Here is a 144,179-nt window from a genome sequence, read left to right on the forward strand (position 1 = left end):
GAGACAGAAAGGGACCTAAAATCCTCTTTCCCAAGAACACGGGTGTGCACAGCCAATCACTGGTCACGTTTTTTGATTAGTAAAGGTGAATTGCTGGGGTCCCAGCTCTGAGCTACTGTTTTGACTTGCCCTGAACAAAGGCAGTGGCACCAGTGTATCCACCCTTCTCTCATCAGAGGCTGAGGCAGTGGAGGTTTAAAGACACAGTGCTTCCTTCAAGGTTGTGGCGAAGTTAGCTAAAGAGCTGCATTTGCTGGGCACAGGAAAGCACACCTTTGGGAAGCTATCAAAGAGACTTTTGACCCTTCTCCAGGGCACTTTGGAGCTGGTCTACACCTCCTTCATGGGTCCCTGGCCCTGTTTTGGCTGGGAAGTACTGACTTGGGAAAATCCTCTCCAGGGTGACCCTCCTTCCAGAATTTTCCCTCCAGGTAAAGGCAGCTGGAGACAATGAAAGTAGTATTTTAAAAAATATGTCAAAACAAAAACTAACAGAACAGATCAAGATTTCTGGAGAAAAAAAGGAGGAAAGGAGGCAAAACAACGGCACAAAAATTACAATCTCAACATTTGTACCATGTATCAAGGACAAGAAGCAGATGAAGAGCTGAAAAAAATTCTGATCAGTTAAACACAGACTATTCTACAGGTCTTGAAGAAGTTTGAACCAACTGTAAAAGAAGAGCCTTAACACAAAGTCAATCAATAGTAACATCCTAAGCAAGAGCGATACTGATCTTCAGAGCACACTCATAAAGATAATCAGATGCCTAGACAGCAGGAAAAGATTACAAGCCATACTAAGAAACAGGGAGATATGGGCCAACTAAGGGAACAAATTAAAACCTCAGAGGAGAGGCAGCTTTCCCTTCCCACCCAGACCCAACTGGTGGGGAATTTCCCACACCCACCGTAGGTTCTAAATGGTGCAGAGCTGAAAAAGAAAGTCCACTATTTACACATGGATGCTGAAATCTAACTCAAGCCCAAAATACAACACCCTTGAAGGTGAAATTCTCTGCCAAGAATCTGGAAAACTGAAATCCAATAAATGTTTCGGAGAACCTTTAGCCAGGAGGAACTTCAACTGTCTGGACTGGTGGTCAACTATCAACTTCATCTTCAACAAAAATACTTTAAAGAAAAAACAAAAAGCTTTTCACACCAAACCGGTACTGATGGGAGAATTTCCAGTTGTTCCAACTGGCCCTCCAGACTCCTCCCCTCTCAATTTAAATAAGTTAGTCAGAAAGTTCTCTGCTCCATCAGGCAGGGTCTACACCCCCAAACAAGCCAGAAGAAGCAACAGAAGACTGATTTTTGACCCTCAACACCCCTTAAAATTAAGGGGTGTTTTCAGTTTTCCAAGATTCATATTAACATAACCAAATTCAAATGAACTGTATTAATTTAAAAAAATTAATGTATCAACTTCAGAGGAGATACAGAATTTGGAACTTATCAAAGATGTTCAAAAAATCTCCTAAAATAATTCAAAGTAATGAATAAAATTATGACTAAAGAAATAAAGGATATTAAGAAGACAATCTTCAAGCATAAAGAAGAATTTGAAAGTATAAAAATAAAGAAACATAACTCTCATCACTAGACAGAATACCTAAACAGAGGACCAATAAGGAAACAGAGAATGTAAATACTATGATAAATGAACTACAGATATCTACAAAACACTGCACCACCAAACAGCAGACTATACAATCTTCTCAAGTGTGCATGGATCATTGTCAAGGATAGATCACTTGTTGGATCACAAAACAGGCCTCAATAAATTTTAAAAGGTTGAAATTATTAAACCACTTTCTCTGACTATAAAGCAATGAAGCTGGAAATCAATAATTCACAAATATATGGAGGCTCATAATTTGCAAACAACAGGTGAGTCAAAGAAGGAATTGCAAGAATTCCTTGATCAGAATAAAATGACAATACTACATATAAAAACTTAAGGAATGCAGTAAAGGCAGTGCTGAGAGGGAAATTTATAGCTCTAAATGCTTGTATTAGAAAAGAAGAAAGAGCTAAAATCAAACACCTAACTGCCCACCTGGAGGAACTAAAAAGAGTAAAGCAAAATAATCACAAGGCAAACAGCAGGAAAGAAGTAACAAAGATTAAAGCAGAAATAAATGAAATTTAAAATTAAAAAAACAATAGAGAGAATTAACAAAATGAAAAGATAATTCTGTGAGAATATCAATAAAATCAATAAGCCCTTAGGTAGCCTGACAGAAAAAGAGAGAGATGGAAATAAATAAAATGAGAAATGAGAGGAGAGACATTATTAATGCCACAAATGATCATTTATTTCCATCCAAATTGGAAATGAAGAGGATACTATGAACAAGAGTATGCCAAGAAATTAGGCAACATAGATGAAATGGACAAATTTCTAGAAACATATGAAAAACTAACACTGGCTGTCATGGTCAGGTTCATGCATCTGGTCAGGCAAGTGCTGCCCTATGTGTTGCTATGAGGACATTTCATGGATTTAAATCATGACCATGTTGGCTGCATCCACAGCTGATTGCAAATGCAATCAGAGTGCTTTCTGCAATGAGTGATGCATAATCTAATCACCATAGGCTTTTAAGGAGGATTCAGAAGAGACAGTCTCTCTCTCTGCTTCAGCCAGCCAGCCTCTCTGGAGAGTTCGTTGAAGACCTTCATTGGAGCTGCCAGCTCATGGCCTACCCTACAGATCTTGTACTCTTACATCCCCATAGTTTTGTGAGACACTTTTATAAATTTTATATTTATAAATATTTCCCACTGATTCTCTTTCTCTAGAGAACCCTAGCTAATACACTGACTCTGGAAGGCTTTAAAGACCTCAACAGACCAATTACAAGTAAAGAGATTGATCAGTCATGAAAAACCTCCCAACAAAGAAAGCCCAGGACCAGATGGCTTCACAAGTGAATTCTACCCATCATTCCAAGAAGAATTAACACCAATCATCCTCAAATCTTCCAAAAAAATTTAAGAGGAGTGTTCTAGTTTGCTAACTGCTGGAATGCAATATACCAGAAGTGAAACAGCTTTTAAAAAGGGGAATTTAATAAATTGCTAGTTTACAGTTCTAAGGCTGAGAAAATATCCCAATTAAAACAAGACTATAGGGCGGGCCGCGGTGGCTCAGCGGGCAAAGTGCTTGCCTGCTATGCCGGAGGACCTCGGTTCGATTCCCGGCCCCAGCCCATGTAACGAAAACGGAGAAACAAAATACAATAAAAACAAGAAAATGTTTAAAAGATGTTTCCCTTTCTTCCTCTCTTCCTTCCTTCTATCCTTCCTTCCTTCTCTCTGTCTTTCCTTTAAAAAAAAAAAAAAAAAAAAAAAAAAAAAAAAAAAAAAAAAAACAAGACTATAGAAATGTCAATCAAAGTCATCCAGGGAAAGATACCTTGGTTCAAGAAGGCTGAGGAAGTTCATGGCTTCTCTCTCAAGTGAGAAGGCACATGGTGAACATAGTCAGGGCTTCTCTCTCAGCTGGAAGGGTACATGGCGAACAGAGTGTCATCTGCTAGCTTTCTCTCCTGGCTTCCTGTTTCATGAAGCTCCCTGGGAGGCATTTTCCTTCTTCATCTCCAAAGCCTGCTGGCTAGTGGACTCTCTGCTTCATGGTGCTGCAGCATTCTCTGATTTCTCTGAATCTCTTGCATTCTCCAAAATGTTTCCTCTTTTATAGGACCTGAGAAACTAATCAAGACCCACCCAATACAAATGGATTAGGAGAGATGCCTCCACCTAATCCATCTTAACAACCACTCTTGATTAAATCACATCTCCAGAGAGATGATCTAGTTACAGTTTCAAACATACAATGCTGAATAGGGATTAGAAGAAATGGCTGCCTTTACAAAATGGGATTAGGATTAAAACATGGCTTTTCTAGAGTACATACATCATTTCAAACCAGCACAAGGAGGGAACACTATCTAATGCATACAATAAAGCTAATATCACCCTAATACCAAAGCAAGATAAAGATACCACAAGAAAAGAAAATTAAAAACCAGTTTCTTTTATGAATATAGACACATCACAATTAAATAAGTTTTATTCCAGGTATGCAATGACTTCAACACAAGAAAATAAACGAAGGGGGAAAACACGTGATCATCTTGATTGATGCATAAAAGGCGTTTGAAAAAATCCAGCAAAAATTTTTAATAAGAGCAATTTGAAAAAGATAGGAATAGAAGGATATGTCCTCAACATGTTTAAAGGCATATTTGAAAACTAGTTAACATCATACTCAATGGTAAAAGATTGAAAGCATTCCCCCCAGGATGTGGAACATTACAAGGATGCCCACTGTTACCAATGTCTTTTAAAATTGTGGTGGAAGTTCTAGCTATAGCAATTAGGCAAGACAAAGAATTAAAGGCATCCAAGTTGGAAAGGAAAAAACAAAACTTTCACTATTTGCAGATGACATGATCCTATATATAGAAAGTCCCAAAAAATCTGTAATATAGCTACTAGAGCTAACAAACGAGTTCAACAAAGTAGTGGGATACAAAATCAAAATGCAAAAATCAGCAACGTTTCTATGCACTAGTACTGAGTAATCTGAGGATGAAATGAAGAAAAAATTCCACTTATACCAGCAACTAAAAAAATCAAATATTCTTAAGTAAATTTAAGCAAAGCCATAAAGATAATTTCTACAGAAAACTGCAAGCATTGCTAAATCAAAACAGACCTAAATAAACGGAAGGATATTCCATGTTCATGGGTTGGAAGACTAAATATTAAGATGTCAATTCTACCCAAATTGATTTAAAGATTCAATGTAATCTCAATCAAAACTCCAACAGCCTACTTTGCAGAAATACAAAAACTAATTATCAAATTCATTTGGATGAGTAAAGGGCCCTGAATAGTCAAAAACATCTTGAAAAGGAAGAACAAAGTTGGAGGATCCCAATTCTTGAGTTTAAAGCAATTAAAAAGTTACAGTGGTCAAAACAGCATGATACTGGCACAAGGATAGACACACTGACCAATGCAATCAAACTGAGAATTCAGAAATAGACCCCCACATCTCTGATCCATTGACTTTTGACATGGCTTCCAAGTCCAGTCAACAGTAAAAGAATATTCTTTTCAACAAATCATTCTGGAAGAACTAGATATCCATATGCAAAAGAATGGAAGAGGACCTCTATCTCACACAAAAATTACACAATTTAACTCAAAATGGATCAAAGACCTAAATTTATACAAAATTTAACTCAAGATGGATGAAAGAGCTAAATATTTACAGAAATTAACTAAAAAAAACCTAAATATAAGAATCAGGACTATAAAAATTCTAGAAGAAAATATACAAAAGCATCTTCAAGATCTTGGGGTAGGCAATGGTTTCTTAGACTTTATACCCAAAGCATAAGCAATGAAAGAAATAATAAATAAGTGGGACCTCCTCAAACTTAAACATTTTTGTAGAGCAAAGGACCTTTTCATGAAAGTCAAAAAGACAACCTAGATAACAGGGGAAAATATTTAGAAACTACCTATCAAATAAAGGTTTAATATCCAGAATATATAAAGAAATCCTATAGCTCACAATAAAAAAGATAAACAACCCAATTTAAAAAAAGGGCAAAGTCTTGAATAGACATTTCTACAAAGAGAAAATACAAATGACTAAAAAGCACATGAAAACATGCTCAATATCACTAGCTATTAGGCTATTGCAAGTCAAAACCACAATGAGATATTATTTCACACCTACCAGAATGGCCACTATTAAAGAAACAGAAAACCACAAGTGTTTGGAGAAGACATAGAGAAATAGGAACACTTGTTTATCGTTGGTAGGAATGTAAAATGGTGCAGAATGTAAAATGTGTAAGAGTTTTATGGTTCCTCAAGAAGCTAAGTATAGAATTACCAGATGATCTGCAGTCCCACTACTAGGTATATACCCAGGAGAAGTCAAAGCAAGGACTGCACAGACATTTGCAAATCAACGTTCATACTGGCATTTTTCACAATTGCCAAAAGATGGACGCAACCCAAGTGTCCATCAGCCAATGAATGAATAAACAAAATGTGGTATATATATATACAGTGTGATATTATTCTGCTGTTAAAAGGAATGCTATTTTGATGCATGCAACAACATGGATGAACCTGAGGACATCATGCTGAGCAAAAAAAAAAGCCAGGCACAAAAGCATAAATACTGCATGATCCCAGTGTTATGAACTAAATATAATTAGCAAACTCACAGTGTTAGAATCTAGAATACAGGTTTACCAGAAGATAGGCTAGGTTAGAGAATGGGGAGTTGATGTGCAACTTGTACATAATTTCTATTTTGCCTGATGGTAAAAGTTTGGAAATGGATGGTGGTGATGCTAGCCCATTATGGTGAGTGTAATCAACAGCACTGAAATATATAGGTGAATGTGGTTAAAAGGGGAAATTTTGATTTGTATATATAAATAGAATAAAATTTAAAAGTAAAACGTAGGACTATACAACATTGAGAACCCTATTGTAGATGATGAACTATAGTTAATATTATAATTTTAAGAATATTCTTTCATTAATGATAACAAATATATGATATGCTAATACAAAGTAGTAATAGGGTAGTATATAGGAAAAAGTATACCTAATACAAATAATGGGTGATAGAACTAGTTTAATAATCTTTCATCAATTGTAACATAGGAAAAAACTATTTAAAAAATAATACGAATTAGAGAATAAACTTGGAATATGTCATTGGTAACAGAGACCATCAGGAGTTAGAAACAGGGTAAGATAATGGGTAATTGGAGCTGAAGGGATACAGACTGTGCAACAGGACTAGATACAAAAACTCAAAAATGGACAGCACAATACTACCTAATTGTAATGTAATTATGTTAAAACACTGAATGAAGCTGCATCTGAGCTATGGTTTTTTGTTTGTTTGTTTGTTTGTTTGTTTTTATATATATTTTTTGTATTTTGTATTTTTATTTTTTCTCTATATTATCATTTTATTTCTTTTTCTGTTGTCTTACTATTTCTTTTTCTAAATTGATGCAAATGTACTAAGAAATGATGATCATACATCTATGTGATGATATTAAGAATTACTAATTGTATATGTAGAATGGAATGATTTCTAAATGTTGTGTTAGTTAATTTTTTTTTAATTAATAAAAAAAAAAGAATGATTGTTAAACTGGATTAGGGGATGACATGTCTCTACCCATTTGAGTGGGTCTTGATTAGTTTCTGAAGTCCTATAAAAGAGGAAACATTTTGGAGAATGAGAGATTCAGAGAGAGCAGAACGATGTAGCCATGAGCTGCAGAGAGTCCATGAGCCAGCAACCTTTGGAGATGAAGAAGGAAAATGCCTCCCGGGGAGCTTCATGAAACAGGAAGCCAGGCAAGTAAGCTAGCAGATGACGCTGTGTTCGCCATGTGCTCTTCCAGCTGAGAGAGAAGCCCTGACTGTGTTCACTATGTGCCTTCTCACTTGAGAGAGACCCTAAACTTCATCGGCCTTCTTGAACCAAGGTATCTTTCCCTGGATGCCTTAGATTGGACATTTCTATAAACTCGTTTTAATTGGGAAATTTTCTCAGCCTTAGAACTGTAAACCAGCAACTCATTAAATTCCCCCTTTTAAAAGCCAAAAAAAATAAAAATAAAAATAAAATAATACGATTATAAAGAAGTACTACTATCAATTTAACAAATGCTCCACACCAATGCAAAGTGTTGATAGTGGTGGAGTGTACAGGAATCTGGTATTTTATGCATGACTGGTTTGTAAACTCACAACTTCTCTAATAAAAAATAAAGATTTTTTGGAAGGTGGCTTTGAAAAAAATGAATTAAATATCAAGATCTACTGATGGATGTAATAATTTCATACCTTTGAAATAGTGATGTGTAAATAATATTTTGACATTATAACTGTCATATGGTATGGAAATATATGATTTCTGCTGATGACAAAGGAGCAGGTACTGTTAATGTGACAGTGGTTTGTTGCCTACAAATAATTGAAGGAACTGCTATGTTATTGGTACAGGTGAGTGAAAATAAAGATGTAATTTTTTTCCCTATCTGTTTAGTTTGCTAAAGCTGCCATAGTGCAATATTCCAGAAAATGGTTGGCTTTTATAAAGGGGACTTATTAAGTCACAAATTTATAGTTCTAAAGCCATAAAAATGTTGAAATTAAAGCATCCAGAGAAAAATACCTTGACTCAAGCAAAGTCGATGACATCTGGAACACCTCTGTCAGCTGTGAAGGCACGTGGCTGGCATCTGCTGGTCCTTTGGCTTTTGGTTTCAAACAGCTTGCCTGGGGGCAGTTTCTTTCTGCATCTCCAAATGTTTCTGTATCAGCTCTGAGTTTTTCCAAAAAATGGTTCCCTCTCAAAGGATGATAGTAAGCAGATAAGACCCACTTGAATGGGTGGAGACACATCCCTATGGAAAACACTTAATTAAAAGGTTCTACCCCCAACTGGGTGGGTCGTGCCTCCATGGAAACAACCTAATCAAAAAGTCCCACCTTTAACAATAGGTCTGCCCCCACAAGACTGGATCAGGAAAAAAGAATATGGCTTTTCTGGGTACACAGCAGTTTCAAACCATACACCACCCAAGTTTAAGGACCCCCAGGTCATAAGAGTTCCCATCTCTTCTCAATCCCTAGGAGTTACAAACCTTATCTAAGACTAGTAGCACAAGATTTATCTGCTAAAATGGGAAGGGGGAGAGAGAAAAATGTATGCATATAGGTCAACAACATTTTTCTACTCTATATTCTTTGGGGTTTATTTACTCCAGTTTACAGACAATCCTAACAAACCTGGCAACCTCTTTTCTTAATTCACAGAAAAATAGAAGCAAGAGAGCAAAAAAAAAGTTCAGGAACCACGAATATTTTCCACATTCATAATACCTAAAGAGTTTTCAAAAGGTGGGCAAAAATTCAAAACTAAAAGAAAATTGGAATGATTTAGTTGATATTAGAAGCAAATAACTGTATGTACTTTAATTTCCCTGCTTGCTTCTTTATGATTATAATAACTGACATTCATCACCATAACCCTGTATTCTGAAGAAAAAGGTAAAGAATGTAACTTAGTAACCTATACCTAGGGAAGAAAGGGCGGGTATAATATATTTAGCATAGTTTCCAAGCAAGATTGTTAAAATAAATCATTGGCATTTAAAGGGGATGAATCTGCAGGTTCTGGAGAGTTGAGGTTGTGTTTTCTATGACATCACGCCCAGGAACCCATGCCTACTAACCCTGGGTTCTTCTTGGGTGACACTTTTAAGTTGCCAATTCTCCACTGGGGGTAAAGGGCAGTGGTGACGATTCAAGCGTCAGTAAGGGAGGGTCCACCTCAGTTCAGAGGGCAACATCCATAGCAGGCAATAGACCATGGAGAACAGGGTCCAGGTAGCTCCCATTCATCCATTTGTGGTCAGTGGGTAACAAACCACAAATTTCCAAATCTTTTCCCATCAAAGTCAACCGTCCTCAACTTTGTCTTTGGATCTGGGTCTGCCAGAAGGAAAGCCAAATAGACATCAAGTACTGACTCTGCAAGAGATGTTTGAGCCTAGCTGGTTCAATACCTCCTATGCAGATGAGGAAACTGAGAAGTTTCAAGAAGAAGTTAACAGTACATTAGCTTTTTGTCTCCCTTAAATATTTGGTAGAATTCAACAGTAAGGCCGTCTGGGCCTAGAGTTGCTTTCTGTGTAAGTTATTAAGTATGGATTTAATTTCCTTAATAGATAGAGAACAATTCAGTTTTTCCATTTCCTCTTGTATCTATGTTGGTACGTTTAACATTTCTTGGAATTTGCCCATTCAAACAAAATGTAGTAATTAGTGCAATGAAGTTGTTTGCAATATCGTTTTAAAAAGCACTATGTTTTTATTGAGCGCTTATCCTGCAACAAGCACTCACTCAAAGAAGAGGAAGAGGAGGAGGAAAAGAAACAGGAGGGGAAGGAGGTGAGAGTGAGAGGGGAGAAAGTAGAGAGGGAAGAGGTGAAGGGTGAGTGGTGGCTAACTATTGAGAGCAACGTATTCTTTCCTTTACAAGAATTGTTTCATTTAATTTCCAAACCCTACTTGAAACAGGCTTCAGAGAGATTAAGTAACTCACCCAAGGCCACATTATTTATAACTGGCAAAGCAAGATTCAAAGGCAAGTCCTTAATCCTAAATTATTGTTGAAACAAACAGAATGGGACTATTTAGAGGGGGGAACAAAAGGACAGGGAAGAAAAGACCAATATTTGGGTTCTAAGTGAAAGAATTGGTGGTGTTAAGAAGTAAAGAGAGTAGAATGATTGTTTTGGCTTTGCACATTTTAAAGTAATATCCATTATATTCTAAGTAAAGAACATTGAGACATTTAGATTACACTAAATCAATTTTGCATTAGAAAGGACTGAATGCTAAAGGTCAGTAACAACCCGCAAAAGACAGCTAACATTTTTGTCCTTCCTTTTCTGATTTCTGGGAAAGTTACATGGAAGATGGATGATAACAAAACACTTTCCTATTCTTTTGTTTTTCATCAAGGTGATTTTTAAATTTGGTAAATTTAGAAAGGACCATCTTTGTCTAAACTTTATAAAATAAAGTTGAGAAATTGGAAATGTTTTAAACTATTATTTGCTTAAATTCCTGTATTCCCTTAAATCCGAAGGAAACTTTCAGGACCCAGCAGCACGTTTCAGCCATTCCTTGTTCACTCTCAGGGAGATTCAGAGTCTGGCTGACGATATTGCCATCCCAGTGCTTTCTTCTCATTGATACACACCTGATTAAAGGCTACAGGATCAAAGAGCAAACCACTTACAGCAAAGTGCTGCACACCCAAAAGCTCGTTTGTGAATAGAATCACTTAAAACTATTTTAAAGGGTCATCACAAAGAGGATGCTTATTTTTAGAAATGAATTTTCTTTCGATACAAAGAAAAATGTTGACCATTTCCCTTATGTTTATAACAACATTCCAATTTAATCTTCAGTTTAAAAATTCTTTAATTGTTGCACAACCGTGCTTTGTTGGTTGCACAACACCCACATCTCTGTTTGGTACTAAAATCTAAACTTTTCTACAAGTGTGTGTGTATGTATGTATGTGTGTGAGTGGATATGTATGTAAGAGCACACTTTTTTTTTCTTTTTTTGTTTTGGTAATGATATATATTAAAGCTATGATTAACAATTTAAATTCTAGTCTTGGGGAAACTGTAAACCTGAATGATAGCAATGATGTGCTGTATAAAAATATTGTATTTGTTTTTTTTACCATTTTTTTTCCTGACAACAGCAATGAGCTGAAAGGATTATGTATTGTACAGGTATAATTCTGCTTCTGTTGTAAAAGTTTATTCTTGAATTTCACGTTTCTATTTTCCACCACTAAATGTCATCAACATGTAAGTACATAAGGTCTTCAAGCAAAAGTAACCATTACGTGTTGGAATTTTTCTTAGGGTGATGATTAGAATCTCATACAGAAAAAGGCCTTCCAATCTAAATTTCCTTTGTTGGTTTATCATGACTATCACTGAAAAATCTGGGAGAACACATGCCAAAACACACAACCACATGTTTTTTGTCCAGTCATACATAAGAACTCAGTATAATTATTCTTGAATTAAAATCAAAAGCGCGCCCACAAAAAGAGATCAGTTCTTTTAAATACTGCCACCTCATCTGCTATTCAGTTGATAATACTAATTCTTTTACTTCACCTTTGCTTATAGTAAAATTAAAAGTTAAAAAACAAAACAATCCCACCAATTTAAATAAATTATGTTTAAGAAACACTGCATACTACTTTATACCTTTATAAGCCTTTGGCATTTCTATTTTGAGCAAATACATTGTTCTAGTATAGTGTAACTTTAAAAATTTTTCCCTTGTCTTTTTATATTGTTTTTGAAAATTTTTAAGAGTGAATTTTTAAAGCAAACAAGCAAATAAAAAACAAAAGAAGTTTGTTTGCTCCTAGAAGACAAAACTAAAAAAACATTGGGTGAATTTAAAAATACACACTCATTAGTTTTGCTTCTCTACAATTTAGTCATTATAGTGGAATATAAGTTTCAAGCACACAAAACCTCCAGTCTCCTGGTGCATCTTGTGTTACCATCTCTTGTTCCATTGGCATTCCTATGTTGGAGCAGAGTGTTCTTAGGATAATATAGCTGAAAAAAAAAAAAGCTACAGTTCTTCCTTGTTGTCTATTCAAATACAGAGATGCCAAAGGAGCTTTCGTTTTTTACCCTTAGATGCTCTAAAGGGAAGCAAAACAGTTCATTGTTTCTGACTCTGACAAATGATGCTTCACATAAACTCTGATTCTATTCTTATATCCTAGTAAGAGAATCTATTATCTTATAAAAGAAATATTTTTGTTAGCATGGGACTATACATCATTTATAATCAAATTTTCCTCAAAGTTTCCTAAGTCATTAGTGGTCAAACAAACAAACAAAATTGCCAAATGATCAACAGAATAAACCTGAATAATAATGTCCAACTTACCTTTAAGGCTCATTTGAAATAATGTTCATGAAGATGCTATAGGTGAATGTTAAGTAAAAGTGAAAATAGAAAGCAAATCAGAGGCATTATTATTATTGAACATTGGTAAAATCTCATTTGAGAATCCCCTTGGGGGAATGGTGAGAAAGGGGAAAAATTCAACTTCCCCAAGTGGAGAATTCTTGATATTCTCACAAACAGTGGGGACAACCAAAGCAATAGGCTGAGCCCCCAATTTTGAGGTTTGTTTATATGATACTTAACCTCACAAAGGATAGGCTAAGCATACTTAAGATTAGGCCTAAGAGTCACCCCTAAGAGAACCTCTTTTGTTGCTCAGATGTGGCCTCCCTCTCTCAGCCAACACAACAAACAAACTCACTGCCCTCCCCCTCTCTAGGTGGGACACGACTCCCAGGGGTGTGGACCCTCCTGGCAACATGGGACAGAAATCCTAGAATGAGCTGGGACTCAGCACCAAGGGATTGAGAAAACCTTCTTGATCAAAAAGGGGAAGAGAGATATGAGACAAAATTAAGTGTCAATGGCTGAGAGATTCCAGAGTCAAGAGGTTATCCTGGAGGTTATTCTTACACATTAAATAGATTTCATCTTTTTAGTTAAGGTGTAACAGAAAGGCTGGAGGGAATTGCCTGAAAATGTAGAGCTGTGTTCCAGTAGCCATGTTTCTTGAAGATGACTGTATAATGATATAGCTTTCACAATGTGACTATGTGATTGTGAAAACCTTGCGTCTGATGCTTCTTTTATCTACCTTATATGAATAAAACATATGGATTAAAAATAAATAAATAGTAGGGGGAAAAATGTTAAAATAAATTTAGTAGATTGAAATACTAGTGATCAATGAAAGGAAGGGGTAAGGGGTATGGTATGTATGAATTTGTTTTATTTTTTTCTGAATTGATGCAAATGTTCTAAGAAATGATCGTGATGATGAATATACAGCTACGTGATGACATTGTGAATTCTGATTATATATGTAGAATGGAATGATCATATGGTAAGAATGTGTTTTTATTTTGGTACATTTAATAAATAAAATAAATTAAAAAAAAAAAAACAAACCTCTTTTGAGTCCTACAAAACCTCAAAGAACTAGGCCACAAATCCCAGAGCAAGGGGGTTATTAGACAACTAGGAGTTGCTTCATCCTGCCATCAGTTAAAACATGAAGCAAACTGGTTAGAGAGCTCTGAATGATTTCGGAATCAATGAGAATATTCACATTCCACCATTTTCTAGGACTAGTTATGTAAACTCACCAGTAGAAATTCAATTTTTTAAGTAAAAATAACAAAAGTACCATTGCTCATTTGTCACAGCTTAATTTTTGTCCCTATCTCATACTGTTTTCATGGACAACAGCACAAGTGAAGCTGACCTTTGAATATAAAAAAAATTAAGACTTCTGATCCACCATTCATACTTTTTATTGTTTGCTGTTTTAAAAAGTTGTGATGATTTTAAGCTGATCTATCCAGCACTTTTTTTCAGGTCTCCTAAGTGGCATGAACTTAGGAAACTGCTGGCAATTGTTAAAGGTTTAAGGCTAGGATGGAGGAACACTAACTGGCTTATGCTCAGATGGACCAATATTTTACTTTGGCTTGATTAGTCAACTGAACAAAGACACACTGATCACGTAATTCTTCTCTATGCAGACCATTTATCTTTAAAGTGAACTGAATATCTGCCACTTCCTCAGCAGAGGAAACCAGAATCACAGCTAAGTTCTCTCTGCTAAACTGCTGTTTTAATATTTCCCATCACCTGTCTACCTGAATGAGTGAGCAGTTAGTAAGAAAATATCTAAGTACCTACTGATTTCTACTGTTTGGGGAGTACAAAGATGAATGAATCATGGTTACTGTGTTTAAAAGGCAAGAAAAAAATAATAAATAAATGCAATCTTTGTATTTCATTCCATTAGAAAAGCTGCCAGATTTCAAGCCCTGTAAATAAGTGTCTTTCTGTGATCCAATTTTTTCTTCTAGACCATTCTGCACATAAACCATTCCTCTGGTCCTAAAAACAAATGCATTCTAGCCTTGATCAATGGGAATGTTAGATGTATACCTTTAAGCAATTACACCTGCATAAATACACATAAATATATTTATTTACCTGAAATTGTGCCTATGTGCCCAAGCTGTTTCTCAAATTAAAATGTCAACTTCTGACAACATTCTCCTCACCCCTCAGTTGTCCTCAGAACACTTAAAACAAAATTAATCAATCTGGCATTGTTCTTCCAATCTCACCAGACTAAATGGAGATCAGAACAAAAGTCACAGTTTTAGATCCAAAATAGGAGATGCCTTAGATTAATGTTATTTCTTGCAGATTCTAAAAGTCAAAGTTTATTAAATACAATAAACACATGAGATGAAAAATTAACAAAACATAAATGTTTGTGCTACCTTTCCAAGAAGTTAACACTTTTCCAGGGAATGGCTTAATCTCTAAGAGAATTAAAAATGCAAGGGAATAAATTATGCATGGAATACACACAAAATGGTTTAACAGTGGTCATATTTTCTAGGAGTCTAAAGAAAGCCTCACTGGAAGCTTTGAACATTTCACTGTAGCAGATTGTTTGGCCCTGACCTAGACTACTGTTCCTACTGCTGGTCTTTACTACTCAATATGTTACTACTGGACTTTACTTTTGAGACAGAACGGGCTTAGGCTTTCAGCTGCTCCCATGTTTGGCACTAATCAAAACAGTTTAATTCCCAAATGATTTGTTTGAGATACTTGAGGATATCTGAGAATACCTGGACCACTTTCCTTCACATACACTGGCTGGAAAGCAAAACAGTGGTCATATGTGGGGATCAACAGCATAGGCTGGCAAGCATCAGGAATTCAAATATTGTGGATTTGGAAGTGAATAGTTTTGTATGTTGTCCAGTTGTTTCCCTGACCACTGGGAAATTGAGAGGAAAGAAAACATTTGAGATTGTGTATGTGCCTCTCTCCATTTTTACTTACACCATTAACAAGACAGAGCCAAGACTAAGAGAAAGATAAGTTTAGAAATTTTTCATAAAATTGTAGCACCCTAATGATTTTAACAAGTTGTCAACTGACCTTAACCATGTAACAAAAACATATAAAACAAATTATACTTAAGTCTAGTGTGTCCACATATACTAGGACTAGTTACTTGATCTACAAACCTTGAGCATTTTGTACTATATACGATCTGCATTTTTTCTTGTCCTATACTTGCCATTTTCATGATACTGGTAATAGATGAATTAAAAAATTAGCTTTGGCTTAATCTTCCTGCTAGTTTCAGCACCTTTGGATTATAGCTTAGAGATATCAGTGCCCCAAGTCAGGAGCCAGCAGCTTTGGCATATAAATCAAATCCAGCCCTCTGCCTGTTTTTGTAAACAAAGTTTTTGTGACACAGTCATAACTTCATTTACATAGTATCTAAGGCAACTTTTGAGAAACATGAAAGAGCGGAGAAGTTGAAACAGAGAGCAATACGCCTGCTGAGGCTATTATTTACTATCTGGTCCTTTACAGAATAAGTTTTCAAACTCTAGCCTTAAGTTTAGTATGGGAGAAGCTCTCTATGCTGTTTAAATGGCAGAGGCAATTTGAGAATAATGAAAATGCAACATTCTCTAAGCTTAACTAAATGTCAAAGGTGACCTGATCAGATGTCAGATAAAAAGAACACACATATATATTTTATCTTTCTATCATTCCTTGAGAACACAAAAAGATAAATTTCTATTATATGATTGGGTTGAATTTCAACAAGCAAATGAAAATCAAACTACTACTGTGTAAATGGAAGCCCAAGGGCTTTATCTACTTCTTATGTATAAACTGTGTGTATGTCTGTACCCACATACACATATACACCGTGTTTTGGATACCCAAGATATATATCATAATATTCAGGGAGACATTTATAAAATTCAACTTCAATTTGTACTCTTACTCTCTATAGTTGCTCAGTGAGTAGCTTAAGGAAACACTTTAATTAAGTAATAACAGCTTTGTTTGCAGCAGCCCAAATGGAAATAACCAAAATATTCTTCAGTGGGTGATTGATTAAAATATGTGATACATCAATATATGGAATACTACTAAGCAATAAAAAGGAGCAAGCTACTGATATGAGACAACTTGGGTGGCTCTCAAGGATATTATGCTGAATGAAAACAGCTAACCTCAAAGGGTCATGTTCTTTATAATCCCATTTATATACCATTCCCAAAATGACAAAATTAGAAAGATAAAGAACAAATTATTGTTGTCAGGGTTAGGGTTTATGGAGATGATGAGGATTTAAGTAAGAGGGAGGTATTTGCAGTGATTGCAGCGGTTACACAAATTTATACATGATAAAATGACATGAGGAGATACATACATATATATATATGTATGGACAAATGCCAATTTCTTGGTTTTGATATTGTATTATAGTAACATTAGATGTAACTATTGGGGGAAATTTGAGTATAACGTATATGGATTTCTCTGCAATATTTTAATTTTAAAATTAAAAGCAAAACAAAAAAAAATCACACTTGCATACACAAGGAAAGTCACAGTAAGATAAAATGAAAGTCAATTTTATTCAAATTTTTCCAAAATTTATAATCAATATGTCGTTTCTAAAATGTATGTCATACTTATGTAATAGTTTTATTATTTCATCTTTCTTTTACAGCTTTTTCTTTCCCTTTTTTTTTTTTTTTGGTTACATTTCTTCAGTAGAAGCCAGAGTCCTGAGTTGCCCAGTTAGGAGCCTAAAGTATACAAAGAGAAATCAACAGGGTGAAAAGAAAATACTTTCTGTAAAAGCTAACATGGAAAAAAGTGATATTAGTATTTACTTTAGCACTATTCATACCAAATGATTAAGATTCTGATAATTTCTACAATTATTAAATGTCAGCTCCCCCACTTAGAACAAAACAATAACATCAAAATATCATCTGCCATATATAGTTTATGAATATTTATAAAGTAGAGCAATGACAATATTACCAAAACTGAAACAATCATCTTAATATAAACTGACCCTGAAACATGGAGAAAAATATTTCATAAAAGTTATTTTCTGAAAATGTTCAAAAATTGATTGTGTTGATGAATGCAGAACTATATGATGATACTGTGAACTACTGATTGTACACTTTGGATGACTACATGGTATGTGAATGTATCTCAATACAATTGAATTAAAAAAAAATTATTTTCCAGGTTTAGTTATTCTAAACTTGGTTAGAAGGGGCAGGAAATTTCTGAATTTGTCTTCTCTTTTAAAACTAAACAACTGTTAAATAAAATAAATTCAATTTATTTTAAAAATTAAAAAAAACAGCAAAAAAACTAAATGACTTCTCCAAGGACACAAGCCCATTCCTAAAACTTCGATCAAATGGAGTCCTTAGATGTCCCACAAGTGCTTCCTAATGACTCCTATCCTATCAATTACATGTAATTATAATGGCTAAAGAGCATCAAAGGTGGCTTGGGATTCCCTAATTTCAATGCCATCCAAGCTCCTTCAATATCTAACATATAGGATTTCTACCAGAAAGAGAGATATATTTTTTTACATAGTTACTCATTTAGCATTAAAGATAAAATCAAATTTATGTAAGATCAAAACTAAAAGATGCAGTAAGATCAACATTTTTACAGAAATATTTAGACTTAGAAAAAACACACATTTCAAGCACTTGAAAGAGGGTTACACATGCAAATTATCATCCACCAGTATCAAAATGAGGTGTTAAAGAAAACTTTGAAGAAATGAGTTGAAGTCATACAGAAGAGTAAAAGTGAAAGAAAAATAGTAATAATAAACTAGAAACACAATCTTTTTCAGTTTTCTTGACTGATACATACAATATATCCAAGAAAAAATTCTTTTCAGTTTAGTCATTTCTTAAACAAATTTCACACCCTTAACAAATGGAAATACAAAATCAGATACAATAGATAATAGGAACTACTATGCTCCAAAATTAAATTTATGTACTAATTATGTAACATCATTACTAAATTCCAGACAAAATATAAAATTTTTGGTTCTTACCTCTGATCTACTATTTTGATTAAGTTTCTTCTCAATATTCATGGCCAACATCTGGCTTCTAAAGGAAAGGCTTTTGGTCTTTTCAATCACTTGTTGATAGGGTGAGACTGCATTGTTACCCATAACCACATGACCCTGAAATGAAACAAAGGAAAAGTGACCTTGTAACATCAACAACGTTCACAAGTAAGTAATGAACATGATATAATTACAAAGTTATGACTGCTGAACATCTTTTATACACTGTGTAGAAATTCCAATATTCACACAGAAAGCAAAAACAATGGTGCTTCAAAGAACTATAATTTTTTAAAAACCCAAATTCTTAATAGAACAGAACAAAATAGTCTAATTAAAAATTGCCACAAAAAGGGTAAAATAGCAACCAATATCTAGTATGTAGCATAAGTAATATAATACTCACTAATTTAGAATCAATTTTGGCATCCAGTCTTGCATTTCTAATCAAATTCACAATCCACCTTTCAGCTTCTTCTGGAGTCATGTTCAGTTTATCTGCCAACATGCTAATCAGAAAAGTAAAAACAACGTTAACTGGGTCTAAAAATTTAGTTTTATGTGCCTAATGTGTTTGACCTCTATTATGCATAGAAATTTTTAGGCATTTCTGGGCCACATTCTCTAAAATACTATGGCTCTTTCTATCTGTATTGCTCATGTTTCTGCCTACTGCCTTGGCAATGCACACAATATCCCATTTCCCCCAACAGTCTGTAAGATCCTTGAGGGAAGGGCACCATATTCTGTATTTACAGAAATCCCACAGCTTCTACAAAAGTAGCTTATGTTGAGAGATGTTCAACAATTAATGATCTTAAAGGAAAAAGCTTTCTATGATGCATAATTATACAAATTAAATTTACTTCAAGGATCACTCAGAGCCTCTGTGTGCACTTGTGCTGCAAAACTCTGGAGGTACTCCCTGGAGTTGTTCCCTACATAATCTATATGGTCACTGAATTTAAGAAAGGGGGACAGAGAAAGAGTGAGAGGACAGAGACAAATATTTTGACACCAACCAATCTACATGTTACAGCTTCCCAACTGTGATGGTTTGAAGCTGTATGTACCCCCAAAGATCATGTTCTTAAAGCTATTCCATTCCTGTGAGTGTAGGCCCATTGTGGATGGGGCCTTCTGATTAGGTTATTTCAGTTGAGGGCGTCCTGGTTAATCCTCTTACTAAAGTCCTTTATAAAACCATGAAATAGAGAGAAAGCACAGAAGATGAGAGAGAAGGACACGAAAAGAAGTTCAGAAAGAAAGCCACAGAAGGAGCAGCCAGAAGCTGAAAACAATGAAAGCTTGGGAGAGAAGGACCAGCAGATGACGCCATGTGCTTTGCCATACGACAAAGGAGTCCAGGATTGTCAGATTGCCTACTGATGCTTGATGTGGACATTTTCAAAGCCTCAGACCTATAAGCTTGTAAACTAATAGATCTCCATTGTTAAAAGCCAGCTTATTTCTGGTATACTGGATTCTGGCAACTTAAACCAACTAAAACATCAATTTATGATTAGATCACAGAGGACATGGCAGGGCCGAGTTTATCAGGACTAAAGCAAACACCAGTCTTGATAGTTGGAAAGTCAATCAAACATCTGATGGAAAAATATTTATGTATGAATGAATTATACTTAAAAGTACATAGTATACATGCATACATATATATGGGAATTTATACATAAACATTAACTAACTTTTTCAGCTTTCATTAAGACTATTATATACTCTCAGGCTTTTCCATGTAATTACTGGTTGATTATAAGAACTAAAATATCAACAACAAAATCATTCCTTGGAATAGTAAAAACTAAAATTCCTGATCTGACAATACTTTCAACTTAAAAAAAGGTAAGGATTTTGGATTATGTAATGAAGTGATTCTAGAGCTTCCAACCCAAATGTAACCATCTTGTTAATAAAAATAATTTTATGGAAATAATATAATCTCTATTTTATACATCACTGACAAACAGCAGGATTTCATTCCAAATGTAAAAATTAAGCTATGCAATTAAAATTGCACAAACTAAATCTATGAGGATATCATAACTTTTCAATTTTCTTTAAATGATGCTTGGAGTTAAAAACATCAGGATGATGAGTATGGAACATAGCCAATACAATCACAAAACTCCCTGGATTTTATGATCCATTTTGTTGTAAGCACACATACATAGCAAACAGAAAGAACAATTAATTTATGACTATTACTTTAGTTTCATGGACAGATTTCACTTTATTCTTTTTATCACTGTTCTCTAAATCCTATTTTTTTTAAGCCACTAAAAGTAGAGAAGTATGTCATTTTACTTAAACACACAGGCATTTTTTTGGATGAGGCAAAATTCCTGCAAATATTTCCTGCTTGACTTATTTTAGAGACATGTAAACTACATTCTCTTCAGCATTATCAAAGCTGATCCCTTTTCCTGAAGCTTCTAATCTACAGGTAAAGAACAGATGTCCCAAAACATACTCAGTATTATTTTATCACTTCCTATAGAAGTTACTCTTTTGTACGTCTCCTGCATCTCAAAAGTATAACTTTTAAAGGCCATTTTACTCTGATTAGCACAGGCTGATGTCTTCAAAAAGGCAAACCAGATAAGCCTCACCTGCCTCCTGCAAAGCTCCAATAAATGTACTGTGAAAGCACAGATCTGTTTTGAAGTCCTGGGCAATTTCTCACATCAGATGCTGGAAGGGAGGTTTGCAAATCAGAAGTTCAATGGACTTTTGACAACTTCTGTTTCAAAGAAGCCACAGTACCATGCTTATAATGATGTTTCTTCACCTCTCCAGTAGAGGGCGCACTTGCCAGTGGCTTTTGTAGCCAGTTGCTTCCTGGGTGCTTTACCACTGGATGATTTGTTGGGAGTCTGCTTTGTATGAGCTATGTTAACATTGCTCTCCTTTGGCTGGAGCTTGGTGGGCTAGAGGTAGCTCTGGAGTTAAAGAGCCATAAGCAGCACCACAGTCATCCAGTGTGCACATAACATTGAACACCTGAAGTCAGGGTATGAGGTGCCAAGGGGGAACTGTGAGGGAGAGTTACATCCATATCCTAAGTCTTGTATTCTAACATGGCTGGGGCAATCTGGCAACATGCATCAAAAGACCCATAAATGACTGCTCTGACCCTATAATCCCTTCTCTGGAGAGTTACTGTTTGCATCGTGCTTGTTGATACATTACTTAGTAAATCAAGTCAGAGAAAAACTTGAAATAAAGTCCAAGAAGTATTAGTAAATTATTTATGGCATCTCAGGTTATCTAAACTACCAATCACTTCAAGAGTGAATTAAAGAATGTGTCAAGTCTAGTTTCTTCATGAGTATTAGAAAAACACACAAAGTAAAATTCCATTAATTAATCACATTAATTAGACTAGTTAGATCAGTGGAGAGAAATCTTCAAAGTCTACATTTCTCTTCCATTCGATTTTATACAAATAGTAAACATTCAAAAATAAAAAGGAGATCATATTAAAGCTTGAAAAACAAAAAATTGGCTTAAGCTATTCTAGATCATGCCTGTCTCATGGTAAAGAACACAATGCTTCAACAAACTAAAATAAAAGCCAAACTGCTACCAAGTGCAGAATTCGTAAGAAAAATATCTGATTCAATCCATATTTGAAAAATAATTTCAGAATGCTTAGATTATATTAAAACCTCAACGTACATAGGCAACTTAGGGTAGATACATCTTAAGGTTGAATGGTTCTCTTGTTCAAATGACAGAAAAGCATAATATCGAATATGTTAAAATATACAAAGAATCCTTAAGTGCTATTTCTCAAGATGTGACAAAATATAAGTATTTCAGCCTCACTTTAATTTCTCTGATTTAACATCAGCATAAAACTTGATTATTTTCATGCTTCTGGGTAGTAATTAATATCAATGGTCCTACTTCTGAACATAAGATAGAATAAATCTAAATTAGGGTTTCACCAACTCTAGGCTGGTTTTCTACCAGGTTTTCCATACCTAATCTTTTAGATGATTTCCTTCCTTGACCTTCCCAAATCCCACAGGCCCAAGACATATATCTTGACAAATAAAGATCTGGGGTCAGAATTTCACATTTCTTATTAATTACTTCTTTGAGTAACCTGGACTTTCAAATTATTTGTAAGTATAATTTATTTAAATGCTACTGACTTCAGTATTACAATATGGGAACCCCTAGTCTGGATTTCACTGCAGACTATGGTCAACTAGTCAACATATTCAAAGAAAAATACTCCATTATTTTATAAGAGTATGATTAAAGACTATGAGTTAAATGTAAAATGTGTCTAAATGCAAAATTAAAAGGAAGTAGAAAAAACAGGAGAAAATTGAGAAATGCTAAATACACAGTCTGTATTACAACTGAAAATACTCATCCCAATATTTCAGTAGTCAAAAATAAGATATTACCTTACATTTAATATAAAATGCAGTAATAATAGCCCCTGATACTATTTTATCTCTTTCTGGAAATGCATCTTCTAATTTCTCTTTAAGATCAGTATAACTGAATATAAAGTGTGTATAATACATAGAAGTAACAAGAACTTTAAAAAATGTTAAGATTTAAAATCTTACTTAATAAAATAGGTAAAGTAGAGTAGCTTTAACTTAAAAGAAATGCAAAATCGGTTATGAAAAGCCAAAACTAACCCTTTATAGGAAAACTATATTAATATATGTTCCAACATGCATCATACACATTCAAAATATCACATTCATATTTGCTTTTATCTACAATTGAAAACTGATCCAAGAATTATTATAGAACAGCTTTTAAATTTCAGACACACACCATATCTAATAAACTATTCAACTATACTAAATTAAATCCCCCACAGTAATCTTTTATGACAGATGCTGCATACTTTATGGTAAACAGATCTCTAACTTACCCAACAAATCTACAGAGTTGTATATAAACTGATAAAAACCTTCCTCATATGCGTTTTTATAAAGCTATGACTATCACATGTGCTTACAATCATGAAGTCAAGAAATGGATTAACAGAGGATGTTCCAAATCACAAATGGAAAAAGTTATTTAATAAACAAGCATGGGTTTTATAATACTATTCCACTGAAGTATTTGAATGTGTCCATTGGGAGAAGAAGGCCAGAGAAACATCCACACCACTCCCACCAAAATGAGAGAATATCAAATAACTTTAGATTAATTAAACGCAGGGACAGGTCAAGCATAAACCAGAGAGGAGTAATTTGTTATTAATTAGTACACCAGTGGAAAAAGCTTAGTTTTGGACTTAAAGATATTCCATTCAGAGTTATGAGGGTTCAATGAACCTTCAATCTAAAATTACTTCCCTGATTTTCAAATACACAAATTATGTCCATGTCATTCTCTCTAGTCACTATGCATTTCTCATCAAAACACCTACCACCATTTGTAACTTTACATTTATTTTTTGTTTCTTTCTCTGTATATTAAGCTTCATCAGGGTGTGCTATGAGTCTAGCCAGAAAACATGCTCATTAACATTTGTAATTTTTTCCCCTCTGAATTGCTGTATCACAAATTGTCCACATTGAAAAATAATTTAAATGTACTGCGAGATGCAATGCAATGAATGTCAAAGCCCTGTTTGCCCAGGCGCTATCATTTAGTAATACTTAAACAGCTTAATATCTCTAAATCTTAATTTTCTCGGCTAAAAAAAACAAAGGATTATCAAAGAGAGAAAAAGTTCTTAAGTTGGACATCAACAGAATGAAAAACTTTTGCTCTGTGAAAGACATTTTTAAAGGGATAAAAATACAAGCCACAAACTGACAGAAAATATTTGCAAAGCATATACTGACAAAGGACTTGGATCTAAAATATTCAAAGAACAATTCAAACTCAAAAATAAAACAAATAATCCAATTTAAAATTGGAGAAAAGTATCGTACCATTACACAGATGGCCAAAAAGCATATAAAAATATGTTCAATGCCATGTCATTTAAGAATTGCAAACTAAAAAAAAACACAATTATTTGCATTTCCCTGATGGCTAATGCTCTTGAGCATGTTTTCATGGACTTACTTTGGAGAAATGTGTATTTGGGGCCTCTTACACGTCCATATTAAATTCGATGATCGGCTTTTCCATTTCTGCAAAGGGTATTAGAATTTTGATTGAGATAATGCTAAAACTATAAATCATTTTGGTGGAATTGACATCTTATTGTCTTCCAATCCATGAACATGAAATGTCTTTCCATTTATCTAGGTCTTCTTTGATTTCGTTCAGCGGTGCATTATAGTTTTGCATGTACAAGTCCTTTACATCCTCAGTTAAATCATTCCTAGATATCTGACTCTTTTAGATGCTATTATAAGTAGAATTTTTTTTCTTGATTCCCTCTTTAGAATATTCACTACTAGTGTATAAAAACACTACTGATTTTTGCATGTTGCTCTTAAACTCCACTACTTTGCTCTAGATTTTCTATACATAGGATCATGACTTACGCAATTAGAAGTTTTCCTTGTTCCTTCCAATCTGGATATCTTTTGTTTCTTTTTCTTGCTTAACTGCTCTTGCTAGAACTTCCAGTACAATGGTGAGTAAGAGTGATGACAGTGGGCATCTATATCTTGATCATAGGGGTAAACCTTTCAGTCTTTGACGATTAAGTATGATGTTAGCTATGGATTTTTTATGTATGCCCTTTACCATGTTGAGGAAGTTTCTTTAAATTCCTAGTTTTCTGAGTTTTTCAAGAAGGGGTGATGAATTTTGCCAAATGCCTTTTTTGTGTCAACTAAGATAATCATGTAGTATTTCTGCCTTCATTTCATTAATGTGGTATTATTATTATATTAATTGATTTTCTTATATCAAGCCACCCTTGAATAAGTGGGATTAATCCATCAGAAAAATGTAAATCAAAATCACAGTGATCAGGTAGTTCAGTGGTTAGAATGCCCACCTTTCATATGGGAGACCCAGGTTTGATTCCCAGACAATGCACCAAAAAAAAAAAAACAAACACAATGATATACCATTTCACACCCCTACAATGGCTATTACTAAAAAAAAAAACAAACAATAGAAAATAAGTTTTGGAGAGAATATGGAGACAATGGGAATACTCTTTGATTGTATGGTATGTAAAACGTGTAGCAGCTGGAGAAAAATTTGTAGGTTCCTTAGAAAGTTAAGTAAAGAATTACTTGGAAATCTCACTTCTAGGTATATACCCCAAAGAATTGAGAGAGATTCTCAAATACTGCATTCCAATGTTTATAGCAGCATTTTTCACAACTGCCCAAACCAGAAGCAACTGAAGTGTCCATATAAGATAAACGGCTAAACAAAAAGTGGTATACACATGCAATGGATTACTCAGCCTAAAAATGAAGTTCTGAAACATGCAACAACATGGATGAACATTGAAGACATCATATTGAATAAGCCAAACACAAAATGAAAAATATTGTATGAACTCACTAGTATAAATTAATCAGAACATGTAAATTCATAGAGTAAAACTAGACTACTTTATAGGATGATAGGATAGGGGTAGGGAATGTGGAATTAATGCTTAGGGGTAGTTTCTGTTTAGCAATGGATAATGGTGACGGTAGCAAAACGTAGTGAATATAATTAACACCACTGAAACATATATTTGAATGTGGTTAAAGGGGGATATCTTAGTTTGTATACGAACAGCCAACCTTAATGTAGACTATGGACTATGGGTAATAGTCTAATTACAAATATACTGTTTCATCAATTGTAACAAAGGTATCACACTAATGCAGTATTAATAATAGGGAAAATTATGAGTATACATGCATGGGGAGGCGGGATATGGGAACTCTGTATTTTCTGCATCATTTTTCTGTAAACTGTAGCTTCTCTAATTAAAAACAAAATGGAAAACCAAAGAAAACCCCAACAACAAGATACTACTACACAACTATACACAAATGTTTATAGGTGTTTTATTCACAACTGCCAAAACCTGGAAGCACCCACGTCTTTCATAGGTGAATAGGTAAACAAACTGTGGTGGTACATCCATACAATGGAAAAATATTAAGTGATAAAAAGAAATGAACTATTAAAGTCACAAAAAACATTCAGGTATGCTAAATGTATAATGCTAAATGAGAGAAGCAGTCTGAAAAGGCTAAACACTGTATGATTCAAGTTATATGACATCTGGAAAAGGCAAAATGTAGAGACAATAAAAAAATTCAATGGCTATCAGGAGTTCCGAGGGAGTAAGGGAGGGATGAAAAGGTGGAGCACGGTATTTTTAGGACAGTGAAACTATTCTTTATGCTACCATCATGATGGATACATGATATTATGCATTTGTCAAAACCCAAAGAACTGTACAAAACAAAAAGTGAACCCTAATATAAACTATTAACTTTAGATAAAAATGTATCAATATTGGTTCCTCAACCGTAACAAATGCACCATACTAAGGTAAGATGTTAATGACAGAGAAACGTGGTGGTGGTGGTGGTGGGGATGGGGGTTGGACTGGGGGTGTGATATGTGAATTCCATACTCTGTGCAATTTAAAACAGCTCTATAAGGTTTATTTAAAAAAAAAAAAGGCTTGTAATGAGTCACTGTTTTGTAAAACTGTTTCCAGAAGTCTTAGCATTCAGCAGACATCCTTTGCAATCAGAAAGAAAGCTGAATGGGACAAGATAAGCAGGGGGCAAGGGGAAAGTGCCATGTCTGTTTATACATGTACCTAAACATATACACTCACAAAGATAATACTGCATTTGAAAACAAATCCTGTTGTTTACATGCATATACATACACATACACCACTTGAATACAATAGCTACATGAGGATATATAAATTCCAACTAATTAGAATTAAATTAAATTTCAAATTTAGTTCCTGACCTCATTACACTTGCTACATTTTTCAGTACTCAACAGCCACCTGTAGTTATTGGCTACCATACTGTACAACGCAGATATAAAACATTTGCATCATTGCATAGTTCTACTGCAAAGTCCTACTCTAAAATATTCAATAACCGTGAATTGTTGGATTAGATTCCTTCCAATTCTAAGGTTCTTTCCTAATACTCAAATAAAATTATTAGTCTGCCTATTCTAAACCATCTAAGTTAGTAAAATTTACCAGAGACAGTCAAAGGGTGAATTTAGCATTTGAAATAACATAGGTGAAAGGAAATGCTATCATTGGGAGAAAGGCTATGATTTTGGACTTTGGAAAGCCACTAAAACTTTAGTATAAAAATGTTTTAGACACTTTGCCCAGCAGAAAACTATAGGGATCAAAGAAAGAAGGTGAAAATTAACAAACTACAGCTTAAAGAGACAAGTTTAAAAAGACGTTTAATGTCATGTAACAGTTTATTCAAGTATCTTGTTGGGATGCACATCTCTTTTGCGTAGTAGTAGAAATAGTTTTATCTATCTTAATGCTAAGGATAGTTAATGGAATCTCAAGAAGCAAAATAATGACTCCACCTTCCCAGAGTTATAAAAGGGAAAGAGCTAGAACTATAATAAACTTTCTTACTCATGAGACCTCAGAAGTAAACACAAAAGTAAAAAAAGCATTATCACGCTGACCAAAAGGGAGAAGAGAGACATGAGACAAAATAAAGTCTCAGTGGTTGAGATCATTCAAACAGAGTCGGGAGGTTATCTGGAGGTTATTCTTATGCATTATATAGATATCCCCTTTTAGTTTATGGTGTTGGAGTGGCTAGAGGGAAGCAATGAAACTGTTGAAGTGTGTTCCAGTAGCCTTGATTCTTGAAGAAGACTGTACAACTATATAGCTTTTACAGTGTGACTATACGATTGTGAAAACCTTGTGTCTGATGCTACTTTTATCCAAGGTATGGACAGATGAGTTTTTAAAAAAAAAAGGATAAAAAAATAAATAAATAATAGGGGGAGAGGATATAAAGGCTAAAAATTAGGTAGACTGAAATACTGTGGGTCAGTGAGAGGCAGGGTTAGGGGTATGGGATGTATGAGTCCTTTTTTTTTAATTTCTTTTCTTGGAATGATGAAAATGTTCTAAATATGATCACTGTGAAGAACACACAACTACGTGATGACATTGTGAGCCACTGTTGTATTATATGGTTGGACTCTATATGTGTGGATACTTTTCCATAAAAATATTTTTTAAAACAAGTATTATCATGGACAAAATTGAAAGTTCACTAATGCAAAAAGAAATGTACTCATTTAACAAATATATATTAAGCATTTATACTGTACAGAGTTAGTACAGTAATATATTAGAAGCTAAAGAAAGAAAAAGGAAATTCTGCTTTCAAATGGCTCAAAAGAGGGGTAGTTAAATAAGTTTCAGACAAGAAAACATACAAGTGACCAGATTCTAATAAGAAATAGGGCAAATCCACAAGAGAAACTAAATTACTAACCTCCCTCTTTCACATCCCTAATTATCTATTGCCCACATATCATATGCCTATCACTCTATTTTAAAATCAATAACATATTAGGAATCTGCACGTATTCTTTCAGAAAATCAGATTTTTAAAACTGTATGTCTGCTAGCTAAGCACTAATAAAACTGAAGTCAAGGATTCAATTCCCATAAGAAAAGCCCATGATCACAATACACTTCCGTGGACAACCACTTCAATGACAACCCACTAAAATCAGGCAAGCAAACAATGCCTTAGCAAAAACAAATGGCATTAAAGGAAAAGAATTTGGCCTACAAACCATTCTTCAGAGGCAAACATTAAAGTATTAAGTTTATAAACATTTACTATTTGATTTCAACGTGGCCAAAGGGCACTTGTTACTCTTTAAACTCGAATACATAAAATAAGTTTCTAATAGGTTATGCAAGTTTCACATTTTTTCCCCAATAATTTTCTCACACAACAGAGAAAATTTTAAGTACAATTCACCATAATTTTTCCACGTTCAACATTTTAGGATGTCATATATGGGAATTCTAATATGTAACTAAATAAAAAAACTTAATTAACTGAAATGATTACCAAATGTGGTGATCCTTCAATAGAATTTCTGATTTACTAAGAGCTAACTGTATTCCAACTCTTGCTGAAAACCTTTCTACAACTGGCTCACTCTTTTCCCTACGTAATGCATAATAGTATTTACCCTTAAAAAGAGGAACTAGCAATCAATTACTGCTTCAAGATTTTCATTTTGTAAAATGCCCATGCTATGTTACACACATGGAAGCTAAAGAAGATAGTTCTGAGTTGGCAAAATCCCAAAATTCAAACAAGTTAGGATTTTCAAGAAATCATTACTAGATTGTTTCTTTTGCTTCTAAAAGTAAACAACAGAATTTTAAAAAATTAACTGGAATTCTATTAAATATAACTTTACAGTAAATGGAAACTTCTGGGACTTTAAAAAATAGAAGATATAAATCAAGTCAGGGTGTTCTTACTTAATGCTGATACACTGGTGGATGCGACAAAAAGTCTCAAATATAAAGAGGCGAGCATTTTCAATGAAATCCTCCAGACAAGCCACCAAGAAGAAGTCATTCACAAGAACCTGTGCATATAAAATGAGGGAATAAATTAATGACACTGACAAGTAATTTTCAAAAACTGGACACAAATATTTTCTGTCTGCTTTACTTCTTGTTATTAACATCATTAGTTATATATCATAGCACTTTCTCAACACTATGGTGAAACCTCTAATAATCTGAATAAGCAGTAAAAGAATACTGTAGGAAAAAAGACCTAAGAATTGGAAGGCTTCCTTATTTCACTGATGACATTAAGTAACAGAGCAACCTTCTGACAAAGTAGCTTTGTCTTGTCCATTATCCTACATAAATGCTCTATAGATAAAACTTATCTTTTTCAACTATTTAAAACAAATAGTTATTAATGGACTAGAGATATTAGTATTTCAATGACAGTAAGTAGACTTGGAAATATACAAAGGAAAAAAAATGCAAAGGGTAGCTCCTATTCCACAGATGGTGTTATAAATAAAAGAGGATTTTTTAACTTCAAGAATAGCAACCAAGTGCCCTCTGCCTCTTCTGGATTCACATCCAGGTCTAGATAGTATAAATATACATCAATATTTACTTTATTAATATCTGCCTATAACTATATAAACACAAATTATCAATCTGGGGTTCTAATTTTATATTTTGTCTAATGTTTGAATACCACCTCTGAACTTGCATTTGTGTGATGCATGTTTTTACCTCAGAGAAATAAAATCTCAGTCCTTCAACAAACTTTTTGATTTTGTGCCAGAATTTAGGTTCAAAAGATGAAGCTGACAATCAGTAACCTGTGAATTTGGTAAACACAGCTAAATTTAGCAGGTAAGTTCCTGGTTTAACTTCTTAAAACTTGAAAACTAATGTCTCCACCCCAGATCCTTAAGAGTAACAAAGATATTACTGATATAATTACTTCATTACTTTAAGTCACTATAAGGTTAACTATTTAGAATACACAAAAAGGTAAGAATTATTAATTTATAAAAAAAAGTTCATACTTACTGATTCACATTCTCTTAGCTTTTTCTGAGCCCCATCAAAGTCAAAGTTAACATATAAGCATTCAACAAACTCTGTAATTGGATCTTTATATGTGTAAGACTCCTGTAAAAGTAAGCCAAAGTTCATGTTGGATCTTATGCAATATTTTTTAGTGGATAGCCCCTAAAATATCCCAATCTTTCTGTTTTCTCCGCTTACCATCAATTTCTAGAAAAGTATCCAGTTGCATCATCTCATCTGTGTCTATCCTGATTCCATACCACACCTTAAACTTAAAATGTCTTATGGACTAAGTTCTCCAACATCTCATCCTAGAATCATCCCAAAAGGTTTTTAAGTTCCCCAACTATTACAAGTCTCTCTTAATCAATGAAGAATAATGATGAACTTCTCTAGCATCAAGGATATTATTCATAGCCTACTGAATGAGAATTATCTCTTTGTATTTAATTCAAGGTTGCATCAAATAAATATTTAGGTTCTTTTTTAATCCATACTTATTGCTAAGAAGCTCACTGAAAATCAACTAGTGGGACTGGACTACAGCTTTCACACAAGTTGGAGACTATCAACATTGTATTTTATATAAAGGTCACTTCTCTGAAGAAATACAGGTAACACCCACCATCTACCAGTTCCAGGATCCAGATCTCCTTCACTTTTTGCAACAAAAGAAACACAGATAATGTATGTATACATTATCTTGCTTTTAAAAAAGAGACTCAATCTATAATTTAGACATTTTAAAAAAAGAACAATAAAGATTTTAGCATATACCTGCTGAATAACTTTAACTAGATCTTTCAGCACTTGTCTGCGTTTCCGAACATCTTTGTTTGTTATGACAGCTGTAGTCAAATAGCGGAGAATATGAGGACACATTGTCTGGATGGCATTGAGATACCTAAGGTAAAAACAGAAAAGTTTATTATTATTTAAAACATACCAGGATTTTCTACAACTATAATCACATCTTATTTAACAAAAGCCCTTGAACAGCCACTTATACTGTACTGTTTCAGTAACCTAAGATTTCAAACACTAAAAGTATAAAATTTAAGGGCATTTCTAAGGAACTAAGGAAAGAGAATCCAATTTCAAGAATCTCAAACTGGTGAGAATGCCAACTGGTATTCCCCATTAGGAATGAGAAAGAAAACTCATTTAAGAGGTTCAGATCCTATTATCATTGTTAAGTAAAAGAATTTTGGAAGGCCTTATACTTACTGTCGAGTTGTTCCAAAAGACTGCTAAGCTATTATGACTTTCATTCATTCACATATTAGAATAAATATAAGAAAAATGTCTGTGTACAAGGTACTCATCATAATCAGCAAAAATCAAGCAGGGTCGCAATGATCTGAATATCAAAATGCACAAACATGCATCATAGGTGTCCCAGAAGAGAAGTGAAAACAGGCAGAATGAATATCTGAAGAAATAATGGCTCCAAATTTCCCAAATCTTATGAAATACATAAATATTCACATCTAAGAGGTGCAACATATTTCAAAAATCTGAATAGACGTACTCTAAGACTAAAATTAATCAGAATACCAAATGCTAAAGATAAAGAGAATTCTGAAAGCAGCAGGAAAAAAGTGATTTGCCATATACAAGGAACACTCCACTAGACTAAGTTTTAACTTCTCATCAGAAACCACGGAGGTGAGAAGGTAAGGGATGCTATATAAAAGATAATAACAGAGGGCGGGCCACGGTGGCCTGTCATGCCGGAGACCCAGGTTCATTTCCTGGTGCCTGCCCAAGTTAAAAAAAAAAAAAAAACAAAAACTGACCGAGAAAAATCGCCAACCAAGAATAATTCATCTGGAAAAACTGTCCTACAAAAATGAGAGAGTTTAAAATAGTCACAGATAAACAGAAACCAAGAGAGTTTACTGACAAGAGACCTGCCCTATAAGAAATATTAAAGGAAATTTTGCAGACTGAAAGGAAAAGACAGGAGAAAGAGCCTTGGAAGACAGTGTATAAACAAAGATTATTAGTAAGGGTAACAGAAAGGGTAGAAAGAGCAAAAACTAAAAATGACATAAAAAAGCCAAAAAAGAAAATGGTTGAAGTAAGTACTACCTTTACAGTACTAACATTAAATGGTAATGGATTAAACTTCCCAACCAAAAGATACAATGACAGAATGGGTAAAAAAATATGAGCCAGCTATATGTTGTTTATAAGAGGCTTCCCTTAGATCCAAGGATACTAACAGGCTGAGAGTGAAAGGTTGGAAAAAGATATTCCAAGCAAACAGTAACCAGAAGAGAGTTGGGGTAGCTATACTAATATCAGACAAAACAGAATGAATGCAAAACTGTTATTAAGAGATAAAGCTCATTATATGTTAATAAAATGGGCAAGCCACCAAGAAAAATTAACAATCATAAATATTCATACACCTAACCATGGTATCCCAAAACACATGCGGCAAACACTGGCAAAACTGAAGGGACAGACAGATATCTCCACAATAATAGCAGGAGACTTTAAACCTCTCTTTCATGTACAGAAAGAATATCTAGACAGAGAATCAATAAGGAAACAGAACATGAATAATATGATAAATGAACTAGACTTAACAGACATATACAGAACAATGCACCCCCCTCACAAAAATTTCTTCTTAAGTGCTCATGGATCATTCTCCACGACACGTCACATGTTGGCTCACAAGCCAGGCCTAAATAACTTTCAATAGACTGAAAGTACACAAAGAACTTCATCAGTAATAGAATGAAACTGGAAACAGTAACAGGTAGAAAACTGGAAAATTCACCTGTACTTGGTGGTTAAACAACACACTCAAACAATCAGTGGATCAAAGAAGAAATTGCAAGAGAAATAAGTAGATATCACAAGATGAATGAAAACAAAAACACAATATCAAGACTTATGGGATGCAACAAAGGAGGTACTGAGAGGGAAATTTATAGCCTGAAATGCTTACATTAAAAGAGAAAAAGAAGCTGAAATCAAAGACCTAACTGTACTGGAGGAATTCGGAAAAATACAGCAAACTAATCCCAAATCAAATAGAACGAAAGAAATGACAAAGATTAAAGCAGAAATAAATTTAAAAAAAGCAAGAGAATTAACCAAAGCCAAATTTGGTTCTTGGAGAAGAACGACAAATCCTTAGCTAAACTGACAAGAAAAAAAAGAAGAGAAGATGCAAATAAGTAAAATAAATGAGACTGAGGACATTCCTATTCACCCAACAGAAATAAAAAAGATCATAAGAGGATACTATGAATATTCATACACCAACAAATTAGACAACTTAGATGGAATGGACAAATTTCTACGTACGAGCAACCTACCATGACTCTAGAAGAAATAAAAGACTTCTCAACAGACCAATCACAAGTAAAAAGATGGAATTAGTCTTTTAAAAACCTCTGAAAAAGAAAAGGCCAGGACAGACGGCTTCACAAGTGAATTCTACCAATCATTCCAATAAGAATTAATATCAATCCTGCTCAAACTCTTCCAAAAATTTGAATGGGAGGGAACACTAACTCATTCTATGAAGCCAACCTCACCTTATTACCAAAGCCAGATAAAGATACCAAAGAAAAGAAAATTGCAGATGAGTCTTTCCAACGAATAAAGATGCAAAAATCCTCAACAAAATACCTGCAAATAGAATCCAACAGCACTACACACTCTGACCAAGGTTGCATCCCAGGTATATAAGTGCAGTTCAACATAAGAAAATCAATTAATGCAATACACCACATTAATAAACTGAAGGGGAAAAACCATATCATATCTTGACTGATGCAAAAACAGCATTTGACAAAACTTGGCATCCATTCTTGCTGAAAACCCATTAAAAGACAGGACAGAAGGAAATTTCCTCAACATGATAAAAAGCATATGTAAAAAACTCACAGCTGCCAACATCATACTCACTGTTGAAAAACTCAAAAGTTTTCTAAGCTCAGAAACAAGCCAAGGAAGCTCACTGTCACCACTGTTATTTAACATTGTGCTAGAAGTTCTTGTTAACAGCAATTAGACTAGAAATAAAATATATCTAAGTTGGAAAGGAAGAAATAAAACTTTCACTATTTGCAGATGACATGATCCTATATTTATGAAATCCTGAAAAATCTATAATGAAAGTACTATAGCTAACAAATGAGTTCAGAAGAGAGGTGGATACAAGAGCGATGTGCAAAAATCAGTAGTGTTCCTACTGATGCAAGGAGAAATCAAGAAAAAAAATCCATTTATAATACAACTAAAACAATTACATATTCTTGAATAAATTTAACCAAAGATGTAAAGGACCCACAGTCAGAAAACTACAAAACTTTGCTAAAAGAAATCAAAGCCGACTTAAATAAATTGGAAGGGCATACCGTGTTCATGGACTGAAAGACTAAATATTGTTAAGATGTCGATTCTACCAAAATTTATTTACAGATTCAATGCAATCCTAATCAAAATTCCAATGGCCTACTTTACAGAAATAAAATAGCTACTTATTAAACATAATTGGAAGGCTAAGGGGCTCCCAATAGCCAAATACATCTTGAAAAACATAAATGAAGTTGGAGGACTCCCACTTCCTGACTTTAAAGCATATTACAGAGCTACAGAAAGTTCAGAAATAGATCTTCACATCTATAGGAAATTAATTTTTTTAAAAATCCCACTGACACACTATTCTAGGTAGAAGAGTTTCCAAACCTGTATCTACACGAAACACTTATTATTCCTTTATGAGGGTTAAAGACCAAAGTAAGTTAACCATGTTCTTTAAACTTTTGAAAGAAACATCCCAAAAAAGAAAAGACCTATATAATGCTCAAATTAGACTCTTAAAAATCTATTTTATTTAAACTCATTTATGAAAACAAGGTTGTATTATCATGTTTACATACATACCAATAATGGAAACACAGTTCAATGACAAATGACATGTAAACTTTGTAAAGAGCACACAAATATTAAAACACTGATTGGTTATAGTTAGCAGAGTGGGGGAGGGGGAACTCATAATAATTCGCATTTTAGGTAAAGAGCAGCAACCTCTGAAGGAATCAAATAATTAGTAATATTTGTACTAATTATTAGTAAATATTAGTAATATTTGCAAAATGATATATACATAGAAAGCTAGCAATTGTACTGGTTTTAGTACTTCTGCTATTTTATCTTCTCTTATATTCAATGCAAAGAAATAAAACTTAATATGAAGAAAAATAGGTCCTCATTATTATTCACAATAAAAAGGGTCTACATCACTCTGAAGGCCTGGGAGTATTACACAACTAGGTAATGGTTCAAGTAGACTAATGTACCACTTTGATTCTGATTCACTGAAGGGAATCTTATTCGTATGTGGTGACTGAACTAACCCCATGGGACCTGAGATAGACTAAACCTTATTTGTAGGGTTCCCACATCTCACTATATAAGAAAAGACCCTTACACAAGGACATACATCAATCTATCCAGAAATTCTATCTATATGCTCTTTCTTAGCATAAGGCAGAAAAGGAGCCCTTTCTTGAACACGGATGCAAGTATTATTGTGGTCTAAAGATTTCTGGATTGAGAATGTGTCTGGTATAATGAAGATAAGGAACATATTGAATCCACTGTCATATTAAGAAACTTCCACAACTTGTCTCAGTTCTTCAAAAAATGGAGTAGCAAGTTGTTTTTCTAGACCAACAATTAGTCCTGCTGGCACTGCTGCTGGCTATAAAACTCACCACCAAATGATTAAATTGAACCATCTGGTAGGTGTTATAGTAACAGATAACACTTTTACTTTTTGTAAATCCAAGTTGGCTTCCTTGCTCCATTGCAAGGGCAGAAGTAGCTAAGAAACCAAGTTTTAACATACATTCTGGTCAATTCCCAGACCATGTGCACCACCCCCCACCTCCCCCAAAATTCAACAAATGGTGCTGCAATAACGGGACAATCACACGGAAAAAGAATGAAATGTGATCCCCATCATACAGCATACAAAAACAAACAAACAAACAAAACCAAAAAAACAAACATGCTCTGGGGCATTGGCTACTTTAATAACAGGTTCCCCCTCTCTATCTGGCACAATAGCCTGGAGTCCTTCAACACTTGGTAATTTTTTATACAGTAACCATTTTATGTCATCTGCCACGATCTGCCATGATGAATCCTTTTCTCCCACAAGATCAATCACCATGCCTGGACTTCTGTTCTGGGAGTTGCCCAGGTTCTCCCTGCTGTCACTTCAAGAATAAACTTCAAAGACAAGTTCCTAACTATAACCCATACCAAACTCTGAAGTCTGTTCTACAGCTAATTGCTATGGTGTCCTTTGAAGTTTATTCCTTTTTTTTAATGTTACTTTTCACAATTAAAAAAAAAAAGATGAATTCCTCTACAAACAGCAGTCACATGATTTGTGACCTTGTCAGCTCTCCAGGAACCACTTCTTCAACTAATTTTTGACACCAGTTGCCAGGTCCACTCACCTGCGACAGAAGAGTCTCTTCATCAAATGGGGTTGGGAGAACTGGATATCCATATCCAAAAGAATGAAAAAGAGTATGAGACCCCTATCTCATACCCTATAAAAAAATAACCTCAAAATGGACCAAAGACCTAAATATAAGAACCAAGACCATAAAACTCAGAAAAGTCTTATGGGAAGAATTTATAGAACATTCTGGTTAATTAATTAGTATCATGAGAAGGGAATCTAGACTGATGTTTCTAGCTTGGATTTTGCCATTAAGAACAAAGGACAGGAGAAGGGGTTATGAACTTAGTTTTTATTAAGATGTTTCAAGTTCCCTAAAGGATATACAATTGAATATATCAAGACTTCAGCAAGGGAAAGTTGGATTTGGAGACTGTAGAGTCTTATGTAAATGAATGGGAACTGAAGTCAAGAGAATGGCTCAGCCTAACCAAGACCTCTGGGCTACTATGTCCTTTTGTGATACTTCCCTGGCTTATCACCTCCTCTCTGTCAATCCAAATTTAAAGAGCAATTAAGTTTCCATCTTCACAGGACTCTTCTCACTTCTTTAAGTGTTACTGCAAACTATTGTACCTATAGTGTACTCAGCACGAAACAGGTGTACTTAGTTAAATATGCTCTTGTCTATTTTTTATTACTTTTTGTTATTAGTTTATATTTTAACTTAAGAACAGAGGGCATACCTCTATTCTTTAAGAGCATTAATATTAATTTTGTTCTGAAGTGTAATTTCCTGATAGTTTTTAATTGTTCACTCTAGCACAATTCTGCTCCAACTGTACAACGACATGGAAATCAGAAAATTTAGTAGTCAAAATTGTACAAATACTAAAAAGTTCTTTCATGAAGTAGAGTAGATATACAACACTATTATAGGCGTTTATAATAGAGGGGTATATGGGAAAAATTGTTTCTACTGCAAAGTATGGACTACATTTAACTAATATTCTAACACTTTCATCAACAGTAATAAATGTACTATGCCAATACTATGGGTCAATAATATGGGGGGATAAGTAGTATGGGTTATTTTCTGGAGTAATGAAAATGTTCTAAATTTGATCATAGAGCTGTGTGCACAACTATGTGACGATACTGTGAACCAGTGATTGTATACTATAGATGATTTCTAAGCTGTGTAAACGTATCTCAATAAAATTGCACTTAAAAGATAAAATATACCTCCAAATTAAAAAAAAAAAGTAAGTAACTATTAGTTCAGGTTGTGAAGAGAATATAAAAAATGAAAACCCTGCCAAGTATGCTTATAATCTGGCTGGGGGAATAAGGAAATTGCATGTTTTTTATTTACTTTACTGGTACTAAATAATTAAATACCAAATAAAGAAACAGACAGAATGTACAGGAAAGATTTCATAAAGGAAATAAACCTGAGCGAGACCTTGAAAAATAGGTAGGCTTTGGATAGGTAGAAAAAAAGGGGGGCATTTCAAGGAAAAGCTGAAATAAAAAGCAGGACAAGAAGTGGAATTTCAGGGGATTTTTAGATCAAGAGCTTAGAGGTTACCCTGAGCTACAGCAGGTAAAATAGCAGCTTTATAGAGTTTTCTTATCAGAAACTAATTAGGGAAAAAAAATGGAGAGACAAGGTCAATTATAATAAACTCAGATACCATCTACTTGAACTGTCAATGGTAAAATGTGAAATTCCTTAGGAAATTTACTCTATTTTAACTTAGAAAACAAATTAAACACTCATTTGCTAACTGAATTTTAAATCTTTCTTTTTATAACTGGAGTGTAACTAGGGCATTGCATTACAAATGCATTCTTTTCCCTAATAACACCTACATTTAGTGGCAAAGCCTCATCTCTAATAGCTTAAGAACCCTGTTCTGTCTTACACCTGATACCTTACATATTATGTTGCATTTAAAAGTTCAACATTTTTCAAACTGGTAAATCATCTCCATTTTAGATTCATAATAAATTATGGCAGAAATGGTAATATATATGATATAAGAGACTTTAACACATATTGGTACCTAAATTTTCACTTCAAGGACAAATACATATTATTTCCAAAGTTCTTCTACATTAAAAAATTAAAATAGGGTGGTGGCATGGTGGCTCAGTGACAGAATTCTCACTTGCCGTGCCAGAGACCTGGGTTTGATTCCTGGTGCCTGCCCACGTTAAAAACAAAAACAAAAACAGAAGAAACCTGAACTTGACAATCTATAAAGCACCAATTTAACATGCAATCAACCATATTAAATTGTATTACTGTGCTAATAGAAATTAAAACAGAGAGAATATGCTGTTCTCCACTAATCTCTTCCATGTATCAGAGAAAAATGAAAACCACATATTTAGTACAAACATAGCAACATAATTTCAAGTTTAAATTCAACAGTAAGTAGCTATCTTACTTAAAGAGTATGCAACCCAGGAAGACGATTAAAACAACAATCTGCCAAGTCAAATGGTGACACAGATTCTCATGAGAACCAAGCAAAAATCACAATAACCAATGAAAAAATTACTAATGAGGAAGAAAAGATGATGAGAGCTTGATTCTTTGGCAAGTGAAAGTGGTAAGCACAGTATTTTGGTCAACTAAAAGCAATCATTATTACTGAGCAGAGCTCTTCTCTTCCACATTTTGCTAATAGGCTGCTACTGTTAAAAAATGTTTCCAGGCCAAGATGGCAGCTTAGTAATGTGTGTGTTTTAGTTTGTCCTCCAGAACAATTACTAAATAACCAGAAACAGTACAGAACAGCTCCCGGAGCGGACACACAGCGTACCCCAGTCTGGACCAGCTGGACCGGCTGCGAGTCTCCGGAACAGTGAGTTCCCCAAGCTGCGGCGGCCGGCGCCCCTCCCCCACTGACGGCTTCCCGGAGGGAAAGGAAAGAGACTCTAACAGTAGCAGGGACTGAGTCCAACCAAACAACAATTGTGGCATTAATAAACAAATTTTGACTACTAAAAATAGGCCCCCAGCTCAGGCCAAACTGGTCAAGGCAGAGGTCGCCTATTGGGCTAACCGAAAAAGCGGAAAGGAGACGAAACGGAGGCTTTTGGGGCTGTTTCTACAGAGGCCTGGCTGCCTCTGGATTCAGCGGCGGGATTGAACAGGCTGCAACTGCCCCAGGCATATGCAGAAACAAGCTGCTTTCAGGGCTGTCTCCTGCGTGAGCCTACCCCAGGGGAGGGGTGAAACACAACTCAGATGGAACCGCTCTCTCAAGGAATTCAGACCCCAATGCTTGGCAATTTGAAGCCATTAAAACCAGCCCACAACCTTTCCTCTGTCTCCACCACGCCCCCATCAGGGAGAGCCTTCCAAAGTTAAAGGAGCCACAACATCTTTTGCTGGTGGGACCCGCAGAGAGACAAGCGCCACATACTGGGCAGGAGAAGAAAAACAGAGCCCAGAGACTTCACAGGAAAGTCTTTCAACCTGCTGGGTCTCACCCTCAGGAAAAACTGACGCAGGTGACTGCTTCCCCCCGAAAGGAAGCCAGTTTAGTCCGGGAAAACCTGGCTGGAGTATGCAATACCTATGTAGACCCACCTAAGGGTGGGGAGGGAAAAGGCACCTTACAAGCAGGAAAAGAAACAAGAAAACAAGAACTGAAAAATTACCCTCTGTTAAACAAAACTTAAGCTAGAGGCCCAGAAAAAGCTGAACTGAAGGTCAAAGAACAGACAGACAACAAACTCAACTAGCAAGAAAACCCTAAGTAAGATAAGTGAAAGCAATCTCCAGAATAAACTAATTAAGGTAATTAAATGTCCAGACGCCAACAAAAAATAACAAATCACACCAGGAAAATTGAAGATATGGCCCAGTCAAAGGAACAAACCAATAGTTCAAATGAGATACAGGAGCTGAAAAAACTAATTCTGAATATATGAACAGAAATGGAAAACCTCATCAAAAACCAAATCAATGAATTGAGGGAGGACAAGAAGAAGGCAAGGAATGAACAAATAGAAGAAATGGAAAGTCTGAAAAAACAAATCACAGAACTTATGGGAATGAAGGACAAAGTAAAAGACATGAAAAAAACAATTGAAACCAACAATGGTAGATTTCAAGAGACAGAGGTTAGAATCAGTGAACTGGAGGATGGAACATCTGAAATCCAAAAAGAAACAGAAACTATAAGGAAAAGAATGGGAAAATATGAGCAGGGGCTCAGGGAACTGAATGACAATATAAAGCGCACAAATATACGTGTTGTGGGTGTCCCAGAAGGAGAAGAGAAGGGAAAAGGAGGAGAAAAACTAACAGAAGAAATTATCACTGAAAATGTCCCATCTCTTATGAAAGACCTAAAGTTACAGATCCAAGAAGTGCAGCGCACTCCAAAGAGAATAGATCCAAAGAGACATTCTCCAAGACACTTACTAGTTAGAATGTCAGAGGTCAAAGAGAAAGAGAGGATCTTGAAAGCAGCAAGAGAAAAGCAATCCATCACATACAAGGGAAAAACAATAAGACTATGTGTAGATTTCTCAGCAGAAACCATGGAGGCAAGAAGACAGTGGGATGACATATTTAAATTACTAAAAGAGAAAAACTGCCAAACAAGAATTCTATATCCAGTAAAACTGTCCTTCAAAAATGAGGGAGAAATTAAAACATTTTCAGACAAAAAGCCACTGAGAGAATTTGTGACCAAGAGACCAGCTCTGCAAGAAAAACTAAAGAGAGCACTAGAGACAGATACGAAAAGACAGAAGAGAGAGGTGTGGAGAAGAGTGTAGAAAGAAGGAAAATTAGATATGATATATAAAATACAAAAGGCAAAATGGTAGAGGAAAGTACTACCCAAACAGTAATAACACTAAATGTTAATGAACTGAACTCCACAATCAAAAGACACAGACTGGCAGAATGGATTAAAAAACAGGATCCTTCTATATGCTGTCTATAGGAAACACATCTTAAACCCAAAGATAAACATAAGTTGGAAGTGAAAGGTTGGGAAAAGATATTTCATGCAAATAACAACCAGAAAAGAGCAGGAGTAGCTATACTAATATCCAACAAATTAGACTTCAAATGTAAAACAGTTAAAAGAGACAAAGAAGGATACAATGTACTAATAAAAGGAACAATTCAACAAGAAGACATAACAATCATAAATATTTATGCACCGAACCAGAATACCCCAAAATACGTGAGGCATACACTGCAAATACTGAAAAGGGAAATAGACGCATCTACCATAATAGTTGGAGATTTCAATTCCCCACTCTCATCAATGGACAGAACATCTAGACAGAGGATCAATAAAGAAACAGAGAATTTGAATATTACAATAAATGAGCTAGACTTAACAGACATTTGTAGGACACTGCACCCCACAACAGCAGGATACACCTTTTTCTCAAGTGCTCATGGATCATTCTCAAAGACAGACCATATGCTGGGTCACAAAGCAAGTCTCAACAAATTTAAAAAGATTGAAATCATACACAACACTTTCTCGGATCATAAAGGAATGAAGTTGGAAATCAATAATAGGCTGAGTGCCAGAAAATTCACAAATACGTGGAGGCTCAATAACACACTCTTAAACAACCAGTGGGTCAAGGAAGAAATTGCAAGAGAAATCAGTAAATATCTCGAGGCGAATGAAAATGAAAACACAACATATCAAAACTTATGGGACACAGCAAAGGCAGTGCTAAGAGGGAAATTTATTGCCCTAAATGACTATATCAAAAAAGAAGAAAGGGCAAAAATACGGGAATTAACTATCCACTTGGAAGAACTGGAGAAAGAACAGCAAACTAACCTCAAAGCAAGCAAAAGGAAAGAAATAACAAAGATTAGAGCAGAAATAAATGAAATTGAGAACATGAAAACAATAGAGAAAATCAATAAGACCAGAAGTTGGTTCTATGAGAAAATCAATAAGATTGATGGGCCCTTAGCTATACTGACAAAAAGAAGAAGAGAGAGGACGCAAATAAATAAGATCAGAAATGGAAGAGGAGACATAATCACTGACCTCACAGAAATAAAGGAGGTAATAACAGGATACTATGAACAACTTTACGCTAATAAATACAACAATGTAGACGAAATGGACAAGTTCCTAGAAAGGCATGAACAACCAACTTTGACTCAAGAAGAAATAGATGACCTCAACAAACCAATCACAAGTAAAGAAATTGAATCAGTCATTAAAAAGCTTCCCAAAAAGAAAAGTCCAGGACTAGACGGCTTCACATGTGAATTCTACCAAACATTACAGCAAGAATTAGTACCAACTCTGCTCAAACTCTTCAAAAAAATTGAAGTGGAGGGAAAGCTACCTAATTCATTCTATGAAGCCAACATCACCCTCATACCAAAACCAGGCAAAAATATTACAAAAAAAGAAAACTACAGACCAATCTCTCTAATGAATATAGATGCAAAAATCCTCAACAAAATTCTAGCAAATAGAATCCTGCAACACATTTAAAGAATTATACGTCATGACCAAGCAGGATTCATCCCAGGTATGCAAGGATGGTTCAACATAAGAAAATCAATTAATGTAATACACCATATCAACAAATCAAAGCAGAAAAATCACATGATCATCTCTACTGATGCAGAGAAGGCATATGACAAGATTCAACATTCTTTCCTGCTGAAAACACCTCAAAGGATAGGAATACAAGGGAACTTCCTTAAAATGATAAAGGGAATATATGAAAAACCCACAGCTAATATCATCCTTAATGCGGAAAAATTGAAAACTTTCCCCCTAAGATCAGGAACAAGACAAGGATGTCCACTATCACCACTGTTATTCAACATCGTGTTGGAAGTTCTAGCAAGAGCAATTAGGCAAGAAAAAGAAATACAAGGTATCAAAATTGGAATGGAAGAAGTAAAACTATCACTGTTTGCAGATGATATGATACTATATATCCAAAACCCTGAAAAATCCACAGCAAAACTACTAGAGCTAATAAACGAGTACAGCAAAGTGGCAGGTTACAAGATCAACATTCAAAAATCTGTAGTGTTTCTATACACTAGCAATGAACAAGCTGAGGGGGAAATCAAGAAACGAATTACATTTACAATTGCAACTAAAAGAATAAAGTACTTAGGAATAAATTTAACTAAAGAGACAAAAGACCTATACAAAGAAAACTATAAGAAACTGTTAAAAGAAATCACAGAAGACCTAAATAGATGGAAGGGCATACCATGTTCATGGATTGGAAGACTAAATATAGTTAAGATGTCAATTCTACCTAAATTGATTTACAGATTCAACGCAATACCAATCAAAATACCAACAACTTACTTTTCAGAAATAGAAAAACCAATAAGCAAATTTATCTGCAAGGGCAGGGTGCCCTGAATTGCTAAAAGTATCTTGGGGAAAAAAAACGAATCTAGAGGTCTCACGGTGCCTGACTTTAAGGCATATTATGAAGCCACAGTGGTCAAAACAGCATGGTACTGGCATGAAGATAGATATATTAATCAATGGAATCGAACAGAGTGCTCAGATATAGACCCTCTCATCTATGGACATTTGATCTTTGATAAGGCAGTCAAGCCAACTCATTTGGGACAGAACAGTCTCTTCAATAAATGGTGCCTAGAGAACTGGATACCTATAATTCAAAAGAATGAAAGAGGACCCTATCTCACACCCTATACAAAAGCTAACTCAAAATGGATCAAAGATCTAAACATCAGGTCTAAGACCATAAAACAGATAGAGGAAAATGTTGGGACATATCTTATGGATCTTACAATTGGAGGCGGTTTTATGGACCTTACACCTAAAGCAAGAGCACTGAAGAAAGAAAGAAATGGGAACTCCTCAAAATTAAACACTTTTGTGCATCAAAGAACTTCATCAAGAAAGTAAAAAGACAGCCTACACAATGGGAGACAATATTTGGAAACGACATATCAGATAAAGGGCTAGTATCCAGAATTTATAAAGAGATTGTTCAACTCAACAACAAAAAGACAGCCAATCCAGTTACAAAATGGGAAAAAGACTTGAACAGACACTTCTCAGAAGAGGAAATACAAATGGCCAAAAGGCACATGAAGAGATGCTCAATGTCCCTGGCCATTAGAGAAATGCAAATCAAAACCACAATGAGATATCATCTCACATCCGCCAGAATGGCCATTATCAACAAAACAGAAAATGACAAGTGCTGGAGAGGATGTGGAGAAAGAGGCACACTTATTCACTGTTGGTGGGAATGTCGAATGGTGCAACCACTGTGGAAGGCAGTTTGGCGGTTTCTCAAAAAGCTGAATATAGAATTGCCATATGACCCAGCAATACCATTGCTAGGTATCTACTCAGAGGACTTAAGGGCAAAGACACAAACGGACATTTGCACACCAATGTTTATAGCAGCATTATTTACAACTGCAAGGAGATGGAAACAGCCAAAGTGTCCATCAACAGACAAGTGGCTAAACAAACTGTGGTATATACATACGATGGAATATTATGCAGCTCTAAGACAGAATAAACTTATGAAGTATGTAACAACATGGATGGACCTAGAGAACATTATGCTGATTGAGACTAGCCAAATACTAAAGGACAAATACTGTATGGTCTCACTGATATGAACCAACATTAGTGAATAAACTTGGAATATGTCATTGGTAACAGAGACCATCAGGAGACAGAAATAGGGTAAGATAGTGGGTAATTGGAGCTGAAGGGATACAGACTGTGCAACAGGTCTGGATACAAAAACTCAGAAATGGACAGCACAATACTACCTAACTGTAATGTAATTATGTTAAAACACTGAATGAAGCTGCATGTGAGAATGATAGAGGGAGGAGGGCTGGGGACATAAATGAAATCAGAAAGAAAGATAGATGTTAAAGATCGAGATGGTATAATCTAGGAATGCCTAGAGTGTATAATAATAGTGAAATGTACAATGTACAAATTTTAAAAATGTTTTGGCATGAGGAAGAACAAAGGAATGTCATTACTGCAGGTGCTGAAAACAGATGATAATTAATACTTTAAAATGTCACCTTACGTGTGAGACTAAAGCAAAAAATGTTTATTTGTTACAAAATTTAGATTTTGACTAGAGCATTTCCTAATATAACTCATGTAGATAGTTTGACTGAATGTCATAAGTACTTGGAATTTCAGGTAGCACATGAGATTTTGTTGGTTTGTCCAGAGTGATCCCCCAATGAATCCCAGAATGATTTGGTCAGTGACTGGAAAAGTATTTGCAAGTTCCCTTTGGGGAATGGTGAGAGTGGGGAGAAATTCAACTTCCCCAAGTTGAATTCTTGATATTCTCACAAGCAGTGTGGACAACCAAAGCTATAGACTGAGCCCCCCGTCTTGGGGTTTGTTCACATGAAACTTAACCCCACAAAGGATAGGTCAAGTCTACTTAAAATTTAGGCCTAAGAGTAACCCCCAAGAGAGTCTCTTTTGTTGCTCAGATGTGGCCTCTCTCTCCAGCCAATATGATGAGCAGTCTCACCACCCTCCCCCTCTCTGCGTGGGACATGACTCCCAGGGGTGTGGACCTTCCTGGCAACGTGGGACAGAGATCCTGGAATGAGCTGACACTCAGCATCAAAGGACTAAGAAAAACCCTAGAAGGAGCTGAGAATTAACATCAAGGGATTGAGAGAACCTTCTAGACCAAAAGGGGGAAGAGTAAAATGAGACAAAGTGTCAATGGCTGAGAGATTCCAAACAGAGTCGAGAGGTTATCCTGGAGGTTATTCTTACGTATTAAGTAGATATCACCTTGTTGTTCAAGACGTAGTGGAGAGGTTTGGAGGGAATTGCCTGAAAATGTAGTGTTGTGTTCCAGTAGCCATGTTTCTTGATGATGACTGAACAATGATATAGCTTTCACAATGAGACTCTGTGAATGTGAAAACCTTGTGTCTGATGCTCCTTTTAGCTACTATATCAACAGAAGAGTAGAACATATGGAATAAAAATAAATAATAGGGGGAACAAATGTTAAAATAAATTCAGTTTGAAATAGTGGTAAATGAAAACGAGGGGTAAGGGGCATGGTATGTATAGTTTTTTTTTTTTCTCTATTATCATTTTATTTCTTTTTCTGTTGTCTTTTTATTTCTTTTTCTAAATCGATGCAAATGTACTAAGAAATGATGAATATGTAACTATGTGATGATATTAAGAATTACTGATTGGATATGTAGAATAGAATGATATTTAAATGTTTTGCTTGTTAATTTTTTTTTAATTAATAAAAAGATAAAAAAGAAAAAGGTTCCATACAATTTCCCAGACCATGCACCTCCCCAAAAACAAAACAAACAGACAAAGATAGTTTCACAGGCAAGAAAGTTCTTATTGGGGAGATAATAATGTTCTAAAAATGACTTATAGTGCCAGTTGTACACACAGTAAAAAAGTTACTAAATATCATTACATTATCAACAAAGAAATCTATTGATACCTTAGGACAAATTAAGATAAACCAAACTATACTAAGAATCACTATATTTTTCCACCACCACACACTTGTAGTGGGAAAAAAAATGTTAGTTTCATTTAGGAATGTTCTTGATTGGGCAGTACAAACTATTAATTTAAAAAAATCTCAACCTTTGAGTACTTATGTTTCAAATATTCTGTATGACTAAATGGAAAGTATAAAGCTTTTCTGATGTATATTTCAATGTCATGGTTTTCTCATGGAAAACACTCACACAACTGAACTGCAAGCTGAATTAGCTTTTCACAGAACTCTTTTTTTTTACTTCAGGGAATCACAGACAAACCATGACTATTCAGATGGATATATGGCAGACATTTTCTTAAAAATGAAGTGAACCTATCACTTCAAGAGAAACTGACAGTTATTATTAATGATAAAAATACAACTTTCAAGAAAAAAAAATTCTTTTTGGAAAATTTGTACCTGTCACTAGGGACTTGACACCTTTACAAAACTTAATGCTCTTCTTTTTTTTCCTGGTTTTTGACCATTTGTTTTCATGGGGATGATTATCTTTTTGCTATTGGGATGAAAGTATTCTTCTCAGTTTTTGATCTTAGACCCTTAAAAGATAGATGATTGGCAAATATCTTCTGCCACTGGTATATTGTCTTTATACATCCTTGATGGTGTCCTTTGATGCAAAAGAAGTTTTAAAATTTCAGCGAAATCCAGTTTATTTTATTTTTAAAATTTTGGGTTTATGTCATATCTAATAATCTATTTTCAAATTCAAAGTCATATTTAACTCCTACCTTTTTTGTCTACATGTTTTATAATGTTAGCTCTTACACTGATGTCTTCAGTTCATTTTGAGTGAAGTTTTGTATACAATATGAGGTAGGGGTCCAATTAGATTATTTTGCCTTAGAATATCCATTTGTGTGAGCACCATTTACTGAAGAGATTATTTTTCCCTCTTGAACGGACATGTTTGCCTTGTAAAAATCAATTGAACACACATGTATGGGTTTAGCTCTAGACTCTCTTCTGTATTCTATGTCTATTCTTATGCCAGTGCCATCTGGTCTTGACTAATGTCTCTTTGTAAATGTTTTGAAATAGGGAAAATTTGAGTTCTCCAACATTAATCTTCTGGATGCTTTTCTAATGCCTGACATTAATGATCATGATTTTTTGTTACTGTTAATATAATGTACCAACACATTTGGGATTCTGCATAATTCACTGAACCAGTATTTTTCAAACAACAAATGCATGAAGCTATAAACTATGAATGGGTAAAAAGGATCCATTCAAAGTGCAAGACGAACCAATATAGTTTAACATATTAGAACACAAAAAAATTCATCAATATGGCTTCATATTTCACATTACAAATAACCATTAAAATTTAAAATACTATTAGTTGTTGAGTTTTGGTACACCATCAAAGAATATCTACAATTATATAAAGAGACTATTAAAATACACTCCTTTTCCCAACTACATGTATGTGTGAGGCTAGATTTTCTTCATGAACTTCAACCAAAATACTACATCACAACAGACTGAGTGAAAATCAGGTATGAAAATCCATTTGTCAACTAAGCCAGTATTGAAAAGGACCACACTGTCAGAAAGCACAAGGAGAAGCAGGTCTATGGCACTGGAAGCTCATTTTGTTTCATCTGGTGGCCCATCAAACAGCCTGCCTCGTGGGTCTGAGGGAGCTGTGAGGAGGAGTTGATACTCCCCGGCCCCTCTAGAGGTTCCTTCTTGCTAACAAGGCCATGTCCTCTACAGCAAGCATCCATAAATAGTTTCTTGCCCCCGTCCTTTAAGTGTAGTGGGAGCATGCAGCAACTGAGCCCTGGTCGTTAAAGTGCAGATTCTGATTTAGTTCCCCTACTATGATATTCTGCTGCTGGGTGGTGCCTATGCTGCTGGCCTAGGGAACATGCTTTAAATAACAAGGGCCAAGAGTACACTTTTGTCAAGTAACTTTAAGTTATTTCAATTAACAAGCTAACCTACCATGAGGAGAGAAATAGGCGAAGATAATTCAAATGCTAGAGGAGTACATTTTAAGCTTTAAACAATTCCATATAATTTCATATAGTTGAGCACAAACCATACATGAAATAACTTACTGTGGTTGGTAAAGGAAGAGATCAATAATATTATCGCGGCCTTTGGGATGGTTGAAGAAAACAAACAGAGACCAGTGAATGAGCCACGTTCGCTGCTGAAGAGACTGGAGCGGAGAACTCACAGACTAAAGGGTTAAAAATGTATACAGGAGAACTATAAATATATGAGAAAGAGGCAATGAAAAAAATATTGTTGGTCTGAGGATTATAATTAAAAAAAACTAGCACTTTTTAATTCTTAATGGATGAAGGCTGAATTCCCTATACTTTCTATTCTCTACATGAGACGTTCAAAACTATTGCCCTTTCTCAGAGAAAGAGTCAATAATGTTCACTAAACCATTTTTAGACAGGCTATAAATTACACTTATTTCAGAAAATACTTTAAAAATAAGAGCTAAACCAAACATTCCAATGTAAATGGTTTCATTAGACATTAATCGTAGATGAAAACTATCATCTTCCACAGAGGACTCTCAATATCTGGCAGTATAGTCTCAGTTTTCATTGACATTACAAAACATGACAAAGCAACTGTAACAGAAATCAAAACTGAGTTCCTTTCTCTAAAGGCAAAAGAAGTGTAATGGTTTCCTTTAAGAAGATTCAGAAAAACTACCAACCTACTGATCCATTCAGTAACAATTTTTATGTTAGGTCAAAAAAAGCTAATCTCAACATTTTAGTTTAGTTTATATTTTAAGTGGTGTTTTCCTAATCAGAAAGTATTAAGGATATATAAAATTAGAAAGACTTAAGTCAAGAATCACTCTGAGAAAGTACAACTCACATTATTATCTATGGTCTCTTTTAAACGTGTAAGGTCTTCCATGGCTGCATCCCAGTTCTGCATTAAGATTTCAGAGGCCAGTTTTCCCCAGAGTGAACTCAAAGCATTTCTATCCGTTGCTGGAACCTGTTTAAGCAATAATAATTAATTATATACTAAATAGTATGGATGAAACAAAAAAGATAATACACGTTTTTATTCTCTACATAACACCATTTAAACCAACTAGATGACCTGTAGCTCTCTGCCTACTTCAGCTATGTAAGTTCTTTTTGGATCATGCTTTGATTAGGTTGATTCAAACATCTTCCATTTAACTTAATTTACTGAAAATGCTCAAGTCTTTGATATTCAGTCTAGAAAACGACAGATAACTCAAAAACCAGCCAACAGCAGCACTATTTATTTGGCCTTCAGATATTTTATATAAAACTAGAAATACTTCAGGCATCTAAAACTTCGGGAACTGTATTAGATTCTGAGGAAATTCACTGCTAAACACACTGGAGCTTATGGGAAATCAAGACTTGTGGGCTTCCCTTAAAATGTAAAAGGAATTACTTCCAGAACAAAAAGAGGAATCTAAGTATTTCCTTTCCACAATACTGGAAGAGGCTATGGAGACAGAAAAGAGAAAAAAAGCAGGCCCACTGGTTAATAATAACAATTAACAGTTATCAAGCGATGATGGATCAAGCAATAAAAGTTTGTTTTCTCATATAATTCTAATAAAGACCCTATAACGTATGTAGTATTTTTTATCTTCATTTTATAGATGGGGAACCATAACGCCTGGAGAGTGCAACTCCCCCAAATTACCCTTCCAATAAATAACTGCTAGATCCAGATTTAAACACAGGCAACTTGATTTCAGAGTCATGAGAGCCATAAATTTCATAGTGTACTCAACCTACAAAAAGAACTGAGGGCCATCCCTATTCTCTCCACTGGTAGAAGATCACAAATCCAAACCACCTATAAGGATCAAGCTAATAAGAAAATATGTAAAGCAGTCAGAAAAAGTCAACAAAAGTACCTAGAATGATACTGAATTGATCATAAGTGCTAAAGCAGAAGAAGCCAAGTAACAGTGTCAGATAGAGAAGAACAGACTTCTGCACCCCAAGTTGAAATTAATTTTCACTGAAGCACTTAATGGTAGAATCCCTGAAATATATTAAAATTAAAAGTTAAATAAAAATTAGATGGGCAGGATTGGAAATCTAACCACCAAATATTCTGGTTCTACATCTTAATATAAGCAGCCAAACCATCTGTGGTTTAGCTTCCTCATCTATTAAAGGGGGAGAGTAATACAACCAACCTTAGATGTTACAAGGATTGAATGATATCATACATAAGCAGATTATAATATCACCAGATAATAATGTGAATTATGAAAATGATGACAGACTATTATAGGTCCTCTAAACTTATGGAACTATAACCAAATCTAATTCAGATTCTGCCTATATATAGATTCTTCTTTTGATGGCAGAAAAAAATCAAATGAACCGAATAACATTTAGCAAACTCTAAGCAAAGGTAAATTACCACAGATTTTGAAACAAATCAACCACTGATTCTTACTATTACAAGTAAGTATGTCTAAAAAACAACTTGTACATGAATACTCATGGACAGTTTTATTTATAATAGACAAAACTGGAAGTATTCTAAATGCCCTTCAAATTGTAGTATACACACACATACGCTACTCCGCTATAAAAACAAACTAACTTCTAATAAATTATATAATGATGTGAATTTCAAAAACTTTGTGATCAAAATTAGCCAGACATAAGCATAAATACTGTATCACTCCATTTATATGAAATTCTAAAACAGGCAAAATGAATTTACAGGGTCAGAAAGTAGACTGATGTTAAAAAGGAGCACAAGGTCTTTCTGGGTTGACTGAAATATTCATTATCTTGATTGGGTGGAGGTTACATAGATAAATATATGTGTCAAAATGCATAAAAATTTAAAAACTTGATTTATAAAAATCCATACAACTATTGTGCTGAAGGATAAAACTGATCTTTACAAAGAAAAGAAATTTAAGTATAAACACATTTTATTGAATCTAAGAGGCCATCAATTTATATTCTGCTGTTTCCAAAGCCAAAAACATCACCATCAATTATATAAGATGCCACCATCTTATACAAAATATAAGTAATTTATTTGGGAGGTGGTGCTAGGAAACATTGGGAGTAGAGAAGTGAAATAAGAAAGGGGGAGAAGCCAATTAAAAGTATGTAATAGAGCAAGTTACCACTGCAAAGATGCCAACAACTTTAAGGCACACTCCACATTTCAAAAATGTTGAGGGAAAACTATGCATTTGAGACTCAATATGAAATAGACTTCTTCTACAGGAATATTAAACAGAGAACATCAGACCTAAACCTTCAGTCAAGATCCAAAAGCCTCGAAAAGTTATCTCAAGCTGACTTGAGTCTCAAGGAAAACTATCTTTTACACCAACAGTATGTTATTTCACAGTAGAGAAATTTTAAACCCTGAATGAAAAAAGTTAGAAAAATGTGATTGCCAAAAATTCCAATACATTAAGATCATTTTTATTTCAAATAGCTGCTGGACAGGGTGAGGGGTTATATTTTGGAGGGTAGATTTAACAAAATAATTAAAAAATTATTTAATGTCTCCCAAAATAAAAATGTTTAAAAATTTCTACCAAGACTGCACTACCATTCAATTTTAAATTAATTCATTTCTTAGAGCATAAATCAAATGAAGAAGTTTCACAATCAAACAGGGTGCATCTAAACAATCCTCAATATGTTCTAAAAGCCATAAATCCTTTGAAAATAAAGGTTGGTTTTAGGGTCACACAGCTTTAATTTATATAACACTGACCTACAACAGGTCACTCAGAGAGTTAAATTCTAATCTCGGATCATAGTTACAATAGTTCTTTCATAGCTTATGTTTCCCTAACCATAGATTTAAAATAATCAACCACCAGAAAAGAATTTAGAAATGAAAAATGCAACTGCAGGAAAAAATAAATAAATAAGTCAAGGACTGACATGTTTCCCCCCCAAATCCAAAACAGGATCTTTATCTTTGTTATTAACAAAATTTCAAGCAAATATTTAGATTTTGTAGTAGTGCTTATCTAAGTTGAGAGAAAGAGAAGTAAAATATTCTTTTAAACTTAGCTTTGTTAGACTCTGGCAATATGCTTATAGAAAGCAATCAACTCCCATCTACCTCAATGTTTTGTGGCACCAAAACAAAAACGAATTGAAAATACACATAACTTGTAACCACTACCCAATCAGTATATATTGACTACACACAAATATTGTGTTCAGATGATGGTACTTAAATCATTTGACCAAAATGTCATAACACTACGGTTTGAGTTTCAGCACAAAATTATGTTAGGGGCAATTCAAAAGCTTAAAACTAACCCAGAAATTCTGAAAAAGAGTGAAGTAACTTGGATTTAAAAATAGTAAACTTAAAAACTCCCAAAACCGTTAAATATATACCTCTCCCTTATACAAATTTTCAGACTAATTATAAAAGCAAACCACATAAACATGATGATGTTATTAAAACCAGAATGTGCTATATGTATAAGGATAAAAGCTTTTTGTAGCAGTGTAACAAGTTTTTTAATCCCCAAAAGGTTCATGCACACTACTCTGGCTCAGCTCCATGTCATTACAGTTGGCTCTTCATACCAACTTGCTTTCAAGGGTGGATATGCTAGAAGAGTTTCTGTATCTGGACTTTCCAGCAGTTACCTTAAGTTTCCAGTCTTAGCAAAATGGCACATTCACTCACTGACCAGCAACAATCAATTTACTGTGCTGGAATTCTAACATGACACTAAATCTTCATTCTCAAAATTCACTCCCAGCATTAACAAATGATATGAATAATCAACTCTTTTCATGTACCTGTAATCATATCAGGCTTCTGATTTTACAATCCTGGTTTAAGCTGTTTACATTTTCAAAGTAATCAACTTTTGCTCTCCTAAATCCTTCATAATATTCAAAGTAAGACTGATGGAATTTTCTGATAAGCCACAACAAGTTTAGCATCACTGATTACCTTCAATGCACTTGCAAGCTAACCACAGCTAGTCTGTAAATTAAGAACTGGTTTACAATTGGGACCAAGAGAAAAATAAATGTTTTCAAATCAAACTTGGAATTTACTACTTTTATTTCTTTAGAAAAAGAAAAGTAAATAGTTAAAAAAAATGAAGTTGTCAGAAATTTTCTAAGGGTAAGAATTACCTGACTCAATAAACCAATCTCTTCTCTTTCCACAAGAAGGAAAATGTAATTTCTTAGAAAACAACAAGAGAGCAGCCATAAAATAAGTCTTTCCTTTGTGGCATGTAGGGCAAAAAGTAAAGAAATAAGCTCCAGAAAATAAAGGCCAAAGAAACTAATTCTTCCAAGGTTATAAGACAAAGAATCCCTGTCTTAAGAGGTCTTTTTTTCCCAGCTTCTATGATTAGCTAGAGAAATAAGACCTAAACATTTGCTTATTAACTCAAAGTGAAGAGCAAATAATAATTTCTCAGAAGAGAGGCTAGTTTAAACAAGGGCAATCTGATAAATCCAGAAGACACTTACTAATATAATTACCTAAAAAGAAAGAAGGAAAAAAGTAATCTTTCAATTTGAAACCTGATATTTTCTTTGAATTAGTACCATGCTTCTTCCCTAACAAAAGCACAGAACCTAGGAACTTGTCAGACAAATGAAGGTGATTGGTTACTTTATGGTTAGAAATCATTCCCTTTGCTTTAACAGTACTATTTAAATTAATCTAACCCCTAGAAAGTGAAAAAAACATTGACCTTTATATTCTAATAGTAGAGGGCAGAAGTAAATGTAAACATATTAATATTAGGGCATAAAAAATCTTTTAAAATATCATTAGAATACTAGTGGTCAATGAGAGGGAAGGGTAAGGGGTGTGGTATGTATGACTTTTTTTCTTTTTTCTTTTTCTTGAGTGATGCAAATGTTCTAAAAAATGTCCATGGTGATGACTATACAACTATGCAATATTATGAGCCACTGATTATATACCATGTTTGGAATGTTTGTAGGTTATGAATGTATGTGCTTGTATGTCATTTTATCAATGAAAATTTTAAAAAATGTTTTAAAAAATCATTAGAACACCAGTTAGTTAGGACAAGCTCAATGAATATATATCACAGAATCTTGAATTAAAATTAGGAATGGTTCATTCAATATATATTTATCAAGCACCTTCAATGTGCCATTCCCTGGGTTGTACAATAATATAGTATAACATCTATTACATGACCGAATTCTGCTTTACCACTAAAATCATACAATTATACATAAGACACTGAATCAGTGTTCCAGCTTTTGGATTTCAAGGATGAATAAATCTCCCTCCAAATTCTGAGGCCCTGATATAAGGCTTCCTATTTCCATTTTTTTTTTGTTTGCTAAGGAGGTATCTTTACTTTTTTTTTTCCTGTTGCCAAAGACTTCACAGACAAACCCCAATTCCACAAACTAAGGGAACCAAAGGAAGCCCACAAAAACAAGGAAAAAGAAAACAAAGTACTTACCAACACTCTAAAAAAGTAAAGATACTCTGCTGCTCCTGAGTAATTCCCACATTCGTACTGGAATTTTGCATACCTGTAGAGTGTATCTAAATATTCCTGCCTAAACTAAAGAGAAAAATTAAGACTTCTGAGTTTTAAAATGAAATCCACTCACTCCTTTAAATCCCCCCAGGAGTCACCTAAAATTCTTTAGGTCTCTCAAAAGTTACCACCCAAAATAAATACCATGGCCAGTTAACCACTCAGCTCTTAAAATATCTATTAGGAATTTACCATTTACAGTTTAGATCTCAAAACAGTTATGAACTGTACTACCAGCTAATTTGCTGTGATACAAATATGAATTGCAGCTGAAGATCTGATGTGTAAGTCCCTTAGCTGGTGACTAAGCTTAATCAACCACCAAGCACCTGCATCCTCATAAGCTTTGGTGGTTGCGTACAAACGATATGTATAGCTAACTTCTGTTCTCTGTGAAAACTGGCCCCAAAATAACACCAATAATGACAGCAAAGAGAAAGTGAAAAAATCTAAGAGAATGGCTTAGAACTAAAACATTAATAAATCTATCAAACCTTCTATATGGAAACATGTAAGGGCAATTTTCAGAGCGGTCAGCAAGTTTTTTGCTTCAGGAACTAAGTGAGATAAAACTTGAACAAAAAGTAATTAAATGCAAATGTGAATTAACAGAAGGGTAATGAGATTGGGCGATGGCTATGAAAAAATATAAAAGTACATTTCCATCATTATGAATTTGGGGATTTAAAAAGGTCTTGATAATGACAAGAGCTATATATTCCACTAGGGACCAGGGTATTAATTCTACTGCTTCAAAGCAAAATTTATTATCTTTACTTCAAAACCTACTTTGCTGTTGGTATAAATAAAAAGTGGCATTATATGATTATTCTGGAATAAATAAAACAAAAGCTATGAGAATATATGTGAGCTAAAGATGAGTTTAAGTATATATTATCTGATCAGAAACAGCATGAATTTTTAAAAGTTAAAATTTTAAAAACATACCCTATATCACACACAGTAATAATCCTGTTAAGCCATAAACCTATCTACAGGGCATTAGCCCTTAATTACCCTATTACAACATGAAAACATTTTAGAACATTTTAAAACAACACTTACACCATGTTTGTCTGCCAGGTAGTCAAACAGCATCCGACCATCCCTTAATAAAAAACAAAAATTATTATATTTCATAGGCATAGAAAACTAAACAAGCATACTTCTTATTTTCTACCCAACTTTTAAGTTATTTCCCCCACAAAAAGCCACTTTAAATCTTAATATTTAAACGCTGAAAAATAAAAGATGTTTAGAATAAAATAAAGAGTACTACCTGTTTTAAACATGAAATAGGAACACAAGGGGAAATGCAAACTTCAGAATTCATTTCCAGATTTCTTTAGCCCTAATGGAAAACCACATGCTCTATTTTCACTACATCACTTAAAGTAAGGTCTTGAGAAGTCTGGGGGAAATAAAACTAGACTAGTAAATGCTAGACACTTTGGACAATTTTCATAAAGAGGTCAGTAGCTTACTTAGGTAGTAACCCACTGGGAATAGTATTTGATCTCTGAGGTTTCTTTTCTGATAATTATGTTTTTATTATAGACTGAAATATATGTACTATAGAAATTAGCAGGAATTAATGCTATAAATAAATCCTGTCTTCCTCTCCAGTCTGATAATATTCAACACAAGGACAGTGATTTGGCAAATTTACAAGAGTAATAAATCAAGACTAACTTATATGATATCTATGCTCTATGCCCTATCTAATATTATATAGAACAAAATGTCAAATAATCCAACTTAACCTTTCTTAAATTAGCTTTGCATATCTTGAGATAGGGATAGATTGGTGAAAGAAAAATTGATGACAAAGATACTAAGGGACAAGTGACATGAACCTGCCCACTTTCCGGGCACCTTCAAAAAGGAAACATTTTCTTCAGCTTCTCACAAGAAGGAAAACACTACAGGATGTCTTTCTAGATGGAGCATATTTCTCCATGAATATTTAAGGGTAAGGAGAAATGCTATCACTAAATTTAACATGAGAATGTTATATATGTGCATGAAATTTTAATCATAAAAAGTTTCAAAGAAAATCGACCCTTGCTATGGATCACAGTGAATCACTTTTAGTTCCACTCCCTATAGCTGTCAGGTATATATAGTCACTGTCCTGATGATTAGGTATGCCTGTGAAAGTATGGGAAGTATAAAGTTGTATGTCTAATGAAAATTTTAATAAAATGGATGAATAGGTGGGCAGAGGTATTCCTTTGTAGACAGTTAATCAGTTTAATTAAATTACAAATTTATAACCCACAGTTCTGCCCACTTATTCATTCCCAATTTAGTGCCTATTAGGCCACAAGTCCTTCCTTTCTAATATTTGCCAAGCACATCTATATTCACCTTATTCATACCCAAATTTTATTACTTGCCAGTCTATAAGTATCTAGACTATAGCATTTTAAATTTTCTGTTGTTCTCAAATAACTAGATTATTTCAGCTGTCTTTGTGGGCAATTACATGGGAGGTAAAAGGGTATACCAGTAACATACTATAATTCATACAGGCATACACATACATATACATATGTGTCTATGTATACATTTAATAATTTGTGTGTGTATGTATATAAATGGTATGGTACAATATAATATGGTATAGTAGTCATTTAGTATTTGCTGCTTTTATAAAATTATTTGGTTTCAATTTCCAAAATCATAAATGAAAACTTAAAGCCAGTTATCTCTAAAAATTATATGTAAGAACTAAAGGTACTAATGACAAAATCTTCAGCAATCCTCCAGAGAATATATTGGTAGCAAAAGATTTATCACAACAGCAATATTCAATTCTAGTAGATTTTATTTTTAAACATTTCTAATAACCCAAAGAGTTTTGATCAGTGATATGTATTAAGTCAGATTTAGGCAACACGCTTTCTTTGAACACCAAACAATAAATCTATTTCTACCTAAGGGGAAGAAAGGAATAAAATAACCTTAACAATTCTCCATTAATTTCTTTAGGCTGGAAGATGGAATGTTATGAGAGACAGTAGCAAAGTGATAAAGTGAGTTCAGGGTTCCCTTACAGTGAGCAATACTTACAGTGTGTTCTAGGTATTACCGTACCACTCTGTTTTGGATGGAGAAAAGGGTTGTCCTGTGCACTGTAGACTGTTCAGCAGCATCCCTGGCCTCTTTACTAGATGCCATTAGCATCCCTCCAGTTGTAACAACTAAAAATGTCTCCAGAGAATGCCAAATGTCCCCTGGGGGGGCCATTGCCCTAACATAATCAGGTGTGGGCAAAAAAAATTTCAGTATTAACATTTATATTTAGGAATACTGGCCACTACACAATAAGCATAAATAAAAATGGAGAAACAGATAAATCTATAATTTAAGACATTAACTTTTTTACTGTAGGAAACCAATGTCTGAGTTAACATTTTTAATTATCCAGGAAAGAGGATTTTTAGAATTCAATTTAAGCAGATGTTACCTGGTTGACTGCATTTGCCTTGTAGTTTCTGGATCCTCAAACATCTTCACAATTGGTTCTGTTTCAGCCTGAAGCTGTTTCAGTTGTGCAACAACTGTGGTTCTTTTTTCTCTCAAAGCTAATTAAAAATGCAAAGCAGTATTATAATATTGAGGAAAGTTAAGCTGTATTATTCACCCAGAGGACGCCTCTGGAAATTTTAAGTTTATTTAAATTGTATACATATTTATTTACTCCGATATATTCACACACCAGGAATTCAGTAACTTCCCCAGATCCACAACTTCTGCCCTCTAGAACAAGAGGAAATCTTCCTATTATTAAGGGAAACTGGGAAATATACAGCCTAGAGGTTGGAGAATAAAAGAGGGTAAGAAATTATCATTTAATTCTACATTTCAGGTTTAAATCTTGAAGATGAATATTACTCAGTGTTAAAGAAGAGAAATGAGGGCCAAAGGAGTATACATATTATTACAACTGGCATTCAGCTAAATTGCAAGGAATTTAAGCCCAGTGTGTAATCTCTTCTTTTCCCTACGAATCTCTTAAACCCAATTCTATAATTTCTTTTTACTACATCATGAAGAGTCAGAGAAAACCTGTACATAATCTATCCTGCTAACATGTTTTAGATTAAGGTTTCATTAAGAAACTAATAGTTTACTTTTTTGTTTTCTCATCACAAACAATTTAAAGATTTAGAAATATATTCAAGAAGAGCTACTGTTATTGCAGAGAACTGTACCATAAGTAAAAAAAGATCATTATGGTAATATAACTATTTCTGTAAAATTACATGATCAAAGTTTGAGAACTGTCCATTAACATGAATCAAAGTTTGAGAACTGTCCATTAACATGAAAATCAGAATTGCCACAGTAATTCTACAACTAAGTGCTGGGCCTCACCAAATAGTTTCTGATTAAGTTGATCTGGGGTGTGACCCAAGTTACATTTCTTATCAGTTCTGTCAGCTGAGCTGATTATGGTGGTCCTAGGGACCAGATTTTGAGAACCATTGCTATACCAATTACTTCAAGACAAAAAAGAAAATCTCTAAGGCAAACAAGGAGCTAAGTGAAAAAACTAGCAACCAGGAAGTTTATAACATTCGGATAATCCTAAAGAAACCATCTAAATTTTAGGCACAATGTCAAGAATACAAGCTATGATCACAAGAATTGAAGGTATTTGATTATGATGTTTTAAAGTACCCTCAAGTCTTTATGGGAGAAAATATACTTCAGAAGACCTATAACCATCACATTTTCTCTCATCCAAAGAATTTTTTAAATCATTCAAATAATAGACTTTGGCTAAAGCTCTTTCATAAATCACAAAGCTTTAATCCTCCGTTTATAAGATAAACCTCAGTTATAACACAAAACTTACCATGAGGAATATCATCAGAATAAAGGTTTTTATATACATCCATAGCAAAGTCTACCATGTTGGTATCACTAAGAAGGTCCAGTTTCCCTTGCAGTAATTCTTTTTCATTATATATCTGCAAGAAAAAATTACTTTCTGATGATACACTGAAGTTTCCCAAATAAACTTATTAGTTCTAAGATTAATGTATCTGAAATAAGAATATAAAACAAGAATTTTACTTAAAAAATTTTAAATGAAGGTAATTACATACTTCAAAGCCATTCCCACCTATTTCTAATTTATATTTTTATTTTATATTATCTAAATTGTATTATCTTATTCATATTATTTTGTATCCCTATAAATCTTTAATCCTTTCTAGAACAAGGCTGCACATAAATGAGAAAAAACAAAAAAAAACACAAAAAAACCCCATTCCATCTCCAATGGAGAAACACTGCACATATATATAGTGTTTCCAATCCACATTCAAAGAACCAGGAATCAACACTTAAATTGTTTACCTTTTTAACATCTCACATATCCATGTGATGCACACCCACATGTCCTTGAGGTAGTCTCTACTCCCACCAATTTCCCTTCATTAAATAGTTACAATCCTTCTAATGCTTCCCCCACCTCCATCCCGACACAAAACCAGCACCCATTTTGTTAGCCACTTATGCTGTACCAGATTTTTGCTTTGCAAAGAGTTTAAGAAATATAATATGACCCATAGTATGGGTCCAAAGAGATACATATACAAATTCACATAAACACGAAGTAAAGTGTGGTTTGGTATGTCAACCAAATATTTAGGAAGAAAGATAATGGGTGAAATCAAATGGAGACTAAGATAAGCTTCAGCAGAAGAAAATAATTCTGTATTGAAATTAATTTGCCAAGGAAAGAAAAATCCAGGGAGATGCCAGAATATTTCCCTATCTTAGAGAAGAAAAGAGGAAGGTGGTCAAATGGCACAGCCACAGATCAAAACAAACTTTCAAAATAAATTCTTACAAAATTGTAAGAAAAAATGCACAATCCAAAGGCAAAAAATGGGCAAAAGGTTTTAAGGGGCACTTCACAAAAAAGAACATCCAAAAGGTCAATAAATGTATGAAAAGATTCTCAACTTTATTTATTAAGGAAATACAAATTAAACCACACAACTAAAAAAACATAACCATATCAAGTGTTGGTATGGATTAAGAATAGCTGGAACACTCATACTGTGCTGGCAGAAGTACACTCACTTAGCTAAACATACTTTTTGACCCAGCAATTCTGCTCCTTGATACCCAAAAGACATGAATAGTCATCCTTAAACGGCAATTCCAAAAATGTTCACAGCAACACTACTTGTAATAGTCAAATATATCATCGTTAGAAGGGATAAATAAACCGGTATTCTCAAACAATGGAATATTTGGCACTGAATGTTGCTATCCTAACACAATGTTGAGTGAAAGAAGTCATACAAAACAGCATAAGACATTCACATTTAACTCCACTCTAGAAAATCGAAGTGAACAAAACTAATGCTTACTTTGGGAGGTCTGAGTAACAACCAAAAGGGTCAAAACGAAGGTGCTTACGATGTTTGTAATGCTTTACTTATTTATCAGCATGGGAGTTATCAAATTGACTGCAAATATTGCCAATGCCTGGTCAAACCTCTTGAATATGGCTTGTACTTTTTAACAGATTAAGAATCTTCTTTTGAAGGATTGAAATTGTGAGGCCTGCAATTAGGTGAATGAATCTTAAGCACTGTATGTTGAATGAAATGCCAGAAACAAGAAGACAAATATTATCATGCCTCACTCATATGGACTAACTATAATATAAAAACTTGATGAACTGAAGTCGAGATCATGGTTGGGGCCTATTGTAAAAGGCCCTAGAGTGTAAGCTCTTATTACAGCAGGCACATAAACGCAGGAGTTTTAACTGTTATTTCTAAATTCTGAGATACTGAACTGTTTGTATATAACCTGGTGGTTCCCAGAAACTTTGGGTATTTATGTGACACTTGAGACTAAGAGTTAGAGCTCTAAAGCTATGAATGTCAATAGTACCCCAAACATGAACTGTTTAAAAAGTTGAAAAAGGGATCAGTTTTCAACTAGAGATATGAGGAAGCTGATCTGGACAGGAGTAAAATAGAGAATCCAGGGTAAAGGATGGTATCTTTCATTTTTAAAACTTCAATTTCTGTGTGAGATCAAAGGGAGAGATGTTTATTTGGTGCAAAATTTATATTTGAAGAGGCTTATTACCTCATTTAGATTGTCTGGTCACTTTAGTTGACCATAAATACATGGAATCTTGAATAGGACATGAGATTTTGTTGGTTTCTCCAGGTTAATGTGATGCCCCCATATATCCCAGAGCAATCTAATCTGGGCAGTGAATAAAGAAGTATTTGCAAAGTCCCCTTGGGGGACTGGGAAAAAAGCAGGAAACATCCAACTTCCCATTTAGTGAATTTCTCATATTCTTGCAAGCATGGGGACAACCAATTCAACAAACTGAGCCCTTAATCTTGGGGTCTGCCCGTATGAAACTTATTCCTGCAAAGGATAGGCTAACCATGTATGGAATGTTTATATGTTAAGAATGTATGTGCATGTATGTTGTTTTATCAATAAAAATTTGAAAACAAAACAAAACAAAACAGGATAGGCTAAGCCTACTTAAAATTATGACTAAGAGTCAACCCCAGAGAATGGCTTTTGTTGCTCAGATGTGACCTCTTCCTCTAAACCCACTCCGCAGGTGAGCTCACTGCTTTCACCACTATCTGAGACATGACTCCCAGGATGAGCTGGGATGTGACATCAAGGGATTGAGAAAGCCTTCCTGACCAAAAGGGACAAGAAATGAGATAAAATTAAGTCTCAGTAGCCGAGAGATTTCAAACAGAGCTGAGAGATTATCCTGGAGGTTACTCTTACGCATTATATAGACATCTCTTTTTAGTTTATGGTGTATTAGAGTGGCTAGAGGTAAGTACCTGAAACTGTTGAGTGGTGTTTCGGTAGCCTTGATTCTTGAAGACAATCGTAAAAAAATATAACTTTTGCAATGTGACTGTGTGATTGTGAAAACCCTGTGTCTGATGCTTCTTTTATCCAGGGTATGGACAGATGAGTAAAAAAATAATGGATAAAAAATAAGTAAATAATAAGGTAAGAGGTAAAATAAATTGGGTAGGTGGAAATACTGGTAGTCAATAAGAGGGAGAAGTAAGGGGTATGGGATGTATGAGTTTTTTTTCTTTTTATTTCTTTTTCTGGAGTGATGCAAACGTTCTAAAAAATGATCATGGTGACAAATACACAACTATATGATGATATTGTGAGCCATTGATTGTACACCATCTATAGACTGTATGTGTGTGAAGATTTGACAATAAAATATTTTTAAAAATCAATGACAATGCAAAAGTTTAAAGTAAAAAAAAAAAAAAACAAGAAAACAAAACACCTAGGACCCGAAGTGAGACTCTACAAAACAAGTTTCATGCACTAAGTTTGTTTTCTTGGAACCAATAATTCCCAGAGTCCCTAGATCAGATAAATCTTAAAACCAGAAGGACCAGCCTCTCCAAGATTATCAATTAATTACATCCCCCTAGTCTGTAGGGTCACACCCCCTACCTGATATGAAAAAATCAGAACGGGCATTGCTTAAAGATCCCTATAGTTTAAAAGAAGGATCAAAGGAGAAGGAGGAGGTATAACAGAGAAAACAGGATTTAACAAACAAATATGATGGTTGAATCACTACAGTAATATTTCTTCTAGCCTCCAGTGTTTTGTTTAAAAAAAAAAGACCTTCTTTTGCCATCTCTTCCTCTTCTGTTGACCTCAAGAAATCCAACATCTATCCCTATGATTCTTTAAAAATTCAAGCCTTAAAATTCCTTTCCCCACAAAATGTAACAACTTGTACTCAGTTATCTCTTCTCAATGATTTCCAACTTAAATTCATCACTTCTTCCATCAGTACCATTAAAATGCTTTGTTACCCTCAAGATGCCTTCTACTCTTTTCAATTTTCCAATCATCCATTTTGGTGTCACTTTCTCCCTTAGTCTGGATATAATTTTGAACATTTCAAAGATTTTCTCTTAAGCACTGCAATTAATTTTCAACCAAAAAATGTTTTAAAACTAGGCAATCACGTTATTCAATTTCTGCTTTTCTCTGTTGATTCTTTTCATTAGCATCTAAATGACATTTCCCTGCAAATTTACCCTAAACATTTGTATAGGCCTACAATAATCAACCCTCTACTGCTCCTCCTAATCTAAGATTCCAAGGATTACCACCATTATCTCTATAAACGTGTGGTTTTCTATTTCAGCTGGGCTTTGTCCACAGTTAATAATCCTTGTACTTGTTTTCAGACAGTTTCTTCAGCCACTATTTCCAGTCTTTATCTCATTCCTCGAAATCCCAATTAGCTGCCCCATTCCCCTCTCATACATCATTGTCTAGATTCCTAACACCATTTGTCTAGACTTCTAACAAACATATGGGAATACTTATTCTATCTCAGAATGCCTTAGATGCATTATCTCACATACCTTTTCTAAAAACTAAATTTTATGCATAAGAAACAGGCTTAGCAAGAAGGAGCCTGCCTTTATGTGAATGGAGGAATTAAATGGCAGTCAGGATGCCAATCCAGGTCTGTATCTACCACCTGTACTATACTTGGCCTCCAGAAGAGAATAAACAACAGTGGACAAAAATATGCTTTCATTCACTTATTTACTAGTCGTTAAAAGTGTGTTTCAGTAATTAACAGCACTGAATTATATATGTGAACGTCGTTAAAAGAGGAAATTTTAGGTTGTATGTTACTAGAATAAAAATAAAAACCAAACAGGACTACCTGCCAATACTTTTTAATTAACTTCCCAACATACTCTGGGATATACCCAGGTATTACCATAAGCTATACAGAATTACAAGTCCTCATTCCAATTCTGAGTTACATGGGTTTTGGTTATTTAAATGAACTATCCAAACAGGTTAAGTTAGATTATGTGCTATAAAAAGTTTAGGTTTTGGACAAAATAAGCCTCTCTTCCTTTGGTCTCATACAGGAGATGAAGTTCTAAAATACAGACAATGAATTGTGGAACTGTAACCCATATCAAATTATGAAATCTGTTCTATAACTGCTGTGGTATGCTTTAAAATGTATTGTTTTTTGTATATATGTCATTTTTCACAATAAAAAATAAAATACAAACATCATCCTTAAAAACAAAACATAGGGCTGAACACTGTGAATCCTACTGTAAATGATTGACTATAGTTAATAGTACAATTATGAAAATGTTCCTTCATGAATTCCAACAAATATACCACACTAATGCAAGGTGTCAGCAGGGTGCATATGGGAACTCTGTATTTTATGCATGACTTTTCTATAAACCTACAACTTCTCTCATTAAAAAAAAAAAAGTCTATGTGCTAGACAGTTTCACATGCTGAGAACCACAGCAGAGAACAAAACAAATCTTTACTCTCATGGAGTTTATATTCTCCAACACACTATAAATGTATCAAATTGTTTTTTTTTCTCATTGCAATTTCCTCATGAATCATCACTGTCACTGCCTCCTAAGAATCTAGGCTTTAAGATTCAACTTAAAGTCTCTCCTTCTCAAAGTCCTTTTTTGCCTAATGAAGGTAAGATCTCCTCAATGTTCCTAGCACTCTCCCAGTACCTCTCTGACATTTGCTACTTTCTGCTTTATATTATTGTAGATGTTTATCTCCTCCAAAAGAGAATTATTCTTGGTGGTGAGAGATCTGTGTTTTATCTCGGGTTTTTCAGAATTCCATGGTGGCCCACTACTTAGTAATCACTAGATAAATACTCCAGTATCTATCTTCTCAGATCTCACCAACATTCTCTTCAGGAAAGCAGGTATAGGGCACAGTTACTACCCACTGATTTTCAGCTGCTGTTCATTGTTTTGGTTTCCCCATGAAAGGCTAATCTACACTTATATAAGCCTCCTTTACTTCTGTCCACCTTCAAAATCAAAGAACACATTTTAAAATTATGAAGTTCAGGCAGTTTAACAGCATTTTTACAGGTGGCTGGCAAAAACTTTCAAAACAGGGCATTTTTCTCTTCCTTGTTCTTCAGTGAATTATCTCCTTCACTTATTCAGAAAAGGAAACGAAAATCAGACTGGTATTTTTATTCGGGCTCTAAAATATGAGTAAGTATTTCCTACATAAAGAAAAACCAAGACAAAAAAGCATCTTTAAAAGTAAAATTTTATATGGCAAGCAATTCTTGGATGTTTATTGAAATCAACTTTACTGTTTTCTAACACCACTAAATACAGATTTGTCTGTATGTGTTTACACAAGGTTAATATGAATTTGAGGATTACAGCACAACTATCTGGATGCTTTGAGAAGTTTTTAGAACAATTTAATATTTATTTGTAAACTTTTTTTTATGGCTGTCGGGCCATACACACAAAATCCACCCTCTAACTCCCAAATTCAGCCCCTTAAGTACAGTTATGTCATAATCTGCTTTCAAAAATAGAACTCATTTATTTTTCGGGCCAATTTCTAATACCCTCATCATTGTTTATTTCATTATAATTATTAAAATACATCTATTTTCTCAATAAACTCAAGTTATAACTAAGTCAAGACTTATAGGAATGTAACGACAACATGAAGTATCAGAACTCTATATTTATTCAAGGCATCTTGAATAACTAGGTAAAAGTTAACTAATTCAGATCACGTGAGGAAGTCCGTACATCTACACAGTAGAAAACAAACTATAAATAAAAATTTTTGTGGTGGTTGTTGGTGGTCCTCTTCCCCAACCGAAAAAATATACTACTCCTGTAGGAAATGGCTACTTACCGAAAGACCAGGGAAACTTCAGGAAAAAAACTTACAACTTCATGGAAAGAAAAATGCCAGACACTTCATTCATTTAAAGATAAGAAAAATATTCCAAACGATCGGGCAAACAAAAGCACAAAACCAAGCCCACCCTTCCCGCGGTTCCAGAAAGAAAATCAAAAGCTCTAACATTCTAATTTGCTTTCAGATGCCGACCTGGAGTCTAAAGCTCAAGCATAATCGTTTATCCAAGGAAGCTTCAACATCCGAAAGAAACTGATGCAGACGGTCCTCTGGCGCTAGTACGTTACGATGCGATGCAAAGTCCTCTTTCTCCGCTGAATTTCACAACGACCCCTCACCCTTCCCTACCGCCGAATTTTACCGTGCTAATCGCCTAGGACAACGCTAAACTCAGCGTAGATCCTCACAGCCCGATCCCGGGCCAAACTCGCTGTCGTTTCACACGTGTGTCAGGCCTAGGGCTACAGCCACCGCTCTCAGGCTTTGCCTGGCATCTCACGCGCTCCCGCACCTTCCTCCCGCCCAAAGTCCCCCTCACCTCCTTCACGGAAAGAAACTCCAGCAGCGGAAAAACTAGATGCCGATCCAAAAAGTGCGCGATGCGAGTAGTCAAATCGTACTCCGCCATCTTGTCAAGGAAAAAAGGAAAGCCTGCGTTCACCAAAACTTTATTGGAAGCGCCGACAAGCGGACAGATCCTGCACTGCGCATGTGCGATTGTTAACCTCACTGGGGAAAGTAGGCGCGGTTCTCCCTGGCGCTTGCTTGAGTTATAGCGCATGCGCCTGGGTCCTCCTTTACTCCGGCTTTCTTAGGCCGAGGGACGCGAGTCGCAGGCACAACCTCTTCTGTTTACTGGTTTGTCGGTATCATCTTCCTCTTTTGGCCTAAGATTTACAATTAGTAGCCAGTAATCCTTTCTGTTAATAAATAATGAAAACCCAGAAGTGACTGCTGAGGCGACGTATTGCGCTAAGGTGCTGTAGGGGAAAGAAAATGAGGCCTCTGCCCTCCAGGAAGTTATGTACAAGGAAGACTATATGAGCTAATACCGGTCTTGGTAATCATTTTGTAAGCGTTTATTAAAGGTGAGGGTGGGTTGCTTGCTAGACAGAAAACAAGGGAATAATATTGATACAATTTGGACAAATGTATCAACGCAGGTACAAAGTAGTGTTGCTAAAACTGACAGGCCTCACTCCTGGTTTGGATGTGGAGGCTGAAAGAATAGACGTCAAAGTGAATCCTAGAAATACTACTCGACAATGAAAAGGAGCGAACTATACAAACAACAACCTGGATGACTCTCCAGAGAATTATACTGAGTGAAAAACAGCCAATCCCAAGTTTTATTTTTTTTTGAATGTAAAATAACAGTGTTGGAGAGGATGCAGAGAAGTTGGAACTCTATGTGCATTTGGTAGTGGGCACATAAAACGGCACAGAGCCTGTGGAAAGTGATGTCATGGTTCCTCAAAAGTTAAATTTTGATTTACCATTTAATTTAGCAATCCCACCTCTAGGTATTTACCCAAAGAGAGTGAAAAAATGGTTACAGACACTTGTACACCAATGATTATAGCAGCATTATTCACAATAACCAACACTGGAAACAACCCGAGTGTCCATTAACAAATGAATTGTAGACTAAATGTGGATTACAGATTAGAGGTAAGGGGGGGGGGGCTATAGGGGAAGGGGAAGTGTCCATTGTAAAAATTTGAAAAAAGAAAAAAAAAAGCCAATCCCCCAAATGTTTCCTTTACATACATTTTTTGAATGGAGAACAGATTAGTGGTTGCTGGCTGTTAAGGAGGGAGTGAGGACAGGAAGGAAGTGGGTGTGGCTATAAAAGGCAAGAGATAAATCCTTGTGATAGAAAATGTTCTGTATCTTTTCTATATCACTGTGGGGTATCCTAATTGTGATACTGTAGTTTTGCAAAATGTTACTATTGGGGAACTGCTAAAAGGGTATGCAGGATTTCTCTGTATTATTCCTTACAACTATGTGTCAAACAAGTATCTCAGAATCAAAAATTTAACTTAATAAGTTCCTAGACTTTGGGCTTAAGCAGCTGGGTACCTACTGGTACTACTGGGTGTAGAACAGCAAAGAAACAGGTACGAATGCTGAAGTCAGGAGTTTTGTTTCACACAGAATGAGGTCCGTATAAGACATCCAGGTGGAGATGTGAAGTAAGCAAATGGAGATACTGTACTAATCTGGGTCAGTTGATATAGTTATTAATCATGCATGTAAATTTGTATAAGGTGTTTTCAATGAATTGGGAATATGATATAATCCTTGTCATGTTGTCATTTACAGTATTGTTGGGAAAGCAAGACTGAACTTCCATGAAGCAGAGAATATACAACAGAATATACAATTAAGCAGTATTAACTGCTTAATTGTGGGGCATTATCTGTGTGACCTCGTGACAGTACAGAAATGACAATTGTAATTTGAGGGACTGTAGTTGTAATAGAATATGGCCAGGAAAAGAGGAAGTTTTTACAAAGAGAAATAGCCAGAACCTAGGCTCCCAGAGGTAGTGAACTGAGGCAAACGATGGAGGTGGCAATATGGATATCTGCCAAAAAGAAAGCAAGCATCTTTGGGAAGCAAAGAGAAATAAGATGAAATTCTTCTTACCAAACATTTTGAAATTTTATCATGAAGAAAGTACTGAGCTAAGGTTAATGGGGATATAACATCAATAAGAGCTAGTCCCTGGCCACAAGGAACAATCTAATAGTTGACAATTATTCATTCAATATAAATTGAACACTTATGTGCTAAGTACTGTTATAATAAGACCTCTAAATAGTAAAATAATAATAAAACAAACTCCCTTCTCTCAACAGCTATATTCAAGTAGAAGGAAATGGATAATAAGCATATAAACAAATATATACTTTGTCAGGGGTGGTGATATGTGTTATGAAGAAAAATAATAATGCAAAGTACAGGTTAGAAATTGATGGGGAAAAGATTACTAATTTGCATTAAGTGGTCAGGGAGCGTCTCTCTGAGAAGGTAAAATTTGAAAAGAATCAAAAGGTAGTAAGAGAGTCCCATGGCTATCTAGAGGAGGAACATTCCTGGCAAGGGAACATTGGGTATAAAGGTACTGAGGCAAAAAATGAGCTTGGTATCCTTGAGGAATAGTTATGCTATCTCTAGAGATAAGAAGTGGATCCTGGAAATACTGGAGCCAATAGAGCAAGAAGTGATGGTGGAAGATGAATTCAGAGAGGCAGCATTGGGCCAGATGACACAAAACTTTGTAGGACATCGTAAAGACAAACTGTATTCTGCTTGAGGTAAGAAGCTATTGGAGGGTTTTTGTTTGTTTGTTTGTTTTGATGTTCATTGATAAAACCAAACAACTTAGAAATATGAACATTCTTAACATATGAACATTCCATACTTGGTGTGCAATCAGTGGCTCACAGTATCATCACATAGTTGAATATTCATCACCATGATCATTTCTTAGAACATTTATATCACTATTGAAGGGTTTTGAGCAAAGAAACCTCATAATCAGAGTTGTGTTTTTAAAAGACTACTTTGAAGATTATGTGTGTTTGGGTTGAGGGTTGGGGGACAAGTATGTAAGCAGAGAGACCACTTAAAAGACAATTGAAATAGTTCAGGCCAAAGGTGATGGTGATTTAGACCAGAGTGAAAACGGTGAGAACAGTGGTGAAATTCTGAATATAATTTGAATGTAGAACCAATAAAATCTGCAAATGGATTGTAGAGGATATAGATGGGTCAATGATGGTTCTAAGGTCTGGAAGAATTGAGAGACTATTTACTGAGATGAAGGAAGGGTATGACAGAAGCAGGGCTAGGAAGAAGGGATATCAACAGTTTAGTTTTGGACATACTATGTGAGAGATGCCTATTAGACATCCAAGTGGAGTTGCTGAGTAGGCAGTGGGATATATGAATCTGGAGTTCAAGAGAAAGGTCAGAGCTGGAAACAGACGTTTACATCTTGTCAACCTATGGCTACACTTAAAACCATGGGAGTGGAGGAGATCGAGGAGTGAGTAAACTTGGAGAAGAGGTGAGGAGGGCCGAATCTTAGGCATTTCAGCTTATAGAAGTTGGAACAAGTCAGATCAAGTAAAGCTCAAGGAAGACTGGCCAGTAAATGGAGGAGAGGGGGAAGGGGCAAGAGAAATTGGTGTCCTGGGAGCCAGAGGAGGAATATTTTTCAAAGATGAAGGAATGATTATGCCAAATGATACTGTTAGTTCAAGTAAGATGATGGCATAATTGCCTGTTGGCTTTGGCAAATATGCAAGTTATTGATATCTTTGTGTTCTAGTTTGCTAGCTGCCAGAATGCGATATACCAGAAACGGAATGGCTTTTAAAAAGGGGGGTTTAATAAGTTGCTAGTTTATAGTTCTAAGGCTGCGAAATTGTCCCAGTATAAACAAGTCTATAGAAATGTCCAATCCAAGGCATCCAGGGAAAGATACCTTGGTTCAAGAAAGCCGATGACATTTAGGGTTTCTCTTGGCTGGAAGGGCATATGGCAAAGTCTGCTAGCTTTCTCCTCTGGCTTCTTGTTTCATGAAGCTCCCCAAGAGGCGTTTTCCTTCTACATCTCCAAAAGTTGCTGGCTGGTGGATTCTCTGCTTTGTGGTTCTGTGGTGTTTTCTCTGCTCTCTCAGAATCTCCGCCTTTTCCAAAAATGCTTCCTCTTTTAAAGGATTCCAGTAAAGTACTCAAGACCCACCTGGAATGGGTGGAGATACATCTCCACCTAATCAAGTTGAATACCCACACTGGATTGAGTCACATCTCTGTGGAGATAACCTAATCAAGCTTCCAATCTATAGTACTGAATAGGGATTAGAAGACACTTGCTCTCACAAAGTTGTTTAGGATTAAAACATTGCTTTCTTAGGGTACATAAATCCTTTCAAACCGGCACACTTTGACAAGCACAATTTCAGTGAGTCGGCGGGGAAGCCTGCTTGGCATGGAATTAAAAGATTGGAAGAGAGGAAGTCAGAAAATATATTGAGATCTTGTGAGGAATTTTGCTCGAACAGAGAAATGGGCAGTAGATGTGGGGTTTAGGGAAGGTGTTTTAAGGCATGACTGATAGGCATAATATGTCCATCATATACTGATGGGCATGATACAGTACTAAAGTAAACAACTATAATGGAGGAACAGAGTGTTAAGAGAAGCTGTTTGGAATATGGAAAGAGCATGAGGTCCCCATCAGACTAGCCCCAAACAGATATTGATTCTCAGTGGGGATAGAGAAGGTGGATGTCATTTGTATTGAGACTGCTAATTTTTATAACACATATGGAGGAGAGCATTTCAGGTGGTTCTGGAAAAAAAGTAAACACAAAGGAGACCCAAAATAAGAAAAAACATAAGATATTTGAGATATATGACTTAGGAAGTAGCTGAAGATTAGAAACTATAGGGGAGGATAATTAAAGAAGAAAGGCCTAAGACAAATAGTAGAAAATTTATGTGAGAATATGAAATTTATCTTAGGTCCTGTGGAGACTTAGTGTTTTTGGGAATGAGAATGAATAATAATATCTGCATTTCAGGAAGATAATTCTGACAGTAGTGTGGACAGTGGATTGGATAAGTGAAATGCAGCCAGGTTATGGAAGGTCTTCAAAATCAGACTGGGAAATTTAAATTTGGTCAGATAGGTAACAGGAGCCATACGTTAAGTTCTAAAATTGAAAAAAAAAATAAAAAACAACAACATGAAGAAGGTGGTGTTTTATCTTTTAAAATTAAACTGGAAGTGATTTACAGGATGGATTAAAGTGGTGACAGATTGGAAACTCTGTTGATTTGCCTGGCTTTTCCCCTGGAATTTTCCCTGCTGGTTTGTGAAAATATCTTGTTTCTTCATAGAAGAGATTTAGCCCCAAATATGGAAAATCTGACTTTCTTGTTTTAGTCTCATCCCAGTGTTTTGTTTTTTTTTTAAATATTTTTATTGACAAAACAACACACAAACACAATCATTCTTAACATACAAATATTCCATACATGGTGCACATTCAGTGGCTCACGATATCATCACATAGTAGTATATTCATCACCATGATCATTTCTTAGAACATTCACATCATTCCAGAAAAAGAAATAAAAACAAAAAATAAAAAATTCATACATACCATACCCCTTACACTTCCCTTTTATTGACCACTAGTATTTCCATCTACCCAATATATTTTATCATCTGAGTGTTTTAATTTAAAAGAGGAAAGATAGGCAAGGCCTCATCTGGCCCATCTTCGTATCAGGCGTAGACTCCAATTTTCATATATTATCAATTCAATGCATAGTGAATGCTTTCTCTTTGCTGGCCATTATGTCAAGTTCTTGGAAAATACAGAACTGAAACCAACCCCAGCCCTAAACAAGGCACTTAACAGTTTAGTAGGAGTTGAAGCATGTAAAATTGAAAATAATCATGGCACAATGTGATAGGATCTAGGCACAAAGTGTTTCTGGGAATCCAGAGAGGAAGTAACTCTACCATAGAAAGTTAGAGCTCCATGGAAAAGGTAACGTTGGAGTACCTCAACCTGTATAGATATTCAGCTGGGTAAGAAAAAGAGAAAGAGTGTTATAGGCAGAGGGAAGAACATACATAAAGCCTTGGCCTTGAGAGAAAGCATAGTATGACAGGAAACTTCGAGGTCTTTGTGCCTAGAGAATAGGAGATGAGATGGTGAGTGGCATGATACGAGTCTTCATTGAGTATCAGGATTGAAATGCCAAGGGCCCTGTGGACTTGCTGAGGAGTTTGAATTCTGTCCCACAGGCCAGTGGTTCTTAGCCTGTTTTCCTGTTGGTGCTTTGAACATCTCCCTTTTCCATGCCCTCCTCCATCTTTCTAGTTCAGGCTCTAATCCTCTTTCATCCAAGCCACTGCTATAGTCTTCCAGAGGGCCTGCCTACCTCTGGTCCTGCACGTATCTAACCTGTCCTCCATTCTGTTGTCTGGATGATATTTCTGAATGCAGATCTAACCCTGATACTTCCTGTTTCTTACAGTGTAAGTCAAAACTTCTTACCACACTATATAAGATTCTTTGGAACCTTATCTCTCCAGAACCCTCCATCCCTTCCACACTAAGCTCTTTTGAAATAAACTACCATGTTGTTTTCTCACTTACTGTCCGGCAGCAAATGAGAAATGTGTCCCCCACCCGACTACCTCTTCATTGTTTTAAGATTCAGATGATGGGCCATCTGTCCTCTGCTGTGTTTCTCTTTAGTATAGCATATCTGAAATAATCTGTCCATCCTTCTGCTCCTCTGTACTGGCAAGAAACTTCTATCTCAGGGCCTAATTAGTCTCCTTCTTTCTTTACTTTTTAACGTGTTGTTTCCTCCTACCAGACTGTACAATCTTGAGTATAAGGATTGTTTTTTTGTTTTGTTTTGTTTTTGCATGGACAGGCACCGGGAATCGAACCCTAGTCCCCGGCAGACGAGAACTCTGCCACTGAGCCACTGTTGCCCGCCCCCATAAATATGTTTTTTTTTTTTTTTGTGAATATGTTTTTATAGTGCCAATTCCTATTTCAGTACCCGGCACATAATAAGTACTCATTAAAATGCTGTAGAAATGAAGGCATGTGCTGCACAGAGCCTGGTATCCAAAAGTACAAGATCTTGAAAGAAACATATCCATATTTTGGAATACTCTAATGGATACCTATCACTACTGTAATGGCCACATTTTTAGTGATTGGAATGCTCATGTCTATGATGTAATATCCCTCTTAGATATCTATAAATAGCACATGTTCTTTTTAAATCTAATTACCCTTTTTAATATTCATGCAGATGCCTATTGCATTTTAATATATCTGTTCTCTATAGTTATAGTTCCAGTTTATCTTTTCATCAAATATGTATTCAGAATGTACTCTGTGCCAGACATAGTTCTAGATTCTGAAGGCGCAAAAATGACTAAGACACTGTCTTACATGAAGGAGCTCTTGGCTAAGCAGAATGGACAGATACATAAACTAGCAATTATACTGCAGTGCAGTAAATGTACAGAAAGAGATGTGCAAGAGGAGTCCCCGGAGTGGTTTAATGAGATTGAAAACACAGACACATCTTATGTCTAGGTGTTTTCTAAGTCTTTTTTTGCAAAACATTATTTTTTGGAGTGTGTATTTTCAGAAGATGACTTTTTCCCTGACCTTATTTCCTTGTTCTGGAGACACCTTCTGGGGGCTCCCTGTGTACCTAATGCCTCTGTGAGAATTTCCAGAAGCCTCCGTCCTGGCTGTCATCCTAATTAAAGAATCACCCAGAGGAAAGGTGCCTTTAGAGGACTGTAATCCCCTTTTTTTTGTCACTTACCACCTCATATAAAGCTCAGATTGACAGCTGACTCTACTTCAGTTCTAAGACCTTGTAATATGTGAAGTGAAAGATACTGGGCAAAGGGAGCCATCACTGCTGTTTCTCATCTGTCCCTAATGTTAGGGCCTGGAATGTGGCTACCCGATTCTTCAGAGGAAAGTAGCAATTCCCAGTAGCTGGGAGTACCTCAGAGGAATCTGAAAGAATCATGATGAATCTACAAGAGCTGCCAAGCTAGTAGAAACCACTAACCACTTCAGAACATAATTACAATACCTATATATATCTGTTCAAATGCTTCTAATTCTGCCTTTCTTTTATAGACTATTCTGTCAATGTTACCTATCTTTAAAAATTCCAGCAGTACAAATAAACACTGACTGCCTAATTGCCAGACCAACTTAGTTGGTGATAATAGTGACTGACAATGATGCTAAAATGCAATACAAGTTTCTAACAATGAAAATTACCAATTGAATGCTTTCCCTAAATGTGATAGCAACCAGTTTGAATTATCTGGCCAAAGATCTTATTTAACCTTTTTAAAAAAATATTTGGTGTGAAAAATATAGGCCTTTTAAGAAAACAATTTTTAAATAAAGTTTCCATGTTACTTTAAGTATCTCAAGCCAAGGCTAGGATCAACTGGCTATGAGCAAATTAAGCTAGTAGTACATGCAGGGCAAATTACTAGATATAGCCAAAAAAAAAAAAAAAACAACTGAATATTTAGATTATATAGGGAGCCAGGCAGAATTTTCAGCCTAGAACCAAAACAGGAAAAGGTTCTCCAGGGACTTGAGAGCTGAAAGAAACTCTTAAACATAAGCCCAGGGCAAAAAAAGTTTAACTGGCAAGAACAGTAACCCTGTTCATACTTGTGGTATAGCTCTTGTTGCATTGTATTTACTTATCTGTTTATATTATCTGTCTTTTCCACCAAACTATGAGTTCCACAAGGTCAGGAATGAGGGATATTTACGCGTATATCACTTACTTTTTGGAGGAAATGTGGAAAAGGGAAAAAAGGCCTGTAGGTAACCCCAATGAGAAACAGCAAATGGGGTTCATGGGAAGGCACTTAAGTGTTTTAATATTGTATCAAATCTACCTGATAACATAAGACTATGCATATGGTTAGAGAGGCTTTCCCTGGCTCTCTTATTTAGAATAGCTTTCTTTCCCTTATTTCTTTCTCTCTCATCAGCTTGTTTTTTTCCTTACCAGTGCTTATGGCAATCTATGATTACTCTATCTATTTTTTTAAATTTATATCTTCTTTCTCATTCAGAGTAATTCCTTGAAGGTAGGAACCTTTTCTATGGTCTTCTTCATTACTGCCCAATAACTATTTGTTGCTCAATAACTGTTTGCTGATTGAATTTATATGTGTAATTTAGGTTGAGTGAATATACATTTGTATCCTAAAAATTTCTCAAATGATAGAGAAAGCTTAATTATAAATCAGAATACAGTGAGCAGAAAGGAAAGTAGAACTACTGAAAAAAAAAAGAATGTGAAAAAAAAAAAGGCCCTGAATCCTGGTGTTTGATCTCTGGAAGGGATATCTCTTCCTTTTTATTCTTCCAAGTGGCAATGGAAAATTAACTCAATGTCAGTGGAGGAAGGGAGCAGGGTTAGTGGTATTCTTATCTTTGAAAGCTTCTCCTGGGTTTGGAGATAGGGGATGAGAGAGTTGTATCAATCAGTTAAATGTGTCACAAAGAGTTAAGCACCATTTAATGAAAGTGTTCTGTACCTGATATGTGACAAGAACTGAGTGAGGCCACAAAGATATAAACATGCCAAAGAGGAAGTCTGTAAGGCAGCACCAGTGCAAAGCAGTATTCTCAGGCATAGCTGTTGGAAAAGGTCTGTATACAAGTTTCACTCTTGATCTCTTTCTTCATGTCCTTTTGATTTTTAAAATTGTCTCTTTAAAAAATTAAAAATTCTCCTCATCCTCACCTTCTATTTCTCTTAAGACCTGTTTGCTTTTATATGGCTTTTGGTTTCATCTTCATTTCTGAAATGATTTTTCTTTCATTTCTAATTCTTTTCTGAGTCTGTCACCTCATTGTTGAGCTTTTCGCGTTCTAATTTAGGTATCCTTTCACATTTTGAATCATTTTCTTAATGTCTTTTAGCTCGTTTTGAAATAGTTTACAATTTGGAGCTGTTTAGTGAGTGTGTTTTCTTGGCCTGCTTTGTCTTTAGGGATGCTAGTTTGCACGGTATTCTTTTTTTTTCATTTAATAACATTGTAAGGAATTTTTCCCGATACTTTTCAGTTACCCATTTCTATGTGAAATTACCTTTCCTGAACTTTTACAGTGAGGCAGGGCACAGGAAAGTTTTCTGACGTCAACAACCCCCTCTTCTGTTGTTTTTGTGTAGTGGTCAAACTTAGCTGCTTGCTTTCTGAGGTTCCGTCGCATTGTCGGCTCAGCCACACCCCCACCCTCCCATCCTGCAACTTTTCTTTCCTTTGCCCTAGTTGCCTTGGTGCTGCTGAGATTTCATTCCACTTGCAGCAGCTTCTCCTCCTCAGCTTGGAGCCCTGTCCTAGTTCCCAGCGTTGCTGGATCATAGGTTTTGGGGTCACGGGAGGCTCGACTGCTACCGCGGTCGCTTCTGTCTGGCCAGAAGGCCCAGCGCCTCTAAGTGCCGGAGCGGACAAAGTGCTCCCACGTGCGCTGCGCGCTGCGGCTGCTGCGCGGGGAGCTGTAGCAGGTGGGGCTCTCATCTGCCTCGCGCACCTGCCTTCCCTTGCCGGCGGCGATCCCTGGGCCTAAACTCCTTTGCCGCTGCAGTCCGCTGGCTTTCTTCTTCCTTCGGAACAGATCCTGTGGATTTGTGGCTGTTGGGGTTTTGCCCCATCGGCTTGTATTTGGGGGCCCTCTAGCATTGTTGTAAATGTTTTTCAGGGGGGTTTGATTTGCCGTCTAGTTCTGTTGTTGTTCTTTGGTAGGAACTCCAAAGAGAGAATGAAAAACTGGGCCGTTGCCATCTCTCCCGAATCCTCCTCACTGCCTTTAAAGTGAGACCAAATCTTGGGCTGTAAATGCGTCCTTTGAGACAGGACCTTTGAACTAAAGAGCAGTCCTAAATATTATCAAATGCATGGTTTCCTTTTCATCCCTTTTCCTGCTTCCTATTCAGCGGCTTATTTCTTTCCACCCTCCACATGTGGTTTAAGTAACCTCTCCAAAATATAAATATGATCATGTCATATTTATATTTCCTATGAGTAAACCTGCCCATTTTTTGTTTGTTTATTTTTGCATGGGCAGGCATGGGGAATCAAACCCGGGTCTCCCGCATGGCAGGAGCGGCTGCTTGCTGAGCCACCGTGGCCCACCCCCTACACTTTTTTTTAAGCATTTTTTTTACTGTGAAATATAACATATATACAAAAAAAAAGCAATAAATTTCAGAGTCCATTGTAACAAATAGTTATAGGACAGATTTCAGTTTGGAATGGGTTACAGTTCCACAATTTCAGGTTTTACCTTCTAGCTGCTCCAAGACACCAGAGACTAAAAGAAATATCAATATTAAGATTCAGCAATCACACTCATTTGTTAAATCCTATCTTCTCTGTTATAACTCCTTCTTCTCCTTTGATCCTTCTCCCAGTCTTTAGAGGTCTTTAGAGGTATCTGTGCTATGCCCATTCTAACTTTTTCATGTTGGAAAATATATCAACAATGTGGGATAAGGGGATGGAACTAATTGATGTTCTTGGAGAGGCTGGCCCCTCTGGGTTTCAGTACTCATCAGGCTTAGGAACCATCTGAAGGTTGTAGGGTTTCTGTAATGTAATCTTAGTATGTGAAACTTTTGTAGAATCTCAGATAGAAACCTAAGTGTTCTTTAGGATTAGCAGGAATGGTGTTGGTTGGGGGTTGGCAAACCCTGGTAATTGGCAATATCTAGCTGAAGCTAACATAAGAGTAGCCTCCAGAATAGCCTTTCAACTCAGTTTGAATTCTCTTAGCCACTGATACCTTACTGTGTTACATTTCTTTTCCCCCCTTTTGTTCAGGAAGGGGATGTCACTCCCACAATACTAGGGCTAGGCTCATCCCTGAAAGTCATGTCCCACATTGCCAGGGAGACTTTCACCACTGGATGTCATGTCCCATGTAGGAGGGGAGGGTAATGATTTTCCTTACAGAGTTGGGCTTAGAGAGAGAGAGAGGCTACATCTGAGCAACAAAAGAGGTTTTCTGGAAGAAACTCTTAGGTATAACTATAAGTAGGCTTAACTTCTCCACAATAAAAATAAGTTTCATAAGAGCAAGTCTCAAGATCAAGGGCTTAGCCTATTAACTTGGTAGTCCCTGATGTTTGAGACAGTATCAGGGGTCTCCCTGATGGTGAAGATTAGTAGTTCCATGCTCTTTCTCCAGTCCTTCAAGTGACTCTGCCAATACTTTTAAATTTCTGCCCAACATACTCTGGGATGTATCTGGGTATGACATTAAGCTATACAAAATTAGAAGCCCTCATTTCCTTTCTGGGCTCCAGGTTAAACCCTACACTTTTTGCAGGGCACAAAAACACTCTATGATTTGGGCCTTTTCCCTCTTTGGTTTGCCTTTAAATTCTGTGCATTAAAAGCACTGGACAGCTTGTGAGAATGCACATATATGATGTTGCTTTTGCCCATCTTATTGTTTCTGGAATCTTTCCCACCTTTCTTCTTCTGGCTAATTCTTATTCAACTTTCACTACCAAACTGCCGTCCTCTGGGGTCCCACAGCATCTTGTACTTATCTTTATCTTGTCATTTACCAGGTGAGGTATATATGATCTGCTAAAGTGTCTATCTCCTTCACCTGACAGTAAACTAGGGACCAAATCTCATCCAACTTTGAACTCCCAGTATCAGCACAGTGCCTTGTACATAGATATTAAAATCTTCAGTGCTTTTTGTGTCTACCAGTTCATTCTAAGCCATTTTACTTGCTCTTGGTATGTCAGCTGTATTCTATTTCATTTATTCCCATGGTATACTAAAAGAAAAACTACTAATATTGATGACTATCCAATTTATCCTTCTGACTCAGGCACTTCTTCTGAACTCCAGGTCAGTTTTTTCAACTGCTCTCTTAACATCTGCGTTGAATATCCCAGTAATCCAAAATCAAGATCAGACCCTCCACTAGTGTTCCCTTTTTCCATCAATCAATGGCACCCTCTTCATCATGCCAGAAAATGGGAGTCCTGCTAACTCATTCTGTTTTTCAAACTCCCCTAACATTGTCTTGTTCCAAGCCAATCTCAGATACATCCTTTTCTCTCTTTATTTGCTGTCACAGCATCAGTGGAAGCCATGTCATCTCTCACCTGAAGCCATTTAAAACAGAGTCTTAACTATATGTGTGTTCAATCTGGATTGTCTCTAATCTGTTTTAAATATGACAGAAAAAATTATCTTTTGAAAATGAAAACCTGATTATCTTATCTTCTGCTTAAAACCTGTCAATGGCTTTTCATTTCTCTTAGCATGAACTCCACAAATCTTCAAATTGTCCTATAGGCTCTTGTGCTTCCTTTTGATCACTGGTTTTAAGTTCCTCAAATTCAACCAGTTACTTCCTTGTCACCCATTCATGCTGTTCCTTCTGCTCAGATTCTCTTTCCTGGTTCTTCTCCCTCCTTGCTTGGCCAAACTCATACTTTAGCTTCAAATCTCAGATAAAATAGCTGAGAAATCCTTTCAGATGTCCTAGATAAGGTTGTCTTACCAATGATGCCCTCCACTAGAATACACTCTGTGCCTCTTCTAAGTACTTATCCTATATCTAATTGAATAACTATTTGTGTAATTCTTTGTCTTATGACTGTCTTTCATGCTAGATTGGTAACGTCCATGGAAATAGGACAGTATCAATCTTGTTGTTTACTGTATCCTAGCACATTGAGTTTTACACAGTAAGTGCTTAGTAAATATTTTTTGAATAAATAGAATGCCTATTGGGTCTATTTCTCCCAGGCATCACGAACCCTTGCCCTGAACTCTAGACTCATATTTTTTACTGCCTTCCAGACATTTTGGCCCAGGCATTGTACAATTATTGGTATTCCCGACATGTCCAAAATGGAACATATTACTGCAAAAAGATAATTAACAGGGATTTTGACTGCCAGTCAGCTCATAGATTGAAAGCAAATTCAATCTGAAAAATCTTTGGATTGGAAAGTAAAATTTAAGATGAACTGTAAAAGGAAAAGTTAAGGATAATTTTTAAAGGAATGAATTGTAGCTCAGGTATACATTTCTGTTAAAAATTTTCTTCAAACTTTATCTTAAAATAATGGCTCATTTTTATTTGTTTAGGGTTAGCTGTTTCAATAAAATTATCTTTTTAAAATTGAAATACTAAAGACTTAACCAGGATAATGTAGTAGTCTAGAAAGCAAGGGAAGAGAGCATTTTTCAAAAAGGTGGGAGCCAAAGCTCCTGGGCCATTCTTCTAGTTTGCTAGTTGCTAGAATGCAACACACCATAAATGGATTAGCTTTTAATAAAAGGGGATTTACTTTGTTAGCTCTTCAGAGGAAAGGCAGCTAACTTCCAACTGAGGTTCTTTCTTACGCGGGAAGGCACAGGGAGATCTCTGCTGGCCTTCTCTACAGGCCTCTGGGTTCCAACAACTTTCCCCAGGGTGATTTCTTTCTCCATCTCCAAGGGCCTGGGCTGAGCTGTGAGTGCTGAGATGAGGTATGCTGAGCTGCTTGGGCTGTGCTACATTGAGCTCTCTCATTTAAACCCCAGTCAATTAAGTCAAACATCATTCATTGCAGCAGGCATACCTCCTAGCCGACTGCAGATTTAATGAGCAACAGATGAGGTTCACATACCATTGGCTCATGTCCACAGCAACAGAACTAGGCATGTTCACCTGGCCAAGTTGACACCTGAACCTAACTACCACATGTCCACCCCTTGTCAACTTGACAACTGTATGCATCACCTCAAACGATATTAAAGTGGAACAAATTCTCTTCTGGCTGTGGACCTATGCATCTCAAAACAAGTTATCTGGTGCCAATATGCAAAGGAGGGACAGTCACAGGATCCATAGGGAGAAATTGGAAGGAAAACCTGCAGGGCAAACTCCATTGGATTTCAAAGTCTGAAAGTCATTATCCTTCAGCTTTAGAAAGTGGCAGTCCCACCCTTTCCAAGGGCCTATGTAGTGGCCTGCCTCTTTCCAAATCAACCTCAGGGAACATTGAGGAGACCACCTTTTTCTCGGCTCCACTCTCTCCAGACATTGGGACCACACCTGGGCTCTCTGCCATTTCTGGGGCACACACTCAACACCTCCATGTGGTGGCAGCCAGGCTCTCCCCAGTCCCCAAGGAGCGTGCTCTGCCTTCTCCAAGGCCTGAGGCTGCATGACTCTTCCACTGCAATGAGATGGGAGACTCATCCTCTGCCCTCAGGGCAAACTCATCCTCTCCGTATATATGGGTGGGTCCACTCTCCTGGCTGAGGTTTCTTGGCTTCAGACCCGAGCTTCCATGATTCACACTCTGCAAACTCCAATTTGTCCCTTTTATGTTGCCCTTTGTGCAGATTGGCAGTGGTTCTGTTTACACCAACAGTCTCTTCAAGCACTCCAGGACTTCTCCACCATTCTCTTCACAGTTCTTCCAAAGTCTTCCCCTTAGCCATCCAAAAAATTGTTCCAACATATCTGGTATTTGCAAACTGCAGCAGCACCCCATACTCCAGTACCAAATCTATTCTAGTTTGCTAGCTGCTGGAATGCAACACACCAGAGATGGATTGGCTTTTAATAAAAGGGGATTTATTTCATTAGTTCTTCAGAGGAAAGGCAGCTAACTTTCAACTGAGGTTCTTTCTTACCTGGGAAGGCACAGGGTGACCTATGCTGGCATTTTCTCCAGGCCTCTGGGTTCCAACAACTTTCCCCAGGGTGATTTCTTTCTTGATCTCCAAGGGCCTGGACTGAGCTGTGAGTGCTGAGATGAGGTAGGCTTAGCTGCTTGGCTGTGCTATGTTGAGCTCTCTCATTTAAGCACCAGCCAATTAAATCAAACAGCATTCATTGCAGCAGGCACACCTCCTAGCTGACTGCAGATGTAAATCAGCAACAGATGAGGTTCACGTACCATTGGCTCATGTCCACAGCAACAGAACTAGGCACCTTCATGTGGCCAAGTTGACATGTGAACCTAACAACCACAGCAGTTAAATAATAAAAAAGTTAAAATGTGTCCCACTGGGTAGGCAGCATGCAGGTTAGTACTGACCTTAGCAATGGAGTGATGTGCAGTGGAGTGATGTGGGCAGGAAGCAGAATAATAAATGCACTGAGTGCTCTCAAGGATATTGTGACATTATTTACACACACTTTAAAAAAACATAGCTATTTTTGTTGTGATATAAAACACTTTAGAAAAGTTCATGAAATGGACATGTACTGTTTAACAAATAAGTATAAACTAACACCCAGTTAACCTACCATCCAAGTTAAGCAAAAGGTTATCACTGGACCCAGAAATCTCCCACAAATGGTCATTTGGAGCTCTATATACCCAAGAAAAGATCATGTTCTTAAAGCTAATCCATTCCTGTGGGTGTGGACCCATTGTATGAAGGATCTTTTGGTGAGTAGGATCTTAAATTGAGATGTGACTCACCTCATTCAGGGTGGGTTGTAATCCTCTTACTGTAGTCCTTTAGAGGAGGATAACATAGACACATTCACATACACATGAAAAAGCCCCAGAGAAACTAAGAGAGACAGAAGCTAAAACAGAAAAACATGCATAAGCTCGGAGAGCCACTGACACTAGAAGCAATGAAACAAGGGTGAGACCAGTAGATGTGCTATGTGCTTTCCCATGTGGTAGAGGAACTGAGAGGATGCTGGCAGCTTGTCTTTAGACTCCTGTTGATGCCTTAAGTTGGACATTTCCACGTCTTCAGAACTGTAAACTTGTAAGTTAATAAATCCCTATTGTTAAAAACCTACCCTTTTTTGGTATATTGCATTTCATCAGTTTTAGCAAACTAAAACATTCATAAATTTCTTCCTCCTTCCTGACTATTATGGTAAACATTTCTCCACTTTTCTTTATATTTCTATTAATTAAGCATGCGTCCCTAAACAACTTAGTCTAGTTTTGCTTGTTTTGAAACTTAGAAATCACACTGTATACATGCTTTTGTGATTGGCATTTTGTTTTTTTTTTTCACATGGGTAGGCACCGGGAATTGAACCCAGGTCCTTGGGCATGGCAGGCAAGCATTCTTACCTGCTGAGCCACTGTGGCCCGCCGTGATTGGCATTTTGTGTTCAAAGATTCATCCATGTTGTAAAGTAGTTTTAGCTTTTCTATTTTCATTGCTTTATAATATTCCACATTTTCTTAGCATATATTCTGGAGGTGATGGACTTTAGAGTTGCTTCTTGTTTGGGGCTATAATGAAGTAAGAGCAATGCTATTATCAACCTTCCTGAATATATATATCCTGGTCCACCTGTGCACCCATTTCTTCTCGGTATATTCCCATCAACTTTGGCGGTTAATGCAAAATTGTTTTCTTCAGTAGATATTTAACTTTACACTCCCACCAGTAGTATATGAGAGTTCTTGTTACTACACATCCTTGATAACACTTTAATTCATGTCAATTTAATGGCGATATATTCTGCATCCGCATTTAATTGTAAATTGGTGTTTTATAAAATAATAATATGGCAGTATATGGTAGATTGTTTCTAAAGATAGCCACAGCAGTACCTCCCATCCGACATGCCACTCTACAATGTGACTTTGAAGCTACTGCATCAAGAAGTGGAGGATCCTTCTTCTCCCTGAATTTGGGCAGGCTGTGTGACTTGTTTGACTTTCATGCCTAGCTCTTAAGAAGCCACTTTGGCTGTCATGGGATGCACCTGTCATGTAAATAAGAATGGGGTAGACTACTGAACAGTTGAGAGACTATGTGGAAAGCGAGAGGACTAGCCAACCTCCAGCTATTCCAACCACCCCAGTTGAGGTGTTGGACACACGAGTGAAGCCATCTTAAACTACCAAGTCAAACTCCTAAATGAATGTTGCTGCATGAGTGACCCTAGCCAATACCAGGCAGAAGAATAATAAATGGTTATTATATTAAGCCACTAAGTTGTGTAGATTTTGTTATGCAGCAATAGATAACTAAGGCACACTATCAAAAGTCTTTAAAATGTTTATACTCTTTTTATCAGTTGTATTTAAGTCTATCTTAAAGAAATATTCAGAAATGTGGTTTTAAATATGTACAAAGATATCCACTGTTGTGTTATTTATAATTTTTTTCTAAGTGAAAACAACTTCTGTGTTTGGATTAGGAGTAATAAAAAAGTTATGATGTGTTCATAAGATAAAACTCTCTACAGACAAAAACAATGTTGAAAGGATTTTAGATGATGTTGGAAAACACTGAAGGCAAAAAATCATATGGTAGTGCCAGTATGTATATATAACCCTGACACACATGCACATTCCAAACTTGTTTTAAAAATTGTACATAGAAAAATACTAGAAAAAAATAAACCAATATATTAACCGTGGTTTGAAGGTTTTGACTGAATTTTTCCCATTTTCCCATTTTCTATAGTTTCTATAGAACTGTATAGAATAGAGAGGGTATGTTTCTGATATAAGGAGAGAAAAATTTATCTGGCCTAGAGCAGTATAAAATTTGCAGTCAAATTCTACCACACTCTGCCAGAGAAAACAGTCCTGTAGCTTAAGTCATACATGCTGTGGCATTCTACTTCCCTCGGTGGCAATCAGTTCACATTTCAGGAGCAGACCTAAAGGCTCGGTAACGTGGACTGGTGAATTTCATGAAACAAAACTGGGAGAACCGCATAAGGTTGCTAGCTCGTTATTTTTCTAAATTAACAACAACAATAACAAAAAACCCTACTATTTTACTGTTAGAATTATTTCAGAAAATTTAGACCATTTCAGAGTCCCCAAAGTAAGAAGAATATGATCTCCAAATAAAGGACAGTCCTTAAGATATATTCCTCTTTATGAAAAACTCACTATTGTCTTTTTCATTTTCATTTCTCCATGGATTGGCAGGAACTTCACTTGGGAGACTCTGGCTCAAAGAAAGACAACAGTAGAACATAACATTTACCTAGGGACAGCAAGTGTCATATATATTCTTTCTCAATAGGAAACACCTAGGTTCCTCAATTAAATTATCTTCGAAGTTGAGGGCAATGGGACTTCTAGAGTCAGGCATCAAGTTAGCTTTCTCTGTAGGGCAGAGTTTCTTCAAGTAGAGGTACTTGTTAAATAATCAGTCTCTGGGGCCCTACTTCAGACCTACTGATAGTGAATTCCTGAGTATTACCTAGAAATGCACATTTTAAACAACATCCTCATGGGAGTCTTACACACCTAATATTGAGAGAAACATGGTCTTTGAGGGGTTCTCCGTCTTGAGCAGGCTGGTGTTTACATAGCTGTAACTTAAGTGAAAATTCATCAAGACGCATGTGTAAGACTTTTGTACTTTATGTAACTTAAAAAGTAAAAAGAAACAAAAATACTAGGAACTACATGTTACTTTACCAAAACAAGTACATCTATTATTGGGTAAATTTAAATTTAAAACAGTAGCTATAATTTATTTATTTTTGTTGAATTGAAACAGAGTGTTTTGAATTTTTGTTAGCAAACCTGTGCACCAGTCATTTAACAAAGAAACTTCTACATACTGTTGGTTAAAATAGACTTGAATTTTATGGAAAAATAATTTTAGTTTATAGCTAAATTTACTTGAAAAATAGGCCACCTTTTTGTTTTCTTAGATATAGATAAATTCATTGTTTTTGATTTCAAAATTTTTTATTTCTTTAGACATGATGTTTCAAGTAAATGTTACTTTTAACACCCCAAGACTTTGTTTTGTGATTATGAAGAAATGCAAACATCTATAGTAAAAGGAGAGAGGGAAAGAAAGGAAAAGAAAGAAAATGGAATAACTGTTGCCCTAAGGACAAAACTACCTGTCTATACTCTCAAATAAATTCCTTCAAATAAGTCAAAACATTTCATGTTTTGATCTTTTGTTAAATTTCTAGCTGTTTATTCTTTGCTGCTCACCTAGAATAGATGAATAACTGCCATAGCTTATAACATTTTATATTAGAAAATATTTTGTCATTGTTTCTACTAGAGTATCTTTATAAGCTTTATTGTTTTTATTTTTTAAATATATGACTATTTCTGTGTTGGAAATAGAGGAGCAGAAATTCACAGTGAGTGGCTGAGCACCTTTAAAATTCCTGGTCTTTCATTTTGATCCCTGATTTATCACACACCTTCACAATTTTACTAGTGTCAGAAGGAGGCCTGTTTTCTCTTGGAATGCTACATTCTTTGGGGATGAAATGTTCAGAGTCTTTAACACTGTACTGGAGTTTCTCGTGGGAATTCAGCATCTGGATACTGCCATGAGAGATGGAGCAGGCCAGAGCTGACTCTATCCAGGGGAAAGGCAGGAGCAACATCAAATTTACCATGACTTTTTCCAGTTTTGCACAGATAATAACAATGTCAATAAAGCACCCATATGCAATAATTCTGCAGCCTTGTGTGTAATTTTTGTTCTTGTCATCAAGCCTGTTACGTACAGTGAAGAAATTATTCTAGTAGCTAAAAATATTACTATACAAATTTTAGGGGATTATAAGCCCTAAAATTATAATGACACTTGCAGGCTGCTACTGTAAACTCTGTATTTCTCATATACATATAGTACTATGTTACTCTTTTTTCAATAATAAGTAGTGCTAAAGAAATTAAAGTGTTTCTGAAATATAATAAATAACCCATGATAGCTCAGAAACAATTTACTTAGTGTTATCAAGAGAGACAAACTTCTAGGCAAGATTGACCATCTGACTTCTTTTGTATTAATAAAAAAAAACTTTTACAGCTTTTATTATAAAAATCATATATATATATATATATACATATATACACACACATAATAAAAAGATTGGAAAATTCAGATAAGCAAAGAACATAAATCTCTGGTACAACAACCACTTGGAGATCATCTCTGCTAACCTTTGTGTGTAGAGATAGATCAAAAGTGCTACCAGTAGGTCACAGCATTTATTAAGCATGAACAGTTCACAGATTTTGTTTTCTCTATATTAGCTCATTTAATTCCAAGAACAATTCAATAAGGTGGATACTATTATAAACTCTTTTTTACAAAGGAGAAAGCTGAGGCACAAAAAATTAAAATAACTTGCTGATAGTCACATCACTAGCAAGTGGCAGAGGTGGGATTTGAGGCTAGCTAGTCTAACTTTGGGGTCTGCGTTGTTATTTGCCTAATATAGTTACACAATATCAATATATTTTTAAAAACAAAAATGGAATAGACTTTGCAGACTTTTGCAAACAACTTTGTCATTTCATTTATTTTGGATCTGCTATTAAATTACTGTGCTACAAGATATATATGCTATCATATGGTTATATTATAATTTTAATTGATCCCTCCATTGTAGACTTTTTAGATTATTTTCATTTTGGCTGTTATAAATAAAACTACACTTATAATTATTGATTTTATGATAGTTTCCTTAAGATAAATTCCTAAAATTAGAATTCTTAGTTCAGACTATGTAACATATAGAGGATTTTAGATAAACATTTCAAAATTGCTCTCCAGAATGGCTTTGATTTACATTTTTTTAACGTTCTTAAGCACAATTGTATAGTGTCTTCCTGTGTATACTCAAAGCAAACACATATCTATATACCATAAAAATAAGAAATAAAAGAAAGTTGATGTTGGGGAGGATAAAAAAAGAATGGTGAGAGTTCTCCTACTTGATAAATCCAATTTTTGTCGGTAGGTGTCTCAAAGTAATATACCCTACCAGATTAATTAAAGTACCCTATTGCTGATATTGTGTGATTTTGATTGGTTGATTTGATTATTTTTGTTTATTTCTGTCTACAAATATGTTTCCTTTTCAAATCTTTCTATTTTCTTTGTAAAATAAGCACTCTTTGGTTATGAAAAATTTTACCTTACCATTAAAAAGAAATAATTTTTTCTATTGTCATCAACAGTCACAAAATCTTTCCAAGGTCAAGTATAATTTTTTTGAATTTTAAAATCATTGGGAGAATAAGTTCGGAAAAGCTACGTATGTATGGATCTGTTGTGAAGTGGAAACAATCAAGATTGGGTAATTTATTTCCTTAAACATATTTGAAAACATCGCCAAAAAGGTGAACTTTTATCCGTATCTAAGGATAAAAGCCATTTTCAAGAGCATTTGTGTAATAAATCATTTGAATCATATTTTCAATACTTTATCAGAAATAGCATTGAATCACTAGCTTCTTAATGGAAGGTGACTGTTTGCCACCAACTTGCAGAACCTATGCGTCCAATTGAATGTGAGGCCTTTAAAGTAGGAGGAGACATGCTTATTCCAGAGATGCTACCATTTCTCAAAACAGGTTTTTGGATTTTATTTATTTAAAATGAATTGCTTTTTACTATTAGTTTAAGATTCTAAAAAAAAAATCAGTTTCATTTTTTGATAAACCCATCTCATTTTTTGGCCAACAAAATGAAATGAAAAAATTTGCTATTAGAGAGGATTCTCAAAAAAATATGTTGCTGTTTTGGTTTGCTAATGTTACCAGAATGCAATATACCAGAAGTGGATTGATTGGCTTTTACAAAGGGGATTGATTAAGTTACAAGTTTACAGTTCTAAGGCCATAAAAATATCCAAATTAAGGCATCAACAAAAGGATACCTTCACTCAAGAAAGGCTCATCATGTCCAGGGTTTCTCTGTCAGCTGGGAAGGCACATGGCTGGCATCTCCCTCGCTCCTGGGTTACATTGCTTTCAGCTTCTGATTCCAGTGGCATTCTATGTTGGCTCTCCAAGCATTTCCAAACGTCTGTGTCTAGATGTCTTCTTTCAGTCTGCTTTTTTAAGGACTCCAGTAAACTACCCACCTTAAATGGGTGGGGTCACATTTCCATGGAAGTAGTCTAATCAAAAGGCCCCACCCACAAATGGGTGGGCCAGATCTCCATGGAAGGAATCTAATCAAAAGACCCCCCCCCAATAAATCTGCACCTACAAGACTGGATTAAAAGAGCATGGCTTTTCTGGGGTATATAACTGTTTCAAACCAGCACAGCTGCTATATATTCCAGAAATGATTTAAGGAAAAGCATTATTAATAGAATAAGCCTGTAGGGAGCCTACTTTGAGGGAAAGAACTCTCAGAAGTGTTATTTGTGGTATGTTTTCATAATATACTTTGTATATTGCTTCAGAAATAACACAACAGAGTCATAGGATAATAGAGTTTAGGAGAAAGATGGAGCCCTCAGGATTTTTCTAATCAAAACTCTTAATTTTACAAATGAAGACAGTTGAGAAGCAGGAACCTTAAGTCATTTACTAAGGCCACATCCTTAGTTGGTGATAGGGCTTAGGGAAATCCATGATTTTTCACTTGATTGAGGACTTTTGTTAAACTATAAAATGGTACAGCTGAGGGTGCAAACTGGCAATTGGCTAGCAAAGTTCAACCTGCAGATGTGTTTGCATTGACTGGCAATTTTTAAATATGGTTCTGAAAACCTTTAGGGAGGGACAAGGATGCTCCACTTCAAGTTAGCAACAGGTTTTCACCACATATGAAACTAAGGCTTTGGATAAAGTTCCAGACTTAGCAAATAAAAATACCAGATTCCCAGTTAAATTCAAATTTCAGATAAACAACACATACATTTTTAGTACAAGTAAGTCACAAATGCTGTGTGGGCCACACTTATGCTAAGAATATTCATTGTTCATCTGAAGTTCAAATCTAACCAGATGTCCTGTATTTTACCTGGCAAACCTAGCTTTGGAGCACATGAGGAATAACATAGCACCATTATGAATCCAGCCTATAAGCTATGGCAGGACTATTAACTGTTCACCAAATATCCATCTTCTCCCTCACCTTTTGCAACTTCCTTTAAATTAGGCAGAACAATGTGACTAGTTCTGTGGTTAGAAGTAATATATGTCAGATGATATTTTTGAGAGAACACTATCTAATCTAATTTATAAAGCCAGCTTATTTGAACACTGTAATTATATGGAAGCTTGAATAGGGAGTGAGACCTCATTTTTTGTACAAGCTGTGGTTTGGCCTGACACATCCCAGAGTAATCTGGGCAGAAAATTAAAAGTATTTGCAAAGTCCTCTTGAAAGACTGGGGAAAAAGAGGAAATATCAAACTGACCCACTTGGGGAAGAGCTGATATTCTTGTTGTCATTGGAGACTACCAATTTGATGGGCCAGGCTCTCGATCTTGGGGCTTGCTTTTATGAAACTTATTCCTGCAAGGCAGAAACTAAGCGTATTTAGGATTATGCCTAAGAGTCACCTCCAGAGAACCTCCTTTGTTGCTCAGATGTGGCCTCTCTCTCACAGGTGAGCCCACTGCCCTCCCCACTACATAGGACATGACTTCCAAAGGTGTGAATTTCCCTTCTTGACCAAAAGGGGGAAGAGAAATGAAATAAAGTTTCAGTGGCTGGAAGATTTCAAATAGAGTCGAGAGGTTATTCTGGAGATTACTCTTATGCAGCATATAGATAACCCCTTTCAGTTTTTGGTGTATTGGAGTAGCTAGCGGGAAATACCTGCAATTGTTGAACTGTAATCCAATAGCCTTGATTCTTGAAGATGGCTGAATAACTATAGAGCTTTTAAGGTGTGTCCCTGTGATTGTGAAAACCTTGTGGCTGACAATCCCTTTATACATGTATGGACAGATGAGTAAGAAAAAAAAAACACTAAATAAATATATAAATAAGGGGTATGGCATGTTTTTGGTATTCTTTTTCACTATTACTTTTACTTTTATTCTTCTTTTAATTTTTCTTTGGAGTAATGAAAATGTTCAAAAATCAATTGTGATGATGAATGCACAGCTATATAATGATACTGTGAAAACTGATTGTATAATTGGATGAGTATATGGGGTGTGAATGTATAATTTATCTCAATAAAATTGTATTTTAAAGAAAAGCAAGTGTGCAGTACACCTGGTTGCTCTTTCCCTGCTGCAGTGAACTAGAAGTCATGCATTCAAGATGGCATAGATAAAAGACACAAGCAGCCTGGATCCCTGAAGGAACGTTAAATAAAGGTATGAAGGAGAACCACTGGCCCCACAGCATACATCTTGTGTGCAAGAGATATATCTGTTAATCCATTGAACTTTTGGGGATGATTTGTTATGCGTCTTGGCATAGCCTATCCTAACATACTATATGTCATTAGGTAAATTAAATTAATTCTGTGAACCTAAGTTTTTAAAAAAATTCTAATCTTTATAAAATTGCCATCAACTTTCCAGATTTGTTGAAGGATTGATTGAGAATTACAGGTGAAAAGCTTCAGTACTCTGTCTGCTGCACAGTTGGCTACAACAAATGAGAATATTTACTATTAGCTTACCTGTTGTAGGAATTAAAAATTTTTTTTACAGTAATCTTATGAAATTGGCGTTGCCTAGGATATGCAGGTGGTTGAGGAGCTTGGGGGATGACAGCTTAAAGATATGGAATATTTTCGGCCAATGAAAATGTTCTAAAATTAATTGTGGTGATGGATTACCATACCAACTCTGAATATACTAAAATCATTTGGGTAATGCATTTTAGATGGATAAATTGTATGGTTTGTGAGTTATATAAATAAAGCTGTTTAAAAAAAAAGAAAGAGTTTGATGAATTATGTCATATGCTGCTCCAGGAGAGGTCCAAAAGGACAAGGACTATGGACTGACCACAGGAGTCAGCAAGAACTCATAACCTCAGAGTGTTTTCTCAGTGGGATGGAAGAGATGAAAGCCTGATTAGAGTGGGTTAGGAATGGGGGAGAGATAGTAAAGACAATGAGCTTTTAAGATATTTTCCTATAAATGAGAAGGAGAGGAAAAGGAAGTGGCTCTAGGGAAAAGGCATCGAAGGTTTTTGTCGTTATTTGGGTTCAGATGGGAGATACAGCATGTTAACATCTGCTGATGGAAATAACCCAGCAGAGAGGGAACACTTGATTATTCTACATCATAGGTGCCTAACAAGAAGTGCTCAGTAGGTGTTAGTGACTCTGATTATTTATGTGACTTTTAAAATCAGAACTTATTAATTGTGAAATCACCTGCCCAGTTTCTTTACTGAATTTTTTATTTCTAGCAAGTTTCCAGGTAATGTCATCAACAGACCCAGATTTTCAGATGTCCATGACTATTGTTATGAAAAATAAGAAACAGAAAAGTTAACTACTTCTTTATAACCATGTGAAAATGAAATGACATACTTTATTTTAGAGGGGAAAGGTTATATAGGCCAATCTATGCATCTGAATATAAACCTATTATTCCCCCCAAATAACTTAGAACTATGATAAGGTTTATCATTTGAGCGGACTTTTGTCAACAGTCATTGCCAGAACAGCCTGTATATGTCAAATAACAAAGAAATAACAGCAACAATAACACAGAAAGTAAAGAACAATGTCAGTGGATACACGGCAGAGCACAAAGGCATAATCTGAGTATTCAGATAAGAACTCACCCTGTTTAAAAGTCACTGTTATGACTGGATAACCAATGAGGGTGACTGAGATTAAACCTATTGCTTTAGTGACCAGGACAGAGACAAAGGAAGGTATGGTTTATCATTTTTGTTATTTTGAACAAAAGTGAAAAATGTGATCCTCTTTACTTGTGAAATTGTTCAATTTGTGTGCAGGGAAAAGCCATAGCTATGTCCAATCAGAACCTTCATCCAAGTAAAAGATTACGGAGAATTATTGTCAGATGCTAGATTTTTCCTTCCAGAGAAATGACAACCCAATACCTTGAAAATGTCAAGAGCAGTGTTCCAAAACGCCCATGAAATATTAAACTAATATACTTGCAATTTTAGTAAAAATCAGGAAATGCAAAAATTACAGTACTCAGAGTGATATTACCTGAGTTCACAGGACACACATGTAGAACTTTTGATTCTGAAGCAGTCCAGTTTGGAGAGTTAATCTTTCTTTGGGGATTGAACACTCGTATTTTCCATCTTCTCTGAATTCACATTACAAATCTAAAAGGAGGGTTTTCATACTGCATTTGAATTGTAATTTCTTAGCATTGCCAAGATGTTTGGCTGGCCTCTGATTTTTCTATCAATATTTAAGAGGAGGTGTTAAATAGGAAATTGTCTTGAAGCAAAATTAAAGACCATGTCACATAGTAGGACTTTTCTACTTTTTATATTTATAATGCAGTAACTATATGTTGTGGCTAGTCTTCATAATATGTTCCTGTAAATTAAAAGGAGAAAAATATTTAATTTCTAAGGGCAAATCTCCGAGCTTTTCATTTTTTTATGCTAAACAGTGAATGAAAGAGATTCATGTGAACAATTTAACATTTAATGTACTAATTTTCTCAGTGAAATTTTTCATGTTATTTTTTAAATTTTCCAACTGCTTTTGGTTGGTTTAAATATTCTTCGAAATAGGCACATTGACTTGGGAACTAATAAAATACTTCCAAATGTCAAGTATTGGTAAGTAGACATACCAGTGTGAAAATGAGTAATAATAAAAATACTCTCAAGTTATACATTTTAAATAGAGAAAAAATACGTCCATTTTAACCGATATGGCATACGATAAATTAGGTTTTATTATATGGGGTCAGTCTTAGGAGTCTCGCTTAACATACCTCAGAATTGTCCAAAGGATGGAAGAGGGGAGTATTTATCTACCTACTCTTGTCCAACATTATAAAAGGTAGGTGTTAATTCCCTGGCACTTGCAAGTTTGCACATGAGTCAAAATAACCGAGAAGGCTCCCATAGGCATGACAGCAAAACATCCCTCATGCAGAAAACAGGAAATTTTCACTGCAGTGGTGCAAAGTTACTGTCAAGTTACATGTGTAGTTGACAGCACATATACATGATGTGATTGCTACCCCATCATCTGGGCTAGAATTATGTTAGGAGGACGTGAAGTAGGACACAAAATGTTTCTTAGACATCTTCTCATGATACATTTTGGAAAAATAACATGGCATAACCATCAAAAGATGTGGCTACTGGCAAATGGATGATTAAAGTTATGTAGGAATGATTAAAGTTATGCAGGAATACCCAAGATTTATCAAGTAAGAATGCCTAAGTCTAATCAATCTTATTTCATTTGAGTAAAGAAATTATGGGCTAGAGTTAAACAATATATCCCATACTTCAAGTCTTCATGGGACTTATTAAGAAGGAGACAAACATTCAACAATGGGTAAAGAAATTGAAAAGGAGATCAGGCTTCGATTACAGATAAGAATGAAGCCGATCATGTCAGGACTAAGGTAAATCAGAATACAGGGGTAAGGAGGTCATTGTCTGTATTTTAGAATTTCATCTACTCTATGAGACCAAAGGATGAGAGATCTATTTTGTCCAAAACTTAAATTTTCTGTAGCACATAATCTAATGCAACCTGTCTGAATAGATTATTTAAACAACCCAAATACGGAATGGGAATGAGGGCTTGTAATTCTGTATAGCTTAATGTAATGCCCGGATACCTCCCAGAGTGTGTGGAGCAGATAATTAAAAAGTATTGGCAGCTAGAGAAAATGTACAGAAAGAAATGTACCTATGTACCATTGGTAGGGAACTGAGAGGTACAGTCCCTCCTGAGGGCATCATGGTAGTTCCACAGGAGGCTGGGGTGGGGTTGCCATATTATCCCGCAACCCCTTGCTAGGAATATACCTGGAGGAACCGAGAGTGAGGACATGAATGGATATTTGCACACTGTTGTCTATGGTGGCAGTGTTCATGATTTGCAATGGATGGAGACAGCTTTAGGGTACAAGGACTGAGGGAAGGGAGGGGGGACTGTGTTGTATACATAAAATGGACTACTGAGTGGCTGCAAGAAGGAATGTGAAGACTGCAACTAGGTGAATGCAACTTAAGGACAGTATGGTGAATGAAATGGCAGAAAAAAAGACAAATATTATCATGCCTTACTCATATGGATTAACTATAATGTACAAACTTGGTGAATTGAAGTTGAGAGCATGGGTTATTAGGTTGGGGCCTATTATAAAGAGTCCTAGACTGTAAGCTCTTATGGCAGTCACATATATTCAGAAGTTGTTACCATTATTTCTAAATTTTGAGATACTGAGCTATTTCAGTATAATCTGGTCGATCCCTGAAACTACGGGTATGTATGTGACACCTGAGACTCTGCGTTAGAGCACTGAAGCTGTGAAAGTCAGCATTACCCCATACAGCAACTGTTTACAAAGTTGAAAAAGGGATCAGACTTCAACTAGAGATATGATGAAACCGATTTGGATAAGACTAAGGTAAATCAGAATACAGGGTAAAGGATGATATAGTCCATATTCTAAAATTTCAACTTCTGTGTGAGACTAAAGGAAGGGACGTTTATGTGGTGCAAAATTTACATTTTGTGTAGCACATTAACTGATTTAACTTCTATGATCCATTTATTTGAATACTATAACTACATGGAATCTTGCATAGGTTTTGAGATCCTGTTGGTTTGTTCAGGTTAGTGTGATGTCACTAAATATTGCATAGTAATTTAAGGAGAGAAGAAAAAAATTTGCAAAGTCTCTTTGGAGTGACTGGGGAGCAAGGAGGAAATATCAACTTCCCCATTTGGAGAATTTCTGATATTCTCACAAGCAGTCAGACAACCAATTCAATAGGCTGACCTCTCTATCTTGGGGTTCATCCCTATGAAACTTATTTCTGCTAAGGAGAAGCTAAGCCTTCTTATATTTATGCTAAGGGTCACCCATAGAGAGCCTCTTCTGTGGCTCAGATGTGGCCTTTCTCTCTAAGCCAACTCAGCAAGTGAACTCACTGCCCTCCCCACTACATGGGTCATGATTCACAGAGGTTTAAATCTCCCTGGCATTGTGGGACAGGACTCTTGGGGATGAACCAGGACCCAGTATCAAGGGATTGAGAAACTCCTCTTGACCAAAAGTGGGAAGAAAGAAATGAGACAAAATAAATGTTACAGTGGCTGAGAGATTTCAAACAAAGTTGAGAGCTTATCCTGGAAGCTATTCATATCCATTATATAGATATCCCTTTTTAATTTATGGTGGAAAGTACCTAAAACTGTTAAGCTGTGTTCCAGTAGCCTTGATTCTTGAAAATGATTATATAACTATATAGCGTTTACAATGTGACCATGTGATTGTGAAAACCTTGTGTCGCTTCTTTTATGCAGGACATGGCAGACGAGTATAAATAAATAAATTAATTAAATAAATAAATAATGGGGGATATAGAGGGTAAAAATTGGGTAGATTGAAATAGTAGTGGTCAATGAGAGGGAGGGGTAAGGGGTATGGAATATATGAATCTTTTCTTTTTTCTTTTTACTTCTTTTTCTGGAGTGATGCAAATGTTCTAAAAATGATCATGGTGATGAATACACAGCTATGTGATAATATTGTGAGCCACTGATTGTATACCATGTATAGGCTGGATGTATGTGAAGATTTCTCAATTAAAAAAAAGTATTGGCAAAGTCTCTTGAGGCATGGTAGGAAAAATATGGAACTATTAAACTTTATCACTGGGGAAACCACTGTACTGTCTCAAACATTAGGGACTCTCAAGTCAATAGGCCTTACTCCTGAGGCTTGCTCTTGTGAAGCTTACTTCTGTACTGGGAAAGCGAAGCCTACTTATAGTTTTGCCTAAGAGTTCATTCCAGAGGACCTCATTTGTCACTCAGATGTGGCCTCTCTCTCTGAGTCCAACTGTGCAAAAAAAAAAACATTACCCTTATCCCCCCTACATGGGACATAACATACAGGGGTAAAAGTCTCCCTGGGAACATGGGATATGATTCCAAGGGATGAGTCTAGCCCTGGCATCATGGGATCGACAATGCCTTCTTGAGCAAAAGGGGGAAAAGAATTGTAACAAATATGGTATTACTGGCTGAGAGAGTTCAAATAGAGTTGAGAGGGTCCTCTGGAGGCTACACTTATGCAAGGTTCAGCTAGATATTGCTATTTATCATGGTCTGCTAACCCCCAACCAAAACCATTCCTGCAACCCTAAAGAACACCTAGCACTTTATCTTAGATTCTACAAGGTTCCATGTACTATGATTACTTTCCAGAAACCTACAACCTCCAGATGGGTTCCTAGGTCAGATAAGTCCTGAAACCCACAGGGGCCAGCCTCTTTAGAATATCAACTAGTTCCATGCCCCTATCTCATATTATCAACAGCCCTTTCCAACATGGAAAAAAAATGGACATAGTTCAAATACTTCTAAAGATCGGGAGAAGGATAAAAGGAAAAGGTGGAGTTATACCAGGGAAGATAGGATTTAACCAATGAGTATGACTTCTAAATCATTATATTGATATTTCTCTTAGTTTCCAGTGTCTTGGAGCAGCTAGAAGTAAAAAACCTAGAATTGTGGAATTGTAAACCATTCCAAACTATGAAATCTGTTCTATAATTATTGCAGTGTGCTTTGAAATTTATTGCTTTTTTGTATATATGTTATTTTTCACAATTAAAAAAGGTAGAATTCTAGGTGCTGACTTGGAAAATCTAAATGAAAAATAGAAATTGCAGACAAAAATAAGAAGGCAAAATGTAACAATAGAAGTTTTAGTGTACCTTCAGTATAGTTACAAAGAAGGGTCCTGTCATGAATTGGTTAAATATCTGGCATATTTAGCAGCATGGTTTTTAGCAAAGAGGGGCATTAAGCAACCATAACTCAAAGGCATTAACTAGAAATAGTATCTAACTAACTTCACGGACTCTGCTTCCATGTTCACCAAAAAGCCTCTGATTCTACTGAGGCTTCTCATAAATTGCTTAACAGGAATAAAATGCATTCACTTTTCAACATTTCAACATGAGTGCCTTTTTTTCTCTTCATAGTCATATTTATCATTGGAAATTTAAAAATTAACATACATGACTTTGGATATGATGAGATGGAGAAGACTGAGCATAGTTGGCAATATGTTTAAAATGATATGAAATTGAAAATTATATGAAGCATGGATGCGACAATGAAACCAAAATGATATGAAAAGAAAAGGATTACATTAAGTTCTAGTAAAAAAAAGCAATTGAGTGAAAATTTCTAGTAACATAGTAAATGGCTTAGAAGAAGTAGAAAGTGGAGTGAATGTGCTGTCTCTTCATCCTGGCTGTGTGGGCAAAATGAAAGAGGTTTGGAAGACATATTGAATCAGATACAGTTTTCAATTAACGGGATATGGAAAGAGTGTTTGAGAAAAAGTAAAGACTATAGCTTGACTATTTTGACAGTGGAAGAGGCTCTACAGGAGATTGTAGACCACATTACCCTAAATTTTCCACTGGAGTAAGGTATAATGATGGCTTGGAAAAAAATTGCGTCTCCATGTTATCACAAAGTTTTGGAAAGGGGGAAATAAAGGTGACTGTGTGTGATAAACGTAAATTAATATAAAATTCAATGAAACTTGAGTTTCTAGCTTTCCAGCAAATGTCTCTCAAGTAAGTGGTGTATTTTGCGTAAAATTTCATATAATGGTTTCTTGAAACATTAAAATGCTTTTCTCTTATTAGCAATGCTTTCATAGTTGGCTTGATTCACTTGATATTGATGATCTATGCTATAATAAAATTTAAGCAGAGAAACTGAATATACTCTCAATTAGGAACCACAGCTTCACTGGGACTTAGTGTATCATATTGCAGCATAACATTCTAATATACATAATTTCCTAAATCATGCAATGACTTCAGGGAGTACTTAAATATTCAATTCAATTAGCTCTTAAGTGTCCAGAATACAGTTAACAATATAATGTCCTGCATGCAGAAGGTGGAAAAGTTTTCCTTCACACCCAGGTCCTCAAGCAGAGCCAGAGAACGAGGCAACAGCTACGTGGGAAGCCTCCCTGGCAAAGTTATTTCTTGTACATTTTGATGGGACACAAAAGGAAAGAGAATTAATATTTCCTGAATGCCTACTATGTGCCAAGCCTTTTACTTCTATTTTAATAATCTTTAATCATCAAATAAACTTGCAAGTATAGGTATTCATTATCCCCTTTTTGCTTTTATGGAAACTAAGCTCAAAGAAGTAGAGTGACTTGTTCAAGGTAAACTAGCTGTAGCAGAACTTTGAATGGAATATAGTTCTGTCTTTACTCTGCATGAAGATGTGAGTTTACCCATTGAAGGTGGGTCTTGATTAGTTTGCTGGAGTCCTTTAAAAGGGGAGACATTTTGGAGAAAACACAGATGGCTGGAATGTTGATAGAGAGGGTCAACAGAATCAGAGACACTTAGAGATGCAAAAAGAAAATGCCTCCATTGAAGCTATCTAAAACCAAAAGCCAAAGGACTGGAAGATCCCAGCTACATGCCTTCGCAGCTGACAGAGTTGTTCTGGACCCATCAGCCTTTCTTGAGTCAAGGTATCTTTCCCAACATGCTTCAGTTTGGACATTTTTATGTATATAAGAACTGTAAACTTGCAACTTAATGAACTCCCTTTATAAAAGCAACCCACTTCCGTATATTGCATTTCTGGCAACACGAGCAAACTAAAACACTCCTTAAAGGTATAAAAGGGTTTATCAGATGAATCTGTGGTTTCTTTCTGAGGGTAGTTAGGTTTCAAACAAAGCTTTAACAAGTAAACTCCTGAAGACCAGTATGACCTCCACTTTCACTTATACCTGGCCTAAAAGAATCTTGCCTAGAGTCAAGCCATGGTATTACTATGTTCTAATACTACATTTTAGTTAATCAATTTTTATATGATTCTGTTGGCCCTCTCTGTCACTCCAAGCATCTGTGTTTTCTCCAAAACCTCTCCCCTTTTAAAGGACTCCAGTAGACTAATCAAGACCCACCTTCAATGGATGAACTCGCATCTCCATCTAATCAAAAGGCCACACCCATAACTGGATGTATCACATCTCCATGGAATAATCTAATCTAATCTAATCAAAAGGTCACACCCACAATTGAGTGAGTCAACCTCCATGGAAACAATCTAATCAAAGATTCCACCCTATAATATTGAATCAGGATTAAAGGACATGGTTTTTCTGGGGTACACAACACTTTCAAAAACCTCCCAAGGAAGAAAAGCCCAGGATCAGATAGCTTCACAAATGACTTCTACCAGTCATTCCAAGAAGAATTAACACCAATCCTGCTAAAACTCTTACAAAAAATTGAAGAGGATGGAATACTACCCAACTAATTGTATGAAGTCAGATAAAGATACAACAAGAAAAGAAAATTACAGATGAATATCTCTAATGAATATAAATGCAAAATCCTCAACAAAATACTTGAAAATCAAATCCAACAGCTCATTAAAATAATTTTACACCATGATGATCAAGTGAGTTTTATGCCAGGCATGCAAGGGTAGTTCAACACAAGAAAATCAATTAATGTAATATACCACATTAACAAATTGAAGGGGAAAACCACATGGTCATCTTGATTGATACAGAAATGCCTTTGACAAAATCTTGCATCCTTTCATGATAAAAACACTTTGATAGATAGGAATAGAAGGAAACTTCCTCAACATGACATATATGAAAAATCCACAGCTAAGATCATACTCAATGTTGAAATACTGAAGCCTTCCCTCTGACATTTAGAATAAGACAAGGATGCCCACCATCACCATCACCATTCTTACTCAATATTGTGCTAGAAATTTTAGCTAAAGTAATTAGATGAGAAAAAGAAGTGAGGTATACAAATTAGAAAGGAAGAAGTACACCTTTCACTATTTGCAGATGATATGATTCTATAATTAGAAAGCCTCAAAAAAAAAAAAAAAAAAAAACTATGGAAAAGCTACTAGAGCTAGTAGCTCTAGTAATTCCAAACAGCTAGTATTCAGAAAAGTGGTGGGATACAAGATCAGCATGCAAAATCAGTAGTGTTTCTATACACTTGTAATGAGCAATCTGAGGAGGAAATCAAGAAAAATATTTCATTTACAATAGCGCTTAAAGAATACAATATTTTGGAATAAAATTTAGCCAAAGAGGTGCAGGACTTGTACATAGAAAATTAGTAAACGTTGCTAAAAGAAATCAATGAAGACCTAAATACATGGAAGACATTCTGTGTTCATGTATTGGAAAACTAAATATCATTAAGATGTCAATTCTGCCTAAATTGATTTACAGAATCAACACAATCTCAATCAAAATGCCAACAGCCTACTTTGTAGAAGTGGCAAAGCCAATTATCAAATTTATTTGGAAGGGAAAGGGGTGCCAAATAGCCAAAAACATCTTGAAAAAAAAACAACAAAGTTGGAGAATTAACACTTCTGGACTTTAAAGCATATTACAAAGTCAGAGTAGTCAAAACAGCATGGTATTGGCATGAAGATAGACATATTGACCAATGGAATGGAATTGAGGGTCAGAAATAGACCCACTCCTCCCCGTCTATGGTCAATTGACTTTTGACAAGGCTACCAAATTCACTCAACTGGGACAGAACAGTCATTTCAACAAATGATGCTGGGAGAACTGGATATCCATATCTGGAAGAATGAAAGAGGACCCCTATTTCATATCCTATTCAAAAATTAATTCAAAATGGATCAAAGATCTAAATATAAGAGCCAGGACCATAATACTCCTAGAAGGAAATGTAGGGAAACATCTTTAAGATTTTGTGGTACGTGGTGGTTTCTTAGACTTTACCTCCAAATCACAAGCAACCAAAGAAAAAATAGATAAATGGACCACCTCAAATTTGAAGACCTTTGTGCTTCAAAGGACTTTTTCAAAAACGTGAAAAGGCAGTTGTTCTAGTTTGCTAGCTGCCAGAATGCAACATACCAGAAATGGAACAGCTTTTAAAAGGCGAATTTAATAAGTTGCTAGTTTACAGTTCTAAGGCTGTGAAATTTTCCAAATTGAAACAAGTCTATAGAAATGTCCAATCTAAGGTATCTAGGGAAAGATACCTTGGTTCAAAAAAGTTCAGCATTTCTCTCTTAGCTGGAAGGGCACATGGCAAACATGGCAGCATCTGCTAGATTTCTCTCCAGACCTCTTGCTTCAGAAAGCTCCATGGGAGGTGTTTTTCTTCTTCATCTCCAAAAATGTCACTGGCTGGTGGACTCTGTGGTTCTCTCCTCCTTCTGCTGTGGTTCTGCGGCTCTCCTCATTCTCAAAAGGGGAATGTCTCTGCTTTTACAGGATTCCAGTAAACTAATCAAGACCCACAAAGAATGGGTGGAGATATTAAGTTCAATACCCATAATTGATTGAGTCATATCTCTGTGGAGATAACCTAACCAAGTTTCCAACCTATAATACTGAATGAGGATTAGAAGAAACCGTTGCTCTCACAAGATTGATTAGGAGTAAAACATGGCTTTTCTAGGGTATATAAATCCTTTCAAACTAGCACAGCAGCCTATTCAATGAGAGAAAATATTTGGAAACCACATATCCAATAAAGGTTTAATAACCAGAATATACAAAGAAATCTTATAACTAAATGATGAAAAGACAAATAACCCATTTTAAAAATGGGCAAAAGGCTCTTTGCTTCTTCCTGCTTGACAGACAGCCTCATCTTTTCTTGCAGTAACAGCTGCATCTCTGAGGAATGATGGTAAAGGTCAGAATAAACAGATTTGGCTGGTATTGGGTGCCTGGTCACCAGAGCAGCTGCAAACTCTGGCAAAGTGCAGGTTGTTGTCATCAATGACCCTTTACTGACCTCAACTACATGGTCTACATGTTCCAGTATGATTTCACCATGGCAAGCTCAAAATCACCATCAAGGTTGAGAACAGGAAGCTGTGATCAATGGGTGTCCCATTACTATCTTCCAGGAGTGAGTTCTAACCAACATCAAATGGGTTGATGCCAGTACTGAATATGTTGTGGAGTCCACTGGTATCTTCACAACCATGGAGAAGACCGGGGCTCACTTGAAGGATGGTGCCAAAAGAGTTATCTTTGCCTCTTTGGCTGATGGCCCCTTGTTTGTTATGGGTATGAACCATAAGAAGTATGACAACTCCCTCAAGATCATCAGCAATGTTTCCTGCATCTGGTCCAACTGCACAACCAACTGCCACCAACTGCACCACCAACTGGCTAAGGTCATCCACAACAACTTTGGCATTGTGGAGGGACTCATGAACACTGTCCATGCCATCACTGCCACCCAGAAGACTGTGGATGGTCCTTCTGGAGGAAAATGTGGCATGGCAGCCATGAGGCTGCCCAGAATATCATTCCTGCATCTACCCGCGCTGCCAAGGTGGTGGGCAAGGTCATCCCAGAGCTGAATGGGAAGCTCACTGGCATGGCCTTCCACGTCCCTGCCCCCAGTGTGTTCACTGTGGTTCTGACCTGCCAACTGGAGAAAGCAGCCAAGTATGATGACATCCAGAAGGTGGTGAAGCAGTATTACAGGCCCCCCTAAAGGGCATCCAGTGTGCTGAGGACCAGGTTCTGTTCTGCAACTTTAACAGTGATACCCACTCTTCCACTTTTGATGCTGGGGCTGGCATTGCTCTCAACAACAACTTCATTAAGCTCATTTTCTGGTATGACAATGAATTTGGCTATAGCAACAGGGTGGTGGGCCTGATGGTCTACATGGCATCCAAGGAGTAAGAGCCCCAGCAACAACATTAGAGGAAGAGAGGGTTTAGCTTCTGGGGAGTCCTGGCCCCAACTTGATCCCCCAGTACTGAGAATCTCCCAACCTCCACAGCTTCCATCCCAGACCCCCTGAAGAAAGTCAAGGGCTGAGAGTCCTACCTTGTCATGTACTATCAATAAAGTACACCCAGCCTAAAAAAAAAAGAAAAAAAGAAATGACCAAAGACTTGAAGTAACAATTTCTCAAGGAGGATATACACATGACTAAAAAGCAAATGAAAAGATGCTCAACATCACTAGCTATTAGGGAAATACATATCAAAACTAAAATATGATATCATTTTATACCTATGGACTGGTCACTATTACAAATCAGAAAAATGCAAGTGTTGGAGAAGTTGTGGAGTAATAGGAATGTTTATTCATGGCTGGTGGGAATGTAGAATGTTACAGCCACTGAGGAAGACAGTTTGGCACTTCCTGAGGAAGCTAAGTATAGAACTACCATATGATCTGGCAATCCCGCTACTAGGTAATTACTCAGAAGAACTGAAAGCAGGGACATGAACAGACATTTGTGCACCGATGTTCATGGTGTCATTATTCACAATTGCTCAAAGAAGGAAATAACTCAAATGTTCATCAACTTATGAAAGAATAAACAAAATGTGATATATACATACAATGGAATATTATTCAGTTGCAAGAAGAAATGAAGTCCTGATGCATGTGACAACATGGATGGAACCTTGAGGATAACAAATTGAATGAAAGGAAAATATTTTATGATCTCACTAATAAGAACTGAATATAATGAGCAAATTCATAAAGTTAATATTTGAATGTAAGTTACCAGAAGAGACAGGTTATCCTAGAGGTTATTTTTATGCATTATATAGATATTTCTTTTTAGTTTATGGTGTATTGGAGTGGTTGGAGGGAAGTACCTGAAACTGTTGAACTGTACTCCAGTAGCCTTGATTCTTGAATAAGACTGTCTAACACTATAGCTTTTACAATGTGACCGTGTGATTGTGAAAACCTTGTGTATGACGCTCCTAATATCCAAGGTATAGACAGATGAGAAAAAGAAACGTAAGGATAAAAAATAAACAAATAATAGGGGGAGATAAGGTATAAAAATTGGGTAGATTGAAATACTCTGGGTCAATGAGAGGGAGGGGTAAGCTTATGGGATGTATGAGATCTTTTTATTTCTTTTTTTGGAGTGATGCAAATGTTCTAAAAATGATCATGGTGAAGGCTACACAACTATGTGATGATATTGCGAGCCACTGATTGTATAATATGGTTGGACTTTATGTTTATGGATATTTCTCAACAAGAATATATTTAAAAATCACAATGCAAGACACAACACTATGTGTTAGAATACTTGTGCACCCATACAGATTCCCATGCTCCACTAGATGTTGGAGATAAAGGAAGCTGAAGTATTTCCATATTTAATCATACTGTCCATCTGAACATTCTAAAATTGACTAGGACTTTTTATTACCTTAGACAAATCTTTACCCCAGCCTTCTTCTCAGAGTGGCCCTCCATTTACCCCAATAGTTTGTACTAGTCTTCATGGTAAAATATCCAGGATTTAGTTCAGGCTCTATCTTGGGTGATACTTGGAATGTCACTTTATTCATTTCTTTATTCATTCAGTCATTGAGTTGTCTATTCATTCACCTATGGAAGGGAGGTTGAGGATAGCAGTGAGTCTTGAGATAAACTTTGAAGAAGTGAGGAGGGTATTTCAAGAAAAAGGAGATGGGATAAACAAAATCATCGAGGGAGAAATAGATTTAGAATCTTGAGGCAGTGAAGAGACTACCTTGTTTAGAGCATAGGTTTAGGAAGGAAATAGTGCTAAATACATTATAGAATACTGGAATTCGTACAACCTTCACAAAGAGGTCAAATATACTGTTGTTTTTTTAAAAAATAAATTATTAAATAAAATATATTTTATATGTAACTATTGTTTATGATAAGTAAAAGAGATTTCCCTGCTGGAGTTTATGGACTAGCCAGAGCCTCATACCAGTTGAATTTCAATGCTCAATCCTCCCTGTGGGCTTCAGTTTCTACATTTGCTAAAAAAAAAAAAGAAAAAAAAAAGGAATTAGATTAGTTTATCTTTAAGGGCCTTCCTAAGGCAAACATTGTATGGTTCTCTATTATGCAAAATCCTGGTCTTAAAAAATGATTGACTTATTTTAGTTGCTATAGTAGCTAAATGCTAGAGTTGAGACCAGTTCGACTTTATAGAAATAGACCAATATGAAAAGGGATAGATTCATCCAGACAGGTATTGATTGATTTTTTTTTTGTAAATATATTTCTAATATTGATTAATTAAATCCAGAAGCTCATTAGAGAAATGGAGTCTCTTGCATGTGGTAGGAATTCTAAGTGCTTGCTGATTAAATTGTATATATTATGTATTGTATATAGTATATATTATGTAAATGAGTGTTTTTAAGGCAAAAAACTGATATTTTTCCCTCCTCAACTTAAAATAGATCTTCTTATTATACAGTATCTTATAATGTCCAGGGCTGTAAAGTGGAAAAAAATGAACATTAATTTTGCATCTGTCATGTGCTAAGCCAAACATATATGCAATCTTGTGTAAGTGGTAAATGAGACCCATAAGGCTAAGCTTGGAGAAGTTAAATAACCTGTCCAAAGTTATTGGTTAGCAACTAGGATATAAACATATTACTCATGTTTCTTGGTTATTAATTCATAGTATAATTGGGGGGAAAATCTACTATAAGTTAAGTAACAATTTTTTCAGGATGTCAGGTGATATCTTTGTAGTAAACAATTTTAATAGTTGACAGCACGAGTTAGATGTGAAAGAGAAAGGATCTGGAAGTATTGTTCTCAAAGAGCGCATTTTAATTATATTGGAATAAATTAATTACATTAATTACTTGGTGACATTAAAGTTTAACATCAGAAAAAAGACTGAATGATACCATATAATTAGCATCCATAATTTATTTTATGCATTTACCTACAGCTTTCTCCCCAGGAGATACATTTTCCAGTACTGTTCAAGGATTTTAGATTCCCTAGTATTGCATTTTTCCAGCCCTAGCCTTTGACAGTGTAGTCAAAATTGAATTGATTTGTGGTCTGATTTTTTCCTCTAGTTTTTATTGAAACAGTCTCTTTCTCTGGAATATTTTAAGACTGTTCTTACCATTTCCTGCTGGGTGGGACTTTCTTTGGCTATGCTGTTTGCTTAAACTATGAAGCCATTTCAAATAGATGTGTTTTATCATCCTTTTTCCCCTTTAGAGGAACCTCCCTATAATTTAAGCTTGTTAATAACCTCACCAATGTGACATTTATAATATTTATTTTTTTCTCTTTGGAAGCAGAATGAAGGATAGTCATTTTCCAGCAGTCGTTTTAATTCCAACCTATTGAAAAGCTACAGTGAATGGTTAATGATGTACCCTTTTAATGAAACTGCCATGAGATAGAGTTATTTTGCATATAAACATAGACAAAGCTAATAATTTTTAAAATAGACAAGAGAAATATCTAATAATAATGTCTTAAAATATATCTCATCCATTTGAGACTGAAAAACAAAAGCTCATTTCCTGATATGTGTGTTTTGGGGAGCAAAAGGCATTGGGATTAGATCACTCCAATGGATTGTTTAGGGTATGTGTGTTATCTTCTCCATCATCACTCTTATCAATTAGCACTTTATTCACAGGGAAAATGTGGCACATGTACCTATTTATGCTTATAAAGCAAGTAACGTGCTTTGGGAAACTTATTAGTGAACCAGAACAAAAATGGCATGGACTAAATTAAGCCAACAAATACATTAGATTATTGAAGGTGGAGAAAAGAATAGCCATCCCTTCCCTCTCACAGACACAAAGTTGAACGTTATTTTATAAAATTATTCCAATATTTCCTGCTCCATTAACGGAGGGGTTCCCCATTCTGAAATTCCCCTGCCAGAGAACACTGATTTATTTTTAATAAGTTACCATTTACTGCATTCCTACATGATGCTAAGGAAAGCAGATTAGGCCTTCTTTCACTATACCTCTTGCTGCAGACAGCTGTCCTGCTAGTGTGTTCTAATGTTCTAGACCCACTGAGTCACAGTGTGGGAGGATTGGGAACCCTGGAAAAATAACTAACAGTGCATATTACACTGATGTAAGTGAACACCGTCCTTTCATACCACGAAACATGTAATCACCCCTTATTTCCAGAAATTTTAGAGAAAATACTGGACTGGGAGACAGTATAAACTGAGGTTCCAGTTCTAACTCCATTTCCAATTTATTAGGTAATGCTTAGCAAGTCCCTTAGCCTCCCTTGGTCTGTTTTCCAACCAGTAAAATGAAGGATTTCTATATTTCCTTTAAGATGCCTTTCAGATTTAAGGCTTTACCAAGGCCACTAAATCTATACTTACTACCAGAAAGCAATTGGAATAACTATATTTACAAAGTAAAACCCTGAGCACAGCAAGAGGTCTACCTGCACTCATCTGCTGAATAATGTTCTGAAACTCTCTAAATCCATCAGCCCTTCTACAAATCAGGACAGCAACCATTTCCTTTATCCTATGAACATGGATGCCATGAGAATAGTTACAACATTGCTTAGAATTCTCTGGAAATTATCTTCAGTAAACATGTAATGTACAGCTAGCTATTAAAATGGCTAAATATGCATTGTTTCCAAACATGCTAAAACAGAAAAGAAAATTAAGCAAAAAGTCATTTTATTTTCTTTTAGAAAAACCTCAAATGTTTTTCTCATCTATTTAAGAACAAGGAATATTGCCTTATATTCAATAAATATAATGACCATGAAGGAAAAGCAGAGATCAGAGAGGCAACGAAAGATGAATATGGATGAAAAGATTAATGAGACAGAAAGATAGAGATAGAGAAATAGGCAGACAAGCTAAGAAAAGAAAAACAAGAGGAAAAAATCAGAAAGACTCTTATAGAAGGAGATAAGTGAAAAAGCAGAGAAACGGGTATGCCACAAACAGAATGAGTCATTCCAAGAGAAAGATTTTTTTGTGGAGAAATAACTTGATTAATGCCTTTTAATAAAACAGATAGATTTCATAAACAAAATGGTTTTATGCAATGATAGACATGTGGGGGATGATAACCTCTTGTACCTCAGGGCCAACTGAAGAGAAGTTGAAGATTAAATCTGAGATTCCCTTCAGTTAGTTAAAATTAAATTCTTCAATGGTATTCTCTGTACTGTTGCAAAATGATAAGAACTAGCTAAAATTTTATGGCTCCTCTAGACAAAGGATGACAAAAGTTCAGAACAGAATAAAAACTAATTTTTTAGAAGTATTTTGCTTTCCATGGGAAAAAGAAATAATTGAAAAATTTTCATGAAAGTGACTTAAGGTCATTTAAATAATTTATAACTACTATTAACATAAATCTCTTTCCATGTTATTAATTTTATTAATCCAGAATTGAATTTTTCTGATGTTAAGGTATTAGTTTATCTTTTAGGTGTTATAGAAGATGATAGAATTGTTATACTTTTAATATCTTTATCAATTGGGGAGACATAGTTATGAGTGAAATTGCATGATTTAATTTATAAAATCTTGTAAAAAAACATATAAGATAGAGATTTTAAAAGTGTCAAAATATTCATAATTATCAAATCTGGAAACTGGGTACATTAAGGGTCATTGTAGTATTCTCTCAATTTTTGAGTATGCTTGAAATTTTCCATAACAAAAAGTTAAAAAATAAAATATTTTCTTTGACTGAGTCAACTATCTATAAAACATTTCATTTTGTTCAGAAAAAGTGGCTCAAATGCATGCACAGTCTCAGCTTCCGGACATGAAGACAGCAAATTAGAAAATTTTTTGCTACAAAATCTTCTTTGGTCCCTTCTTTTTACGCAGTGATTTCTACCATTTTATTTACCATCATCATCTACGTTTTATTTTCAGAAGAGCTGAACTGTGTTTTATAAATTTCCACTTCAGACACACAGGAAATCTTAAGAAATGGATGAGAACCAGGTACTTAGTGTGCAGTTTTCCATAATAAGTTTTACTTAAATCCCAAATTCTAAAAGCAGAAATGGAAGTGTGCTTAAATCTTGTGTAAAGTTATCTCAATTGTTCCATGAGCAACTTGGGGAAAGAGTTGAGTTGGGAATCCTTGTTTTGGCTATCACCTGAGTTGGTATCCTAGAAGAAGTGCAGTGCACTTGGTCTTCTCGAGGAGAGGCCTTTCCTACACGCTGCTTTATTTGCAAGTTAAAGTCTCAGAGGAGACTGCCTGTCTACCCAGTTGCAGATCTTGTATGAAATAATTGCATCTGTTACCATGGAAACAGAAATATAACCAATAAACTGCATACCCCGAACAGATTAAAATTGACTTGGGAAAACTATGCAGGGTTATTACAAAATTGAAAAACTTTTTTTTTATTGTTCTTCCCTCTATTTAAAATGATAGCTCATGAAGTAGACTTTTCATAGAAATCATTCTGCCCACCAGGATTTTTTATGGCAACATATTTATTGTTCAGTATATCCTTAAACAGGTTTTAAATAGCTGTGCATGACTGCAGATGGATGAATATCATAAATGCATATGTTAAACATATATGTATAAGGATGATAACAAAACTAATGAAAAACTATGGGTCCCACAAATCCAGGCGCAAATGTGTTTGAACGTGATAAAGTTGCAACTGATTTCTATTTTAACATGATTTATTATTTCAAAGATGCGAATCTGTTGCTTTTGTGGTTTAGGTACCACTAATTCAGCACTTAATCTTTATGGGAAACTGTATTAAGTTAATTTCATTTAATTCTTGCAACAATCCAGAGGTGAGCTACTTTTATTTTTACCCCCAACATAGAAACAAGAACTAAACCTCAGAGAAGTGAGGCATCTTGGCCCAAAGAATAGAATGTGAACCATGATCTGAGTAGCTTCAAACTTTAGTTGTATGAATCATATTCCACTAGTTCTCATTAATACTAGTATAATAAAAGCTCAATATAACACTGGTAGCCTATAACAGCATTATTAGTAGAGCCTCCAATGGCATTACTAAAAAGAGTCTGCTATCTCCACTTGAAATTTAGCTTGCAAGACTTTTTTTTTTTAATTGACGTATATTTTAAGCTCTCAGTGGCTAGGAACTGAAACTTGTAAAATTCTTCAAAACTAGAAAATATGGAAGTGGTGTTTGAGAAATGCTTATAGCAACAAAAATCAAAGCTATGAAGAAGTAATTGACACTTGTAGAACATTAGTTGGTTGAAATGGAAGCGCATTTTCCCCCCTGAATTGTGAATATTAAGCTTAGAGGGGCTAAAATTGACCATTTGGGGAAACTAAAATATTATGGAATGAAAATTCTTTAGAAAGTAAGTATTTAACCATACCCTATTTTGTGTCAAGAGTCAGGGTTAGGTCATTTGATAAAAATAGTGAATTTTAAAACAAAAATGTCCTAGAAAAAAAAAGATGGTAGTTTATCCTAGGGGAAAAAAAGAGCGAAAGCTGAGGTTACACTTGAACACTTTTGAATTTCCATTGTGTATTGAATTCTTTTCTACATCAGGGACTTAAAAAACAAGACAACCTTCCATATTACACAGTGCAATAGGACGAACAATGTAGGACATATCCCACGGAAATTTTGAACAGATAATTTTGCCAACTTTCAGTTGTAGGACTGGAAAGTCTGTTTTTCTATTTGTTGTTCTGAAGGTTTACAGGGAAGGAAAAGTCATGTTGGTGAAAGCTGATAGAAAGCTGCAAGATTCTAAATGCTATCTTTAGAAATGCTCACAGCTTCTAAAGTAGGGCCATCTAATGGTTTACGTGCAAATGTATGGAATGTGCAATGGCCTAGGCATTGTGATAGCTGAGTCTTAGTCCCTATTCTGCTATTATCTAGTTTTAGATCCCAGTTGTTTATGGGTTGCAATTTTCTAATCTGTCAGATCGTAGTAGGGAGTGCCAAATAAGCTGTAAAATTCCTTTCCACTCTAATTGGAATAAAATCTTATGGTACAATGTTTCTGACTGACCCAGCCCCATCCATGATTCCTTGATCCCTAGTCATCTTCCAGGATTGATCCAGGGGTGATCATGTGCCCCAGTCCTGACCAATGAGCTGTATTGGCTGAGATTCCAAGAGAGCTTCTAAAACAGAACAGACTGGGCTGAAATGTCCTTGCAATTTTTCACCTGTCTCTTCTTGTCTGCAACAAATGCAATGCGTAAAGTTGCAGCAGCCAGGATCAGCTAAACATTAAAAGATGGCAGAAGCAGAAAGACGGAAAGAATGTATGTTCTTAATGCCTCCCATAAGAAGCTGTATCAACCTTGGAGTGCAATCTCTAGAGTTCTTGTGGTATGATAAAAATAAACCCCTGGTCTAAGCCATTGTGGTAAAATTTACCATTATTTGCAGTAGAAATTATACCTAACTGATATGGCTTTACACACCCCAAAAAACTAAATGCTCTAACTTGAAAAGGGTACCTTGTGAATGATACAAAGATTATTACCATTAATACTTAAGGAACTTCTCAATTTAGAAGGCAAAAGATAAGTACTGAAATCAACACAATGTAATTCTGAATACATTAAGACATATAGTAACAAGGATTTTTCAAGCTGGATGAAGCCACATTTAATTTCATGGGATGAGAGAACCATCAGGAATAGTGTCTATAAATATATATTTTAAATTCTTGGAAGTTCATGCTGTAACCTAATAATTACAATTTAATAACTAAATTATTAATATAGAACTAGTAGGATATTGGGCTATGATCAATTGCTTAATTATACTTACTCAGATTTATCCATCCTTAACATCTCACCAAGAAGTAACATTGTTCTAGCTTGACTTTCAAACTAAAATTATAACAAAATATTGTTTTTAGGATCTGCCCTTTTAAGAGAATAACATATTTTTGGAATGAAACTGAAAATGAAGACAACCCATTTCTTGTTGCTTGAGCAGCTACTGGCTTATGCAACAAATCCCAATCCCCTAATTACTGTTTGGTAAAAAATACATTCTAAACCCTATGCCTTTCCTCACACTCTTTGCCCACTTTCCTTTACTTCTCCCAGTGCTATCCTTACTTTAATCTACCTTCCATCTCTTTTCCAAAACCATCTAATCAGATAAATGTTTCCACCAAGATGAATTAACATATTAAAATGGCTTAATATGCTACCACATCTCCCTCCGTGTTTCTGTTTGTATGCTATGTAACTCAGAATAAACTCTGGCTGTATTTTAGAATCATCTGGAAAGCTTAGTGAAAATGTATTCCCTACTCCTCCAAATGCAGGCCAGTTTGAATTTAACTGATCTGCAGTGGGACCCAGACATTGCTGTGTTTAAAAGCATCTCAAATATTTCTAATGTGCAGCTAACATCAAGAAGCAGTGTAAACCTAACCTAACATTCAACATACATACATTGGGTGCCTGACATTGCAAGTTACATAACAAAACCATTCTCAGCCTTGGTGAGATTAGATGACTAAAACATAAATCATTTTTTCCCATGGGGTAAAAGAAGGAGTTTATTGAAATAAAACTTGATTCTCTCAAGAACACTACAGGTCATGGTGTCTCCACAGAGCCCATACTCAGTAATAAGAAAGCTGACAAGAATCAGGTCAAGAGCAGGCTACTCCCTCTCTCTCTCTCTCTCTCTCTCTCTCATTTCTGCTTCTCTCCAGATTTTTGGTTCTTTCTTTGTTTCCAAAGATATTTTCTTCATTTTATACTTGCTGCAGCCCAGCTCCAATTCTCAGAGAGCAGCCTAAGGCTACCCATGGTCACTACACAGGACGTATGTCCTGCAGCTGAAGTTGCATCTAACTAGAGGGGCTGCCTTATTCTAATGTGAAAAAAAGAGTGGAAACAGATTCATAGGCATGTCACTATTGATGGCCATATGGTTGCCTCATAGTTCTCTATTTCCAAGATCCTCCATTGAAAAGTCAGACCCAAACTAAGAGGCTTCTTTGTTACAAGTCTCAGAAGAGAGAATTCAGCTGTCCCAGCTTGGTCAGGTGCCCATCCCTGATCTACTTACCTGTGTTCCAAGAAATATGGTAGATCTAACTTCTAAGATTCTGTATTCTTTGTGTATAACCTGGTAGTTCCTTGGAACTTTGGGTATTTGTTTGACACCTGAGACTCAGAGTTTGTGTGGCTCTGAAAATCAGCATTACTCCATACAGCAACTATTAAAGAAACTAAAAAAGAAATAAGACTCCAATTAGAGATATGAATTAAGTGGACCTAGCTAGGACTAAGGTAAATCAGAATACAAAGTAAAATAGGATATTGTCTGTATTTTAAAAGTGTGACTTCTGGGTGAGACCAAAGGAAGAAATGCTTATTTGGTCCAAAATTTTAATTTTCTGTAACACACTATCTAATTTAACTTGTCTGATCAGTTTATTTAAACAACCTAACTACATGGACCCTCAAATAGGGAATGAGATCTTATTATTCTGTACAGGTTAATGTAATACCTGGATACATTCCAGGCATTCTCAGACATTAGGGACTCCCAATTTAATAAAATAAGCCCTTAATCTTGAGGCTTGCCCTTATGAAACTTATTTCTGCAACGGCAAAACTAGGCATGCATGTAATTATGCCTAAGAGTCACCCCTAGAGAACCTCTTTGTTGCTCAAATATAACCTCTCTCTTTAAGTCAACTCTGCAAATAAACTCACTACCCTCCACCCTATATGGGACATGACTCCTAGGCATCTAAGTCTCCATGGCAATGTGGGACAGGATTCTCAGGGATGAGTCTGGCCCTGGCATTATGGGATGGAGAATGCTTCCTTGACCAAAAGGGTGAAAATAAATGGAACAAAATAAAGTTTTAGTGGCTAAGAGAGAAGAGATTTCAAATAGAGGTAAGAGGTCATTCTGAAGGTTATTCTTATGCAAGCTTTAGCTAGATATTGCAAACTACCACAGTATGCCAAGCCCTAACCAAAAGTAGTTCAGAAAACTTAGGAAGTTCCTCGGGCTCTAACTAAGTCTTTATAAGAGTTTTTTCGTAGTAAGTTTATTTTTTTCAGAAACTTAAGGCCTTCAGATTTATCCTTTAGGCCAGATAAACCCTGAAACCCAGAGCTACTAGTCTCTCCAAGAATATCAGCCAGTTTCATTCCTCTACTCCATAAGATCAACACTCCTTTCCAGCATCAAGAAGTTAAAATGGTCATTGCCCAGATATTTCTGAAGATTGAGAGAAAGACCAAATAAGAGTTAGAAGGTATAACAAATGACTGTGACTACTGATTCATTACATAGATATTTCTTTTTAGTGTCTGGTGTTTTAAAATAGCCAGAAGGAAACCCTGAAGTTGTTGAACTGAAATTGGAAATTCAGAAATTACTGAACTTTAATTCAGTAGCCCTGATCTTTGATAAGGATTGTATAACTATATTGAAAAAAAAAAGCTCTGTTACCTAATGTGCTAGTTTGAAACTATTATGTACCCCAGAATTTTCTTTCAGTACTGATCCAATCTTTGGGAGCCAGATCTATTGTTTAGGGTAGAAACTTTGATTAGATGTTTCCAAGGAGATGTGACATACCCAATTATAGGTGTGGCCTTTTGATTAGCTGGAGATGTGACTGCCCATTCATGGTGGGTCTTTGTTAGTTTACTGGAGTCCTTAAAATGGGAAACATTTTGGAGAAAGTACCGTCACTTAGAGTCTTGACAGAGATGATGGGATAGCCAATACAGAGGAAACGCAGATGCAGACATTTGGAGATACTTAGAGACAGACAGAAGCTCAGAGGGGAGGTCACTGGAACCAGGAGCTGAAAGCAAAGAACTCCAGGAGCAAAGGGCCAGCAGACATTGCCATGTGTCTCACCATGTGATGGAGAAACCCTGGACTGGAATCAGCCTCTCTTGAGTGAAGGTGTCCTCTTGTTGATGCCTTAATTTGGACATTAAAAAGTTTTATAACTGTAAACATGTAGTTTAAATCTCTTTTATAAAAGCCATTCCATTTTGGCAGCATTAGCAAACTGAAACACCTGTGTTTGTATGAATTTACTTCTGGATGTTTTATTCTGTTCCATTGATATATATCTCACAATACTACTCTGTGTTAGTTAACCTACCTCTATGGTAAACCTTAAAATTGGGTAGTGTGCAATACTAGTGGTCAGTAAAAGGGAGGGGTTAGTGGTATGGGATGTTTAAGGTTTTTTTTTAAATTTCTTTTTCTGGAGTAATGCAAATGCTCCAAAAATGATTATGGTAATGAATGCACAACTATGTGATGATACTGTGAACCAATGATTGTATACTTTGGATGGATGTGTGGTATATGAATATATCTCAATAAAATAACATTATAAAAAGAAATGTGGTAGAACACAACTGCCAAAGACTCACCCTTTATGGAGAAGAGGGCATGTCATCAAAAAGAGGATAATTTATGAGGTGGCCAGTTAAATGAAAAAGTGTGCTTGATAGTTCAAAGTATAAATTTTAAGTTTAATATTCAAAATATCTCTGATAAGGCTTCAGTGCTCATCCGCATCCAACACAGGCAAAGACTGTTTATCCAGAGCTTGACACATATTGCAAGAGTGTCAACCACCATCACTTACATTTGGCAGAGACTCGAAGTCAGGCAGAGTAGTGGGAGAAAGGGAAGGCATCAGTATGCCCTGATCAGAGGCTGTTGGCATGAGGAGGCAGACTAACTAGGAGGGGGGCACCCTGTGTAACTGGTACATGGAGCATTTTTACTTTCTCTAGGTGGGCTGAAGTTGGAAATGGGAGGGGGTTGTCAAAATTAGGGAAGTTGTCAATTATCAAGTCCTGGAATTTGGGCCAATTGAAATAGGGGCTGCATCAATTTGACTTCTTGGACTGGTTGCTACAGATGATAGTCTGGTTTCCTAAGGGGTGACTGGAGGTTGTTGGCCAAAGTTACGTTTTTAAATATAATCTGGCCATTGTCGATTTGTATATTCAGTCTCTTACTTCTGTCAGTGGACTAAGCACAAAGGAGGAACAAATCAGTTCTCACTGGTGTATTCTAGCAAAGCCCAGGAAGAAGTAGAATTTTAATAGACAATGTAGGGCAAGAGGCATCTCAGGCAGGCAGAAAGATTATAATGAACAAAGGCATGGATGTCGTGATGATGTCTATTTCAGATTGGTTGAACCGTGGGACTTAGAATGTAATAGGAACCAAAGTTGGTGTAGGATCGTAGAGATATTTCAGCCAGGGTGAGGAGGAAGGATTCTTTCTAGAAAATGCAGGATTTTTGAGCAAGGGAAATATATTATCGGACTAGAATTTTAGAACAATTGATCTCTTCTAAGATGTCCAGTAATAATTAAAGAGGAGAGGAACTGAAACTAGATGAGTAGATAAAATAATAGGCAAGACGGAATAATAAGATTCTAATATGGGTTGGTGGCAGAAAGAGTAAAAATAAAGAAGGGGCATCCTTAAGAACCAGAGGGAGTTCAGGCATTTTGCTCTGGCTGTGTGCAAGTAAAAATTTAATTTTCTCTAACAAGTTACTTTTTAAAGAACCCTATTATATCTATTTCTTTCATTTCATTCATGTCATAGTCACTCAACAAATACTTATTGAGCACCTGATTTGATCAATATTATAATAAGAGGTTCAGATAAAGTGAATAAGGCAGTTCTCTTCTATTTGGGAAGTAGATATGAAACAGTGAATGAATAGACACCATGGAAAATGACATATTACTAACAGAACTGCTGTGAATATTACATGAGATCACGTCTGTTAGATGCTTGGTTAGGCACAGTGCCTAATAAATGGTAAGTGCTCAATACAGCAGCTATTATTCCACATAAAATCTCATAGGAGAAAAGGAGAGGACTGATGAACTGTCTTGAGATGTGGAGGACAACTTCAGAGAAGTGTGATAATTCACCAGGCAGAGACAAATATGGATACCTAGATGGAACAGCCTGTAAGAAAAAGTCTAGTGTGCTCTAAGAAGGTTGAGAAATGTGGCTTATGTGGAATGTGGGATGCATGTTCTGCATTAGCAGGCATAAAATGGGAAGGTAGGCTGAGCCTGTAACTTAGAGGTCCTTTAATACCCAGCAAAAAATGTTTTAGACTTTATATTTTAGGCAATTGGACACTATGATTGGTTTATAAGCAGAGAGAGAAGATTGCTTATTAGAAAGATCACTGGGAACAGTTTGGAGGATGGGCTATGTGGGAGGTGAGAATATATCAGAGGCAAAAAAATCCTTAGGCTATCGAAATTGTTCAGGCAAGTCATGTGAGCTAAGGGCCTGAATCAAGAGGGTTGCAGTGGGGAATGGGACAGAAGAAACAAATGATGATTTTGATTTCTTTTTTACTTTTACAACTCTTGTTTTAATAGAGCATATTGTGAATCATTTCCAGCAATCTGTATATTTCTAAAGTCCTAAGATTTTATGATATTATGCTTGAAAAATTTTTATGCAGTTCAAAATTTATTGCATTTTACCAGCTCACTATTATAATATTAATCTCCTCTAAAACATAGAAAGGACCATACTTAAAGAAAAAAAAAAAAACAAAACAAACTTTCACAATTGCAACATCCCGTTAATTAAATAGTATGCAAAATAAATGTCATGCAAATATTTTAATGGTGTGATCCAATTTTGTGCATTCTTGACAATCATAATTTTACACTGGAAAATTACTGGCTAAATCTAAGTATTCTGGTATGCTGATGACAAACATCGTTTTCATACTGTGTCACAGGGGAACTGGTCAGATAACCGAGACATAGGTTACACATGGAGGCAACGGGCAGCTTCCTAGGGTCATAAGCAGCTAAGGGCCGCCTTCCTGTTCCATGATCTGAATGGCCTTTACTCCACCAATATTACACTGCCTTGATTAATTTAGCTACATGATAGCCCTTAATATCAGGTGAAGTGATTCCTCCCACATTCTTGTTTTTTTTTTTTTTTTTAACATGGGCATGCACCGAGAAGTGAACCTGGGTCCTCTGGCATTGCAGGCAAGCATTCTTGCCTGCTGAGCCACCATAGCCCCACATTCTTGTTTTTAAAGGTTGTTTTAGGTATCCAAAGGGCTTCATTTTAGTGTTTTTTTATAATACTTCATTTCTTTGAAACATTAGGAATCCTGGTATGTTATATTAATTCTGAGTAAGTCACATTATTACAGTAATTAGTAACACTTCATTCCTCAAAAATTCAGCGGTAGCAGGAATGTATTCTACTTTTAGCCCTTAAGGCAAAAGTACCAAAAAACAGGTTACAAAAGCAAGTATTTAAACCTTCTCTGAGGTATTTAAAAACCATTTATTCCTATCTATCTAGACATAGCACTAATATTTCAGGTCTAATAATTCTAAGATATTCATCCTTTAAAATAATTTAAGATTCTACAAATTTTAATATATCAATGGAGTATTCTTTAAAATATACTGTTTTGTCAACCTTTAGCCATATTTACCTACCAATAACCTTTATAAAGCAATAAATAGCTGCAAGCACAGAATATGAACAAATCCCAAGACCACCTTGTTAATCTTTCTCTTTAAAGATTCTGCTGTGCCATTTACTTTTTGAGAAGAAAGTCAAAGCACTGAAAGTACAAATGACAGCTTCAGCAAACTGTGATACTAAATGTATTTAAATGTGGCAAACACGTTTTTATTCATGAGGGCCCACATTCTCACCAGGAGCACTCTCATAATTGCCTGTTTTAACAAATGGGTTAAATGAAATAAGTCTGAAAATTCTTGAATGTAGTTTTCAATTACTGAATTTCAAAGCAATCAGCACTGTAAAATATATTTACAACTTTCTCTAATCCAAGATACTCCAAATTTCTTTTTGAGGTAGAAAGACTTTACTTTCTCCCAGAAAATTGCTTAAAATATCTGTAGTGTCTTCCAAGCATTACAACAAGCCTCTAACAAAGTAATATTTTATTGCTAAAGAGTAAAATGCCTAATCCTATTTAAAATAATTGCAGTATAATATCCAATAAAAATACTGGATAAAATATTGGAATAAAAATAAAGCAAAAATATCAATACCATACATAATGCTGCTTCTACTTAGCTAATGAAGTCTTTAAACAAGAAAAGCTTTTTTGTTTTTTTTTAACAGCTTCATTGAAGGATAACTGACATAAAGCAAACTGCACATACTTAATGTTTATGACTTGATAAGCTTTTTTTAAAAGATATTTATTTATTTTTTATTATATGGGCAGGCACCGGGAACTGAACCTGTGTCTCTGGTATGGCAGGCAATAATTCTGCCACTGAGCCACCATCACACCACCCACTTGATAAGTATTGAGATATGTATTCTTCTGTGAAGCCATCACCATATAAGCCAAATACACATCCATTACCCCAAAAAGTTTCTGTGTCCCTTAGTAAATTTTCTCACCTTTTTCCTCGCCTTTTCCTCACCTGAGCCAGATAATCACTGTTCAGCTTGCTTTCTTTATATATTGACTTGCATTTTCTAGAATTTTATATAAATGGAAATGTATGGTTTTTATTCTTTTTTTATCTACCTCCTTTCACTCTGCATAATTATTCTGAGATTTGACTATGTTGTTGCAGGTATCCATAGTTCTTTTCTTTTAATAGCTGAAGTATGGACACACCAGAGTTTGTTTATCCATTCACTTGTTGATGGATATTTGAGTTAGTTCAGTTTTTAACTCTTAAAAATAAAACTGCTATGAATATTTATGTACAAATATGTTTTCACTTCACTCAGGTAAATACCTAAGAGTGAAACAGCTGGATCATTTAGGTGTAAGTTTTACTTTTTTTTTTTGCATGGTCAGGCACTGGGAATTGAACCGGGGTCTCTGGCATGGCAGGCGAGAACTCTGCCACTGAGCCACCATTGTACTGCCCTGTCCTCTTTTTTTTTATTGGGTAAGAAAATAATAATTTTCTTATTACTGAGTTTAGAGAGTTCATTACATATTCTGCAGAAAAGCCCTGTATCAGAGATATGATTTTCAAATATTTTCTCCTGGCTTGTCTTTTCATTCATTTAACAGTATCTTTCAAAGATCAGAAGTTTTTAATTTTTTTTATTAATCAAAAAAAAGAAAAGAAATTAACACAACATTTAGAAATCATTCCATTCTACACATGCACTCAGTAATTCTTAGTATAATCACATAGATGTATGATCATCATTTCTTAGTACATTTGCATCGATTTAGGAAAAGAACTAGCAAAACAGCAGAAAAAGATATAGAATGTTAATATAGAGAAGAGAATTAAAATAATAATACTAATAAAAAAATATATATATATAAAAGGAAAAAGAAAAAAAACAAAAACAAAAGATACAAACAAACAAACAAACAAAAAACTATATTTCATGTGCAGCTTCATTCAGTGTTCCAACATAGTTACATTACACTTAGGTATTATTGTGCTGTCCATTTTTGAGTTTTTGTATCTAGTCCTGTTGCACAGTCTGTATCCCTTCAGCTCCAATTACCCATTATCTTACCCTGTTTCTAATTCCTGCTGGTCTATGTTACCAATGATATATTCCAAGCTGATTCTCGAATGTCGGTTCACATCAGTGGGACCATACAGTATTTGTCCTTTAGTTTTTGGCTAGACTCACTCAGCATAATGTTCTCTAGGTCCATCCATGTTATTACATGCTTCATAAGTTTAGTCTGTCTTAAAGCTGCATAATATTCCATCGTAGGTATACGCCACAGTTTGTTTAGCCACTCGTCTGTTGATGGACATTTTGGCTGTTTCCATCTCTTTGCAATTGTAGATAATGCTGCTATAAACACTGGTGTGCAAATGTCCATCTGTGTCTTTGCCCTTAAGTCCTTTGAGTAGATACCTAGCAGTGGTATTGCTGGGTCGTAATCCATTCTGCCATTCTATGTCTTTTGATTGGGAAATTCAGTCCATTAACTTTTAGTGTTATTACTGTTTGGATATTTTCCTCTACCATTTTGGCTTTTGTATTATATATATCATATCTGATTTTCCTTCTTTCTACACTTTACTCCATACCTCTCTCTTCTGTCTTTTCGTATCTGACTCTAGTGCTCCCTTTAGTATTTCTTGCAGAGCTGGTCTCTTGGTCACAAATTCTCTCAGTGACTTTTTGTCTATAAATGTTTTAATTTCTCCTTCATTTTTGAAGGACAATTTTGCTGGATATAGGAGTCTTGGTTGGCAGTTTTTCTCTTTTAGTAATTTAAATATATCATCCCACTGTCTTCTAGCTTCCATGGTTTCTGCTGAGAAATCTACACATAGTCTTATTGGGTTTCCCTTGTATGTGACAGATTGTTTTTCTCTTGCTGCTTTCAAGATCCTCTCTTTCTCTTTGACCTCTGACATTCTAACTAGTAAGTGTCTTGGAGAACGCCTATTTGGGTCTATTCTCTTTGGGGTGCGCTGCACTTCTTGGATCTGCAAATTTAGGTCTTTCATAAGAGTTGGGAAATTTTCAGTGATAATTTCTTCCATTAGTTTTTCTCCTCCTTTTCCCTTCTCTTCTCCTTCTGGGACACCCACAACACGTATGTTTGTGCACTTCATATTGTCATTCAATATGATCCCCTGCTCAAGTTTTTCCATTCTTTTCCCTATAGTTTCTGTTTCTTTTTGGAATTCAGATGTTCCATCCTCCAGTTCACTAATTGTAGCTTCTGTCTCTTTAGATCTACCATTGTAGGTATCCATTGTTTTTTCCATTTTTTCTTCTTTGTCCTTCACTCCCATAAGTTCTGTGATTTGTATTTTCAGATTTTCTGTTTCTTCCTTTTGTTCAGCCCATGTCTTCTTCATGTCCTCCCTCAATTTATTGATTTGGTTTTTGAAGAGTTTTTCCATTTCTGTTCGTATATTCAGCATTAGTTGTCTCAGCTCCTGTATCTCATTTGAACTATTGGTTTGTTCCTTTGACTGGGCCATATCTTCAATTTTCCGAGCGTCATCCATTATTTTCTGCTGGTGTCTGGGCATTTGATCAGATTTCCCTGAGTGTGGGACCCGGCTGGTTGAAAGGTTTTTCTGTGATATCTCTGGGCTCTGTTTTTCTTTTCCTGCCCAGTAGGTGGCGCTCGTGGCGCTCCTCTGTCTGCGGGGCCCACCAGTAAAAGATGCTGTGGCTCCTTTAAATTGCCAATCCGAATCTCGCAGTCGGCCCGGGAAACCGCGCGTGGTGGGGGGGTCGCCGGTCGACGCGGCTTGGGGGAGTGCCGGTCCAAATTGCCCAGCTGGCCCGAGACGCCAAGTGTGGCGGGAGGGCCCCGTTTTCCAATGTTCCCAGTCAGACCGGGGAGCCACGTGCATGGAGGGGACCCCAGTCGCCAGCCGCCCCGGCCAGGAAAACGCGCGCCCCTCGGGTATCTCACCGCAGCGGATTCTCCCTGCCCGTTCAGCTGTTCCAGAATGGGGTACGCTGTCTTTTTGGTCTCTGTCGTGGCTCCGGGAGCTGTTTTGTATTGTTTCTGTTTCTTTAGTTGCTTTTCTGGAGGAGGAACTAAGACCCATGCGTCTTACTAAGCCGCCATCTTCTCCGGAAGTCAGAAGTTTTTAATTTTGATGAAATCCAATTTATTGGGCTTTTTCTCATAGATTGTGCCTTTGTTGTCATACATAAGAAACATTTATCTAAACCAAGATGTTAAAGGTTTTCTCCTATGTTGTTTTTTAGAAGTTCTATAGTTTTAGTTTTTACATTAAATCTGTCTTGAGTTAACTTTTTATATGGTACAAATTATTGGTTGATATTCATTTCTATTTGCATAGATATCCAAATGCTCCAGAACCATTTGTTGAAAATATCATCCTTTCTCTGCTGAACTACCTTTGCACTTTTGTCAAAAATTACTTGTCTATTCATATATAAGTCCTTTTCATGTTCTCTATTCGGTTCCATTGATCTATTTGTCTACCTTTATGCCAATAGTACACTGTCTTGAATACTGTAGTTTTATAATGTCTTGAAATTATGTAGAATTAGTTTCCAAATTTTGTTATTTTTCATTTAATTACCTAGGTAACTTGGTTTTTATAGCTGAGAATAGCTATTTAAAAAAATGTCTCAGTAGCTCTAGTGTATTCTGAGAAGATGGAGTAAAAAATTCCAGTTTGAGATGGTTCTGTATGGGTGTGCTCCTGGTAACGTGATGATGCTTTATCCCACCACTTGCATCTTAGACTTTGTTGGACATTGATCATGCTTCACTTACTATGTTTGAAATCCACGTTAGTCAAGTTCTTGGCAAATACTAACTACCATAGTTAGACAAGTGAAAAATAAGTGTGGAGTATAACTTCAAGACGGCATCTTAATATTTTAAGTCTTTGCTGCATCTAGAAGAAAGATGCACACGTTTTCAGGCAAAACTCCATAAGAAATTCAGCAGGAGTGACAACTATTGTTTAACATGGAGTGCATATTTATTGATATGCAATATGTCTAATCTTACTCCCCCAAATTCTGCAAGACTCCTTAGTGGTTTTTATCATCCTTTCAGGATGACCCTTTGAGAGATGTGATTATTTCTACATTTATTGGGCATATAATAGGTATAACACAGGTATAGCTGTGATTGTTGATATAATATATCTCAATTGGATTTGAGAAATTCATGGGTAGGAGTGTTGGTTTGAAAGGAAGCATGCCCCCTAAGAAAAGCCATGTTTTAATATAAATCCCATTTCATAAAGGTAGAATAATCTCTATTCAATGCTGTATGTTTGAAACTGTAATGAGATCATCTCCCTGGATGATGTGATTTAGTCAAGAGTGGTTGTTAAACTGGATTAAGAGATGGACATGTCTCCACCCATTTGGGTCGGTCTTGATTGGCTTATTGGAGTCCTATAAAACAGGAAATATTTTGGAGAATGAGAGACTCAGAGAGAGCAGAGAATGCTGCAGCACTACGAAGCATAGTCCACAAGCCAGCGACCTTTGGAGATGAAGAAGGGAAACGCCTCCCGGGGAGCTTCATGAAACAGGAAGCCAGGAGAAGCTAGCAGATGGTGCCATGGTTGCCACATGCCCTTCCAGCTGAGAGAGGAACCCTGAGCCTGTTCGCCATGTGCCTTCTCACTTGAGAGAGAAACCCTGAACTTCATCGGCCTTCTTGAACCAAGGTATCTTTCCCTGGATGCCTTTGATTGGACATTTCTATAGACTTGCTTTAATTGGGACATTTTCTTGGCCTTAGAACTGTAAACTAGCAACTTATTAAATTCTGCCTTTAAAAAGCCATTCTGTTTTTGATATATTGCATTCCAGCAGCTAGCAAACTAGAACAGTAGGAAACTTGCTTGGGGCAATATAGCATTTAAACTGAGGTTGGGCTTTGGATTCAGACAAAGGGATTGAATATTGACTATTTTGTATTTGCTAACTGGCCTTGATTGTTACCAAATATCTCTAAGCCTCAGTTTATTTATTATCTAGAAATCAGGATAATATGGTGGTTGTCTCTTTGGATTGTTACAAATATCAAGTTAGGCAATGCTTATAAAGTACTTGGGCCATATGCACTTTTAACAGGTGTTATTATGCATTAGGTCAGTGATTCTCAACCTTGTCCATACGTTGCTACCACCTTAGGATATTTAAAAAGTTTCTAAGTTCTTGCCACATCCCTGAGCAATTAAATCACAATCTCTTGGTATGGGACATAGGGATTAGTATTTTTTTTAAGCTCTCCGGGAGATTCTATTGTGCAAACAATTTGGGAACCACTGCGCTAGTTGTTTTATATAAATTATCTTATTTAATTTTACAACAACTTTATGAGTTGGGAAAACATTGGGAAAACATTGACCAACGTAAATATTCAAATCTAAGTTTGTCTGACTTCAAAATCCATACTTCTGACTATATGTCTTTAAGCAAGCTTCTTGGAAAATCTTAAATTTGACTTACAAAATGCATATCCACAACAGAAGTTGTATTCCAAATATCTGACCCACAGTCATGATTAGTGTAATAAGGGAATTGATGACACTTTGATGTCATTGTTGGGGACTACCACAACCCATTAATATAATCTTGGAAAATCAATAAGGATCCTTGATAAAGTTTTCACCATCATGTATCATGGAATTAACTTTGGTAGATTATACAGCTTTATGTGTCCTTTATTTTTTTCCTAGTCTCTTACAGTAGCCAAAAAAAAAAAGCCCAAGCCACTCCACAAGTCAGAGCTTCTATCCAATGGTTTCCTGATAATAATTCACAGATATACTTCATGTGCAATGGCCAAGATTACCTGATAACTTCTTTCTGGAAAAATGCTCTGTTTGCTATAAAATGCATTCCTATGGGCACATAATTTACTCCCTACACATCTAATTTAAGACATAGGTGAACCATTAGTTAAGCTTCAGTGGAAATACTGCAATAGGTTTGGTATGTGAGTGGCAGATGGCTCTGGAGATCACTGTTAGGTATTTCTCTTCCAGGCTTGTAAATATGCCACAAGAACTGAGCAAAAATGGCACTTCTGAATATTTGATGACATAATTATGGGTGTAGACTTCAACTCAGAGAAGAATCCCCAAAGAGCTTATGTCAGTACAAATTGGAAAGACACTGTTATAGGGATATTTTTAAGTTTCCTTTACTCCCACAGTAATTACAAAAAAACTCAACGACACTTTTCTATTACCGTGAAAACTTTCGGCTTGACTAGTAGGCAACTACTCTTCGATCCTACCTGGAACTTTGAGGCTAAGGACTCTCCAAATTTTGCCAGTTGAAACAATGGTGGTTTGTTTTCAGTGTAATACACTGACGCAAATGAAGAAGTGAATAATACTTTGACATTCTGAAGAAAGTGTTTTCCCGCCAGATAACTCCACCACCACCAGATGTCATTTTCCATGAGCTCAACAAGGTTGCTTTCTTTTTTAATTTTAAGATTTTTTTCAAAGTGAAAACAGCTTCATTTTCTCTTTATAGTTATAAAAATATTGTTACCCATTGTAAAAATCTGAGCCATACAAAAAGGTGTAATGAAGAAAGAAATTACCTGAAATCCCTCTGTAATAGGTTTTCTTTCTTTCCATCCTTCTTCCTTCTTCCTTCCTTCCATCCTTTCTCCCTTCCTCCCTTCATCCTTATCACCTATTTACTTATTTCTCTAAAACCAAGGAAATAAGTACACATGCATGGAAAAGCAATTCAAATATTAGAGAAAATATGTAAAACAAAAAGAAAAGTTCATTTCTCTGTATTTTCTATTCCTAGACCAAGTTTCCAGGGGTTAAATGCTTCTGCTTCACTCATTTAATTTGTTACCCAGCTAGCTAACTATAAATAATATGCTTTTACTGCTTTTTTTTAATTTACCAAATTTGGATGCTATCTGTTGATTCCAAGCTCTAAAGGAAAAGGACTTCGTTCACTCATATTACATCTTATCTGTTCTTTCCTTCCTAACCATTTTAATAATTATATTATTAATTTGATCTTTATTGGTTATTTACCCCAATTTATACATGGTCTTGATCCGCATCCCCAATGTGTAAACCTATTGTAAATAGGGTCTCTTGAAGTTATTCTTTACTTAAGGTGTGGCCCAACTGAGTGAGCTGGGCCTTAATCCAGATTACTGGAGTCCTTCCCAAGAAGACATTCAGACATAGTCTGAGAAAGGCATGGGGAGGAGCCAGAAGCCAGCAGTCCATAGAACCCTGAAGAGAAAGGGGAGGACATGGCTCTGGGACCTGAGGCAGGGAAACAAACCAAGGAACCCCAAGGATCACTGGCAACCAGCAACAAAATGTTTCAGACTTTGGGAGAAAGCAGTACCTCATTGATGTCTTGATTTTGGACTTCTTCTAGACTCAAAACTATGAACCATTAAATTCCTATTGGTTAAGCCATCCCACTGTGTGGCATCTGTCATAGCAGCTCAGGAAAACTAAGACACTTTCTATTTTTAAATATTATATTAAAATTCCCATTGCCTGCTCCATTCAACTGTTAAGCCTATCTCTTCACTTTCTAAACAGTAGGAAGAAAGCATCACTTTTCAAACTTCCATCTTCTACTCTTAGGTTTTTAAGCCTTAACTTCTGTAGTTTTTGCTGTGTTAAGGTTTACAGTACTTTCATTTTGTTCTGTGAGTATCCTAAAATCAAGGGACCTTTGTTCAAATCACAGCTCTATCCAAACTGTGTAATGCAGTCTTTCTAAGCCTTGGTTTTTTCATCTCTTAAAAACCAATTAAGATGAGAAGAAATGTTTGATTTTGATAAAACCTAGTTTATCAAAATTTCTTTTATGGTTAGTAGTTTTTACACCCCAAGATATCTTTACCTACCCCATGGTTGCAAAGATATTCTTCATGCTTTCTTCTAGAGATTTTATAGTTTTGGCTTTTATGTTTCGGTTTAAAATCCACTCCAGGTTAATTTCTGTATATAATGTGATATATATGTCAGAACATTGTACAGATATTAAATTATTCCTGTACCATTTGTTGAAAAGATTTTCTTTTCATCATTAAATTTCTGGCATCTCTGTCAATTGGCCATATACATAGGAGGATCAACTTCTGTATTTTCTAGCTTGTTCAATTCACTTATTTGATTTTAGTTAGCTAATAACACATTGTCTTAATTTCTGTATATTTATAGTAATCATAAAATCAAGATTATTTTGGTGATTCTAGGCCCTTTGCATTTCCACATGACATTTAGTGTTAGGTTATTGATTTCCAAAAAATAGTGTTGGAAATACATTCAATTAATGGATCATGATGAGTGAAATGACATGTTTACAGTATTGAAGCTTGCAAAACATACACATTATAATGTTTTCATCTATTTAGATCTTTATTTTCAACAGTTTTGTAGTTTTCAAAGTAGAGATCTTTTACACATTTTCTCAAGTATATTCCTATGTTTTTTTACATTAATGTAAAATATATTTTTAAATTTTATTTTCCAGTTGTTTCTTAAAAGAATATAAATACTGACTTTGTATCCTACAACCTTGATTAATTTACTACTGGGGTAGGTTTTTAGAGAATCATGTGGTATCATGATTTCTGTGAATAAAGGATGTTTAATTTCTGCTTTTCCAATCTTAATTCCACATTTTTTTATGGGAGATATCCATCTTTCCCTGTAGGTATTTTAATGTATTTGTCAAATTTATTTTAAAGTCTTTCTCTGCCAATACCAAAACCAAGGTCCTTTGTTAGTCTCTTTCTGTTAACTACATTTTCTCCTGAGTTTAAGTCACATTTTCCCATTTCTTCACAACTAGTAATTTTTGTATTGTTTTGCTGTGGATCATATATTGAAGAGACTCTGGATCTTCCTCTCAAGAGTGTTGAGTTTTGTTTTAGCAGACCCTTAAATTATAGACTGATAACCTTCAATTTATGGAAGTTTGATTTTTCTCTTGTTAGGGAAGGTTGATGTTTTCTTCTGGTGATCTGGAAATACAGCCCTTATTCCTTACTCAGTGAAATGCCTGAGGTGTTTACCAAACCCTTCTAACTTGATTGAATTTAAACCCCAAAGTCTGTCTTCCTTTTGAAGGTCAGCAAGTAAAATTTTTGCTTAGCTAGTTGAGACTCCCCTAGCTGTTATTTTCTGCTAGACTCCATGGAATCTCACCAGCACCTTCACAGTTAAGGCTGTCAGCCAAGAATCTGAGTGGAGTTTACATGCATAGGTATGCTTAATTAACAATAAAAAGTATCAAGTGTTTCATTTTTAATGGGTACCATTTAATCATTAATTTAAAAACATGCTAGAAATGCCAAGTGTTATCCTTAAATCTTATAGGAACCTCTATTATAAATATATACAAACTCCTTTTTACAAATTGCTTGACTTTAAAGGAATAGCATAAAAGCATCACAAAATCTGTAAACCTAAAGTTTTGTTTCTAAATACTGACTGCCTTTTCTATGCATGACTGAACAAAATAACAGGACTCACATATTTTGCTTGACATTTGGCTGAATTAAATTAAATTCAATCTAAATATCAGAGAAATGTGTGGGGTTGTGAATTCAAAATTAATATTAAACAACACTGGCAGGAACTCTGCAGATAAACTCCGCAGATACCTTGTTTCGTGTCTATTTTTATACCTAATTTATCAGAAACTATTAATAGGAATAATACATTTTGATAGCCCATGTCTCCAGGGCCCTTGCCTTTGCTGTACATACACCGAGGCAGGCAATTTCAATGCCTCTATATTTTCATTTTTTACCTGCTTTGTAGAACACCGTTCGCATCAATTGTTACAAATGGTCACCTCTTTCTAAAAGTCAACTGCCTTCCTCCCACACTTCATCAGAGTAGAAGATAACATCGAGAATATTTATATGAAGACTCAAGCTAGCTGGCTAATTACTTCTTTCTCTGTTCTTAGTATCAATATATTTCAATTTTTTATCAAAGATATGCATACACATAGTTTAAAGAGTTAGCTAATTCCATAAAGCAGCACTTTCTCCTGGCCTTACCACTCCTTCATTTCCTAACTTCCAGAAGCAACCATCTTATTGTCTTAATAATTAAAAACTTACCTATATATTTCCAAATACTATGCTGTTTTTCAGCACCTGGAATTTTCACTATTAGGCATTTTCTTGTCCATCCAGCAGATGAAGATTTAGCATTTGTTTTTATTTTAAATCATGTACCCTATTGCCTCCAATCCTATTCTCTAACCTACATATCTTTTTTTCCTTGAGTCTTCTCCCTCCCAATATAGTTCTAAATCATGTTTAGTTAAATTAACATTCAATTTTTGCATTCTTATAACTAGGTAAACTATTTTCTGCTGAGCCACATAATATACTAGAAATAATTTCATTTTCTTTTTATTAAAGGTTATGTCTTGTTTTAAATTTTAATGCGTGTAGTGACTAACCCAATTTCAAATATTCTCCCAGTTGTTTATATGTCTCTAAATACATCTAGACATACTAGGGTGTTTTACCAATTTCATCTTACTTGAAATCCTTCCTGGAGTTGCCTGACTTTTACTAACCTGAACTGATTCGTGGCTGTCACCCTGGCACTTATCACCATCATCCTTGGGATTTCATTGCATCTCTCTTGAGTTGAAGCCCTGTTTCCTTTCTTGGTTTATACTGTTTAGTGAAGAACATTCTCTAATAGCTTACTTAGAAGTTATGGAAGCTCTTTTTTTTGGCAACTTTAGAGGTCTGCAATGTCTCCCCATCCCCCACCCCAACATTGATAGCTTGCCAGAGTATAGAATTTTAGGTCAGAACCCCCCTCAATATTTTAAAGGCATTTCTTCAATGTCTTTTAGATTCCAGGGCTGCTGTTGAGAAGTCCAAACCCACACCGATCTCTGATTCTTTTATTTACCTTCTCATTACTAAGGAGTGGAATTTTCCCTTTGCTGTTTGTGTTCAGAAAGTTTATGATAATGGACATTAATATGGATATACATATATTTTTTCAATGTGACAAAGCATACATTTGGTGAGCACTGTTCATGTGAAAACGTGCATCATTTGGTTTTGGGAAGTTTTTTGTATTATTCTTTGCTGACTTCCTCTCTATTTTCTGTTTCCTCTCTCTGGAAATTCTTTAATTTGGATATTGGTTTTCTGCATTGTTTCTTTATTTGCATATCTCTCCTCTTCTATTTTCTATTTGTCCTTTCTCTGAAGATTTCTGCAGTTTTATCTTGCAGCTTTTCTATTGGGTTTTTACTCCAGATACCATATTTTTAAATTCCAAAAACTCTTCAGAGAGTTATGAATGCTCTCCCCGCGATTTTTAATAACATACTGAGCTTATCTCATGTTTACAATATTGTCTCATATCTCTGAAGATATCGTTTTCAAATGAATTTATGAGCGGCCCATGGTGGCTCGGCCGCAGAGTTCTCGCCTGCCCTACCAGACACCGGGTTCGATTCCCAGTGCCTGCCCATGTAAAAAAAAAAAAAAAATGATTTCTCCTTTCCGTTGATAGTCTCCATTTCCTCTATGCTATTTTTGTTTCTCTGGTAATCTTTAGTCATTCATTTCTAAGGGGGGGGTGGGTGTTGAAGACATGAGCACAAATTCTGAGTGTGTGGATGGTGATGGCCAGTTGCAGACCTCACTGTTGGTTGTCTGCCCTTTCACTGGACTTCTGCTCTTTAGTATCTTTTGTCTTTCCACATGAGCTGTTCACATTGCCCAATCTCTTGACTGGAGAGTGAGACCTGGCTGTCAGAGTTTGGGGAATTGAATGAGGGAAGAAGGCAGGCTATTTCAGCATTTAGCGCGTAAACATCAATTTAAACAGTATATTTTTAGTGTGGTAACCCCTCTGCACCAATGACTCTGGTTTTACCCGGCACAGGAACCCCTTGTCCTATCCTCTCAACTGAAACCCCTTCAGTCTTCTGCCACAGATGGAGAAGGTTTCAGTTGCCCTACAGTTTACAGTGAGGAAGGGAAGTGGTCTAGAACTACTTCTTAGAGAGACTTTTAAGTCATCTTCTATATTTAGACCCACTTTCATCCCTGCTTCCAGAGGTACTTGGAAGCTCCATTTTCTGAGATTTCTATTGTTTCTTCATTCTTTTTCCTTTTCCTTCTAGTTGTATCTTTTAAAATATGGTTTTAAAGTCATTTTAGGGGAGTTTCTCTTCCTAAGTGAACCTTTATATCAGCTACCTTTTTCCATATAGTCTCTTCAACTCTTTTAAATCTCATCTGAATCCTTTCTTCTCACTCAGCCAACTTGTGTGCTGCTTTAAAATATCCTTTGTTTTCTTCTGGACAAATTGGTTGTTTAATGTCTCCACACCATTCTATTTGCCTGATATATGCTTCCTGCCTTTATTTCTCTAACACATATACTCTCTACCATATTTTTAGGAACCAGTTTTGGAGGGAGAGATCTAGGTTCAAGTTTTAATATTCATTTTCTATTGTTACTTTTTCTAAACCACAGTTTTCATATCTGTAAAAAAGAGAAAATAAGAGAAATAATGCCGTAAGATTATGGTGACAATTGAATACGATCATTTATGTAAAGGTGACTGCACAAATTATGTGCTTATTGTTCAAGACTCAGTTGTCATTTATTTAACAAACTCATCCCAAATCCCAGAACGGGCTAGATGCTGTTCAAAGTTGTTCCCTAGACACTCATTTCTTCTTGCTTATAATCACTTATCATGGCATATCCAAAGGGTCTTCTTACAAGCCCACCTCCATTTCATAACCAATTCTCTTTTTTTTTCTCTCTAGGTGATATACACCCAATTGGCTACTTTCATGATTGTGGGTAGGTACAGATTCAATTGCTGAAGGACACTCTTCAACTCTGAGCTTAACTTTTCTCTAAGCTTCAACTTTATTCTCTCAGATTATCTCCTTTTATGTAGAATAACACACAGCTACTGGCACATTACAATTCTGCTTCACCACATGAAAGGGTCTGGGAGCCACTCTTTTTAATTCAGAAAAAAACGGGAAGACACTGAATATCCATGTCTATCCCTGTGTCACTTAACTATGGCCAAGGTATAGGAAACATTGATCCAGTTTGAATTAGGTGACTATTCCTTTCCACTCAGCAGTCGCAGGACTGGGACTGGGGTGAGGAGAGATAGGTACTTGCCTCAAGTCCAAAATTTCAGGGGGCCCTTATAAATTCTGTAATCAAATGAAATGATATTTTAATACAATGTTTTAAAATAACGAAATGAATGCAAAAACATCCATAATGAGGACTTCTGGGAATAGGCAGAATAGGACAGGCTAAGTTCATCCCTACTCCATGGAACAATGAGACAAAGGAAAGAAAAATGACCAGGATTGCAGTTCCGGGTGCAATTGACCAGAGAAGATCTTCTGCATTATATATGGAGGTCTTGAACAAAAAGGTGGAGATATTTTGATGGGGAGAACAGGGTGAGTGAGCTCAGGCATCACCCCACAAGGGGTAGATGGTAGCACACAGGGGATTGTGGGTCTGAAGGAGTGGACAGTCCTTCTACTCCAGCCTACACCTGACGCTAACTTGGGAGATCTTCCCATGCAGTGCTGCAGCCAGGAGCTCCCGTGGGGAACCTGAAAGTGTGCTCAGCTGCCTGCCATGATCAGCCACACGGCCGGGTGCTGCAGACAGCTGCTCTACCATGTACCAGGACCTGGCGCCAAGCACTTCCAGGCTGGTTGTGGGCAAGGGCAGCTGCAATGCCCAGCCCCACAGCCCAAAGTCATCCCAAGCAGGAGCCTGAGGGCCACCACACCCAGCAGGCCCATATGTGAAATCTCCATGGGGTACCCACTGCTCATGCCTGAGCCCCAGGGTTGACAGCTCTCAGGGCACACTGAGATCAGCGGCCCTGGCTGAAATAAATTGGGTCTCCCATCTTGCTCAGCTTGCTGAGACAGATGGGGAGAGGCAGGCCCGAGGGAAAGAGGTGTCTCAAAAGTGCCTTCTGCTGGGAAGTCGCAAGTAGAATTTCTTCCCTTCCATGAGATCTGGGCCTTGGTTTGGTGGGAAATTACTGACAAACCAAGTGCAAAGGGGACATTCAATGCAAACCTACGCAAATAGAAAATCTGTGAAGGAAACCAACTTACAAAACAACTTATCAAGATAATCAAATGTCCCGAATGCAACAGAAAATAACAAAGCACAGGAGGATTCAGGCAGATAAAGTCCAGTCAAATGACCAAATTAAAACATTGGCAGGCTCATAGAATTTGGAACAACTAGTCAAGGATGTTCATAAGGACATAAAGGATATAGAGAAGAGATTGGAATAGCAAAAAGAATTTGAAAGAGTAAATTTAAAAATAGCAGATCTCACAGAGATCAAAGATATTGTAGCCCAAATTAAAAATAAATGAGAGAGAGGCTTGCTCTTGTGAAGCTTATTTATGAGTGGGGAAGCCTAGCCTACCTATAGTTAAACCTATGAGTTACTTCCAAAGGACCTCTTTTGTTGCTCAGAGGTGGCTTCTCTCTCTCTAAGCCCAACTCTGCAAGTGAAATCATTACCCTCCCCATCACATGGGACATGACACCCAGGGGTGAAAGTCTCCCTGGCAACATGGAATATGACTCCCAGGTATGAGCCTACCCCTGGCACTGAGGGAATGACAATGTCTTCCTGACTAAAAAGGGGAAAAGAATTGTAACAAATAAGGTATCAGTGGTTGAGAGTTCAAATAGGGTCGAGAGGCTCGAGGCTACTATTATACAAGCTTTAGCTAGATATTGCTGCTTATCAGGTTTGCCAAAACCCAACCAAAACCACTCCTGCCAACTCTAAAGAACACCTAGAGGTTTATTTGAGATTCTACCAAGGTTCCATGAACTATGATTGCTTTCCAGAAACCTGTAACCTCCAGATGGGTTCCTAGGCCAGATAGGTCCTGAAACCCAGAGGGGCCAGCCTCTCCAGAACATCAGCTAGTTCCATCCCCTATCCCACATGTTCGATAGCCCTTTCCAACATGGAAAAGTTGGAAAGGGCATAGCCCAAATACCCCTAAAGATTGGGAGAAAGAGCAAAGGAGGAGGAGGAGTTCTAACAGAGAATATAGGATTTAACAAATGAGTATGATTGCTGAATCATTATATTGATATTATATAATTCAAACAATAGAAGAACAAGCAATCCAATTATAAAATGGCCAAAGGATATGCATAAATACTTTTTTTCGAAAAGCACATGAAGAGATGGTCATCTTCATTAGCTATAAGGGAAAATGCAAATCAAGACTACAATGAGATATCACCTCACATCTATAAGAATGGCTGCTATTAAACAGAAAACTGCAAATGTTGGAGACAACTGTGGAGAAATTGGAACACTTATTCATTGCTTGTAGGAATGTATAATGGGATAGCCGCTGTGAAAGATAGTTTGGCGATTCCTCAGAAAACTGAATATTGAGTTGCCCTCAACCTGGCAATACTAATACTCAGCATATACCCAAAAGAAGTGAAAACAGTGACATGAACAGATATCTGCACACCAGTGTTCATAGTGGCACTTTCACGATTGTCAAAAGATGGGAAAAAATCCAAGTGCCCATGAGCAGACAAATGAATAAACAAAATGTATTATATATATTATATATACTATATATATATACATATATATATGATGGAATAGTATAAAGCAGTGAGACGAAATGAGTCCTGAAGTATGACAACATGGATGAACCTAGAGGTTTATTGTGTCTAGAACCTAAATCTTCTGTAATACACTATCTAAATCAACCTACCTGGATAGTTCATTTAAACAACCCAAATACATGGAACCCAGAATGGGAATAAAGCCTTATAATTCTGTATAGCTTAATGTAATACTTGGAGACATCTCAGACTAGGTAAACTGATAATTTGAAAGTATTGGTAGAGTCCCTTGAGGGACTAAGGAAAAATATGGAACTACTAAACTTCCCCACCTGGGAAACTTCCCCACAAACATTAGGGACTCCCAAGAAAAGAGGCCAAGCCCTTGATTTTGAGGCCCTTGTGAAACTTATTTTTGTAGTGGAGAAGATAAGACTACCTATAATTATGCTGAAGAGTTGCATCAGGGAAACCTCTTTTGTTGCTCAAATGTGGCATCCCTCTCTCTCTAAGCCCCACTATGCACGGAAAATCACTACCCTCCCCACTACATGGGACATGACATTCAGGTGTGAAAGTCTCCCTGGACAACCAGGGACGTGATTCCCAGGGATGAGCCTGGCCCTGGCACTGTTGGATTGGCAATGCCTTCTGCACTAAAAGGGAGAAAAGAAATGTAGCAAAATAAGATAATCAAGGGTAAGAAGTTCAAATGGAGTCGAGAGGCCATTCTGTAAGCTACTCTTATGTAAGCTTCAGCTAGATATTGCTAATTGCCTTGGTTTGCCAAACCCCAACTAACATCATTCCTGTTAACCCTAAGGAATGCCCAAGGCTCTGTTGGAAATTCTACAAAAGTTTCACAACTAAGTTTACTTTTCAAAAATTTACAGCCTCCAGATGGCTCCTCAGCTAGATAAGTCCTGAAATGCAGAGGTGCCAGTCTTTCCAAGAACATCAACCAGTTCCATTCCCCTATCCCATGCTGTCAACACCCCTTTTCAATGAAATATCCCTAAAGATCAGGAGAAGGATCAAAGGAGTAGAAGGAGTTATAACAGATAAGTTAGGATTTAACAAATGAGTATGACTACTGAATCATTATATTGATATTTCTTTTAAGTCTCCAGTCTCTTGAAGCAGTTAGAAGGAAAAACCTGAAATTGTGGCACTATAACCCATATCAAACTTTGAAATCTGTTTCATAACTACTTGTTAAAGTTGTACTTTAAAATATATTGTGTTTTTGGTATATATAAAAAATCTCGCGATAAAAAATTTTTAAAAATTCATGATGGAAAAAATAACAGAATTTTAAATAAAGGCAAGATCTGTGGACTGGAATTAGGATGAAGTATGTGAGGTGCTCACTCTAGGAATTCTGTGAGTGCCTCATTTGTCTCACCTTACTCCTGGCCCTTGGTAGTAGCCAGCATAAAGTGGGGGTAGGGATGGGATGAAATAGGGCTAGCTGACATTTCTGAAAAGGTTATCCTTTTGACCAGATGAAAAGATAAATATTCACTATTTTCTCCCACTAGAATTTGAGCTAAATGTCAGGGTTATTTCTCTTACTTATCTTTATAATTCTAATGTCTGTTGCATAAGTACCCAATAATGGTTGGTTGAACTGAATGGTTGGACTATGCTTTCAGAAGGGAAGGATATGCTAGTTTATAGATTTTATTTTATTTTATAAATTGTCTCCTGATAGTTTGTGTGGGATGAAAAATGGGGATTGATAGGGTACATTAGAGAAGGGGAAAATAATCAAAACTTAAGGGGACATGAGAAAGAGAGAGAGAGAGAGAGAGAGAGAGAGAGAGAGAGAGAGAGAGAGAGAGAGAGAGAGAGAGAGAGAGAGAGAGAAATGACCAGCTTTTACCTGATCAGCAACCCCTTAAAGAATATTAAGATTTAGGAGTATTGACTTCATCAATAGTAAAAAAAAAAGAAAGTTAGGCCTAAACCCAGTGTAGGGCCCATTCCCAGTTATTAAAGTAAACAGTCCAGACATGTCACGCAGGATTGGAGGGGAAGGTCACATCAACTTAGTAGTGTGGTTTCCAGGAGCTGAGACGGTTTCATGCCTTAAAATAATTTCCTTTGTCCACGTTCTGCTGTTAGTAATTTTATCTCAGAACTTCATCTTATTATGTAGTAGCCAGTAACAGAAAGGATTGGCTGGCTACAGAACAGTGTGTGCTATCAACTGACCAACTCAGAAACGTCTTCAGGAAGATGCAAGACAGGGAGAAATTTCCTTTAAATATGTAATAATCTTGCAAACAAAATGGTTTTGCTAACAGATCTAGCTAAAATCTGATTTTCTAGTTAAAGATTATGAAATGGAGAAGTGGAGAGATGTAAACAATCATTTAGATTTTTCAGACTCCCTTGTCTCACAAACTGCTGAGATAAAAGAGTTTGGGCCCTCTAAGATATAAATTGCCTAATTCCTAAACTCTCATCTCATTTTTGCAGCATTTACCCCAAAATAGAATAGGATCAGAGAACTGGGCACAAAATTGAGCCTATGGGCAATTAAATTGGACGGGCCAAATTATCCTACTTCTGTTCAAAAGCTATTTTTCAGTGTGATTGGTCTAGATAATTTTCACTGCAGTTCTTCATTTGCCATCTCTAGAGACTTATAATGGCTCTAACTGTGGAGTTCTTGCTGTCAAAATAAATAATATTTGTAGCTTCTCTTTATTGAGAGTCTACATTTTACTAGGTACATCATAAATGTTGCAATTCTCACAATCACCCTGAAAACCATAAATTATTACCATCACCATTATATACTGTTGATGAATAATTTATCTAGAGTCACATAATCAGTAAACAATGGGTTTGGGATTCAAAACCAAGTCTGGATGATTGCCCTTAAAGTTGATGCTATTTGCTGTATGTTGTGCTGCTTTGATCATCTTAGAGGATGAGTCAACCTGGTAAATCAGAAATATCAAGGCCTATTGACACAACTCAACTGTGCTACATAATTACTCTGCTTAATACTTCATCTTGTGAAGTATCACTCAGTTCAGATGTTTTAAAACTTAATTCTCACATTGGCCTTATATTTAAGGTGTATTTGAAGCATGGATTGGATAATGAGGCACCAAATACTATTGAAGTGAGGACTGCAAAAGATTGATAACTCAGCAATTAGTAGGGAATGAAGACGAGCTGTGACAGGGGATATATAGTCTCCATAGTTGTGTGATGGTAGGAAACCAAGTGATGAAATAAAATATGGCATTTCCCTGGTATTATGAATCTTATTTGGTTGATTCATTTTATTCTTAAGGCTAGGAAATAAATGAGTTTTCCATGGAAACAGAAATCTAGCTTAGATGACTTGAAAATGTTTACTTAATAAGGCCAGATTTTTTCCCACTCACAAACTTAAACTTCCTCTCTACTGTAAACAAATATTTATTGCTATCATTTGTGCTCCATGCTCTACCCCATCTCCCAAATCAAAGTCCCACTTTATATTCTAAACCAATATTTATTGGTTACCTAATATTTACAGGTACTATTCAATATTAGTGCCACAATTGTGAGCAAAACAGACTGATTCCTGCCATATAGAACATAGAGTTTAGAGGGGATGCCATACCATAGTTGAGGCAAAATAATAAGTAAACAATGAAGGGGGAAGATCACAACAATACTCAACAAGGAATGTATTTTTATTAAAGAATATATTTTATCTATCTTCCACTTTATGTTCAACATTTACCTAAATCACTTCCTCAACTCCCAGATTTTAGTGTCCTTAAAGCCTGCTGTTGCTCCTCTTCCAAGAGGGATTGATTATTTTGGCTATCTCCTTCTCCTACTTGCTTATCTGCCTCCTCCTCTCAACTCATCCAATCCTTAGCAGTTCTCTTTCAGCTTCACACAATTTGTCCTCTTCTGGCATTATTGGTCTTTTTAACTCATCTCAGCGATAGCACTTGGAGCTGCTCTCTTTCTTTCCATCAGACTTTCACTTTCAGACAGCCTATTCCTAATCATTATCCATAGTTTTATTTTCTTCACAGCACACCTCTCCCTTAGTCTCTATAGTCTATTTTTCTTCACAATCATTCTATCAAAAACCTCTCTTTCAAGGGTGAACCAAGTCCAGTGACCTATTCCAACCCTCTTTCATCTTGACTTTGGCTTTCTTGACATTTGTATAGCATTTGATAATCTTATCCTTCTGAAATTTGCTCAGAGCTTGGTTCTTATCTTTTCTGACACTGAATTTCCATGGTTATCTTCCATATGTCAAATAGTCCCTTCTCAATCTAGTTTAGTTCCTAATCCCCTTGACCTTCCCCCTCAATTTTCTTTTCTATTGTTGAATGGCTCTGTGCTCTGGCTTTACTTATTAACTCTATTCAGATAAATCTCATCTGCATTTTCCAAGTTTATTATGACATAATTTATTTAAAAGTTCTACCACGGCTTGAAATGCTTTGTTTAAGCAAGATTATATAGGCTTCACAGCGAAGGGTTGCTCTGTAGGTTGTTCAATATTTTAACATGCTTTGTGAATGTACGAGAAGGAGGGAAATTCTTCCAAATTTGTTTGGTTTTAGGATCCTTTTTATGGGACATCTCATGTGAACAGGGTTTGAGAAACACATTTTAGAAAATACTGCTTAATATTGTGGGTGCTAATGTTGCACCTGAGCTCAATGGTGTATTAATGACTAGGTTTGAGATATCTCCACTTGGATATTCCATTGATTCAACGTGTTTAGAACCACTTCATTATCATCATCTTTCAACTCAATATCTCCTCTCAATTTTCTTCTCTCCATCCATGTCATCACAATTTTCTCAGTCATCCCAGCTCATCTTTGGAAACTTCTTGTTCTTCATTTCCTTTATCCATTAAGTCATCTCTTAATTATTCATTAGATACTTTAAAAATTTGTCTACACTTTCACCTCCAAATTCTCATAACCTCATATCTGGAAATCTTCCCAACTGACCTTACTGTGTCAAGTTTCTTCTCATACCAATCAATACTAAATAACTAATTTTGTCAAAATACAGATTTACTCATATCATTACCCTGCT

At 35.9% G+C, this 144,179-nt stretch overlaps 1 protein-coding gene, 1 long non-coding RNA gene and 1 pseudogene across 3 annotated transcripts in view; 1 reads left to right on the forward strand and 2 right to left on the reverse strand.

Annotated features, from left to right (window-relative positions):
- Positions 1–17,194: 17,194 nt before the first annotated feature.
- Positions 17,195–69,294, reverse strand: EIF3E (eukaryotic translation initiation factor 3 subunit E). The gene is made up of 13 exons (XM_077167486.1): positions 69,150–69,294; positions 61,698–61,812; positions 60,303–60,420; positions 57,896–57,938; positions 56,750–56,854; positions 51,139–51,264; positions 50,349–50,473; positions 32,025–32,151; positions 31,248–31,349; positions 30,162–30,271; positions 19,110–19,212; positions 18,686–18,820; positions 17,195–17,387 (listed from the first exon to the last, which is right to left on the reverse strand). Exons 1-13 carry the CDS (start codon positions 69,237–69,239, stop codon positions 17,349–17,351), a joined length of 1,338 nt encoding a protein of 445 aa, XP_077023601.1. The 5' UTR covers positions 69,240–69,294; the 3' UTR covers positions 17,195–17,348.
- A 36,544-nt stretch (positions 69,295–105,838) lies between these two features.
- Positions 105,839–106,857, forward strand: LOC143686437 (glyceraldehyde-3-phosphate dehydrogenase pseudogene; annotated as a pseudogene).
- Positions 106,858–107,527: 670 nt separating this feature from the next.
- The window catches only part of LOC143688959 (uncharacterized), a 164,631-nt gene continuing 127,979 nt past the window's right edge, over positions 107,528–144,179 (reverse strand). For both annotated transcript variants that reach the window (XR_013178418.1, XR_013178419.1), the window contains 5 exons: positions 116,998–117,160; positions 115,735–115,796; positions 108,902–108,953; positions 108,365–108,546; positions 107,528–107,593 (listed from right to left, as the gene is read on the reverse strand). This is a non-coding gene — a long non-coding RNA (uncharacterized LOC143688959). The remainder of the gene's footprint in view (positions 107,594–108,364; positions 108,547–108,901; positions 108,954–115,734; positions 115,797–116,997; positions 117,161–144,179) is intronic.

The sequence above is a fragment of the Tamandua tetradactyla genome, chromosome 6 (genome assembly GCF_023851605.1).
Source record: "Tamandua tetradactyla isolate mTamTet1 chromosome 6, mTamTet1.pri, whole genome shotgun sequence".
Taxonomy (NCBI): Eukaryota; Metazoa; Chordata; class Mammalia; order Pilosa; family Myrmecophagidae; genus Tamandua; species Tamandua tetradactyla.

What these genes read in the sequence shown, in the direction of transcription:
- EIF3E (XM_077167486.1), bottom strand. Translation starts at nt 69,239, where the DNA reads ATGGCGGAGTACGATTTGACTACTCGCATCGCGCACTTTTTGGATCGG. An exon ending in AGGCAAATGCAGTCAACCAG is followed by an intron (nt 57,939 to 60,302) that starts GTAACATCTGCT and finishes TTTTTTATTAAG; the next exon opens with GGATGGTCGGATGCTGTTTG. An exon ending in CACCAGTGTATCAGCATTAA is followed by an intron (nt 19,213 to 30,161) that starts GTAAGAACACCC and finishes TTTTCTGATTAG; the next exon opens with CATGTTGGCAGATAAACTGA.